The 136,389-nt window shown below is 42.5% G+C and overlaps 7 protein-coding genes, 2 long non-coding RNA genes and 1 pseudogene across 11 annotated transcripts in view; 8 read left to right on the top strand and 2 right to left on the bottom strand.

Annotated features, from left to right (window-relative positions):
- The window catches only part of tm9sf1 (transmembrane 9 superfamily member 1), a 5,375-nt gene extending 3,831 nt beyond the window's left edge, over positions 1 to 1,544 (top strand). The window contains exon 7 of the mRNA XM_041236698.1: positions 1,055 to 1,544. Coding sequence (XP_041092632.1) covers positions 1,055 to 1,448 — 394 coding nt within the window. The 3' untranslated portion in view covers positions 1,449 to 1,544. The remainder of the gene's footprint in view (positions 1 to 1,054) is intronic.
- Positions 1,545 to 9,354: 7,810 nt separating this feature from the next.
- On the top strand, positions 9,355 to 13,764 carry LOC121305164 (CCAAT/enhancer-binding protein epsilon-like). Its single transcript, XM_041236708.1, has 2 exons — positions 9,355 to 9,941; positions 13,149 to 13,764. The coding sequence occupies exons 1-2, from the start codon at positions 9,429 to 9,431 to the stop codon at positions 13,506 to 13,508; spliced, it is 873 nt and encodes a 290-aa protein (XP_041092642.1). The 5' UTR covers positions 9,355 to 9,428; the 3' UTR covers positions 13,509 to 13,764.
- Positions 13,765 to 23,204: 9,440 nt separating this feature from the next.
- slc22a17 (solute carrier family 22 member 17) lies at positions 23,205 to 29,549 on the top strand. Its single transcript, XM_041236716.1, has 9 exons — positions 23,205 to 23,863; positions 24,127 to 24,230; positions 24,628 to 24,779; positions 25,733 to 25,898; positions 26,398 to 26,525; positions 26,681 to 26,798; positions 27,538 to 27,761; positions 28,711 to 28,822; positions 29,177 to 29,549. The coding sequence occupies exons 1-9, from the start codon at positions 23,357 to 23,359 to the stop codon at positions 29,457 to 29,459; spliced, it is 1,794 nt and encodes a 597-aa protein (XP_041092650.1). The 5' UTR covers positions 23,205 to 23,356; the 3' UTR covers positions 29,460 to 29,549.
- Positions 29,550 to 39,396: 9,847 nt separating this feature from the next.
- LOC121305150 (myosin-7) lies at positions 39,397 to 55,410 on the top strand. The gene is made up of 38 exons (XM_041236689.1): positions 39,397 to 39,457; positions 41,695 to 41,903; positions 42,766 to 42,909; positions 42,985 to 43,141; positions 43,235 to 43,262; positions 43,399 to 43,498; positions 43,608 to 43,700; positions 43,879 to 43,942; positions 44,061 to 44,159; positions 44,915 to 45,018; positions 45,510 to 45,648; positions 45,879 to 45,997; positions 46,247 to 46,396; positions 46,578 to 46,748; positions 46,877 to 47,186; positions 47,416 to 47,492; positions 47,576 to 47,781; positions 47,866 to 47,989; positions 48,643 to 48,779; positions 48,870 to 49,125; positions 49,278 to 49,520; positions 49,596 to 49,772; positions 49,949 to 50,094; positions 50,184 to 50,274; positions 50,368 to 50,757; positions 50,868 to 50,994; positions 51,152 to 51,270; positions 51,359 to 51,555; positions 51,857 to 52,040; positions 52,162 to 52,327; positions 52,430 to 52,554; positions 52,699 to 53,007; positions 53,180 to 53,383; positions 53,478 to 53,774; positions 53,859 to 53,963; positions 54,051 to 54,146; positions 54,253 to 54,387; positions 55,275 to 55,410. The coding sequence occupies exons 2-38, from the start codon at positions 41,703 to 41,705 to the stop codon at positions 55,293 to 55,295; spliced, it is 5,811 nt and encodes a 1,936-aa protein (XP_041092623.1). The 5' UTR covers positions 39,397 to 39,457; positions 41,695 to 41,702; the 3' UTR covers positions 55,296 to 55,410.
- On the bottom strand, positions 47,096 to 57,685 carry LOC121305170. Its single transcript, XR_005948052.1, has 4 exons — positions 57,493 to 57,685; positions 57,087 to 57,165; positions 55,248 to 55,371; positions 47,096 to 47,183 (listed from the first exon to the last, which is right to left on the bottom strand). It is a non-coding gene; the product is annotated as an uncharacterized LOC121305170 (long non-coding RNA).
- A 3,132-nt stretch (positions 57,686 to 60,817) lies between these two features.
- LOC121305205 lies at positions 60,818 to 62,348 on the top strand (annotated as a pseudogene).
- A 5,045-nt stretch (positions 62,349 to 67,393) lies between these two features.
- Positions 67,394 to 82,866, top strand: LOC121305152 (myosin-7-like). Its single transcript, XM_041236690.1, has 38 exons — positions 67,394 to 67,445; positions 67,868 to 68,076; positions 69,159 to 69,302; positions 69,378 to 69,534; positions 69,628 to 69,655; positions 69,792 to 69,891; positions 70,685 to 70,777; positions 70,977 to 71,040; positions 71,131 to 71,229; positions 71,322 to 71,425; positions 71,618 to 71,756; positions 71,922 to 72,040; positions 72,225 to 72,374; positions 72,544 to 72,714; positions 72,843 to 73,152; positions 73,382 to 73,458; positions 73,542 to 73,747; positions 73,832 to 73,955; positions 74,060 to 74,196; positions 74,512 to 74,767; positions 74,920 to 75,162; positions 75,242 to 75,418; positions 76,659 to 76,804; positions 76,941 to 77,031; positions 77,125 to 77,514; positions 77,625 to 77,751; positions 77,910 to 78,028; positions 78,121 to 78,317; positions 78,620 to 78,803; positions 78,898 to 79,063; positions 79,166 to 79,290; positions 79,435 to 79,743; positions 79,916 to 80,119; positions 80,212 to 80,508; positions 80,593 to 80,697; positions 80,785 to 80,880; positions 80,987 to 81,121; positions 82,730 to 82,866. The coding sequence occupies exons 2-38, from the start codon at positions 67,876 to 67,878 to the stop codon at positions 82,748 to 82,750; spliced, it is 5,811 nt and encodes a 1,936-aa protein (XP_041092624.1). The 5' UTR covers positions 67,394 to 67,445; positions 67,868 to 67,875; the 3' UTR covers positions 82,751 to 82,866.
- A 564-nt stretch (positions 82,867 to 83,430) lies between these two features.
- LOC121305171 lies at positions 83,431 to 96,620 on the bottom strand. 3 transcript variants are annotated; one of them, XR_005948055.1, is made up of 3 exons: positions 96,533 to 96,620; positions 85,878 to 85,964; positions 83,431 to 84,992 (listed from the first exon to the last, which is right to left on the bottom strand). It is a non-coding gene; the product is annotated as an uncharacterized LOC121305171 (long non-coding RNA). The 3 variants fall into 3 exon arrangements; XR_005948054.1 differs by lacking the exon at positions 96,533 to 96,620 and adding an exon at positions 88,817 to 89,160; XR_005948053.1 differs by lacking the exon at positions 96,533 to 96,620 and adding an exon at positions 87,540 to 88,611.
- On the top strand, positions 91,717 to 106,242 carry LOC121305153 (myosin-7-like). Its single transcript, XM_041236691.1, has 39 exons — positions 91,717 to 91,766; positions 92,178 to 92,226; positions 93,135 to 93,343; positions 93,628 to 93,771; positions 93,847 to 94,003; positions 94,100 to 94,127; positions 94,821 to 94,920; positions 95,028 to 95,120; positions 95,324 to 95,387; positions 95,467 to 95,565; positions 95,658 to 95,761; positions 95,948 to 96,086; positions 96,252 to 96,370; positions 96,555 to 96,704; positions 96,874 to 97,044; positions 97,173 to 97,482; positions 97,779 to 97,849; positions 97,926 to 98,131; positions 98,216 to 98,339; positions 98,444 to 98,580; positions 98,866 to 99,121; positions 99,331 to 99,573; positions 99,653 to 99,829; positions 100,009 to 100,154; positions 100,244 to 100,334; positions 100,428 to 100,817; positions 100,928 to 101,054; positions 101,213 to 101,331; positions 101,424 to 101,620; positions 101,922 to 102,105; positions 102,200 to 102,365; positions 102,468 to 102,592; positions 102,737 to 103,045; positions 103,215 to 103,418; positions 103,513 to 103,809; positions 103,894 to 103,998; positions 104,086 to 104,181; positions 104,288 to 104,422; positions 106,107 to 106,242. The coding sequence occupies exons 3-39, from the start codon at positions 93,143 to 93,145 to the stop codon at positions 106,125 to 106,127; spliced, it is 5,805 nt and encodes a 1,934-aa protein (XP_041092625.1). The 5' UTR covers positions 91,717 to 91,766; positions 92,178 to 92,226; positions 93,135 to 93,142; the 3' UTR covers positions 106,128 to 106,242.
- A 9,320-nt stretch (positions 106,243 to 115,562) lies between these two features.
- LOC121305137 (myosin-7-like) lies at positions 115,563 to 130,851 on the top strand. The gene is made up of 39 exons (XM_041236673.1): positions 115,563 to 115,612; positions 116,024 to 116,072; positions 116,982 to 117,190; positions 117,475 to 117,618; positions 117,694 to 117,850; positions 117,947 to 117,974; positions 118,673 to 118,772; positions 118,880 to 118,972; positions 119,176 to 119,239; positions 119,319 to 119,417; positions 119,510 to 119,613; positions 119,800 to 119,938; positions 120,104 to 120,222; positions 120,407 to 120,556; positions 120,726 to 120,896; positions 121,025 to 121,334; positions 122,414 to 122,484; positions 122,561 to 122,766; positions 122,851 to 122,974; positions 123,079 to 123,215; positions 123,501 to 123,756; positions 123,966 to 124,208; positions 124,288 to 124,464; positions 124,644 to 124,789; positions 124,879 to 124,969; positions 125,063 to 125,452; positions 125,563 to 125,689; positions 125,848 to 125,966; positions 126,059 to 126,255; positions 126,557 to 126,740; positions 126,835 to 127,000; positions 127,103 to 127,227; positions 127,372 to 127,680; positions 127,850 to 128,053; positions 128,148 to 128,444; positions 128,529 to 128,633; positions 128,721 to 128,816; positions 128,923 to 129,057; positions 130,716 to 130,851. The coding sequence occupies exons 3-39, from the start codon at positions 116,990 to 116,992 to the stop codon at positions 130,734 to 130,736; spliced, it is 5,805 nt and encodes a 1,934-aa protein (XP_041092607.1). The 5' UTR covers positions 115,563 to 115,612; positions 116,024 to 116,072; positions 116,982 to 116,989; the 3' UTR covers positions 130,737 to 130,851.
- Positions 130,852 to 136,389: the final 5,538 nt, after the last annotated feature.

The raw sequence follows: 136,389 nt of genomic DNA, 5'->3' as shown, positions 1-136,389 counted from the left end.
TGTGTGGTCCACCCGCACCAGGCCCAACAGTAGCAGTGAATCAAATGCATGCCTCTCAGTGAAGGTGCAGACCCACCTACTGATTCATATTGATAAGCTTTCCTTGTCCATTTTTAACAGCACGTATTTCTAGCAGTGTGAAGAGAGTCGTTTTAGGTTGGTGTGGTTTATGCTGAGAGATTTGTGTGTAGAGAGTTAGCGAGATTCGTATTGCTTTGCAGGTTGCGTGAGTAGTCTCCAGGCTTCATGAACAGGATATGCAGGTTTTTTGGGGGGGGGGGGGGGGGTTTAGACAAAAATTAGATTTTTGCCTCGGGATGGAATCTATTCCTTGCTACGCCCCGGTGTGTGTGTGCGTGTGTGTGTGTCGCTGTGTGCGTGTGTCGCTCTGTGTGCGTCACTGTGTCTGTGTGTTACTGTGTGTGTCGCCAGGGATGTGATCCAGTCCTGCTTTCACTAGGAGTTTAATAATCAGACTCCCGCTGCACAGCGGTGTGATCCAGTCCTGCTTTCACTAGGAGTTTAATAATCAGACTCCCGCTGCACAGCAGTGTGATCCAGTCCTGCTTTCACTAGGAGTTTAATAATCAGACTCCCGCTGCACAGCAGTGTGATCCAGTCCTGCTTTCACTAGGAGTTTAATAATCAGACTCCCGCTGCACAGCAGTGTGATCCAGTCCTGCTTTCACTGGGAGTTTAATAATCAGACTCCCGCTGCACAGCAGTGTGATCCAGTCCTGCTTTCACTAGGAGTTTAATAATCAGACTCCTGCTGCACGGCAGTGTGATCCAGTCCTGCTTTCACTGGGAGTTTAATAATAAGACACACCTGAGCTTGTTAGCTAGACACACTGGGGGCTGATCAAGCTGGTAGTTAAACCTGGACTGGATCACACTGCTGTGCAATAGGAGTCTGATTCCCATCCCTGTGTGTGGTGGTCTCTGTGTTGCTTTGCTGTCTCTCAACATCAGTGATAACAGTAATGTCTCAGCCTTTGCTGTGTCCTGCAGTAACTGTTTACCTCCTTCCCCCTCTCTCTCCTCTCCACCTCAGCGCTATCTCCGTGGAGCTGTACTATATTTTCGCCACGGTGTGGGGCCGGGAGCAGTACACTCTGTACGGGATCCTGCTCGTGGTGTTCGCTATCCTCCTCAGTGTGGGCGCCTGCATCTCTGTGGCGCTCACCTACTTCCAGCTGTCTGGAGAGGACCACAGCTGGTGGTGGCGGTCTGTCCTGACCACGGGATCCACGGGAGGGTTCATCTTCCTCTACTCCGTGTTCTACTACTGCCGGCGCTCCAACATGTCCGGGGCGGTGCAGAGTGTGGAGTTTTTCGGATACTCACTGCTCACTGGCTTCGTATTCGCCCTCATGCTGGGCACGGTGTCCTTCGCAGCTTCGCTGTCCTTCATTCGGTACATCTACAAGAACCTCAAGATGGATTAGAGAGGAGGAGGGAGGGGAGGGGAGGGGAGATACTTCTACAAGAACCTCAAGATGGATTAGAGAGAGGAGGAGAGGGAGAGGGAGGGGGAGTTACATCTACAAGAACCTCAAGATGGATTAGAGAGGGAGGGAGGGAGGGAGGGAGGGGAGGGAGGGGAGGGGACATCTACAAGAACCTCAAGATGGATTAGAGAGAGGAGGGAGGGGAGAGGGAGGGGGGAGATACTTCTACAAGAACCTCAAGATGGATTAGAGAGAGGGAGGAGAGGGAGAGGGAGGGGGAGTTACATCTACAAGAACCTCAAGATGGATTAGAGGAGGAGGGAGGGAGGGAGGGAGGGAGGAGAGGGAGGGGGAGATACTTCTACAAGAACCTCAAGATGGATTAGAGAGAGGAGGGAGGGGAGGGGAGGGGAGATACTTCTACAAGAACCTCAAGATGGATTAGAGAGAGGAGGAGAGGGAGAGGGAGGGGGAGATACATCTACAAGAACCTCAAGATGGATTAGAGAGAGGGAGGGGGAGAGAGGAGAGAGGGAGGAGGAGATACATCTACAAGAACCACAAGATGGATTAGAGAGAGGGAGAGGGGAGAGAGGAGGAGAGGGAGAGGGAGAGGGAGAGGGAGGGGGGAACATTACAAAACACCACTTGCGATTAGGGAGAGGGAGAAAATGAGTTTTACCCAAATCTGAGGAGATACACCCAGCCCTGAATATCCATCTACAAGAACTCAAAATGGGTTAGACAGGGAGAGGAGATACACCCAGCCCTCGTTACATCGCCCCTCGCTATACTGTGGATTCGGAGATATCTCACTCCTGGAGATGGCTCACCATTTTTACTGTAACTGCGTATAGCTGCAGATATACACTGGCACTTAGAATTACTGTTCGTTTTATTTCGTACTGCACATCACAAGCAACGACATACAAAACAACAATTAAAACACAAAAGCGTGATACGGTGCTGTTCTCTTACACACATGCACTGCATAATAACACAGAGCTAATTAAACACCTGCTGCCTGAAGCGGTTTTTATATTAGCCAGTGAGGTGTTCACGCGTGGCGCGGCGATGCTCGGATAAAAGCCGCAGGGAGCGGTGACGTCAGCTCCCTAGCAACAAGCCCCCTGTGCTGGGAATGGATTCTTTAAATGTTCGTGCATTTTGAGAAAGGAGAGGAAGACTCCTGAAATTAATTGGAGACTGAAGTTGACGAGGAGTGATTCCTCTTTTCTGTACGAATTAAAACAGCGTGTTGCTTTTTATAGGGAAAATGAAAAGGCAGGTTGCGTAGAGGAGTTATACTGGACCCGGCTGCCCCCGATAAAACGAGGGAGTGTTTGGACAGTATTTATTTGTTAGCCTGTTTGTTTTTGTATGGGTCTCTCGCTATATCGCAGTGGGTGGTGTACATCTACAAGAACGTCAAGATGGATAAGGGGGAGGAGAGGAGGGGAGAGCGAGATACATCTATGACAACCTCAAGATGGATGAGGGAGGAGAGGGAGGGGAGATTCATCTATAAGAACGTGGAGAGGGAAAGGGCTCTATAAAACCTCAAGATGGATTAGGGCAAGGGGAAGAGAGGGAGATATATCTAGAAGAACCCCAAGATGGATGAGGGCGGAGAAGGAGAGGAGTTGGAAGGAGGGGAGATCAATCTCTAAGAACCTGGAGAGGGATCTATAAATAAAATCTCAAGGTGGATTACAGAGAGGGGAAGAGGGGGGACTGAGGCAGTGGGTTATATCAATGTGATGGGATGGACAGAGAGGGAGGAGGAGAGAGGAATAGAACTGCAGCAAGCCATCAATGGTGTTCTGTTCCATTCCATCGTGTTCCATTCCATTCTACGCCTCTGGCCAAAAGGTTTGCATCACAAACCTAATTTTGCTTCCTGAAGTTGGAGTGAAACCAGCTGAATAGCGTTACCTCGAATTACGCATCAGTGCTAAGGATTCTAGGTGATGCTTATTGTTTGGCCACAGGTGAACTTGCATTTAAAACAATAAGTAAATATTTGGCATTCTGCTGGGTTAAAGAAATGTCTCCGTTTGCACAGGCCGTGGTCTTAGCCGTTCTGTCATTTAATTTCTACATGTTTGTAAACTCAATTCCGCGTGTGGTAGTTATACGTCTCTGTGTAGGCAACGGCAGTTCCATTAAAACTTGAGTCAGCTTCCATCGAAAATAGTGAAGTCATGCTTTTATGAAATTGTTCTGGCGCAGGAGAGCGCGTCAGTCTTACAGACCCCTGGATTCCAAAAATAAAACTCAAACGACCTCATACTATGCTGAATAAATCTAAATCTTTTGTCCTGCAGTTCTCTCTCTCCACACCAGGGGGTGCAGTTTCCCTTTTTTTTTTTTTTTTTTTTTTATGATTTGCTGGTGTTAAAATACTATAACTCTTTGAAACTATAATATGTGTGTGGGTTTTTGCACGTGTGAATTCTGTTTTATGTAAAATCTATTTTCATTTTTTTTTTTCAAGCTATATGCTGTAAAATAAAATTATGATCGGAAAATGTTCTGATAATTATTGATCTAAAGGGAAGGTGAAGGATTCTGTATAATATATATATATTCTAATATATATATATATATATATATATATATATATATATATATATATATATATATATATATATATATGTATAGGTCTGTTGTGTGTGTGTATGAAACAAAAATAATAAAGTTTTAAATAAAACTTTGCTGATTCACCTGCCATAGCACTGTCAATAGCACAGCATGGGACTGATTCACCTGCCATAGCACTGTCAATAGCACAGCATGGGGCTGATTCACCTGCTATAGCACTGTCAATAGCACAGCATGGGGCTGATTCACCTGCTATAGCACTGTCAATAGCACAGCATGGGACTGATTCACCTGCTATAGCACTGTCAATAGCACAGCATGGGACTGATTCACCTGCTATAGCACTGTCAATAGCACAGCATGGGACTGATTCACCTGCTATAGCACTGTCAATAGCACAGCATGGGACTGATTCACCTGCTATAGCACTGTCAATAGCACAGCATGGGGCTGATTCACCTGCTATAGCACTGTCAATAGCACAGCATGGGACTGATTCACCTGCTATAGCACTGTCAATAGCACAGCATGGGACTGATTCACCTGCTATAGCACTGTCAATAGCACAGCATGGGACTGATTCACCTGCTATAGCACTGTCAATAGCACAGCATGGGACTGATTCACCTGCTATAGCACTGTCAATAGCACAGCATGGGACTGATTCACCTGCCATAGCACTGTCAATAGCACAGCATGGGACTGATTCACCTGCCATAGCACTGTCAATAGCACAGCATGGGACTGATTCACCTGCTATAGCACTGTCAATAGCACAGCATGGGACTGATTCACCTGCCATAGCACTGTCAATAGCACAGCATGGGACTGATTCACCTGCCATAGCACTGTCAATAGCACAGCATGGGACTGATTCACCTGCCATAGCACTGTCAATAGCACAGCATGGGACTGATTCACCTGCCATAGCACTGTCAATAGCACAGCATGGGACTGATTCACCTGCCATAGCACTGTCAATAGCACAGCATGGGACTGATTCACCTGCCATAGCACTGTCAATAGCACAGCATGGGACTGATTCACCTGCTATAGCACTGTCAATAGCACAGCATGGGACTGATTCACCTGCTATAGCACTGTCAATAGCACAGCATGGGACTGATTCACCTGCCATAGCACTGTCAATAGCACAGCATGGGACTGATTCACCTGCCATAGCACTGTCAATAGCACAGCATGGGACTGATTCACCTGCCATAGCACTGTCAATAGCACAGCATGGGACTGATTCACCTGCTATAGCACTGTCAATAGCACAGCATGGGACTGATTCACCTGCTATAGCACTGTCAATAGCACAGCATGGGACTGATTCACCTGCCATAGCACTGTCAATAGCACAGCATGGGACTGATTCACCTGCTATAGCACTGTCAATAGCACAGCATGGGGCTGATTCACCTGCTATAGCACTGTCAATAGCACAGCATGGGACTGATTCACCTGCCATAGCACTGTCAATAGCACAGCATGGGACTGATTCACCTGCCATAGCACTGTCAATAGCACAGCATGGGACTGATTCACCTGCTATAGCACTGTCAATAGCACAGCATGGGACTGATTCACCTGCTATAGCACTGTCAATAGCACAGCATGGGACTGATTCACCTGCTATAGCACTGTCAATAGCACAGCATGGGACTGATTCACCTGCCATAGCACTGTCAATAGCACAGCATGGGACTGATTCACCTGCTATAGCACTGTCAATAGCACAGCATGGGACTGATTCACCTGCTATAGCACTGTCAATAGCACAGCATGGGACTGATTCACCTGCTATAGCACTGTCAATAGCACAGCATGGGACTGATTCACCTGCTATAGCACTGTCAATAGCACAGCATGGGACTGATTCACCTGCCATAGCACTGTCAATAGCACAGCATGGGGCTGATTCACCTGCTATAGCACTGTCAATAGCACAGCATGGGACTGATTCACCTGCTATAGCACTGTCAATAGCACAGCATGGGGCTGATTCACCTGCCATAGCACTGTCAATAGCACAGCATGGGACTGATTCACCTGCTATAGCACTGTCAATAGCACAGCATGGGACTGATTCACCTGCCATAGCACTGTCAATAGCACAGCATGGGACTGATTCACCTGCTATAGCACTGTCAATAGCACAGCATGGGACTGATTCACCTGCCATAGCACTGTCAATAGCACAGCATGGGACTGATTCACCTGCCATAGCACTGTCAATAGCACAGCATGGGACTGATTCACCTGCTATAGCACTGTCAATAGCACAGCATGGGACTGATTCACCTGCTATAGCACTGTCAATAGCACAGCATGGGACTGATTCACCTGCTATAGCACTGTCAATAGCACAGCATGGGACTGATTCACCTGCTATAGCACTGTCAATAGCACAGCATGGGACTGATTCACCTGCTATAGCACTGTCAATAGCACAGCATGGGACTGATTCACCTGCCATAGCACTGTCAATAGCACAGCATGGGGCTGATTCACCTGCTATAGCACTGTCAATAGCACAGCATGGGACTGATTCACCTGCTATAGCACTGTCAATAGCACAGCATGGGACTGATTCACCTGCTATAGCACTGTCAATAGCACAGCATGGGACTGATTCACCTGCTATAGCACTGTCAATAGCACAGCATGGGACTGATTCACCTGCTATAGCACTGTCAATAGCACAGCATGGGACTGATTCACCTGCTATAGCACTGTCAATAGCACAGCATGGGACTGATTCACCTGCTATAGCACTGTCAATAGCACAGCATGGGACTGATTCACCTGCCATAGCACTGTCAATAGCACAGCATGGGACTGATTCACCTGCTATAGCACTGTCAATAGCACAGCATGGGACTGATTCACCTGCTATAGCACTGTCAATAGCACAGCATGGGACTGATTCACCTGCTATAGCACTGTCAATAGCACAGCATGGGACTGATTCACCTGCTATAGCACTGTCAATAGCACAGCATGGGACTGATTCACCTGCTATAGCACTGTCAATAGCACAGCATGGGGCTGATTCACCTGCTATAGCACTGTCAATAGCACAGCATGGGACTGATTCACCTGCTATAGCACTGTCAATAGCACAGCATGGGACTGATTCACCTGCTATAGCACTGTCAATAGCACAGCATGGGACTGATTCACCTGCCATAGCACTGTCAATAGCACAGCATGGGACTGATTCACCTGCTATAGCACTGTCAATAGCACAGCATGGGACTGATTCACCTGCCATAGCACTGTCAATAGCACAGCATGGGACTGATTCACCTGCCATAGCACTGTCAATAGCACAGCATGGGACTGATTCACCTGCCATAGCACTGTCAATAGGAATATTAGACACAGTCATGAGAGGAGAGTAGATCCACAGAGATTCACCTGCCAGAGAGAGAGAAAGATGAGCGGAGAGAGAGAGAGAGAGAGAGGAGAGAGAGAGAGAGAGAGAGAGAGAGAGAGAGAGAGAGAGAGAGAGAGAGAGAGTGAGAGAGGCGGTTTGTAAAGAAATTATATAAAGCACGTCTTGAGTAATCGGGAATAGTTGATCAATCGAGCCAGCTCTGTTGCGACAACTTCACGGGACCTCAAGATTAGAATTCTACAAGAGCGAAGAGCAACGGGCCCTAGCAACGAGCAGAGAAGCATTCTCACTGCCGTGGAAAAAACTTTTGGGTAACTTTCTTCTGAAAGCGTGTCTCTGAAGCAAGTCGCATCTAATTCAATTTCACGCCGCACTGTCTGCATAGCAAGGAGATAATGTGGGCTGTGACAAAAAGGATTTGAAACAGCGCTAGACTTTCATATAGTATCATCATCATCATAATAATAATAATAATAATAATAATAAATAATAATAATAATGTGATTGTGGTCCACTATAGCGTCCGTTATATAAAGGCGCTATATAATAAAATACAGATTATTATTATTATTAATAATAATAATAATAATAATAATAATAATAATAAAATAATAATAAATACAAAAAAATAATCATGTTTTTTTTTATTATTTTTTTTATCTCTTGCAGAATTTAAGCTACTTCGAGTTTCAGATCAAAAGAAGATTATTTCCTTTAATTATCTATCTGTCGATATCTATATATATAGACTCTATATATTCGCGATATATATAATATATATCTATATATATATATAGAATATTATATATATCATATTTTTTTCGTATTATCGTTTGAATCATTCAGAGGGAAACGCAACAGCAGATTTACAAGCTGCTGAATCTGGGCGAACTAACTATGATTAAAGTTCTTGTTTTCATGCATATGTATTATTCTGCCAGCAGATAAAGTCATCTAATAGTTTCGGTTTTAATTGCCGTTTGCATATTCGGATAGTTATTTTCATTTCTTTATTTCAGAAGATATCATACAAATGTAAACGGATTTGAAGAAAAAAATATATTGTTGCATGTGTTAAAATGTCGTTAAAAAAATTTTTTAAAAATATAATAAATAAAAAAATAATTTGGTGACATTTTATACTTTTTTTTAAATAATATATATTTTTATAATTATTATTATTATTTTTTAACATTGAAACCACGGTCAAAATATACATGTTTATAATTTTTTAATATTTGTAATTTTATTTGCACTGAAGCTCAACCACGCGCGCGTACCGTTTTGTTTGTAAAAATTGTTTGTAAAACAACACAGATACAAAAACACACACAAACATTGGTACACACACACACATAACACACATTGAGAGTCACAGAGACACAAACACAGTTACACAAACACACACAAACATTGAGAGACACACACACAGTTACACAAACACACACAAACATTGAGAGACACACACACAGATACACAAACACACACAAACATTGAGAGACACACACACAGATACACAAACACACACAAACATTGAGAGACACAAACACAGTTACACAAACACACACAAACATTGAGAGACACAAACACAGTTACACAAACACACACAAACATTGAGAGACACAAACACAGTTACACAAACACACACAAACATTGAGAGACACAAACACAGTTACACAAACACACACAAACATTGAGAGACACACACACAGATACACAAACACACACAAACATTGAGAGACACAAACACAGTTACACAAACACACACAAACATTGAGAGACACAAACACAGTTACACAAACACACACAAACATTGAGAGACACAAACACAGTTACACAAACACACACAAACATTGAGAGACACAAACACAGTTACACAAACACACACAAACATTGAGAGACACACACACAGATACACAAACACACACTGAACCACACACACACAGATACACACAAACGCGTTAAAAATGTCACACTTTGACGGGTGCGGCGGATCGTACTTCGACCGCCGTGGCTCAAACAGCGGTGCCGGAGGAGAGGGCTCTTACCCCGCCGCAATGAGGGGCTCGCCGGACCAAACCGAGTTCTCTGCCGACCTGAGCGCTTACATGGACCCGACACACCCCCCGCTACACGGCCACCCGCCCACCCGTATCACCGACGAGCTCCTCGACTACCCTGCAAAGCACACCTTTCACTACCGACCGGTCCCGCAAACTCACACCCAGCAGCAGCTGCTCGGGCACGGCTACCCGGGGGGGGGTCTGCAGGGTCTGCTGCCCCGGGTGGGGGTGATAGTGAAGGAAGAGGGGAGAGGCGGGGGCTCTCTTGTTGCCCCCCACCGCGGGCAGCCCGGAGGGTACGAGCTTCAACACAGCCTGCCCTACCAGCTCTCCCACTCCCACAGCACGCAGGAGGCGGCGGGTCTCAGCATCACCACGGCGCCCCCCAGTGTCGACTCGCAGCTCCGACCGGTCAGGGTGAGTCCAAGCATAGGGAAGCATTGTATAGCACAGAGAGGTCTGGTAAAGCATAGGGAAGCATTGTAAAGCACAGAGAGGTCTGGTAAAGCATAGGGAAGCATTGTAAAGCACAGAGAGGTCTGGTAAAGCATAGGGAAGCATTGTAAAGCACAGAGAGGTCTGGTAAAGCACAGGGAAGCATTGTAAAGCACAGAGAGGTCTGGTAAAGTATAGGGAAGCATTGTAAAGCACAGAGAGGTCTGGTAAAGCATAGGGAAGCATTGTAAAGCACAGAGAGGTCTGGTAAAGCATAGGGAAGCATTGTAAAGCACAGAGAGGTCTGGTAAAGCATAGGGAAGCATTGTAAAGCACAGAGAGGTCTGGTAAAGCATAGGGAAGCATTGTAAAGCACAGAGAGGTCTGGTAAAGGGAAGCAGAAAGCACAGAGAGGTCTGGTAAAGCATAGGGAAGCATTGTAAAGCACAGAGAGGTCTGGTAAAGCATAGGGAAGCATTGTAAAGCACAGAGAGGTCTGGTAAAGCATAGGGAAGCATTGTAAAGCACAGAGAGGTCTGGTAAAGCACAGGGAAGCATTGTAAAGCACAGAGAGGTCTGGTAAAGCATAGGGAAGCATTGTAAAGCACAGAGAGGTCTGGTAAAGCACAGAGAGGTCTAGTAAAGGGGAAGCATTGTAAAGCACAGAGAGGTCTGGTAAAGCATAGGGAAGCATTGGTAAAGCACAGAGAGGTCTGGTAAAGCATAGGGAAGCATTGTAAAGCACAGAGAGGTCTGGTAAAGCATAAAGGAAGCATTGTAAAGCACAGAGAGGTCTGGTAAAGCATAGGGAAGCATTGTAAAGCACAGAGAGGTCTGGTAAAGCATAGGGAAGCATTGTAAAGCACAGAGAGGTCTGGTAAAGCATAGGGAAGCATTGTAAAGCACAGAGAGGTCTGGTAAAGCATAGGGAAGCATTGTAAAGCACAGAGAGGTCTGGTAAAGCATAGGGAAGCATTGTAAAGCACAGAGAGGTCTGGTAAAGCATAGGGAAGCATTGTAAAGCACAGAGAGGTCTGGTAAAGCATAGGGAAGCATTGTAAAGCACAGAGAGGTCTGGTAAAGCATAGGGAAGCATTGTAAAGCACAGAGAGGTCTGGTAAAGCATAGGGAAGCATTGTAAAGCACAGAGAGGTCTGGTAAAGCATAGGGAAGCATTGTAAAGCACAGAGAGGTCTGGTAAAGCATAGGGAAGCATTGTAAAGCACAGAGAGGTCTGGTAAAGCACAGAGAGGTCTGGTAAAGCATAGGGAAGCATTGTAAAGCACAGAGAGGTCTGGTAAAGCATAGGGAAGCATTGTAAAGCACAGAGAGGTCTGGTAAAGCATAGGGAAGCATTGTAAAGCACAGAGAGGTCTGGGAAAGCACATAGGGTCTGGTAAGCATAGGGAAGCATTGTAAAGCACAGAGAGGTCTGGTAAAGCATAGGGAAGCATTGTAAAGCACAGAGAGGTCTGGTAAAGCATAGGGAAGCATTGTAAAGCACAGAGAGGTCTGGTAAAGCATAGGGAAGCATTGTAAAGCACAGAGAGGTCTGGTAAAGCATAGGGAAGCATTGTAAAGCACAGAGAGGTCTGGTAAAGCATAGGGAAGCATTGTAAAGCACAGAGAGGTCTGGTAAAGCATAGGGAAGCATTGTAAAGCACAGAGAGGTCTGGTAAAGCATAGGGAAGCATTGTAAAGCACAGAGAGGTAAAGGTAAAGCAGAGGTATGGTAAAGCATTGTAAGCATTGTAAAGCACAGAGAGGTCTGGTAAAGCACAGGGAAGCATTGTAAAGCACAGAGAGGTCTGGTAAAGCATAGGGAAGCATTGTAAAGCACAGAGAGGTCTGGTAAAGCATAGGGAAGCATTGTAAAGCACAGAGAGGTCTGGTAAAGCATAGGGAAGTTTTGTAAAGCACAGAGAGGTCTGGTAAAGCATAGGGAAGCATTGTAAAGCACAGAGAGGTCTGGTAAAGCATAGGGAAGCATTGTAAAGCACAGAGAGGTCTGGTAAAGCATAGGGAAGCATTGTAAAGCACAGAGAGGTCTGGTAAAGCATAGGGAAGCATTGTAAAGCACAGAGAGGTCTGGTAAAGCATAGGGAAGCATTGTAAAGCACAGAGAGGTCTGGTAAAGCATAGGGAAGCATTGTAAAGCACAGAGAGGTCTGGTAAAGCATAGGGAAGCATTGTAAAGCACAGAGAGGTCTGGTAAAGCATAGGGAAGCATTGTAAAGCACAGAGAGGTCTGGTAAAGCATAGGGAAGCATTGTAAAGCACAGAGAGGTCTGGTAAAGCACAGGGAAGCATTGTAAAGCACAGAGAGGTCTGGTAAAGCACAGGGAAGCATTGTAAAGCACAGAGAGGTCTGGTAAAGCACAGGGAAGCATTGTAAAGCACAGAGAGGTCTGGTAAAGCACAGGGAAGCATTGTAAAGCACAGAGAGGTCTGGTAAAGCACAGGGAAGCATTGTAAAGCACAGAGAGGTCTGGTAAAGCATAGGGAAGCATTGTAAAGCACAGAGAGGTCTGGTAAAGCATAGGGAAGCATTGTAAAGCACAGAGAGGTCTGGTAAAGCATAGGGAAGCATTGTAAAGCACAGAGAGGTCTGGTAAAGCATAGGGAAGCATTGTAAAGCACAGAGAGGTCTGGTAAAGCATAGGGAAGCATTGTAAAGCACAGAGAGGTCTGGTAAAGCACAGGGAAGCATTGTAAAGCACAGAGAGGTCTGGTAAAGCACAGGGAAGCATTGTAAAGCACAGAGAGGTCTGGTAAAGCACAGGGAAGCATTGTAAAGCACAGAGAGGTCTGGTAAAGCACAGGGAAGCATTGTAAAGCACAGAGAGGTCTGGTAAAGCATAGGGAAGCATTGTAAAGCACAGAGAGGTCTGGTAAAGCATAGGGAAGCATTGTAAAGCACAGAGAGGTCTGGTAAAGCATAGGGAAGCATTGTAAAGCACAGAGAGGTCTGGTAAAGCACAGGGAAGCATTGTAAAGCACAGAGAGGTCTGGTAAAGCATAGGGAAGCATTGTAAAGCACAGAGAGGTCTGGTAAAGCATAGGGAAGCATTGTAAAGCACAGAGAGGTCTGGTAAAGCACAGGGAAACTCTTCTAAGGGGAGAATCACTGGGGAGGTACTTTTTTTTTTTCATTTTCCCCAACCTCACCCCCTCCTAATCCCTTCCCAGGCTTCCTCGATGAAAGACGGAGCCGTCAGCCCCCTTTACCCCTTCCCACATCCTTCCCTCCCCGGCCCCTCCTCCCTGAAGCTCAAGAAGGCCATGAAGAAGGATTCTCTGGAGTACCGCCTGAGACGCGAGCGGAACAATATTGCTGTGCGCAAGAGCCGAGACAAAGCCAAACGCAGGAACCTGGAGACCCACAAGAGGGCGCTAGACTTCATGGCAGAGAACCAGCAACTACGGGAGAGGGTGAGCAGGCTGAGCCAGGAACTGGACACGCTGCGCAACATCTTCCGAGAGCTCCCCCCGGAGGCCAGGCAAGGCACTGCGACTGCCACGGTGTCAGGGGATTTATTGAGGAGTTGAAGGGAGAGCGGACCGGAGGGGAGTTTCTAGCTGAGGGAACTGTGCTTCTATGTGCTGGCCGAGCGCGGTACTGCAACTGTGGAATGGAGATTGACTGAGGACACCTGGTGTTGAAACTGCGCTACTGCAATTTTGGAAGGGAGATTGACTGACACCTGGTGGTGAAACTGCGCTACTGCTACCTACCCTGGGGGGCAGGTATTACTATCAATGTTGGGACAAAATTTGAGAAAATGTCCCCACAAAGACAGTAACTCCTGAAAAACAACGACTTTGTTGGGACGTCCCCACTTTGTAAAACACCTAATTCACCCCACCCCCCCCCCCCCCCCCCAGTCTCTGTAAGTCGCTTTGGATAAAAGCGTCTGCTGATTGACTAATATGACAACTCCCAATTCTCTGAAAGCGTCACCTGCAGGTCAGACTGGGTTACTACAAACAATGAAAAGACTCACACTCACACACACACTCACCACACACACACACACACACATTCCTGGAGTTTAAACAGGGTTACTGCAACTGTCACTGCTATTTAGAACATCATTGATGAAGCTCTTTCCACGCTGCAATGATAAACTGCGCTTTGATTCTGTTCTTAATTAAAAAAAAAAGCTTCTGAAAGAAACAGTCTGTTTTTTTTATTTCCTGTACATGCCTGTCTGTCTGTCTGTGTGTCTGATTGCCTGTCTGTCTGTCTGTCTGTCTGTCCGGTTGCAGAGGGACAGACTGGACAGGCAGGAAGAGACAGTCAGAGTCTGTCTGTCCTCTCTGTCCCTCTGTCTAAGGGGAACTGTTACATGTCATAATATATTATTATTATTATTTATTATTATTATTATTATTATTATTAATTTCTTTATTAGCAGTCACCCTTACCCAGGGCGATTTAAGGTTGTATATAAAATAAATATTACAGTACAATTAAGAGCAAGATACCAAATACAATGCAATTATAATACAGTCTAGTCTGATGATCTCAAACTGCAGTTCCAATGTAATTATAATACAGTCTAGTCCCTATGCTTTACCAGACCTCTCTGTGCTTTACAATGCTTCCCTGTGCTTTACCAGACCTCTCTGTGCTTTACAATGCTTCCCTGTGCTTTACCAGACCTCCCTGTGCTTTACAATGCTTCCCTGTGCTTTACCATACCTCTCTGTTTTTTACAATGCTTCCCTGTGCTTTACCAGACCTCTCTGTGCTTTACAATGCTTCCCTGTGCTTTACCAGACCTCTCTGTGCTTTACAATGCTTCCCTATGCTTTACCAGACCTCTCTGTGCTTTACAATGCTTCCCTGTGCTTTACCAGACCTCTCTGTGCTTTACAATGCTTCCCTATGCTTTACCAGACCTCTCTGTGCTTTACAATGCTTCCCTGTGCTTTACCAGACCTCTCTGTGCTTTACAATGCTTCCCTATGCTTTACCAGACCTCTCTGTGCTTTACAATGCTTCCCTATGCTTTACCATACCTCTCTGTGCTTTACAATGCTTCCCTATGCTTTACCAGACCTCTCTGTGCTTTACAATGCTTCCCTGTGCTTTACCAGACCTCTCTGTGCTTTACAATGCTTCCCTGTGCTTTACCAGACCTCTCTGTGCTTTACAATGCTTCCCTGTGCTTTACCAGACCTCTCTGTGCTTTACAATGCTTCCCTATGCTTTAGCAGACCTCTCTGTGCTTTACAATGCTTCCCTATGCTTTAGCAGTGTAATAAGGGCAGTGTGTGTGAGCCTGTCTGGCAGTGTGAGGTACAGACTGTGTTATTGCACTGAGAGGCTGTGCTGTGTAATACTGTTCTATGGGGATGCAGGACTCTAATCATTTTAGGAACCTGGCATCGTTGTGAACTGGGATTGAGCTGAACTGGGACTGAGCTGAACTTGGACTGCCTTCCGAGACAAGGGATTGCTGGGATATTATGGAATTAGCTCCTAGTGGAATTCCCAAAGAGGGTTAAACTCACTGACTACAAAACACACACTGACATACACACACACACACACTGAGACACACACACACACACACACACACACTGACACACACACACAAAAACACACACACACAACACACACACAAAAACACACACACGAGTGTTTTGGTTGTGACTACTGATGTGTGGTGTGGTGGTGTGACTTGTGTTGTGTTGGGGGTGACCACCTGTACCACATAACACACACACACAGCAATGTGTCATGAGTACACAAACGCACACACAAGACAATACAAGCAATGTTGTTATCACCTAGAGTATCGTTATACACCGAGTGTCAGGGGCATCTATCGTAGCTGAAAAAGAGTTCTGGGGCGTAAAAAAATAAAAAAAATAAAAATGAATTCTGTTAACAATTTCGTTACAACAATAGTGAGAAGCAAGAAGTGGCTCACTTCCCCCGAGATAGCATCGGCTTTCTCAAGAACCCAGCAGCTTCTCCTTTACGAAGAAAAGAGAAGACAGAATCCACGTGGGACAGGGGCACAATGCTATGTCTAAAGCATCAAATTAAAATGAAGTTTAGTTCAATTTACTCATTAGAACCCCCTCTCTCACCCCCCCCACCCCCCCACCCCTTTCATTGCGTGTCAACTGCCTGGGATTGTTAATCTAATGTCCAGTTCCCACCCACAGAAAGGGGAAACTTGAAATACAGTTAAAAAAATATAATGTCCCACTTAGGTCAAAAGCACAGAGAGGTCTGGTAAAGCATAGGGAAGCATTGTAAAGCACAGAGAGGTCTGGTAAAGCACATAGAAGCATTGTAAAGCACAGAGAGGTCTGGTAAAGCATAGGGAAGCATTGTAAAGCACAGAGAGGTCTGGTAAAGCATAGGGAAGCATTGTAAAGCACAGGGAGGTCTGGTAAAGCACAGGGAAGCATTGTAAAGCACAGAGAGGTCTGGTAAAGCACAGGGAAGCATTGTAAAGCACAGAGAGGTCTGGTAAAGCATAGGGAAGCATTGTAAAGCACAGAGAGGTCTGGTAAAGCATAGGGAAGCATTGTAAAGCACAGAGAGGTCTGGTAAAGCACGCAGGGAAGCATTGTAAAGCACAGAGAGGTCTGGTAAAGCATAGGGAAGCATTGTAAAGCACAGAGAGGTCTGGTAAAGCATAGGGAAGCATTGTAAAGCACAGAGAGGTCTGGTAAAGCACAGGGAAGCATTGTAAAGCACAGAGAGGTCTGGTAAAGCACAGGGAAGCATTGTAAAGCACAGAGAGGTCTGGTAAAGAATAGGGAAGCATTGTAAAGCACAGAGAGGTCTGGTAAAGCACAGGGAAGCATTGTAAAGCACAGAGAGGTCTGGTAAAGCATAGGGAAGCATTGTAAAGCACAGAGAGGTCTGGTAAAGCATAGAGAAGCATTGTAAAGCACAGAGAGGTCTGGTAAAGCATAGGGAATCATTGTAAAGCACAGAGAGGTCTGGTAAAGCATAGGGAAGCATTGTAAAGCACAGAGAGGTCTGGTAAAGCATAGGGAAGCATTGTAAAGCACAGGGAAGGTCTGGTAAAGCACAGGGAAGCATTGTAAAGCACAGAGAGGTCTGGTAAAGCATAGGGAAGCATTGTAAAGCACAGAGAGGTCTGGTAAAGCATAGGGAAGCATTGTAAAGCACAGAGAGGTCTGGTAAAGCACAGGGAAGCATTGTAAAGCACAGAGAGGTCTGGTAAAGCATAGGGAAGCATTGTAAAGCACAGGGAGGTCTGGTAAAGCACAGGGAAGCATTGTAAAGCACAGAGAGGTCTGGTAAAGCATAGGGAATCATTGTAAAGCACAGAGAGGTCTGGTAAAGCATAGGGAAGCATTGTAAAGCACAGAGAGGTCTGGTAAAGCATAGGGAAGCATTGTAAAGCACAGAGAGGTCTGGTAAAGCACAGGGAAGCATTGTAAAGCACAGAGAGGTCTGGTAAAGCATAGGGAGGCATTGTAAAGCACAGAGAGGTCTGGTAAAGCATAGGGAAGCATTGTAAAGCACAGAGAGGTCTGGTAAAGCACAGGGAAGCATTGTAAAGCACAGATAGGTCTGGTAAAGCATAGGGAAGCATTGTACAGCACAAGGAGGTCTGGTAAAGCAAGGGGAGCATTGTAAAGCACAGAGAGGTCTGGGAAAGCATATTAAAAAGCAGACCATGGTAAACTAACCCTTATAAAAGTTCCCTACAGTAAAGGGATGATAAGGAATGCAGAAATGCCTGTGGTAAGCTACTGTAAGGGCCGGTGCGTGTGTTTTATCAGTCATGCAATGCAACTCAGTGGTGAAGGAAGTGCAGTGCAATGAAGATCCAAAATTGAGAAACAATATATTTCACAAACCACTTCTCTGTGATCTCCATTACCCAAGACAGAGGGACGAGAGAGAGAGAGAGAGATAGAGAGGAGAGGAGAGAGAGAGAGAGTGAGAGAGAGAGAGAGAGAGAGAGAGAGAAGAGAGAGACCCTCAGAGCAAACAACGATCTAGAGGGGCATTGCAACGTATTACGAGAGGGGCAATGTATGACACTACCAGGGTGTTGCATGGTCGAGGAGTAAGGGGAATGGGACCAGGGGTGCTGGAGGGTGAGGCTGGTAGAATGGGACCACAGTGTGCTCACTATACCCTCAATGATCTTCAGTGGCAATGCAGGCAGACAGTGGCACTGCAATGGCTCTGTATTACACTACAATGGTAGCACAAGTATAGGGCAGCTGCAATGGGGTGAGGCTGGTAGAATGGGACCACAGTGTGCTCACTACACCCTCCAGTCTAGCTGCTATAGACAGCAATCAAACACTGTGCTCCAGTCTAGCTGCTATAGACAATCAAACACTGTGCTCCAGTCTAGCTGCTATAGTCAATCAAACACTGTGCTCCAGTCTAGCTGCTATAGTCAATCAAACACTGTGCTCCAGTCTAGCTGCTATAGTCAATCAAACACTGTGCTCCAGTCTAGCTGCTATAGTCAATCAAACACTGTGCTCCAGTCTAGCTGCTATAGTCAAATCAAACACTGTGCTCCAGTCTAGCTGCTATAGTCAATCAAACACTGTGCTCCAGTCTAGCTGCTATAGTCAATCAAACACTGTGCTCCAGTCTAGCTGCTATAGTCAAACAATCAAACACTGTGCTCCAGTCTAGCTGCTATAGTCAATCAAACACTGTGCTCCAGTCTAGCTGCTATAGTCAATCAAACACTGTGCTCCAGTCTAGCTGCTATAGTCAGCAATCAAACACTGTGCTCCAGTCTAGCTGCTATAGTCAATCAAACACTGTGCTCCAGTCTAGCTGCTATAGTCAATCAAACACTGTGCTCCAGTCTAGCTGCTATAGTCAATCAAACACTGTGCTCCAGTCTAGCTGCTATAGTCAAATCAAACACTGTGCTCCAGTCTAGCTGCTATAGTCAATCAAACACTGTGCTCCAGTCTAGCTGCTATAGTCAATCAAACACTGTGCTCCAGTCTAGCTGCTATAGTCAGCAATCAAACACTGTGCTCCAGTCTAGCTGCTATAGTCAATCAAACACTGTGCTCCAGTCTAGCTGCTATAGTCAATCAAACACTGTGCTCCAGTCTAGCTGCTATAGTCAATCAAACACTGTGCTCCAGTCTAGCTGCTATAGTCAATCAAACACTGTGCTCCAGTCTAGCTGCTATAGTCAATCAAACACTGTGCTCCAGTCTAGCTGCTATAGTCAATCAAACACTGTGCTCCAGTCTAGCTGCTATAGTCAATCAAACACTGTGCTCCAGTCTAGCTGCTATAGTCAATCAAACACTGTGCTCCAGTCTAGCTGCTATAGTCAGCAATCAAACACTGTGCTCCAGTCTAGCTGCTATAGTCAAATCAAACACTGTGCTCCAGTCTAGCTGCTATAGTCAATCAAACACTGTGCTCCAGTCTAGCTGCTATAGTCAATCAAACACTGTGCTCCAGTCTAGCTGCTATAGTCAATCAAACACTGTGCTCCAGTCTAGCTGCTATAGTCAATCAAACACTGTGCTCCAGTCTAGCTGCTATAGACAATCAAACACTGTGCTCCAGTCTAGCTGCTATAGTCAATCAAACACTGTGCTCCAGTCTAGCTGCTATAGTCAATCAAACACTGTGCTCCAGTCTAGCTGCTATAGTCAATCAAACACTGTGCTCCAGTCTAGCTGCTATAGTCAATCAAACACTGTGCTCCAGTCTAGCTGCTATAGTCAATCAAACACTGTGCTCCAGTCTAGCTGCTATAGTCAATCAAACACTGTGCTCCAGTCTAGCTGCTATAGTCAATCAAACACTGTGCTCCAGTCTAGCTGCTATAGTCAATCAAACACTGTGCTCCAGTCTAGCTGCTATAGTCAATCAAACACTGTGCTCCAGTCTAGCTGCTATAGTCAATCAAACACTGTGCTCCAGTCTAGCTGCTATAGTCAATCAAACACTGTGCTCCAGTCTAGCTGCTATAGTCAATCAAACACTGTGCTCCAGTCTAGCTGCTATAGTCAATCAAACACTGTGCTCCAGTCTAGCTGCTATAGTCAATCAAACACTGTGCTCCAGTCTAGCTGCTATAGTCAATCAAACACTGTGCTCCAGTCTAGCTGCTATAGTCAATCAAACACTGTGCTCCAGTCTAGCTGCTATAGTCAATCAAACACTGTGCTCCAGTCTAGCTGCTATAGTCAATCAAACACTGTGCTCCAGTCTAGCTGCTATAGTCAAATCAAACACTGTGCTCCAGTCTAGCTGCTATAGTCAATCAAACACTGTGCTCCAGTCTAGCTGCTATAGTCAGCAATCAAACACTGTGCTCCAGTCTAGCTGCTATAGTCAATCAAACACTGTGCTCCAGTCTAGCTGCTATAGTCAATCAAACACTGTGCTCCAGTCTAGCTGCTATAGTCAATCAAACACTGTGCTCCAGTCTAGCTGCTATAGTCAATCAAACACTGTGCTCCAGTCTAGCTGCTATAGTCAAATCAAACACTGTGCTCCAGTCTAGCTGCTATAGTCAATCAAACACTGTGCTCCAGTCTAGCTGCTATAGTCAATCAAACACTGTGCTCCAGTCTAGCTGCTATAGTCAGCAATCAAACACTGTGCTCCAGTCTAGCTGCTATAGTCAATCAAACACTGTGCTCCAGTCTAGCTGCTATAGTCAATCAAACACTGTGCTCCAGTCTAGCTGCTATAGTCAATCAAACACTGTGCTCCAGTCTAGCTGCTATAGTCAATCAAACACTGTGCTCCAGTCTAGCTGCTATAGTCAGCAATCAAACACTGTGCTCCAGTCTAGCTGCTATAGTCAATCAAACACTGTGCTCCAGTCTAGCTGCTATAGACAATCAAACACTGTGCTCCAGTCTAGCTGCTATAGACAATCAAACACTGTGCTCCAGTCTAGCTGCTATAGTCAATCAAACACTGTGCTCCAGTCTAGCTGCTATAGTCAATCAAACACTGTGCTCCAGTCTAGCTGCTATAGTCAATCAAACACTGTGCTCCAGTCTAGCTGCTATAGTCAATCAAACACTGTGCTCCAGTCTAGCTGCTATAGTCAGTCAAACACTGTGCTCCAGTCTAGCTGCTATAGTCAGCGATCAAACACTGTGCTCCAGTCTAGCTGCTATAGTCAGCAATCCCAAACGCTCACTAGCTTTACCAGTCAATTTATTTTGTCCTTGCACTCAATGTTGTAGAGACTCTGCAACCTTGGCGATCTACTGCCATCTGGCGGTAAGAAAGGGGAACTGCATCCTCTCAGGTACAACAGAGCCTTGGGTCAATAAAAAAATAATCTAGAAATTTAACAGTTCAATGTTCACTTAAATTATTATTTTTTTTTAATTTATCTCTGCCACGCCTCAAAAATATGATCAATTCTAGGTTGCCCCTCTCAAATAAACAGTTTTTTTTTTTTTTTTTTTTTGCTGTGAATTTGACCTCCTCACATGGCACCACTGTCACGGATAATGTCCGGGACTCCAGGACTCTCTGCGGTTGGCTTGGGAACAAGACAGAAAGCAGCAACGCCACTGCCTTCCCCTTTAAGAGGCTTGGGTGACGGTCAGCCGTTAATACTGTTTGCTTTTTTTTTTTAATTTCAAACGCAGGTGACGTTAGCACATAATCTTGTCCTAAAATGTTTGCCTAAACTGTGTATTAATCCGTTCCGTTCCACCGCCTTGCGAGCGCTCAGCTTGTGGGTGTCCGCGTCCTGCAGCGATACCCCGGGAGAGCCTGCGCCCTGCAGCGATACCCTTTCCTCAGCGGCTCCGCTGTGTTTTCTTTTCTGTCGGCGACAAAAACGCTGTCCTTTATCGAAAGGCTTTTTTCTACGGAGGCCGAGTTATTGCGGGGAAGGAACCGAACAGAAAGAAGAGAGAAAAACAATAACTAAATATATACATACGAGTTAACTATTTCTCTGCTTAAATATTATATAGTTAAATTAAATTAAAAAAAAAAAAAAAAAAAAAAACGAATTCGGTCTGCGTTTTTTTATTTTTATTTTTTTTTTTTTTTTTATTTTATTTTATTTTTAAGTTTAAATATTGACGTATTGTTGTTTTTTTTTTTTTTTTGTTTGTCTAACAATTCAAATTTATAACTGCATACAAACAACCCCTGTCGGTTACTCTTTCAAAAAACAGGGGGGGGGGAAACCAACTGTCGCGTGACAGCACAATGAACATTTATTAAGCATGTTGACCAACCGCAAACGTAAAAAGTGCCATTCATTTATTATTATTATTATTATTCTTCTTCTTCTTCTTCTTCTCTTCTTTTTTTGTTTTACATACGTTACACAAAATAAAATTAATAAGTAAATAACAATCATAATAATATAATATATATATATATCTATATATATATATATATATATATATATATAGATATAATATATATATATACATATAGGAGAAACACATAAAAACATTCCGATATAAACGATTTTGTGCCAAGCATAAGGGGACAGCATCACAGGCAACGATCCACAACGATTCGCAACACGCTTTACAGGTTGTTTGGAAGGTGCGTTGGTCTAGTGAGCAAACTCTATTGATATTATCTAGTATTATGTATTATTTATTTGATAGCTATTATTTTACATACAGCACACTACTTGCATTCAATAGAGCAAATATAAATACACAATTCTGTTTGAATTCAGTTGCTCTAGTTACAAATCCCCTCACTGTTCTCTGGTCTAGCTGCTGCTTTTACTCTAGAAATGAGACTTACAAAAATGAATGCAATTAAATATCTGAATTATTTTTACAGCAGCACACCTGGAATTTCGCAGAGGAAACCGAGAGAGAGAGAGAGAGAGAGACGAGAGAAAGAGAGAATTTCTATGTGTTTCCTTCCTTTCTCACTACGCTTTCACTCTCTTCTCCCCTACTTTCTTCCTTTCGTCTCCGGACCCACAGACGACTAACTGTGGTGGATTGACCTCTTTCTCCGGAAGAGACAGACAGACAGACAGACAGACAGACAGCCGTGCGTGTGATGGAGAGAGGGGACACACACAAACACACACACACACACACGCACAGACACACAGAGACAGACGCAGAATAGACAGTCAGTCAGTCAGGCAGACAGGCAGAGAGAGAGAATCACATAGACACACGGACAGACAGATAGACACACACACACACACATCAGACAGACACACAGACAGAGAGAGACAGACAGGCACAGAGTCGACAGTCAGACAGACAGACAGAGAATCTCACAGACACACACACACACACACACACAGAATCTCACACACACACACACACAGACAGACAGATGAACAAAGACATTCAAATCTAGAGAGACCCACCAGACAGACCCCTTGTCCCCTTGTCCCCCTGTCCCCCTGCGCCCTAACATGGACGTGCTGACAGACCCAGACTCGTCTTCTCCTCCTCAGTCTGCCTCTGGAGCCGATTCCTCCCCTCCTCCCCGGGCAGACCCATCCTTGCCGCTGCCCCACGCGGGGCCTCCCCTCTCCCTGGGGGGTCCCGAGAGCTTCGGGGCGCGCCACCGGCTCCTGGTGGCGCTGTCCTGCGTGCCCAATATCTTCGTGGCGTTCCTGTGCTACTCCGACAGCCTGATGACGGCCTTGCCCGACCATCGCTGCTCCATCGATCGGGCGTCCCTCCCCCCGGCCCTGCGCAATGCCAGTCTAGCCCAGGTGCTCAACGCCTCCCTCCCGCTGGAGCACGACCCCCGCCCGGCTCCCGGGGGCAAGGAGGGGGAGGAGGGTGGCAGCTGGAGGCCGTCCCAGTGCCAGCAGTTTGTGTTTGAGAATGGAACCCGGACCGGCCCTCTGCCGTGTCAGACAGGCTGGGTGTATAGCAACACTGAGGGGCTGAACGAAAACATGGTGACACAGGTGAGGGACCTGCACATTATTATTATTATTATTATTATTATTACTACTAGTATTACTTTGAATCAACGCCGCCCTCCCTCTCTCTCTCCTCTCTCTCCTCTCTCTCCATTTCTCTCTCTCTCTCTCTCCTCCCCTCTCCCTCCCCTCCTCTCTCCCCTCTCTCCCCTCTCCCTCCTCTCCTCTCCCTCCTCTCCTCTCTCTCCCCTCCTCTCCCCTCGTCTCCTCCTCCCTCCTCTCTCTCCCCTCGTCTCCCCTCTCTGCAGTGGGATCTGGTGTGTGATAGTTACTGGAAGGTTCCTGTGGAGGAGGTGTGCTTCATCGTGGGGATTCTCACAGGGTACCTGCTGCTGGGGTTCACTGCGGACCGGTAAATAAACACGTTCAGTTAGCTTTTATATAGTCTCTTACAGTAATGAATGCATTGAATTTGCTTGATATAATTATTACCTCTCTTCCTCCCCCTCTCTCTTTCTCTCTCTCCCCTTCTCTCTCTCCCTCCTCCTCCTCTCCCCTCCCTCTCCCTCTCCTCTCTCCTCCTCCCTCTCTCTCTCTCTCTCCCTCTCTCTCCCTCTCTCTCTCTCTCTCTCTCTCCCTCTCTCTCTCTCCCTCTCTCTCTCTCTCTCTCTCTCTCCCCTCTCTCTCTCTCTCCCCCTCTCTCTCTCTCTTCTCTCTCTCTCCCTCTCTCCCCTCCTCCTCTCTCCCCTCTCTCTCTCTCTCTCTCCTCTCTCTCTCTCTTATTCTAGAAAGGAAAAAAGGAGACTCAGGCCAGGGCTGCAGTCTTTCCTCTGCTCCCTGGTTCTCACTGTGTTTTTTGGGGTGCTGGTGTGCGTCTCCCCCTCCCCGTCTCTCTTCATCCTCACACGCTTCTTCCTGGGGTCCTCTGTAGCCGGAGTCTACCTCTCCCTCTACGTCATGCGTGAGTGTGGGTTCAACCCCAACCCTAAACACAGCCCTGAACCCCAACCCTAAACACAGCCCTGAACCCCAACCCTAAACACAGCCCTGAACCCCAACCCTAAACACAGCCCTGAACCCCAACCCTAAACACAGCCCTGAACCCCAACCCTAAACACAGCCCTGAACCCCCAACCCTAAACACAGCCCTGAACCCCCAACCCTAAACACAGCCCTGAACCCCCAACCCTAAACACAGCCCTGAACCCCAACCCTAAACACAGCCCTGAACCCCAACCCTAAACACAGCCCTGAACCCCAACCCTAAACACAGCCCTGAACCCCTAACCCCTATAGTGTTTGCTGTGTGTTTGTGTATCAGTTTGTGTTTTAGTTTGTATCGTGTGTTTGTGTCTGTGTTGTGCGTGTTTGATTGTGTAGTTTGTGACTGGGTTTGTGTAGTGTATGTGTGTCACCCAGTCCAGGTTTTGCTACCAGCTTGATCAGCCCCCAGTGTGTCTAGGTAACAAGCTCAGGTGTGTCTTATCACAGGGCTGGGAATCAGACTCCCGCTGCACAGCAGTGTGATCCAGTCCTGCTTTCACTAGGAGTTTAATAATCAGACTCCCGCTGCACAGCAGTGTGATCCAGGCCTGCTTTCACTAGGAGTTTAATAATCAGACTCCCGCTGCACAGCAGTGTGATCCAGTCCTGCTTTCACTAGGAGTTTAATAATCAGACTCCCGCTGCACAGCAGTGTGATCCAGTCCTGCTTTCACTAGGAGTTTAATAATCAGACTCCCGCTGCACAGCAGTGTGATCCAGTCCTGGTTTCGCTGGGAGTCTAATAATCAGACACACCTGAGCTTGTTAGCTAGACACACTGGGGGCTGATCAAGCTGCTAGTGAAACCTGGACTGGATCACACTGCTGTGCAATAGGAGTCTGATTCTCGTCCTTTGTTTATGTCTGCAGGTCTCGAGCTGTGTGACCCACCGCGGAGGCTCATGGGAGCGATGGCGGCCGGAATGTTCACGGTTGCGGGGCAGTTCCTGTTGTTAGGCGTGGCTCTGGGCTGTCAGTCTTGGAGGAGCCTGCAGGGGGCGATCACTGCACCACTGGCCCTGTTCCTGAGCTATGGGTGAGACAGGGAGAGAGGAAGGACACGGGTTTGAAACAAAGGGGGAGACGGCATTATTTTATATGCATTTAGAAATACTGGAAGATATTTAATATTAACAAACGTTTCCACTAGAAGTCTCTCTCAGTGTCTTCAGTGTAAATTCAATGGCAAACGTTTCCACTAGAAGTCTCTCTCTCCACTAGAAGTCTCGCTCACACGCAAGTCGAAAAAAATAAGTACTATTGTTAATAGGGGAGGGAGAAGCAAGGGTTCTCCCCCTTCTGTCCCCTCCCCCTCCTCTCTCCCTCTCTCTCCCCCTTCTCTCCCTCTCTCCCTCCTTCTCCCCTATCCCTCCTATGCCTCTCTTTCTTCCCTCACTCTATCCTCCCCTCTCTATCTCTTTCTCTCTCTCCTCTCTCCCTCTCTCTCTCTGTCTCTCTCTGTCTCTCCCTCTCCTCTCTCTCTCCTCTCTCTCTGTCTCTCTCTGTCTCTCTCTCTGTCTCTCTCTCTCTCTCAGTCTCCCAGGTGTTTTCCCCGATTCTCCTCGCATGTTCATCTCGTCAGGCGGAGCGCAGCGAGCGAAGGATGTACTGCGATCGTTCACCGAGAGGAGGGAGAGAGAGGGGGATGAGGAGGTGTTCACAGGTGAGAGAGAAAGAGAAAGAAAGAGAGGAAGGTGGAAGAATAGCCAAAAGTGTAGAGCACAAATCAAAGGTGATTTCAGAGAAGCTTGCTAGAGTAAATGAGTCACAGTTCTTTCTTTCTGTCTCTCTTTCTGTCTCTCTCCCCCTCCCTCTCAGAGCTGGACTCGGTGACTCTGTATGAAACCTCTCCCGCTGCATCCTGGGACGTGTCGTTCCTCCAGCTGCTGCGCTGCCGAAACATCTGGAAGAACATCTGCATCCTGGGCTTCACCTCGTAAGAGAGAGCGCTCCTCCGTTATCAATAGCATTATCAATATCACTGGCATTATCAATATCACTGGCATTATCAATATCACTGGCATTATCACTATCACCGGCATTATCAATATCACTGGCATTATCAATATCACAGCATTATCAATATCACTGGCATTATCACTATCACTGGCATTATCACTATGACCGGCATTATCACTATGACCGGCCTTATCACTATCACTGCATTATCACTATCACTGCATTATCACTATCACTGCATTATCACTATCACTGCATTATCACTATCACTGCATTATCACTATCACTGCATTATCAATATCACTGCATTATCAATATCAATATTATTATTATTATTATTATTATTATTATTATTATTATTATGATGCTACCTATAAAAAGTCAAGGGGGCGACGTTTGCCGGGCGACACGGGAACAGTCCCCCAGGGGCGTGACAAAGAGAGTGACGTATTTGAAGAATGGGTGTGATATCGTTTGTCATAAAAATGGACAAATCTCATAACCCACCAGTGAGGGTATTTTTAGGGGGGGAGAGATTGATGGAGGGGGGAGGGTCCCTTAGGGGGGCCTCCCCCCCCTCAGGGAGGGAGCTGTCCCCGATCCTGGGGAGGCTCGAGGGGGGGAGGGGTCCCCCCCGACCCATACTCCTCTCACTCCCTCCTCCTCCCTCCCCCCATCACCCCTCCCCTCTCCCCCCTCCCTCCTCCCCCTCTCAGCTTCATCTCTCACGGGATCCATCACTGCTACGGGACATTCGGACGAGACGTCCGTGGCGACGACACGGGGCTGTACCCCTCCGCTCTGCTCTCAGCCGGGACTGGGGCCGCCGCGTGCCTCTTCCTGTGCCTCACGGGGGACAGATTCGGGAGGAGGGGTATTCTACTCCTCAGCATGACCCTGACTGGCATCGCCTCGCTGGTGCTGCTGGGCTTAACAGAGTGTGAGTGACACGGCTTCATCAGGAACGAGCCGCAGAGACCAGGGGGGTGAACGAGCCGCAGAGACCAGGGGGGTGAACGAGCCGCAGAGACCAGGGGGGTGAACGAGCCGCATAGACCAGGGGGGTGAACGAGCCGCATAGACCAGGGGGGTGAACGAGCCGCATAGACCAGGGGGGTGAACGAGCCGCATAGACCAGGGGGGTGAACGAGCCGCAGAGACCAGGGGGGTGAACGAGTCCCAGAGACCAGGGGGGTGAACGAGCTGCAGAGACCAGGGGGGTGAACGAGGGAACATTATTCAGCAGCTTTCACTGGACTCTATGAAGCTGAGGGAGTTCATTCTATATAGAGGGGGTGCAATTCAATATGTTAACAAGGGAACATTATTCAGCAGCTTTCACTGGACTCTATGAAGCTGAGGGAGTTCATTCTATATAGAGGGGGTGCAATTCAATATGTTAGACAAGGGAACATCATTCAGCAGCTTTCACTGGACTCTATGAAGCTGAGGGAGTTCATTCTATATAGAGGGGGTGTAATTCAATATGTTAACAAGGGAACATTATTCAGCAGCTTTCACTGGACTCTATGAAGCTGAGGGAGTTCATTCTATATAGAGGGGGTGCAATTCAATATGTTAACAAGGGAACATTATTCAGCAGCTTTCACTGGACTCTATGAAGCTGAGGGAGTTCATTCTATATAGAGGGGGTGCAATTCAATATGTTAACAAGGGAACATTATTCAGCAGCTTTCACTGGACTCTATGAAGCTGAGGGAGTTCATTCTATATAGAGGGGGTGCAATTCAATATGTTAACAAGGGAACATTATTCAGCAGCTTTCACTGGACTCTATGAAGCTGAGGGAGTTCATTCTATATAGAGGGGGTGCAATTCAATATGTTAACAAGGGAACATTATTCAGCAGCTTGATTTTCCTGTTTCAGATCTCAATGAAGCCGCTGTCCGCACGTTCTCAGTTCTGGGTTTGTTCTCCTCTCACGCCGCTGCCTCACTCTGCGTTTTCTTCGCTGCTGAAATCATCCCAACTGTCGTCAGGTGAGGAGAGAGGAGGAGAGAGGAGAGGAGAGAGAGGAGAGAGGAGAGGAGAGAGAGGAGAGAGAGGAGAGAATCAGGGAGGGAGCGAGAAAATCCCTGAATTCAGGGAGCAGGGGGAATCTGTGCAATCAGTAACATCAGAGAGATGGTGAAATCAGTGAATAATCACAGAAAATAACTGAAAATGTTTGGGTATGTAAGTAATCTCTCTCTCTCTCTCTCCTCTCCCCCCCCCCCCCCCCCCTCCCCCTCCCCTCCCCCCTAGCTAGGGAAGAGGGGGGGGTAAGCCCGAGGGACAGGGGCCCTCCCCCTCCCCCCTCCCCTCTCCCCCTCCTCCTCCTCTCTCTCTCTCAGGGGGCTGGGGGTGGGTGTGATCCTGTCTCTGGGAGCAGTGGGGCGGCTCAGCGCTCCCATCATGGACCTCCCCCAGCGCAGTGGGTACTTCCTGCACCACGTGCTCTACTCCTCCCTGGCTCTGCTCTGCGTTCTCTCCATCATGCTGCTGCCCGAGACCAAGAGGAAGCCGCTGCCCCAGAGCCTGCGGGACGGGGAGCTGTACAGGAGACCCCCCCTGCTGAGAGGGAGGGGCAGGAGGGACCACGTGCCCCTGCTGTGCACCCCCAATCCCGCCATCTGAAAGGAGAACCCTGCTCCCTCTACCTCTCCTCTTTTTCCTTCCCTCTTTCTCCCTCTCCCTCTCTCCCCTCTTCTCCTCTCTCCTCTCCCTTCTCTCTCCCCTCACTTTCTCTCTCTCCCTCTCCCCTCACTCTCTCCTCTCCCTCTCTCCCCTCCCTTTCTCTCCTTCTCCCTCCTCTCTGTCCTTTCTCTCTCCCTCTTTCTCCTCTCCCTCTCCTCTCTCCCGCATCCTCTCCCCATCTCTCCCCTCTCCCTTCTCTCCCTTCTCCTCTCTCCCCTCACTCTCTCCCCTCTCCCTTCTCTCCTTGTCCTCTCTCTCCTCTCCCCCCTCACTCTCTCTCCTCTCCCTCTCTCCCCTCTCCCCCTCTCCCCTCCTCTCATTACCAAAAGAGACGCTTCTCAACAAAAGAAAAATATATATATATACATAGATTTATTTTTCGGACTGGAAGAAGAAGAAGAGAGACTTAGGAACAACACTTTTTTTTTTGTTGTTTGTTTTAAATGTATTTTTAATTGAATTTTCACGAGCTCTTCTCCTCTCCCTCTCTCCTGACCCTCGAGTCAGCGCAGTCAGAGAGTCTCTCGGAAGAGGTTGAGACTTGAAATGTGGGAGTTCCTAACCTTGCCCCCCCCCCTCTGACTGGCCCCACCCTCTAATTGGACCCCCCCCCCCCCCCCCCCCCCCCCCCCCCCCCCCGAATGCGTGCCGCACCAGTCACTTGACCAGCACTTGACCAGTGAGACTGGTCGGTCCCGCCTCCTCTGCCACCACGCCCTCCCCCCCCCGGGGCAGCCTCCTGAGGACTCGGGGACCGGGACCCCCCTGGTCCTGGCTCTTTCTCTATAAATAAAATCGATTTTACTGAAAATGAAAGACATTTAATGCATGCAAAGCAAACTTTTGCATGTATTAAAATGAGGGATGTGACTTTCTGTAGATCTTCAAAGCCTGGGCAGAACTGAGAGAGGTACTGGTTTCTAAATGGGTTTTTACTGGGAAACAGATGCCCTTTACTGGGAGGGGTCAAACTAAAGAGTCCTGGGGGTCCCCTCGTTTTCGTTGCACCCCGCGCTCTCGATCACTTCATGGGTTTCATTCTTTGCTTTAGTTAATCGGACACGTTGAATCGCGTCTCTCTCCGGGCTTCAAGGTCAGATCTTTTTGTCTTTAACTGCTCTCTCGAGTGCTGGGTCTGGATCTGAGGGGCATTCAGTGCTCGGCTGGACTGGAAACAGAAGACATCCCACTGTCTGGAGTCTGGATTATTGCATAGCTCAAAAAAATCTCCGGATTTGAAGACCCAGGATGCAAGGACCCCTGGAAAAGACAAACTACCTTTAAAAATATAACGCTGTGTGGTTTTACTGCTAATAACTGCAAGGATGGGAATCAGACTCCTGTTGCACAGCAGTGTGATCCAGTCCAGGTTTTACTACCAGCTTGATCAGCCCCCAGTGTGTCTAGCTAACAAGTGTGTGTCTTATTATTAACAGTGAAACCAGGACTCAGGTGTGTCTTATTATTAAACTCCTAGTGAAACCAGGACTGGATCACACCTAAGAGTTTAATAATAAGACTCCCGCTGCACAGCAGTGTGATCCAGTCCTGCTTTCACTAGGAGTTTAATAATCAGACTCCCGCTGCACAGCAGTGTGATCCAGTCCTGCTTTCACTAGGAGTTTAATAATCAGACTCCCGCTGCATCAGCAGTGTGGTCCTGCTTTCACTAGGAGTCAGACTCCCGCTGCACAGCAGTGTGATCCAGTCCTGCTTTCACTAGGAGTTTAATAATCAGACTCCCGCTGCACAGCAGTGTGATCCAGTCCTGCTTTCACTAGGAGTTTAATAATCAGACTCCCGCTGCACAGCAGTGTGATCCAGTCCTGCTTTCACTAGGAGTTTAATAATCAGACTCCCGCTGCACAGCAGTGTGATCCAGTCCTGCTTTCACTAGGAGTTTAATAATCAGACTCCCGCTGCCAGTCAGCAGTCCCGCTGTGATCCAGTCCTGCTTTCACTAGGAGTTTAATAATCAGACTCCCGCTGCACAGCAGTGTGATCCAGTCCTGCTTTCACTAGGAGTTTAATAATTAGACTCCCGCTGCACAGCAGTGTGATCCAGTCCTGCTTTCACTAGGAGTTTAGCTGATCAAGCTGCTAGTGAAACCTGGACTGGATGTGCAATAGGAGCCTGATTCCCATTCCTATAATAATAATAATAATAATAACAATAATAATAATAATAATTAAGGCTGTAAATCTACATTTAATAAATGTAATTATTTTTGTGCAAATAGACGTTTAAACTGTCACCTACATTTTCCATAGAAATCAGACTTTTATTTTAAAATTTATATACACACAGAGTAGGTGTAAATTCGCCAGTTCCTATTTTCTATATAAATATATATAGAGAGACTTGATTTTTGTATTCATAGGAACATGCTTTGGTGTTTATTTTCAAAGTTGACATAGTTTTTCACATATTAAATTACAGGGTTTGTGAAACATTGAAACTACATCACCTAGACTTTCAGACGTCATTACAAATAATAATTTAAAAAAAAAACTATATGAACATAATTCAAAGCTTTTTTATTTAACATCGTGTCAATCAAAGTGAAAAACTGCAAATTTTTTAAAAAAAAAGTCTACTGGAAGCTCTAATATCAGTCCAGTAGTATTTCATGACAGATTTCAGAAACGTCACATTTTTCCAGTCAGTTTTTTCAATGTTAAGTATCTGGAAAACTACAAAGCGCTGGGTGTGCAATTCAATATGTTAACAAGGGAACATTATTCAGCAGCTTTCACTGGACTCTATGAAGCTGAGGGAGTTCATTCTATATAGAGGGTGTGCAATTCAATATGTTAACAAGGGAACATTATTCAGCAGCTTTCACTGGACTCTATGAAGCTGAGGGAGTTCATTCTATATAGAGGGGGTGCAATTCAATATGTTAACAAGGGAACATTATTCAGCAGCTTTCATCTTTTATGCAGATCTGTAGATATGAATGTAAGGTCTTCATTAACAACAATGAGCGCTTAAAGCTATATCCAGCTAAATGTTTCAAATTTTACAGCCTTAATAATAATAATAATAATAATAATAATAATAATAATAATAATAATAATAATGGCACTTGGAATATTAAATCTTGAAAACTATTTACTTTTGTAGTTGTGTGTGTGTGTATTATTGTCTGCGAATGTTTTTTTTTTTCCAAAGCTCTGAATTTAGAAATACTGAACTAAATTCGCTGACCAACGTTTCCACTAGAAGTCTTTCTCAGTGCCTTCAGTGTCAGTTCTATTGTTAACAAGCTGGATTCATTGGCTGTCAGATGCTGAAAAATGTTTGCTTGCAATTGACGCTGTGACGCATTTTTCGATGAAACCTTTCGAAATTCTTCTTCTTGGGAGCTGGTGAAGCGATTGATCTGACACTCGGCAAATACCTTCAGCATCCAAACCCGCATCAAGTTTGCGAAGCAGAGGTTTCTGCGATAAATTTTAACGTCCAAGTGGCTGCCACAAATCTTATCGAAACGCTCTTAACAACAAGCTGCTGGTATTTGAACACTGTTTGACCAACAAACTCCAAACTTGGTAGTTATCGTCCCAGTAACAATGGGATACCAATATATTAAAATGGTGATGTTTTATAAAACAAGATGGCCGTCACTTGCACGTTTACATTTGAAATTTAAACCTGCGTCAGTTGACAGACGATTTACTTGACTAACTCCAAACTTCACAAGCGTCATCCCTGACACTGTAGCAAAACAACTGACTTTTAAAAAAATTGTTTTGACTGGAAACCAAAATGGATGTTTGATGCATTTCTTTAACTAAACCTGCTTTTTCCAGTAATTGCTGAAGTGTTTTGTACTGGCACTGGGGCTTGGAGGCCGTGAAACTGCCTGGCAGTTCTAGTTATTATTATTATTATTATTATTATTATTATTATTATTATTATTTGGCAGACGCTAGCTTTACCCCAGGGTTACAACACAAGCTTCGTATTGAAACACAGTGTAGTTTACAGCAAGGGCTAAATAACAACACTGCTAGACTACAATATGAACTAGGACGCAGCAAGGTAGGATCACTTGTATCTACAGTGACAAAGGGCAAGTCAGTGTGTGTGTGTGTCTCAGTGTCAGTGTGTGTGTCTCAGTGTGTGTCAGTGTCTGTGTGTGTGTGTGTGTGTGTGTGTGTGTGTGTGTGTGTATTTCTGTCTGTCAACACACAGCGATCTGGGTGATTTGGATTATTTTATCACAAAACAGTGATCATGGGATGTGACTCTTCCAATATCTCACACAGACACACAGACACACACACACATCACACCGATGAAGGCATTCTCAGAATCGCTGGGCTGCTGCTTCACTCTCTCTCTCTGCAGTTGGTTTGATGGCTGGCTTTCAGTTTTGTTCTTAGTTTCTTCTCCAGTTTGACCTGATTGGTGTTATTGTGTGGAGTGTCTGTGGTGCAGGTGCAGCTGTCAGTCAGGCTCAATCTGTCGTCCCGTCCCCCCCTCAGCCAGCTCCCCTTTCTCCTCGCAGTTTGTCACTGAGACACATCGCACCGTTCCTGGAAACCAAACTGACCCCTCAACACTCTGATAAGGGAGCTTAGCACAGTGCTGGCTGTCCTCACTCCCTTGCGTTCCAGCTCCCTCTAATAATTATAAAAATAGTGACAATGAGAGACAGCACCTGTCACAAAACAATTATAAAGCGTTGCCTGTCAGTTTCCTTGCTAACAAACAGCTAATGGAAGTCAATCTGTCCAGCCTACAACCCCTTTCCCTTTCTCTTGTCAATCAATCTTTATTTTATATAGCGCCTTTCATAGTGGACTGCCATGGTACAAGACTGCCTCACTGCCTGCCTGTCTGTCTGTCTGTCTGTCTGTCTGCCTGTCTCTGTCTGTCTGTCTGTCTCTGTCTCTCTGTTTGTCTGCCTGCCTGCCTCTCTGCCTGTCTGTCTGTCTGACCGCCTGTCTGTCTGTCTGTTTGTATGTCTCTCTGTCTGTCTCTCTGTCTTTCTGCCTGTCTGTCTCCTTACCTGCCTGCCTGTCTGTCTGCACCACTCAGCCCACTATAAATTGAAGCCAGCCCTGATGGTATTTTAATTCTCTGCTTGTGTTCTTTTTTTGATTTGTATTTGTTTAAACAGAGATGAGCTATTCTGAGGTTGTGACTCATGAGGGATGGGATGAGGTAAGGACTCTGAGATAAGAGTGTGGAGCGATCCAGACTGCCTCGCGCTCAAACACCGGGAGGAATTCAGGAATGCCGATCCCAAGTGCGGCCGCAGCTCTCGTTCCTGACCAGAAATAAACACGTTGTCGCGGCTAAACGATTGTGACCCCCGGGCAGCTGCCGTTTGGGTTTGTCAGGAACGCAAATTATCACCTGCCATCAGGCATTGTGTGTCTACATATTGAGATATTTGAAAAAAAAAAAAAAAAGGTCTGGTAAAAAGGGAAGCATTGTAAAGCAAGAGGTCTGGTAAAGCATAGGGAAGCATTGTAAAGCACAGAGAGGTCTGGTAAAGCAATGGGAAGCATTGTAAAGCACAGAGAGGTCTGGTAAAGCATAGGGAAGCATTGTAAAGCACAGAGAGGTCTGGTAAAGCACAGGGAAGCATTGTAAAGCACAGAGAGGTCTGGTGAAGCAGAGGGAAGCATTGTAAAGCACAGAGAGGTCTGGTAAAGCACAGGGAAGCATTGTAAAGCACAGAGAGGTCTGGTAAAGCATAGGGAAGCATTGTAAAGCACAGGGAAGCATTGCACAGAGAGAGTCTGAAGCTTTACACAGAGAGGTCTGGTAAAGCAGAGGGAAGCTTGTAGACCTCTCTGTGCTTTACAATGCTTCCCTATGCTTTACCAGACCTCTCTGTGCTTTACAATGCTTCCCTATGCTTTACCAGACCTCTCTGTGCTTTACAATGCTTCACCAGACCTCTCTGTGCTTTACAATGCTTCCCTATGCTTTACCAGACCTCTCTGTGCTTTACAATGCTACTATGATAATATGTCAGCATGGAATTCTATAGACACGGAATAAAGTACTAATCCAGCAGTAGATAAGAACATTATTTTAGTCGCCACCCCCGCTCCCCCCCCCCATCCCCAGTAACACGCTGCTGGTGCTGACAGCACAGCTCAAAGGTCTAGCTATTTGGAATGAGGTGTCGTGTTCTCTCAAGAGTGTGGTAGCGAATGCTTTGGCAAGGGAACACTCAGACAAGGTCAGCCAGGGCTGAATCATTATCTCTATTTGCTGCTCCTTTGAGTCTGGGGATGGGATCAGATCGCGGGGGTGGGAGTCAGGAATTCAGGGTTAAATGCATGCAATTCAGAAATAATCAAAGCATTGTCCCTCAATGATCTTCAGTGGCAATGCAGAGAGACAGCGGCACTGCAATGGGTCTGTATTACACTGAGGGGCAATGGTAGCACAAGTATAGGGCAGCTGCAATGGGGCAAGGCTGGTAGAATGGGACCACAGTGTGCTCACTATACCCTCAATGATCTTCAATGGCAATGCAGACAGACAGTGGCACTGCAGTGGGTCTGTATTTCACTACAATGGTAGCACAAGTATAGGGCAGCTGCAATGGGGCGAGGCTGGTAGAATGGGACCACAGTGTGCTGACTATACCCTCAATGATCTTCAATGGCAGGCAAGTCAGTGGCACTGCAGTGATGGTTTTGTATTACTGTGGCAGAGCAGAGCTCTGCCCTGTATAGATTGGCAGGGATGGGGTTAAATTCCCCAACCTGCCTGGGTTTATTGTGTTCAGGTGGCTGGGGGGTTGATTAGAGTAATTAATGATCAATCAGCACCCAGCCACCTGACATAAAAGGAGGCCTCAACTTCCCATTAGGGAGAGGAGGGAGCTGAGGAAGCAAGCTAATGGGAGCGCTTGCTGGTTTTTGGTTTGCTGTTTTGTGTTTTTTTTTAAATTTCTGGTCCAGTGAAGGCATTGTCCAGCCTGGAAACCTTTTCTTCAGGTTTTGCTTTGTGATTTGGTGGTTCAATACCTTTGTTTTGGCCCTTATGCCCTTTTATTTTGTGCGTATTTATAATAAAAACTTCTTACATCCAGCAGGGGGAAGAGTCTTGCAAAGGGGGGGGTCATTTCTCGAGGGTGTAGTATGTATATGATTGAAATGGCCGGGATCTTTTTGCAATCAGACCCCTTTTAAATCAGCTCTAAATGCACAGTCTCCTCACACCATGCGAAAGTGCCACCTGTGAAGGCTGTAGGCTTGCAAATAGGAGTTTGTTCACGAAGGAGCATTAACATTATTCCAGTGATCTTCATTGAGGGCAATCATGGTTCTGCAGTCTTGTCGGAGCACGGCTCTTTACTGCAGGAGTACACAGTGTTGTTTTCTGTTTCAGGAAAGACAGTGCTACAGTCTTAAAGGTAGTTACTCCAAATTGCCATTAGTGGAAGGAAAATAAATAAATAAATAAATAAAACATCATTCACGATTCTAAAACCGATAACCACTGCTACTCTCGATCCTCTAAATTTAGTGTCTGACGTTATGATTTACTTTTTTACTTCGGTGACCAATTATGTTCTCCCTGTTTTTTTCACCAATTGTGTTCCCTCACAGCTGCTCAGGAGATCCGAAGGTTCTGTGGGGCATCCTCCGATCCCACGAGGCAGCTCCCAAGAACTCCAGAGCGGATGTCAGAGAGCTACCGCCCCCTGGAGGACGATCCCTACAGGTGTCCACTCTGGGTCAGTAGGGGTCGCTGCAGGACGACAAGGATAGACCGTCCCGGCTGGTTTCGCCTCCCTAACCCACGGGAGCAGCCACAGCCAATGCGACGCTCCCCAGCGAAGAATGCCAGAGTTGTTCTGTTTCTGATTCGGTTACTTTGTGAGGTGAATTTTCACGATCTGAAAACGTTGCGCTAATGATGTTCTGGAGTGAAGAGCTTTGAGAATCTATGCCAATGTTTCACAAGACTGCTACAACGAAAAAAGAAAATCTCCAGAATTCTTGAGTGTGTGTAGGAGAGGGTTTGGAACCTCCCTCCAACCCCAACCCCAACCCCAAAACCCTATTGAAAAATAAAGGACTCAGAAGTACAGTTCACTGGTTTATTGTCAACTATAACGACAGAAACAATTTACATTACGAATTACAGTAAAAGTACAATTTATGTTCCAAAGCAGTGCCGAGGCTAGTATTTAAATCTAGCTGAAAGAAAAAAACGGTGTTACAGGTTTTTTATGTTAAAACAATTCTGCAAAGGACTTAATTTTGATTCCTCTCAAACTTCTGCAATCCATTAATTCTTCAAACTACCAGGCATTTTAACAGGCAAAAGCACCACCAATTAAATAGCTGAATGTATCCTGTGCAGACTTGTGGAGGCTGCCTTGTTATCTTGACAGGACACAGCCACAGCTGTCAGCCTTTGACCTTGTCCTCCTTGCAAGGTTTGAGTCACCACTCAGCCATCCTGGATTCCTGGCTCTATTGTGTGCACTGGCCTGGAATCAGAGGCTTGCCAGGAAAATATCTTGGAAACACAAAAGCATTTTTGTTTTTTGTTTTGTTATTTGTTTCGTAGATTTAAAACCCTTCTGCCCTTGAGGCCTGTGCCAAAACAACAATCAGAGAGAGCAGCTGATTGTCTTTGGATGGGCTATTATTCTCGTTCCTGTCGCGCTTATCCTTTTTGGGAGGGTGGGAGGCAAGTATAAAAAAGACCACGTCGCTGAATGTCCATGTTCATTACTTTTGGGTCACTCTGAGGTATGGTATTGCTGCTTGATGCCTGTCACTGTGAGTGTCCAGCATATGTGTCTGTTTCTGGGGCTCTGATCTACTGTCTGACTGTTTCTGTTTCTGTGGGAGGGTCTACTGTTATTATTATTATTATTATTATTATTATTGTTATTGTTATAATTAGTTATTTGTCAGACGCCTTTATCCATCGTCCGTTTGCAAGTCGTAGGTGTGACTAATTTGGTCGAGTCCTGTGCTCTTGTGTGCCAGGGTTTAGCAGGGTAAAGTGCTGTGTCGTTACCTGTGATGAATCTGAGGAGTCTGCAGTGTGACTTTAACATGCTAGAGTGCAGTGTGAGGCTCTGGCACTTTGAAATTCATGTTTACGCTTCATCTGCGGCATGACGCACTGCTGTTGACGCAATTTTTTTGTTTTTTTACAGTATAGATTTGAGACTTAGCGTTGCTCTGCAGTGTGTTGTAACAGTTTGGTTGCTATGTAGTGCAGAGTAATTGGGAGCGTGTGTGACTTTACAGGCACTTTACATCTGCGTTTCCGTTACACTGTTTAAAAGCTGGTTAAACTATTTCAGGTACCTAGGGTAAGGCTAGTCTAATATATGTGGCTTCGTGAAGCAGACAACAGAGTCTCTGAGTGTGTGGATGGTGTTATAACCCTAGAGTGAACACAAATAACTCGGAAGGATGAGTTTTTTCTTGTAAAGCTGATAAATTATGGAATGCTCCATCGCCTTCTCTCTGGGAAGCTGGGGCATTTTCAATCTAATTAGCATTCTTATTTTACAATCAAAACTTTTATTGTCTTTTTTTTTTGTATTCAAACTTTCCAAAATGTTTTGTCTTAACAACTTTTTTTTTTTTAATTGTTTCACTGATACAAACTTTTTTTTTTTTTTTTTTACAATTAAAAACACTTTTTGGATCTTTTTTTTTAAATGGCTGTTTTCAGTCATATTCTTTATCTAGATCAAAAATTAAGTCGCCAGAACTTGTATATATATATATATATATTATATATCTATATATATATTATATCTATTATATATATATATATATATATATTTGTTTGTATGAAAGGTGCTTGCCATATCAATGACATGTGACTTGGCTCGGATTATAATGATCTAAGCCCCAGCCTGTTTTTCTTGCTCTCTAGACTTGTTGATAAGAAGCCACTTGATTCTCTGGAAACTCTTCAGGTAAGGTATCCACTAACAGAGCAGCCTGGTCCAACTTAAAATCAGTCGTGCTTGGTGTAATTCTGCAGAAACAAAAAGGTTATGACAGGCGTATTAAATGGACGCAAGCAGGCTTTATTAATACCTCCTTTTTCATGGGTTTTTTATTGTATTTTTTTGTAAACAGTTTGTTTTAAGTCCAAGGGGTGTGAGTTGTCCTACCAAAACTTTGAAAGAAAAAAAATAACGTACACTACCGACACAACTAAACTAAACTACACCCCTCATTTACTAAACACCCAGGTATATCTGACATGTCCTGCTTATTAAAATATCTTGCATGTTTTTAGAGATGATTATCTTTTCAGGGATTCCAAGTCATTTTACGAGCTAGCAATCCGAGTGAAGACATCTGGCAACAAACTCCCCACCTAGAAAAAGGGGAACATTTCGGGAGACCGTTCTATTTGCAGGATGTCCCACTCGTTAAAATATTTAGCATATTGTTTTTAAAAGAGGAGACGATTATCTATTCAGGGAAATGCATTACAGCTCTGGCAAAAAAAGTTTAGAATCTCAGGTTTGAGCCAGAATAAAAATCCAAATGAACAATATGAACACAGTCTTTTTATTTAATATCATGTCATCAAAGAAACTACAAAATGATATCGCACAAAAAAAAAAGTCTACCGGAAGCCATAATATTATTTCATGTTAGAATTTCATGTTAGATTTTTCCGTTTTTTGTCAGTATGTGGCAAACTACAAAGTGTTGGTGTGGAATTCAGTATGTTAACAAAGGAACATTATTCAGCAGCTTTCACTGGACTCTATGAAGCTGAATCAGTTCATTCTATATAGAGGGGGTGCAATTCAATATGTTAACAAGGGAACATTATTCAGCAGCTTTCACTGGACTCTATGAAGCTGAGGGAGTTCATTCTATATAGAGGGGGTGGAATTCAATATGTTAACAAGGGAACATTATTCAGCAGCTTTCACTGGACTCTATGAAGCTGAGGGAGTTCATTCTATATAGAGGGGGTGCAATTCAATATGTTAACAAGGGAACATTATTCAGCAGCTTTCACTGGACTCTATGAAGCTGAGGGAGTTCATTCTATATAGAGGGGGTGCAATTCAATATGTTAACAAGGGAACATTATTCAGCAGCTTTCACTGGACTCTATGAAGCTGAGGGAGTTCATTCTATATAGAGGGGGTGCAATTCAATATGTTAACAAGGGAACATTATTCAGCAGCTTTCACTGGACTCTATGAAGCTGAGGGAGTTCATTCTATATAGAGGGGGTGCTATTAAATAAGTTAACAAGGAAACATTATTCAGAAGCTTTCATTCCACTTAATGATTTCTGTATAAAATAAAAAATATATACTAACAGGTTATGATTTTATACAAAGCTGCCCAGTGAGCTATCTTTAACTCATTTGAAATCATTTTATATGTGTGTAAGGGCTGACAATTTTGCTTCTCATGCGGTCTTGTTATTTTTAAACACTACAGGTGATCCTCGACTTACTAAGTTTCGACTTACGACGCACGGCACTTATGAATCTTTTGCATTATTACCCTGCTTCAACTTCACGATATAGATACGGCATTTACTACACGGCGAGACCCGAGCCAGGCGTCCTGTGCGCATGCTCGCTGTCTGAACCGCAGTACCTGCCATGGTCGCCCTGACTCTAGTTTTTTGTTTTGGTTTGTTTGATTGTTTTTTTTATGCATGTAACTGTTTTTTTGTTTAATTTATTTACCCTTAACAAAGTCTGATAAGAGCAACTGACTCAAAACGAAACCTAAGCTGTGAACTCTGCTGTTTAACCCCAGGCAATCGTAGTTCTGGCTAGGAGAAGCCACCTTGAGGCAGGGAATGCAATTTAAAAGTTTAATAAAGTGGTCAAAATGTAAAATAAATAAATAAACAAATAAATAAAATCAAAACACACACCTTACGACGTAAGCAGTTGAAGCAACACATGGGGGAACATGTAACACAATCAAATAAAAAGGTCCTTACGTACCCTTTAAATGTACTTAAGCTTCTTTCTGCTAAAACCCGATTTTGGGAAAAACTCAGGAACTATATATATATATATATATATATATATATATATATATATATATATATATATATATATATATATATATATAACAGAAAAGGCACAATAAAGGTTTGGGTTTTATGCAAATGAGCAGATACTGTACTGACTGCGCTGGCCTGACCTTTCTACAGAAGCAGCGATGGGTGATGCTGAGATGGCAGTGTTCGGGCCCGCCGCCCCTTACCTGCGGAAGTCCGATAAGGAGCGTCTGGAGGCGCAGACCAAGCCCTTCGACATGAAGAAGGAGTGCTTCGTCCCTGACCCTGTGGAGGAGTTTGTCAAAGCCACGATCAGCAGCCGCGACGGTGACAAAGTCACCGCCGAGACTTACCATGGCAAGGTAAACACTATGGAGTTTGTCAAGCCCAGGGTGCAAATATCTAGTTGGAGTGGTTATGTCATCTGCAGCTGTGGCCAAAAGTTTAGCATCACCTAGAATTCTAGGAATGAGACAAAAAAAAAAAAAACTATATGAACATTATTTAGATCTTTTATTTAACACTCTGTCATCAAAGGAAATAAAAATGCTTCATTATTTCCTGTTAATTTCAAAATGCCACATTCTTTAAATTTAAGTCAGTTTTTTCGTTCAGTATCTGGAAAACTACAAAGCGCTGGGGGTGCAATTCAATATGTTAACAAGGGAACATTATTCAGCAGCTTTCAGTGGACTCTATGAAGCTGAGGGAGTTCATTCTATATAGAGGGGGTGCAATTCAATATGTTAACAAGGGAACATTATTCAGCAGCTTTCACTGGACTCTATGAAGCTGAGGGAGTTCATTCTATATAGAGGGGGTGCAATTCAATATGTTAACAAGGGAACATTTTTCAGCAGCTTTCACTGGACTCTATGAAGCTGAGGGAGTTCATTCTATATAGAGGGGGTGTAATTCAATATGTTAACAAGGGAACATTATTCAGCAGCTTTCACTGGACTCTATGATGCTGAGGGGGTTCATTCTATATAGAGGGGGTGCAATTCAATATGTTAACAAGGGAACATTATTCAGCAGCTTTCATTCGACTTTATGAAGCAAAAATAATTTATTCTATAAGGTGATGCAAAACTTTTGGCCAGAGCTGTAGTTCACTTTACGTGTTTTAGAATGCTAAGCCCTCACACATAGACAAGACACACAGCACACAGACAAAAGTCTCTTCTATAAAGAAGCCTCCTACCAAACTATTTTATTTTGCAGACTGTGACAGTGAAGGACACTATGGTTCTGCAACAGAACCCGCCCAAGTTTGACAAAATTGAGGACATGGCCATGCTCACCTTCCTGCACGAGCCCGCCGTGCTGTATAACCTCAAAGAGCGTTACGCAGCCTGGATGATCTATGTGAGTGCAGAGTGACCTCAAACCCTAAACCCTCTGATAGACTGGCAGATACTGAGTGTTGCCTCTTCCTTTCAGACCTACTCTGGGCTGTTCTGTGTGACAGTGAACCCCTACAAGTGGCTGCCTGTGTACAACGCAGATGTGGTCAATGCATATCGAGGCAAGAAGAGGTCTGAGGCTCCCCCTCACATCTTCTCCATCTCTGACAATGCATATCAGTACATGCTGACAGGTAAGACACACCAACACACACACAAAATAAATGCTATATCATTCAAAATATTACCTTGTATAATAATATCAATCATTGTTTTGTCTCTTTCAGACAGAGAAAACCAGTCTATCCTGATCACGTAAGTCAATCTGAGATTTATTTTAACGTTCTTATATGTGAAGTATTTGAAGGGAAGAGTTTAAGATCTCATTAAATTGCAAGAGATATGAACTAGGAATGTGAAACACTCACCCTGCTTGTTACTGTACCCACAGCGGAGAATCCGGTGCTGGGAAGACTGTGAACACCAAGAGAGTCATTCAGTATTTTGCCAGCATTGCTGCAGTCAAGAAAGAAACAGTTACTTCTAGCAAGGTGTGTCAGAGTCTGAGTGTGTGTTTGAGGGTATATATATCACAGGAAAATAGATTTATGGGATTGAAGTTTGTGGCCGTTACTGAAGTCTGTTTGTGTTCTATCACAGGGGACCCTGGAGGATCAAATCATCCAGGCCAACCCAGCATTGGAAGCTTTTGGTAACGCCAAGACCGTGAGGAATGACAACTCGTCACGTTTTGTGAGTATTCATTTCTTTACTTCTACCGTCTATGGACTGATTGCAACTAAGGCTGCGGAGTAGGTGAGGTTTTGGGTAAAGTCTCTGTAAATTACATTGACCAGAGGCAATTTATCCCAGCATGAGGTCCTAGTGAGCCAGAGTCTAAATCATTATTTTACTCATTTTCTCTTTTTAGGGTAAATTCATCCGAATCCACTTTGGCACTTCTGGGAAACTGGCTTCAGCAGACATTGAGACCTGTAAGGCATTTAGAATCTGCTGTATCATTTGTATTAGGTTTTTGGTTGTGATTACATATTAAAAACATGACCGTGATGCAGGATATGTCACTCTTTTCTATCCCCGCCTCCACCCCAGACCTCCTGGAGAAGTCTCGTGTGGTCTTTCAGCTCAAGGCTGAGAGAGACTATCACATCTTCTACCAGATCCTGTCCAACAAGAAGCCAGAGCTGCTGGGTAAGTGAAGCCAGCCAACCCTAAATCCAGCGCTGTTGTGCTCATGTTGCGTGCCTGTAGAAATTCTATGACGGCGCCCTGAAATTATGTAACCTAGGTGCCAACCATATCATTCTGTTTCTTACTATTGGATAAATTTCATAGCTCTAAGCTCTCTGTTTTCACTGCTGTTGTATGAGCTGGTCAAATCTTACAACGGGCACGCCTGAATCATGCAATTTAGGTACCAACCATAGCCCTAATCTAAGGGTGCTGCCTGCCAAATATCACAGCTTTACTGTAATATCTGTTGCAATAACTGGGAAAGTCAATTTCATTTTGAAACATCAGGCAGATAACGTGCAACACAACAGACAGATATACGCAACACATCTAGACTTTACATCACAGTGCAAGCAAACACCTGTATACCTCACAGTGCAAGCAAGCACCTGTATACCTCACAGTGCAAGCAAGCACCTGTATACTTCACAGTGCACGCAAACACCTGTCCACGGCTTGTAACCAGAAGATCACCGGTTCAAATCTGTGTCGCTGTGTGTGACCCTGAGCAAGTCGCTTCACCTCCTTGTGCTTCCTACGGATGAGATGTTAAATCAACGTCCTATAAGTGACTCTGCATATAATGCACAGTTCACAGCCTGCCACTGTAAAGTGCTTTGTGATGGTGGTCCACTATGAAAGGCGCTATCTAAAAAAAAACAACATATATTATTATTATTATTATTATTGACTGTGATTCATTCTGCCAACAGAAATGCTGCTGATCACCAACAACCCCTATGACTATGCTTTCATCTCCCAAGGAGAGACTACCGTGCCCTCCATCGACGATGCTGATGAGCTGATGGCCACTGATGTGAGTGGAACCCTCCCTAAATCAGTATACTGCTCTGGCCAAAAGTTTTGGATCACCCTACAGAATTAACTCATTTTGCTTCGTAAAGTCGAACGAAACCTGGTCAATAACGTTACTGTAACATACTGAATTGCACACCGCTTTGTAGTTTTTCCATATACTTCACGACAAAAAACCGACTGGAAAAATGTGAAATCTAGCATTAAATACTACTATTACTGGCTTCTTTGCGATTTCATTTTGTAGTTTTCTTTGATTATACGATGTTACATACAAGGTTTAAATTATAAAATATCTAAATTATGGTCACATATATATATATATATATATATATATATATATATATATATATATATATATATATATATATTTTAAATCATGTCTCAATCCTAAAATTCTAGGGGATGCAAAAAAATTTGGCTGTAAATCGCTGCTGGTTAGGAATAGAGTCTGTTTCTGACCTCTCTTCTCTCTCTCTCTCTCACACACAGAATGCCTTTGATGTGCTTGGCTTCACGCAGGACGAGAAGAACTCTGCGTACAAGCTGACCGGGGCCATCATGCACTTTGGCAACATGAAGTTCAAGATGAAGCAGAGAGAGGAGCAGGCTGAGCAAGATGGCACTGAAGGTGTTTCTCACTCTGCTTGAAAATGTCCCATTGAGCCCCAATCTGCAGCTTGTGCTGCGTGTGGGCAGCCCGCCCCTGTAGCTGGCTCACACTTCAAGTGTTCCAGTGAAGCCGATGGCTGGGAGCACAAGAAAGCACATCTCCTGTCTCCCTGTGCCTTAGGGTTTTTAAACTCTTGGAGGTTTTTCCTAGAGGTTTTCTCATCAGGAAATTTTTCCTCTTTTCGGCAGAGGCTGACAAGGCTGCCTACCTGATGGGGCTGAACTCTGCTGACCTCCTGAAGGCACTGTGTCACCCCAGAGTTAAAGTAGGGAATGAGTGGGTCACCAAGGGGCAGACTGTGCAACAGGTGAGTACCCCTCAGGTCTCACCTATTATTGAATCAAAAGTCGAAAGTGAAACGTTTTGATACATTTTAAAAGGTGGCACCTTGTTACAGTAAACCCCTTTAGTCATCCTACACTTTCTATCAGTCAACATCACCGGACGGCATAACCTCCCGTAACACAGAATTTCGTTACCAGAGTGTTTTGGGGAAAGGGGGGGTGGGGTATGACATGAGACTTATTTGTCATTTGTCATTTTTTTTTCCTCGCAGGTGAACTACTCCATCGGTGCACTGGCCAAGGCAGTGTATGAGAAAATGTTCAACTGGATGGTGGTGAGAATCAACCAGACCTTAGAGACGAGACAGGCCCGCCAGTACTTCATTGGTGTGCTGGACATTGCTGGATTCGAGATCTTTGACGTGAGTTTGCATCTCTTTTCTTTTTTTCATTTCCCTCATTTAGCAAGTGCTGGTAACTTGCATGATGTTCACGTTAATCTAAGTGTCATGAGAAGAGAATGGAAAAAGCTCACCAGTGTGTTCAGAAATACCGTCAAATTATTTGCCTTTGGTCTAACGAAAAGCATTGATCTCTGTGCAGTTCAACAGCTTTGAGCAGCTGTGCATCAACTTCACCAATGAGAAGCTGCAGCAGTTCTTCAACCACCACATGTTTGTGCTGGAGCAGGAGGAATATAAGAAGGAGGGCATCGAGTGGGTGTTCATTGACTTCGGCATGGACCTGCAGGCCTGCATCGACCTCATTGAGAAGGTGGGGAGTGCTTTAGAAAAACTTTCCATTTTATTTTGTGTGCATCAACTATATAATTGTATGTTGGTATTTATGTGTGTATGTATGTGATATTTGCTTACTCACCTGGATGTTTCTTTTGAAATCAGCCCATGGGTATCATGTCCATCCTTGAAGAGGAGTGCATGTTCCCCAAGGCCAGTGACATGACCTTCAAAGCCAAGCTGTACGACAACCATCTGGGCAAATCCGCAAACTTCCAAAAGCCCAGGAACGTCAAAGGAAAGCCAGAGGCCCACTTTGCCCTGGGCCACTATGCTGGCATTGTAGATTATAACATCATAAACTGGCTGATGAAGAACAAGGACCCTCTGAATGAGACTGTGGTCGGGCTCTACCAGAAGTCTTCCCTCAAGCTTCTCGCCTCCCTCTTTGCCAACTATGCTGGAGCTGAGTCTGGTAAGAAAAGACAAAGATTGATAATTACAATAGCACATCTATCACATAAGATGGTTGAAAACACATTTCCTAACAGAGAGGTCACTCTCTTTCACCCCCATTGAGGTTGAAATAGTGTTTAAGCAAGTGGCTTAAAACATCATGGTACAGTTGCTTTTTAATATATGTGTTTATTTAAGACATCCTATTTCATTCAGGGGTTCAACATAACCTTATTTTTTCTGCTTAGCAATGCAAGACGCAGATAAAAAGAAGGGGACAAAGAAGAAGGGATCTTCCTTCCAGACTGTGTCTGCTCTCCACAGGGTGAGTGATTGAAAAGGGGAAAAGATTTTCAGGAAAGATTGTTGATAACGGAAAGCCCTCAATCTTTATCTTTTCATCTGCAGGAAAATCTGAACAAGCTGATGACCAACCTGAGGTCAACACATCCTCACTTTGTGCGCTGCATCATCCCTAATGAGACCAAGACTCCGGGTGCGATGGAAAACCCTCTGGTGATGCACCAGCTCCGCTGTAACGGTGTGCTGGAAGGCATCAGAATCTGCAGGAAGGGCTTCCCCAACAGGATCCTGTACGGAGACTTCAAACAGAGGTACATCTCTCAAGCAGTGCCCTTGTTCAATTTCTCTTGTAGTGCTTTGTAGAAACCCAACTGAGTCCCTGTCTCCCTTCACAGATACCGTATCCTGAACCCTTCTGCCATCCCAGAGGGCCAGTTCATAGACAGCAAGAAGGGATCTGAAAAACTGCTGGGATCCCTGGAAATTGATCACACCCAGTACAGATTTGGACACACAAAGGTAAGGTTGAAACCTTTCCACTGAATGCTTTTGTTTGATTTAAAACTAGCAGTCCTGTGCCGGACCAGGTCCGACATTACAATTTTCCCTTTCCAGTCCGATGTTGGACCCTGACCGACATTAACAAAAGGACGTAAAGCACAGGTCTCTAGTCATTTTTTCTCGTAAAAAGCCGCGAAAAACCATTAAATGGCCAATTAAGACCGATAGGAGCCGATCTCATGGCCCCATGCATTACAGAGATAACATGGACATAACAAAAGAGAGAGCTGCTTCTGCATCTAGCGCTCAAAGAATACCACGGACATTTGCAGAGCTTTTTGAGATGTTATAGTAATAAAATAATGACTTGGATCACATTATTGAGGAGTTTGGTGATAAAACGAATGATCAGGAGAGGATTTATCAGTCTATAAAGAGGTATCTGAAAATTACAGCGAACAAGGGGTGGGGCTTGGCTGTAGATACAGTACTGAGTGTCCTTTTGCGATTCAATGCCTTTTAAACCTGTTTTAATCTGAAAAAAATATATTTTAAACAGCGTGTGTGAAATAAACAGTGCGTGTGAAAATAAACTGGACCCGACGGGTCTGACAAGCGCTGAATAAATGGACTGCAAAGGGTTTAGGAGCTCCCTTTTGTTTTGGTGCCAGGTGTTCTTCAAGGCTGGTCTCCTGGGTCAGCTGGAAGAGATGAGAGATGAGCGCTTGGCTCGCATCATCACCCGGATCCAAGCCCAGTCTCGCGGTCTTCTCTCAAGAATTGAGTACCATAAGATGGTTGAGCGCAGGTAAGGGTGGCTGTCTCTTCAAACCCTATACAAATAATTCCTAAACAATTCTATTTTTTTGCTAATGTTACTGTTACTTTACTTCTGCAGAGATGCCCTGCTGGTAATCCAGTGGAACGTCCGTGCTTTTATGGGTGTGAAGAACTGGCCCTGGATGAAGCTCTTCTTCAAGATCAAGCCTCTGCTGAAGAGCGCAGAGAATGAGAAAGAGATGGCCAACATGAAGGATGAGTTCATGAAACTCAAGGAGGCTTATGCCAAGTCTGAGGCCCGCAGAAAGGAGCTGGAAGAGAAGATGGTCTCTCTTCTCCAAGAGAAGAACGACCTGCAGCTGCAAGTCCAGACCGTGAGTGAAACATTTCTGAGCTCCTTCTGGGTTACAAAATAATCTTGCTTGCCTTGCCTGGACATAAATGCTGTACATAACTAAGGTAGAATTATGGCCAAAAGGTTAAATCCTAGGAGGTAATGATAATTACTCTACTGTTTGCTCTCCAGGAACAAGACAATCTTTGTGATTCAGAGGAGAGGTGTGACCAGCTGATCAAGAACAAGATTCAACTGGAGGCGAAAACCAAAGAGCTGACGGAGAGGCTGGAGGATGAGGAGGAGATGAATGGTGAGCTGACGGCCAAGAAGAGGAAGCTGGAGGACGAGTGCTCTGAGCTGAAGAAGGATATTGATGATCTGGAACTCACTCTAGCCAAAGTGGAAAAGGAGAAGCACGCCACTGAGAACAAGGTTAGTATCTGTCTGTCTGTGAAACTCCTCTTTGTAAGCGCTTTGGGTGCTGAGTCTCTTCTGTCTGATTAATAGGTGAAGAACCTGACTGAGGAAATGGCGGCTCTGGATGATATCATCGCCAGGCTAACCAAGGAGAAGAAGGCTCTGCAGGAGGCTCACCAGCAAACCCTGGATGACCTGCAGAGTGAGGAGGACAAAGTGAACACCCTGACCAAGGCCAAAGCAAAGCTGGAGCAGCAGGTCGACGATGTGAGTCACTCTGGGAGTTATCAGATATGTCCCACACAGCCACTCAAATAACAGGATTTTGCTTTGCAAGGCTAGTGTGTAGATGAATAAAATAGAAAGTTATGGAGCTGTCCAAGTTAGAGACTTGGAAATTGAACAACCCTTTGTTAACAAGCGAAAGTTTTTACCCCTACCAGCTTGAAGGCTCACTGGAGCAAGAAAAGAAGGTGCGGATGGACCTTGAAAGAGCCAAGAGGAAGCTGGAAGGAGACTTGAAGTTGACCCAGGAGAGCATAATGGACCTGGAGAATGATAAGCAGCAACAGGAGGAGCGGCTGAAGAAGTATGTCAAAGATACAGCCATGGTGTGTTCTATACAGATAAAGGATGGCAGGAATGTGATATAACCACACTGTTGACAATTTCTTGCAGGAAAGACTTTGAGATTAGCCAGCTCAACAGTAAAATTGAGGATGAGCAGGCACTGTCAGCCCAGTACCAGAAGAAACTGAAGGAGCTTCAGGTAATTTAAAGCCGACCTTTTGCCTTACCTGCATGCGCTCTGTATTCCTTCCCTACTCATCCCTGTGTCACGGTCTCATTGCCCCTTCCCCAGGCCCGCATTGAGGAGTTAGAGGAGGAGCTGGAGGCAGAGAGAGCTGCCCGTGCCAAGGTGGAGAAGCAGCGGGCAGACTTGTCCCGGGAGCTGGAGGAGCTCAGTGAGAGGCTGGAGGAGGCGGGCGGGGCCACCTCAGCCCAGATCGAGATGAACAAGAAGAGGGAGGCTGAGTTCCTGAAGCTGCGGCGAGACCTTGAAGAGGCCACGCTGCAGCATGAAGCCACGTCCTCCACTCTGCGCAAGAAACATGCTGATAGCACGGCTGAGCTCGGGGAGCAGATTGACAACCTGCAGAGAGTCAAGCAGAAACTAGAGAAGGAAAAGAGCGAGTTCAAACTGGAGCTGGACGACGTGGTCTCCAATATGGAGCATGTTGCTAAAGCCAAGGTAGGAAATACAGTTCTACACAGTGTGCAGGGAGGGTCACCAGGATCCCGTATTGACTGTTCGAGATCCTATCCGTTTCCATTTAATATGTATCTAAACCTCACATGCAGGCTAACTTGGAAAAGATGTGCAGGACTCTGGAAGATCAGATGAATGAATACAGGACCAAGGCTGAAGAAGGTCAACGCACCATCAATGACTTTACAACACAGAAAGCTAAGCTGCAGACTGAGAATGGTAAGAGTTGAATATAACAACATTGCTATTTTGAGGATGTAATATTATGGTCAATCTCCAAGAAGGAGATCTAAAAAATACTTCATTATCAGTGGATCCAGAATGTTTTTGAGGTGGTCAGAGTTCTAAGACACACATCTTCGGTTTTGTCTTTTAGCTGAGCTTGCCAGACGTCTTGAAGAGAAGGAATCTCTTGTCTCTCAGCTGACCAGAGGCAAGCAGTCCTACACTCAGCAGGTTGATGACCTCAAAAGACAACTGGAAGAGGAAGTGAAGGTAAATCAGCATCAAATACTGTCTTCTGATGAAACAGGGTGTCTGAAAGCCAGGTTTCTATATAGTAAGCTGTTTGGTGTCTCCCCAGGCGAAGAACGCACTTGCCCATGCAGTGCAGTCTGCCCGCCACGACTCAGACCTCCTGAGGGAGCAGTATGAGGAGGAGCAGGAGGCCAAGGCTGAGCTCCAGCGCAGTCTCTCCAAGGCTAACTCGGAGGTGGCACAGTGGAGAACCAAATATGAGACTGACGCCATCCAGAGAACTGAGGAGCTTGAGGAGGCCAAGTAAGGGCAACTAAACATATTATCTATAGCTAAGTTAGTTCTAGAATATGACCAAGACTTTGGAAGCGTTATAGACCTCCAGGTGACAGTAAAATAACTTTTCTTCTGACAGATAAGCTTTTTGTTTGCGTTATGTTTTAATTACAATATAAGACGAACAAAAAGTTTGTCTACTTGCAGACTGTGCAGCTCTGAGAACATAGAGTGAAACTGATATATGAAGCTCTCGTGTAAGACTGCTATACAGTTAATTAGCACCTCTGATAGGACTGAAAGCTGTCCCTCCTTCCCCATCTCCCAGGAAGAAGCTGGCTCAGAGGCTGCAGGACGCGGAGGAAGCCGTCGAGGCTGTGAATGCTAAATGCTCCTCCCTGGAGAAGACCAAACACAGGCTGCAGAACGAGATTGAAGATCTCATGGTGGATCTGGAGAGGTCCAACGCAGCAGCCGCTGCTCTGGACAAGAAGCAGAGGAACTTTGACAAGGTGAGATTCGGGGGTTTCGATGAAGAGAATGCATTAGGCTTAGTTATGGGTGGCCGCTGTATTTTGAAACCCTTTTGTACAATGTGACTGTAATGACTTGTTCTCACCGTGCCCATACCAGGTCCTGAACGAGTGGAAGCAGAAGTTTGAAGAGTCGCAGAGTGAGCTGGAGGGCTCCCAGAAGGAGTCCAGGTCCCTGAGCACTGAACTCTTCAAGCTGAAGAACGCTTATGAGGAGTCTCTGGACAATCTGGAGACCCTGAAGAGGGAGAACAAGAACCTGCAAGGTGGGGGATCCAAACTCACACAATTCTTGTGTCAGCTGTGTTTCTAATTCTGAACCCGTTTTGAGAAGCCGTTGTACTGAAGGAATGTTCTTATTTACCCAGAGGAAATCTCTGACCTGACTGAGCAACTCGGTGAGGGAGGCAAGACCATCCATGAGCTGGAAAAGGTTAGGAAGCAGCTGGAGCAGGAGAAGTCTGAAATACAGTCTGCTCTGGAAGAGGCTGAGGTGAGTGAGAGATACAGACACTGGGATTCTAGGAGGAAGAAACACAGGCAAGATGTACCAAAAAAAGGTGCAGATTAATAGATATTAGGATAGGAAGCTTTGTATCAATCAGAGTGTATCCTAAAGAACTTATTGTCCTGACAGGCCTCCCTGGAGCACGAGGAAGGGAAGATCCTGCGAGCTCAGCTGGAGTTTAACCAGGTGAAGGCTGAGATTGAGCGCAAGCTGACTGAGAAGGATGAGGAGATGGATCAGGCCAAGAGGAACTACCAGAGAGTGATTGAATCCCTGCAGACCTCACTGGAGTCAGAGACCCGCAGCAGGAACGAGGCCCTCAGGCTGAAGAAGAAGATGGAGGGAGACCTCAATGAGATGGAGATCCAGCTCAGCCAGGCCAACAGGATTGCTGCAGAGTCACAGAAGCAGCTCAAGAGCGTCCACGCTAACCTGAAGGTAACGCTGCTCTTTTCTTTTGATAAACAATAAGATCCTCTCTGATAGCGTTGGCTTGTTGTTAAGATGAATTCAGTATTCTTCACAAAGATGTCTGGTTTTGGACACCGATTAGCAGTTATCTTCCCCCTTCGTGGAAGCTTAATCTTGTTTTGTCCTCTTTGGCCTCCAGGATGCTCAGCTCCAGCTGGATGACTCCCTTCGTGCCAACGATGACCTGAAGGAGAACATCGCCATAGTGGAGAGACGCAACAATCTCCTGCAGGCTGAGCTGGAGGAGCTTAGGGTGGTGTTGGAGCAGACAGATAGAGGCCGCAAGCTGGCTGAACAGGAGCTGCTGGACATCAGTGAGAGGGTTCAACTCCTGCACTCACAGGTACGACAGCACTGGAGCAGAGATGACTATGGAATACAAGCCTGATTCCCCAGTCAGTCCTCTGTAACCTGGGTCTCTTTCACTCTCTGTGCAGAACACCAGCCTGATTAACCAGAAGAAGAAGCTGGAGGCCGACACATCCCAGCTGCAGACAGAGGTGGAGGAGGCTGTGCAGGAGTGCAGGAACGCTGAGGAGAAAGCCAAGAAGGCCATCACTGATGCTGCCATGATGGCAGAGGAGCTGAAGAAGGAGCAGGACACCAGCGCTCACCTGGAGCGCATGAAGAAGAACATGGAGCAGACCATCAAGGACCTGCAGCACCGCCTGGATGAGGCCGAGCAAATCGCCATGAAGGGCGGCAAAAAGCAGCTGCAAAAGCTTGAGGCCCGCGTAAGTGGCTGACAGTTACAGCTTTCGATTTATTGAATCTGCTAGCCATCAGGACCTGACACCTTTCTGACACTGCGATTTCAGGTGCGGGAGCTGGAGAATGAGCTGGAAGGGGAGCAGAAGAAGAGCAGCGAAGCTGTGAAGGGAGTCAAGAAATATGAGAGACGCATCAAAGAGCTGACCTACCAGGTATCTCCATTCTATTCTTCAATGCAACTGATACAGTGAATGTCCTTGCGAATGACTGAGGTGTGATTAATGAATTGTTTCTTTCAGACTGAGGAGGACCGTAAGAATATGGCCCGCCTGCAGGACCTGGTGGACAAGCTGCAGATGAAGGTGAAGTCGTACAAGAGAACCGCGGAGGAGGCTGTAAGTAACTCTCTGCATTCTCTTCTCATCCCAGCGTTCAAGCAGTTTCCATTGAGCCCAGTGTTACAGATGAACCACTGACTTTGCCCTTGTGTGTCACTGTCAGGAGGAGAATGCCAACACTAACCTGGGCAAGTTCCGGAAGCTGCAGCATGAGCTGGACGAGGCGGAGGAGAGGGCTGATATCGCCGAGTCTCAGGTCAACAAGCTCCGGGCCAAGACCCGTGACATCGGGGGCAAGGTGAGTGCTTTCAGCCTCCCCCTCTCACCTGTCATGTTTGTCATGTCCCTGATAGTACTTGACCTTGCCTGTTATTAAATCTAGACATGAACTGGCATCTTAGACACTTATTGTGATTGCTTCATTACTTTATCAAAAATGTCTAAGTGGTGCTGTTGTATAAGCTTCTTCAAAGGCACCGGTGATTACCAAATCTAGCAGCCCCCATTTCCTCTGTGGTGTCCTGATGCGTGCTGCCATGTGCTTGCGTTGCTTTTGTGTTGCGAACAAACAATAAATACAAACCGGCAACTTGAAATTTTAACTTTAAGAAGCTGTTTTCCTAGAATGCTGTACTTGTAGAGACAGAGCATTGAATACAAGGTATTTTTTAACTGCTACGCTGCGGTCAATATGAATTGTGGTAAAGGAGGGAGACAATGTACACGAGACATCACTGCTGCTGTCGGAAGAAAGCACCTTTTGGTGGCACGCATCAGAACTTCGTATAGGAAATGGAGCAATAGTTTAAAAACAAAGCACAAAATGGTAAGTACATATCACCATAACAACTGAAAGTATAACATGCAGAACTCAGCAGAATTTTACTGCGATAACTTATCAGATTTTAGATAGTGTATTGTGGTTAACAGTGCTTGTCTCTATTTTGCTAAACATTCTCATAAAGCATTGATTCGCAGAGCAAGGGTGGGCATTTTACCAACTCGCTTCCTTCACAAGACAGAAAGAAAGACTATTTTTTAGGGGTTTTGAGTCACTTTTTTAGAAACACTAACTCGCCCCCTTTCCTAGACTGTGGAGCTCCACTAAAATATGTGGAACTGAAATAAACCCATGCTGATCACAGAGCTGCTACTCACCCAGTCTGTCTCTCTTTCCCCTTCCAGAAAGGGCTGGATGAAGAGTAAAGCTCTCAGACGGACCTTTCTGAAAAACTCTTGTCTGCTGTGGTTTAGTGTCCCTTCTGCCATTCTTCTCCCCTTCCTGTACATTCAGTAGAAATAAAATGCATTTGAAAATGAATTATGATGCTCCTGTGGTGTGTGTTTGTGTTGAAAAAAAAAAAAACATGCAGACTCCATGAAGGTCAGTAACTGAAGCTCTGTTCTCATTGTAGTGAGTGTAACTGGTGTATTAGCGGAGCACTCTGCTGCTTCTTCTAATGGTTCCCTCAGCGTGAAACGAAAAGCAAACACAGCCCCTCATTAACCTTGAGTGGCCCTATTCAATGTGCTCATGTCCAGAGGATTAGCAGTCTATTAGGAGGCACAGCAAAACTCGGGACCAGAACTAAGTGTGAACAGGGCAACCAAACACACACAGTGGACCACGAATAAAACGAGTAAATTAAAGAGAATTTCCCAAAAAGACACCGTCAAAGGACAGGGTTGAGGGAACGGCCAGGGGCCGCCTGCAAAAACAATTCAAAAACAATCTCTGAAGACCAGAACTTACGTAATTCACACCCAGCACACAAGGCAACAGTTAATCAACATTTCTTGTTTATTTATTTTTTGTTGTATTTAATTATCAGGGACACATACAATTATAACATAAGTATCACTTGCATGACACCAGTAGGCTAATTTCCATTGATACCAGTAGGCTAATTTCCATTGACAGTCCCAATCAACTGTGTTAGTCACGCTAGTCATACAAAATACAACTGTCTACAGCTTTGGCCGAAAGTTTTGCCTCACCCTCTAGAAGTAATACATTTTGCTTCATAGAATGAACTCCAATAGACTCCAAAAGCTGCTGAATAATGTTCCCTTGTTAACATATTGAATTGCACCCCCTCTATATAGAATGAACTCCCTCAGCTTCATAGAGTCCAGTGAAAGCTGCTGAATAATGTTCCCTTGTTAACATATTGAATTGCACCCCCTCTATATAGAATGAACTCCCTCAGCTTCATAGAGTCCAGTGAAAGCTGCTGAATAATGTTCCCTTGTTAACATATTGAATTGCACCCCCTCTATATAGAATGAACTCACTCAGCTTCATAGAGTCCAATGAAAGCTGCAATAACGGTACATTTAAAAATAATAAAAGACCCCAACTAGAAATGACATACTATAGTACTAAAAGAAACTAAAATAAGCAATATTCTATTACAAACATTTTGATAAGAAGTCTTTCTCAGTGCCTTTAATATAGAAGCTGGGTGAAAACTCTTGTAAACTTGCCTTGCTACTTCTGCGGAATGCGAATATGGCTTTTCAGCCCTAAACGACATGGACAGAAAGTTACGGTAACCGAACTGGGGTACAGAGCCTGGCTTCCCACCTGTTTATGGATGTTACCAAACCCACCCACTGGAGAGATCTGATCCCATTCCCCTTGTGAGTTCGTGGCTGAAGGCAGGCCATCGTCCTCAGTGCAGCAGCAACGGGAGACTGATGTGGTCAATTTTATTTCACCGTAATCATGAAATGTATTATTTCACTTTGATCAATCTCGCTTTCCTACTTTCACCTGAAGAGACCTCTGAGGTCTTGAAAGCTTGTGAATAATTATTATTTAGCTAGTCCAATAAAAGGCGTCACTTCTCCTTCTCTTTGTCTATCATCTCTGGACTAATACGGCTACCATTTCATCTATCAATGCTTTAGCTTGAAACTGTCGTTATGTGTTAAGAGGCACTGGGTGAAGTGGTGGATAGCCCAGATGACTGGCCAGAGAATAATGTATCTTACCTCTCAGTGTCCCTCTCCACTCTGTGGTGCTCTCTTTTAGCAGTGGGGTGTGGCACAAGAATTCTTCATTGTAACATGCCTGCAGAAATGGGGACATGGCTATGTTTCATAATATGTAATTTCGAAAGTTTTTTAATATTTCCTAAACGTACCCAGCGTCATAACCAGAGCTGGCATTCTACCAATCAAACTTAGTTTTCAGGCTATAGCTGGCAGTATTTATATGACTGCTTGGTATTTACTATTCAACCTCCAAATCTATGTTGCACAGCAAAACCAACAGAGAAAATTAGAGTCTTTTGTACTTTACAAGACTTTTTACATGAGCATCTGCATTGATGATGCAAAAAAACAACCGAGGGCTAGACATCTGTGTCCTCTCAGCTAGTTACGGTCATGAACATACCCTTTCCTTGGCTGTGTCCTTGTTAACAGTAGTGAATCCAGGAGCTTAATCCTGAGAACCTACAGAATTAACCTTAAAAACTGTTTGATAACATGAGCATTTTCTAGAATCTAGATAAATCTTGACTAAAAATACAAGTACATCTATATATGTACCAACTACAGGCAGCATTAGAATTCTGGTAAATTATTATTATTATTATTATTATTATTATTATTATAATAATAAATGAATGAAACTTAACAGCTTTTCAAACATTTAAAGTTGCAGGTTGACTGGATCAAATGAAATACCAACTGGAGAATCTTCTTCACTGGCACTGCAAAGGAGAGGCAAGTTAGCAATCCCTCTTTTTTTTCTAAACCTAAGCACTTTTAAATTATAAATATACTGTCGCTTTTTCGGTATGATTTCAAACACTAAAAAAAAAAAACCAAAAAAAAAAACTTGACCATCTTTGGTTCCTCAGCTTTGCAAGGCCCCTTAACCATGATAACAACAAAATGTCCCGGCATTTTTTAAATGTTTTTGTTGTTTTCGTTATTTACGAGAATTACCAGGAACCAATATATATGGTCAATTTATATATTAATATATATATATATAAAAAAATTTTTTACAAAAAAATTTTTTCGTCGCAGTAAAAGTGTTCGGATATAAAAAATACTGCGACATAATATACACACACACACGTGCATATATATATATATATATATATATATATATATATATATATATATATATAATTATTTGTTGTCATGCAGTCAAACACCTATAAATACCTCCAATGTTTTGATTCAAACACATGCTTCCTTGAGAAAGATATGTATAATATATATATATATATATATATATATATATATATATATATATATATATATATATATATATATATATATACAGAAAAATTATACGAGTCAAAATACAAAAATATAGTTTTTTCACATATACGTGGGTAAATTAATATTAATCAATTAAATGAAAAATATTAACAAATGAGATTGTCGACGACGACAAAGGCTTTCTGCTCCAGCACGAGCCGCTTCACTAACGGCTGTTTTTAATTTGAAAAACTAAAAAATCAGCCTCGTGGGGCAAGAAGATTCTGGCGTGAGCACGAGACTGACAGGGGTAACGGTTATTTCTAACCTTTAAAATTGAACAAATAAAATAAAATAAAATATACCTACATATTGTTATTATAATTTTGTTTAAATAATTTAATACAGTTTCCATTCGCAAAACGTAAATGAGAAAGTGTGAAAAAGAAAAAGCTCGTTTTCTTGTACTGCTAAGAAAGCGGTAAGTTTAACATTCACTTGTGTCATTCATTTGAAATTACAATCACAAATGAGCGTATTATTATTATTATTATTATTATTATTATTATTATTATTATTATTATTATTATTATTATTATTATGACAGAGTTCATATTGGTCACAATAATAGAAAGATTTATAATTTTTATTAAAAAAAAAATGTTTTTTTGTCACGGTATATGTCGACTGCCTATCCTGTTATTATTATTATTATTATTATGCAATAGATAACGAACAGTGCCGTGTTTTAATTAAAATTAAAATAATATCCCTTATTAAACAAGTTCTCATTAGGCGAAGTACTTTGAAATTTAAAATCAGTGCCATTGTCATAGCCTGCAATTATTCTGAACGTTTTTTTTTTTTTTTTAAAGTTGCATTCAGCTACATTTCTCCACATATACCAAGATCGCCTTTGAATTATGTGACAACTTGTTCATCAAAACGTCATTGCCCCTTTTTATTGTCAAAATGATATGAAATACACCTGGAAGTACTTATAACTTTTTATTAGAATCTTATTTATTTATTTTCAGGTATGCAAGATATTTTCCAGAAGGATAATAATAAAATATTATACAAAAGTGCTTGTAAAGTAGAGCACTTTTTTTTCTCTTTCTTTTCCTATTTACATCATGCTTTATGATATTTATAAAATACACTGTAGGATTATTAATGGTACTTTCATAATGGGCTTTATTTATTTGTTGTTTTTTTTTTTACAGGGTCTCAAAGAGAACCAAAGGTCACTGAGAGTTGGGGTGGGATTCAACATCATCCCTTGTGAGAATTTAGAGAGGTGTGACTGTAGAAAGGGATGTTTCGTTACACTCTATTGCAATTAAACAGAAATGTAGAATTATAAATATTTACCAATAAAAGGTGCAGAAAAGTGAGGTTCTGCTAAAGTTACAGGAATTTTCTATCCTGCTGAAATGCTAAAAGTGCCCTGCAGGGGTCTACTGTATCTGAAAAAATAATTACCACTATATAATGACATCCAGCAATGCTTTATTTAATGTTATATTTGTATATTACTTTTGCATTTCAGAAGAAAAAAAAAAGGTCTGCATTTGAGACATGAACTTTATTTTAATCTTAATTATCTTAATAGGGTAGTACATCATTAGCCCAGCAATAATTTTTTTGCAATTTTCTGATTTTGTGATCCGTCAACTAAAAAGATTTTTCTATGCAATTTGTTTTTTAACACATCACAAGTCATACACTGACACATTTATATATATATATATATATATATATATATATATATATATATATATATATATATATATATATATATATATAAAAAAACATGAGAAGAATTAAAATATATGAAAAGCAAACAAAACTACCGGTGACTAAGAGGAAGCAGTCAGGACTCAGTACCTGTTTCTGAAGAGCTGTCAGGGAGGCCTGTTCATCTGGAAATGTACTCCTTTCCAGTATTCCTTAAATTATTTGTAGTCGGATAAGTATAACTAACAGGAGCACAGGGAGTCAGCACTGTGTATCAGTGTTTCTGTATTGTTAATATTATTATTAGTTGTAGTAGCAGTATTCTTCCTAGTATCAGTAAGAGCATATAGTCAGTACTTGTTACCTCGCAGACTTCCAGTGGGAATGGTATAGGCTTCAATGCAGAACAGGTCACCTTCAAGTCTCAGACGCTCTTTTTGCGAGGCGGGGGATAGTAAGCTGGTGTGAATATGCAAGCACGAAAGGGTGGGAGGAAGGAGGGGGGTCAAATTAGGTGCCGTTTCACCTTCACCACTGAGAGTTTAACAAATGATACATGTCATCAGGGGCTATGAAGTGACAGCCTGGCACATAGCATAGATATCTATTACCATGGTACTTACAGCTGAGACAGTACAGTCTGTGAAGGAAGTTTATACTGTCGACCAAAAAAAACAAAACAATTCAGAAAGTTCATTTCACCTCTCAGGGAAAAAAAAAAAAAATAGGGCATTAATTAAGAGCTGGAGCATTATTAAACAGCAATGCTGCTGCAAAATGTGAGGTGAGATGACTCATATTTCTTTTCTCTCTTGCATTCTATAAATAGACAAGCAGTAAAATAAACAGGGAGCAGGGTTACGTTACAGCTCCTTAATCAGCGAGTGGTGCGGGGCAGGAATTTCACAGGGTTATCTTTGTAGTGAAAGATAAATGGAAGGAAACAATGCAGTGTCAGTGAGATGCACCCTGGGGGCAATGCTTTCACTAGCTGCACAAGGAAAGCAGGCTGGCACTGACCTTGGTCTCAGATTTCACAATAGGGGACAGCTGCAATGGTGGTGGTGGTGGTGGGGGGGGGGGGGGGGGGGGGGGGTGGGTGTGTGTGATATATTGCCTCAAAGCTCTTTCTTGCAATAGGTCTAAGGTCTGTCAACTGAAAATCCTCAGTTTGAATCCCTTTTGGCAAGTGCTGCTTGATTCTATGCGCTCTAATCCTGTTGTTTGAAAACCCTTTTAATAGACACTGACACAAAAATCTCACTGTTGTTAAGTTTTTCCAAAAGTTTTAGAATAAGACCCAGACTTTTCAAGTGTCTGTTTCCAGGGATCAGTAAAAATAACTTTACTTCTGGCAGATAAGCTTTTTGTTTGCATTATGTTCTGAATCACGATATAAAATGAACAGAACGTTTTGCCTGTTTGCAGTCTGCTAACTCTGAAAATGTGAGTGAAGTTGAGGTTCAGTCACTTTGAAGCTCTGCTGTAAGACTGCTACACAGTTACTTAGTAGTTTTAGTGCTGCTGTCTTCAGTGATCCTGAACGCTGTCCCTCCTTCCCCATCTCCCAGGAAGAAGCTGGCTCAGAGGCTGCAAGATGCGGAGGAAGCCGTCGAGGTGTGAATGCTAAATGCTCCTCCCTGGAGAAGACCAAACACAGGCTACAGAACGAGATTGAAGATCTCGTGGTGGATCCGGAGAGGTGCAACGCAGCAGCCGCTGCTCTGGACAAGAAGCAGAGGAACTTTGACAAGGTGAGATTCAGGGGTTTCGATGAAGAGAATGCATTAGGGTTAGTTATGGGTGGCAGCTGTATTTTGAAACCCTTTTGTACAATGTGACTGTAATGACTTGTTCTCACCGTGCCCATGCCAGGTCCTGAACGAGTGGAAGCAGAAGTTTGAAGAGTCGCAGAGTGAGCTGGAGGGCTCCCAGAAGGAGTCCAGGTCCCTGAGCACTGAACTCTTCAAGCTGAAGAACGCTTATGAGGAGTCTTTGGACAATCTGGAGACCCTGAAGAGGGAGAACAAGAACCTGCAAGGTGGGGGATCCAAACTCACACAATTCTTGTGTCAGCTGTGTTTCTAATTCTGAACCCTTTTTGAGAAGCCATTGTACTGAAGGAATGTTCTTATTTACCCAGAGGAAATCTCTGACCTGACTGAGCAACTCTGTGAGGGGGGCAAGACCATACAGTCTGCTCTGGAGGAGGCCAAGGTGAGTGAGAGACACAGATACCACAGTAACCACAGTATTCGCAGCTCTCCATGGTTACCCTGAACCAACACACTGCCACAGAAATGGGGTCTTACACCTCTCATGTTTCAGTCCATAAAATAAATCAACAAAATAAAAAAAAATAAAAACTCACAATTTTCTCTCTTTCTCCTCTTTTCTGTCTGCCTCTCTCTATGTGTTTGTCTCTCTCTCTTCCCCTTGAAGAGTAAAACTGCTCTGTAGAGGTAAAATGCATTTGAAAATGAATTATGATGCTTCTGTGTTGTGTGTCTGCTTTGATGAATGAATATAATTACAGGCTATAGAGAAAAACTCGTAAACCCATACAGAGAAGACAAAGTAAAAGATCTGATGTGCCTCAAGGCCACATAACAGAAAATGTTCTTATTTTATCATTCAAACATTACAGAAACATTTGTGACTAATATCAATAGTTTTTAATGTGATATTTAAAAAATGATATCCTAAATAATGTTATACTATTGTTTGTCAGGATCTTATGTCTGAAATAAAGCTTAGGGCTATTATTATGCCGTGGCGTTGCCTAAGAAGTTGCTTTCTGTGGCACACTGTAAAGTAAAAGTTTTATGTTTGGTTGCCAAAAGCTAGCATGTCGGTTATAGCCATGGAAGTAACTGACTTCTGGATTAGTTAGGAACTTTTGCAGGGATGGAAAAAAAAAAAAACAGGAATGGGTCTAACTTCTATGCAATGGGAGCCTTGTTTTCATCCCTGTTTTGTAATAGTAGTTTAAGATGATTTGGTCACATGGCCTTTATCTTTTTCTTTTTTTAAACATGTTGATGAAATAATAAAAAGCACCATCTGGACCAGATAATTCAATATACAGTAGACTTGATGTAATGCAAAATATGGTTTATTACTATTATTGTTGTTATTATCATTATTATTATTATTATTATTATTATTATTATTATTATTATTATTATTATTGTCATTAACCCTACTACTACTACTAATAATAATAATATAATTTCTTCTATATTTTTCTTTAGCAGTACGCATCTATACTCTGCAAACTGACTGGTAGAGAACACAAACACTGAAGATACAGTATGTAATGCATGTATGTAAGTACAGTATTATCTATAAACAATTTCAACTGATGATAATACGAGATCTAGTATCATGTTAAGCTCAAAACACCAACAATATTCTTCTTACCTGCAATATTATTAAGATGTTTTTTGTTTGTAGATTGTCCCACACTTTAGCTTGTAAGTTTCCTGCACCAAAGACAAGAATATGACAATACTGCTGTAGTCACATCACATCACATCTCAACACAGTAGATTCAAATAACTTTGTTTACTATCCCCTTCTATGATGTTTGGAATCATTCTGAGTGGTCTTACTCAGATATTTTAGTTTTTTTGCCTCTGTGTCTGTTAAGGTACAGGTTCAGGAGGTGGTCTTCAGTTCTACAGTAGCTACAGGGTTAGCTTGTGTTACATATGTAATAATACAGTAATCACAAGTAAGTGCCACAACCATCTAGTGAACATGTACTGAAGACAGGTTTAACTTTGTACTGAAAACACAGCTGTGCACAGGTTGTAGCTGTGTCTTATTTTTATAAATGCAATTTTCAAAAGCTAGCCTGGGTTATAAAATGCTAATGGCAGGCAACTAGGACAACTAAGACTAAGAACTTGGAGTTCATAGGTTGACAGCGTGACACACAGCAGTGAACTGCATTTGTAGGCAAGCGAGTAGACTAGACAGACAGTTTATTGGCTAATTAAATATATAAGGTCATATCTATTTAAATACATTAAACAAGAATTTAAGATCCAGACCTTGAGTGTGCTTGAAAACTGCATTTAAACAGCAGTGCTTAAAGAGTAAATTAATATCATCAAAAATATAGCATTACACGTCCCCACTTATTGTTACAACTGCATAAATAATGTGCCTGTCACTTTCTTTTCATTAACATCCTGACAACTTTTTACACTTATAACTTTAAAGTCTGTTTCAAAGCTCTTTTTTGTAATGTCTGCTTGACAATGTGAGCAATTATCCTGACACCATCAGTGCACTAGAGCGGACATTTGGGAAAAAAAAAAGTAAGTAAGTGTTGTAAGTTGTTAGGATGGTAACAATGATAAGACAAATTCCAGGTACCTTATTTAAAATGATGAGAAAAATAAAAAATACAGCTGCTGTTACAAATGATAAAACAATTTGAAGGAAAATGTTTGGTTTGCATTCGATTCCACATTTTTTGCCTTTACAGAAAATGAATCCAAAGATAACTACTTGCTGTTGTGTCTTATCGTGCAAAAAAAGTAAAATGAGTTTAGTGGTTTGCTGTTATTTCATATAAATTGACAAAACACTAAACAGTGTGTCAGTTTTATTATTAGTAGTATTAGTATGTATTTATGTTAATGTGTCAATAGTGACTAAGACCACAGACAGCAAGCACTCTTTTCTTTAGCAGAAGTGAAGAATCTTCAGCATGGGTTACACTGTGTATTTTTATTATTATCATTATTGTTGTTAATATTAATTGCAGAACATGGAGTCAGCACTCCTTACCTCCCTGTTTCCAGCAGCAATGAAACAGGCTTCAGTGCTGCCCCTCAGAACAGGTCACCTTCAAGCCTTACAGACCCTTACTGCATTGTGCCATGTGTGTGTGCCGACAGGAGAGTGCAAGGGTGTGGGGCGCTAATTATGGACCTTTATAAGCTTTCACTTTGGAAAATTAACAGATTATACAGGTCAAAAGAGGGTATCTGTTGACAGCATGACACACAGGACAGGCATTTTACATAGCTGCTGCCCCCTGCCTGGACTTGGATGTTCTTTTTTTTTTTAAATCAGAAAAAGTACATTTTTTTTGTATTAAATAAATTTGAATAAATGTAATATTTTCATATTAACAAATTAGAAAATAACTGCTGCATCAATGGCTGGGAAAGCAGGTGTTACTTATTTATTTATTTAGTGTCAGCTGGATAAGTTTGGTTGCTCGAAAGTATGTGCTGTTTTTTGTGGCATGCACATATCTCTGTATGCATTCATTTGGGAGCTGGAGCGTTAATGAACAGAGTTCATCAGAGTGGTGATGCTCATGCTGAAAGATATGAGGCCATGTGACTCTCATGTGTCCTTTCAATCATAAGCAGCACAGAAACACTTTATTAATAGACAAGAGGTAAAAGACAACAGGGAGTAGGGTTACAGCATATGATAAATAAACTGGCTTAAATCCACTCTTCCTTTCAGAGCAAATGTCATAATCCTCCAGGACACAGTGGCACTGTTGACTTTTATTGGTTTGAAATTCTTGGTGAGTCGGTGCTGATTTCAGGAGAGGTCTGGACAGCTGGGAACAGTGTTTTAGCACACAATGGGAAGCTGGGCATCAGTTCAGCACTGCTCGAGCTGTTGCAGATGTACGGTATGCTACAGACTGATCAATTCGTAATACATGTACTAGTATTGCAAAGCTAGAATTGATTATGAAGGAGTTATCATTTTGAACAAAGTCCATTCACATCTTAATTTCAGAATACAAAGATTATTTTAAAAACGGGAATCAGTGGTGTTAAAACTTCCAAACAAATTGCACATCAGGAGAGGTACAGTAGCAGCATAGTTTTAAACTGAATTCAAGTTTCCTTTTAACAGGACATTTATAACTGTTATAGTCAGTCCATAGTAATTTATGAACTTAAATTGACAAGAGGTTCGTTCTTATAGACAGTAAAGTGATAACATCGACAACTGATGTGATATCTGTGTATAACAAAACCTTGTTATGCACAGGTAAACACAGTTGATCCTGTACAAACATGACTGATATCTCGTTCTGACTGTGACGCTCAAGCTGTCCTGCTCAATCAGAGAGTGGCGCGGGGCAGGAATTTCACAAGGTTATCTTTGTACTCAACGATAAAGGGAAGGAAACAATGCAATGTCAGACATGCACCCTGTGGCCCAGGGAGCAATGCTTTCACAGGCTGAAGAAGGAAAGCAGGCTAACATTGACTTTGGTTCACAACAGGAGACAGCTGCAAAGGGGTTTGAAGAGATACATTGCCTTAATGAGGAGGTTAAAGTTCTTCATTGAAATACCTCTGCTCACATCCACGTTCCCTAACAGGGACTGTCTGTGCTCCTGTGCATGTATGACATGGGTGTGACTTTGTGTATTATGTTTCCTTGTTAGTGCAATGGGGTTAGAATGTTTTTATTTTTTATTTTTTTATTTTAACTGGATATGTTTTCTTCCCCTGCCCTTTAAAATACTACTGCAGTAACAAAGCATAACATTTTAAAATGCACTTATCCTTGTTGGGTCTATGCCCTTGTGTGAACATTGTGTATCTGTGTCCCTAAGGTACGCATGTTAGCCCCCTGCATGCGTTTGTAATTGTCTTTATCACTGCGCTTGTGTCTATCTAAAGCCACCTCACGTAGGGAATTCCTATTATGGACGAAAATTAACTTAAGTAGGGATATAAAAAAAAAACACATTACTGATCTCGTTATGAAACGTGTACAGTGACATAAAAGGGCACATCCCCCTTGCCAGACATAGAGACACAATTAGATTCCTGCCTCCTGGGATGTCACCTCCAAATTTGGGAGAGTTGTTCACTTTATAAAGGAGAGCAGCAGGGTCTGGTGTAAACGGAGTAAGCATTTATTTTGGTAAGCATTCATTGTGTCTGAAGGGTAGAGATGTCCTATTGTTATATTATTAGTAGGTAATCACTATTTCTGTATTGTTTTTAGCCACATGAACTGTTATTTTCTTTCATGTTGATCCATAATTAGACTGTTTTAACAGTTTTTTAAGCGTGCTTGCTGCAGACAACAAGATTAATTATTTTCTTACGAACTTTCAGATGGAAAAAAGTGTACAGGGCTTGTTCTTTAAACTTTACCAATAGCTTTTCACACGTAAAGCTGTTAATTTCCAGGTATTCTAGATTGTAACGGGTGGTCAGAGTCCGTCCTTAAATCTCTAGCTTCACTGCCACCTGCTGGTAATAAATCATAAAGGAGTTCCTGAGAAGGAAAGACTCACAGATTTTCTTGTCACACTGTTTTTGTCTGTCTACCTACAGGTTGAGGAGCCTCTGCTTTACTTCTTGCTTGTTTTTCACTGAACCGGTAAGAGTTTTATGTGAACTACTATCTATTTAAATATTAAGTTAGCTGTTAAATATGAACATATGGTTTTATCAGAAGTTAAATGATCGTTTTTTTTTCTTTTAGTTTTTAATACATTTCAGGTTAAGAACATCTTTTGTAATGTAATGTTTAAAAACAACCCTTGAAAAACACTAAGATGAGTTTCTTTGAATCTTTCTGCTTCTAGATATGAGGAAACTATTAAATGGTCTTTTGGTGCTTTCTTGTCAGTGTAATATTAATTGTTTTTGAAAGAGTAACTTGGTGTTGCTCTTGTTGATGCTTTGTAATAGAGAACTCTTGATGAGCTTAACCTGTTAAAGAATAGAAAAGAAAAACTAAACAGACGTAACATAACAATTAATTGTGAATCACTCTTTATCTCCCTAATTGCTATTTAGAGTTTAAAATGAGTGATGCACAGATGGCTGAGTTTGGGCCCGCCGCCCCTTACCTGCGGAAGTCCGATAAGGAGCGTCTGGAGGCGCAGACCAAGCCCTTCGACATGAAGAAGGAGTGCTTCGTCCCTGACCCTGTGGAGGAGTTTGTCAAAGCCAAGATCAGCAGCCGCGACGGTGACAAAGTCACCGCCGAGACTTACCATGGCAAGGTAACAATCACACAGCACAATATTTTTACCTTTCAATGGATCATAATTTTTTGTTTTAGAAAAACGGTTTGTAAACAATTTTATATTCAGTAGTACACTGTCCACACCATCCAGTGTTTGTTTTGTTACATGTAAAACCAAAACCTTGTCACGGGATTCGGATGAGATGTAAAACCGAGGTCCTATTGATAGTGACTCTGCAGCAGCAGTTGTTGAAGTGTTCTTTACCTCCTAGTCTCTAGAAGTCACTTTAGATAAAAGTGTCTGCTGAAAAAGAAAGGGGGAGTTTTACACCCCACTTGAAAATACGAATGTTTTATGTTACATTATATGTTACACTTTTACTGGTGTAACTAGTTTAACAATGTGCACTGTTCCACACTATTCAGGTACGTTCTGTAAGACATGTACAGTAAGTGCTATAATTTCCCAAATGTTTAAATATTGAACTGCAAAGATTTCAAAAACAAGTTAGGAATTACTTAGGAAATGGGAACTTGAGTTTTTAATGGTATCTGAGCCATTAAACACAAAACAACATATATTTTTTTATTTCCAGGATTCATTCGTCTGTGTGCATGATCAGAATTTTTCTCTCTGTGTCTCCTAAACTAAATATTTATAACATATTCCAAATTTTATTTAATGTTTTTCTGCTGAAACAGCTGATATTTTTTAATTGCAATTTATAACTTGTATGAACCGGAAAGCATTTTTTAAACACTGTTTTCTTTTTTATTGTGTAGCCTATATTTTTTAATTTGAAAGGTGACCAAACAAATGTCAATTTGATTGTATTATTTTAGTTTTGTCTTGTAAACAAGTTAGCAATAACAAGAAATGCCGCAAGAAATGTTATATATATATATATTTTTTTTTATTCAACCGATAATCATGATAATCCTGATCATTTACAACTGATAATCGATAATTGAAAATGTAATTATTGTCCAACACTACCTGGCAGTTTTTTTTTTGCACATTCGGTCACCTTCCGGCTGTGCATGGTCATTGTGCTAATATTTGAATGCTATTCTGCAGATGCATTGCTAACCTGAGGGCTTGTCTGTGTTGATTTTCAGACTGTCACAGTAAAGGAGTGCGATGTCCACCCTCAGAACCCGCCCAAGTTCGATAAAATTGAGGACATGGCCATGTTCACCTTCCTGCACGAGCCCGCCGTGCTGTATAACCTCAAAGAGCGTTACGCAGCCTGGATGATCTACGTGAGTGCAGAGTGACCTCAAACCCTAAACCCTCTGATAGACTGACAGATACTGAGTGTTGCCTCTTCCTTTCAGACCTACTCTGGGCTGTTCTGTGTGACAGTGAACCCCTACAAGTGGCTGCCTGTGTACAACGCAGATGTGGTCAATGCATATCGAGGCAAGAAGAGGTCTGAGGCTCCCCCTCACATCTTCTCCATCTCTGACAATGCATATCAGTACATGCTGACAGGTAAGACACACCTACACACACACAAAATAAATGCTATATCATTCAAAATATTACCTTGTATAATAATATCAATCATTGTTTTGTCTCTTTCAGACAGAGAAAACCAGTCTATCCTGATCACGTAAGTCAATCTGAGGTTTATTTTAACGTTCTTATATGTGAAGTATTTGAAGGGAAGAGTTTAAGATCTCATTAAATTGCAAGAGATATGAACTAGGAATGTGAAACACTCACCCTGCTTGTTACTGTACCCACAGCGGAGAATCCGGTGCTGGGAAGACTGTGAACACCAAGAGAGTCATTCAGTATTTTGCCAGCATTGCTGCAGTCAAGAAAGATACAGTTACCTCTAGCAAGGTGTGTCAGAGTCTGAGTGTGTGTTTGGGGAAGTGTGGGTACAGGAAAAGGGGTCTATGGGATCAGACCCTGAGGAAAGCCTACTCAAACTAGGCAGCTGCTTAGGGCGGCAAAAATAAATAAATAAATAAATAAAAGGAAGGAAGGAAGGAATCTGCATTACGTGCGAAGCACTGCTCTGGCGACGTTTAGCTCCACGGTAACTGGCATCACAATGAAGAATCCTATCCATGCACACTCTTTCGTGTTGTTAGCAGTAAATTGATAGTAAATTGTGTTCATTTTATCTATTATGCTGTTCTATAGGGAAAATGGCTTTATGACTGACTTACGTCATCCTTAATGTAGACGCAAAGTTTCAAGAGGCTGTGTGGTCCAGTGGTTAAAGGAAAGGGCTTGTAACCCGTTCAAATCCTGGCTCACTGACTGACTCGCTGTGTGACCCTGAGCAAGTCACAACCTCCTTGTGCTCTGTCTTTCGGGTGAGACGTTGTTGTCAGTGACTCTGCAGCTGATGCATAGTTCACACACCCTAGCCTCTGTAAGTTGCCTTGGATAAAGACGTTTGCTAAACAAACAAATAAAAACAGTAAAATAAGTAAGCCATGAGACAGGCATCAACTCTCAACAAGAATTGTAAGTTAATGATTTAAAGTTATGGGAATTTATGGTATTTTGAAAGTACAGAATCAAGCGATAAAAAAAAGAAAATCGGAATTTTGCCTTTTCATCCTGAAGACACTAGCTAGCGTAACACCGGGACAGGCTGAAGTCTGTTTGTGTTCAATCACAGGGGACCCTGGAGGATCAAATCATCCAGGCCAACCCAGCATTGGAGGCTTTTGGTAACGCCAAGACCTTGAGGAATGACAACTCGTCACGTTTTGTGAGTATACCCATATTTATACAGCACTGGTCTAGTTACGCTATTATTTTCCTCTTTGCTGTAATTGGTCAGTAATATTTAATAAAATTGATATTAAATCAGGGAAAGAGTAGAAGACTGAACATTTCATTAATAAAAAGTAATTTCTTTAATCTGGCACTTTTAATTATTAACTCGTTGTTCTCTTTCTGTTCGTCAGGGTAAATTCATCCGAATTCACTTTGCAGCCAGTGGCAAGCTAGCTTCTGCTGACATTGAGACCTGTAAGTATTTTTTTATATAAGAGTTTTTATTTTTTTTAGCATTCACTTTTATAGTGAAGTTTAATCTGATATCTGTTTGTTCCGTTCCAGATCTCCTGGAGAAGTCTCGTGTGGTCTTTCAGCTCAAGGCTGAGAGAGACTATCACATCTTCTACCAGATCCTGTCCAACAAAAAGCCAGAGTTGCTAGGTCAGTATTTCTGTCCTCACTCAAGTGTGTGAGTGTGGGATTATATAAGCAGACAGGAGAGATGCGATCATTGTATTGTCCCTCTTCCTCAGAAATGCTCCTGGTCACCAACAATCCCTTCGACTACGCCTTCATCTCTCAGGGTGAAGTCACTGTCGCCTCCATCGATGATTCTGATGAGCTGATAGCCACAGATGTGAGTGAGGCTCTCTCTTTACACATCGTCTGATCCAACAGGGTGCAAGGAGTTCCACTCATAGACCCCAAGTGAGAGGCTGGAAGCCTCCATATCGGGAGAACTGTATAGCTCTCAGCATTGTTACTAAATCGAGTAAGCAGACCTCAGGCAGAGAGGCATGTTCTTATTCCCTTTTTCTCTGTCCTGCAGAGTGCCTTTGATGTGCTTGGCTTCACTCAGGAGGAGAAAAATGGAGTGTACAAGCTGACTGGTGCCATCATGCACTATGGCAACATGAAGTTCAAGACGAAGCAGAGAGAGGAGCAGGCAGAGGCTGACGGCACTGAAGGTGGGTCTGATTGTGTGAATGGGAGAAGGGGGAGTGGAAGGGCTGGAGTCATTTTCTTGTTAATGTCAATTACACTCCAGTGGATTAGTATCTGTATCAAGACTATCACATTTACCCACAGCAGCAGCAATGGTTGTGATTGATGGGAATTTCTTTCATTCCTAGATGCTGACAAGGCCGCCTACCTGATGGGACTGAACTCTGCTGATCTCATCAAGGCACTGTGTCACCCCAGAGTCAAAGTAGGGAACGAGTGGGTCACCAAGGGACAGAATGTCCAACAGGTGAGTCTTAGAGAGAGACATGAGAAATGGATGTAGGACTAGGACTGTATACTGAGGGAAAACACTAACCTGATGTAGGTGGAGAGTTAAGTATGATCTAAACCTGTGCGTGCAACTAGTCAAGTATTTCCTCTGCAGTTTCTCAGGCAATTAGTCACTCACCTCCTTGTCTCTTTCCTCCCAGGTGAACTACTCCATCGGTGCACTGGCCAAGTCAGTGTATGAAAAAATGTTCAACTGGATGGTGGTGAGAATCAACCAATCCCTGGACACCAAGCAGGCCCGCCAGTACTTCATTGGTGTGCTGGACATTGCTGGCTTCGAAATCTTTGATGTGAGTGTCTTTGTGTCGTTAAACTGTCTTTACATCCTGAGGGTCATTCTGAAAATAAGAACAAAATGCTAAGGTCAAAAATAAGAAGAGTAAGTAAAGGTTTTTGTTGGTGTCTTAGCACAAGTCTCAGCTATCTAAAAGGATTTGTTTTTCTTGTCTGTTGTTGCAGTTCAACAGCTTTGAGCAGCTGTGCATCAACTTCACCAATGAGAAGCTGCAGCAGTTCTTCAACCACCACATGTTTGTGCTGGAGCAGGAGGAATATAAGAAGGAGGGCATCGAGTGGGAGTTCATTGACTTCGGCATGGACCTGCAGGCCTGCATCGACCTCATTGAGAAGGTGGGGAGTGCTTTAGAAAAACTTTCCATTTTATTTTGTGTGCATCAACTATGTAATTGTATGTTGGTATTTATGTGTGTATGTATGTGATATTTGCTTACTCACCTGGACGTTTCTTTTGAAATCAGCCCATGGGTATCATGTCCATCCTTGAAGAGGAGTGCATGTTCCCCAAGGCCAGTGACATGACCTTCAAAGCCAAGCTGTACGACAACCATCTGGGCAAATCTGCAAACTTCCAAAAGCCCAGGATCGTCAAAGGAAAGCCAGAGGCCCACTTTGCCCTAGGCCACTATGCTGGCATTGTAGATTATAACATCATAAACTGGCTGATGAAGAACAAGGACCCTCTGAATGAGACTGTGGTCGGGCTCTACCAGAAGTCTTCCCTCAAGCTTCTTGCCACCCTCTTTGCCAACTATGCTGGAGCTGAGTCTGGTAAGAAAAGACAAAGATTGATAATTATAATAGCACATCTATCACATAAGATGGTTGAAAACACATTTCCTAACAGAGAGGTCACTCTCTTTCACCCCCATTGAGGTTGAAATAGTGTTTAAGCAAGTGGCTTAAAACATCATGGTACAGTTGCTTTTTAATATATGTGTTTATTTAAGACATCCTATTTCATTCAGGGGTTCAACATAACCTTATTTTTTCTGCTTAGCAATGCAAGACGCAGATAAAAAGAAGGGGACAAAGAAGAAGGGATCTTCCTTCCAGACTGTGTCTGCTCTCCACAGGGTGAGTGATTGAAAAGGGGAAAAGATTTTCAGGAAAGATTGTTGATAACGGAAAGCCCTCAATCTTTATCTTTTCATCTGCAGGAAAATCTGAACAAGCTGATGACCAACCTGAGGTCAACACATCCTCACTTTGTGCGCTGCATCATCCCTAATGAGACCAAGACTCCCGGTGCGATGGAAAACCCTCTGGTGATGCACCAGCTCCGCTGTAACGGTGTGCTGGAAGGCATCAGAATCTGCAGGAAGGGCTTCCCCAACAGGATCCTGTACGGAGACTTCAAACAGAGGTACATCTCTCAAGCAGTGCCCTTGTTCAATTTCTCTTGTAGTGCTTTGTATAAATCCAACTGAGTCCCTGTCTCCCTTCACAGATACCGTATCCTGAACCCTTCTGCCATCCCAGAGGGCCAGTTCATAGACAGCAAGAAGGGATCTGAGAAACTGCTGGGATCCCTGGACATCGATCACACCCAGTACAGATTTGGACACACAAAGGTAGAATTGAGACTACAAAATAACCCCTATACTGAATACTTTGTGTGGATAATACTGGTAAAAAAGAGCCAGAATTTAGGAGCTCCCTTTTGTTTTGGTGCCAGGTGTTCTTCAAGGCTGGTCTCCTGGGTCAGCTGGAAGAGATGAGAGATGATCGCTTATCTCTGATTATCACCCGGATCCAGGCCCAGTCTCGCGGTCTTCTCTCAAGAATTGAGTACAATAAGATTGTTGAGCGCAGGTAAGGATGGCTGTCTTAAAAGTGCTCCCCTCCATGGTCACCTCCCGATATTAGACTGTTCCAATGCTGACTGTGCTGGGTATAGTGTCGCATTTCAGAGGAAATGTTTTATTCCATTAAGTAGTGTTGTATGCTCTCTGTCCAGCAAAAAAGGGATGTGGGGATGTGTAATACTGAGAATGCAATAGTCATTTAAAAAATGTATTGGAAATTCAGTTCCCCTCCACAAGGAGTAATAAGTAATAAGTTATGAATGAAACTAGTATTCAAGCAAAAAAGTATGGGAAATCTTCACACCTGTCATTGCCTCCCCAGAGATGCCCTGCTGGTAATCCAGTGGAACGTCCGTGCCTTTATGAGTGTGAAGAACTGGCCCTGGATGAAGCTGTTCTTCAAGATCAAGCCTCTGCTGAAGAGCGCAGAGAATGAGAAAGAGATGGCCAACATGAAGGATGAGTTCATGAAACTCAAGGAGGCTTATGCCAAGTCTGAGGCCCGCAGAAAGGAGCTGGAAGAGAAGATGGTCTCTCTTCTCCAAGAGAAGAACGACCTGCAGCTGCAAGTCCAGACCGTGAGTGAAACATTTCTGAGCTCCTTCTGGGTTACAAAATAATCTTGCTTGCCTTGCCTGGACATAAATGCTGTACATAACTAAGGTAGAATTATGGCCAAAAGGTTAAATCCTAGGAGGTAATGATAATTACTCTACTGTTTGCTCTCCAGGAACAAGACAATCTTTGTGATTCAGAGGAGAGGTGTGACCAGCTGATCAAAAACAAGATTCAACTGGAGGCGAAAACCAAAGAGCTGACGGAGAGGCTGGAGGATGAGGAGGAGATGAATGGTGAGCTGACGGCCAAGAAGAGGAAGCTGGAGGACGAGTGCTCTGAGCTGAAGAAGGATATTGATGATCTGGAACTCACTCTGGCCAAAGTGGAAAAGGAGAAGCACGCCACTGAGAACAAGGTTAGTATCTGTCTGTCTGTCTGTGAAACTCCTCTTTGTAAGCGCTTTGGGTGCTGAGTCTTTTCTCTCTGATTAACAGGTGAAGAACCTGACTGAGGAAATGGCGGCTCTGGATGATATCATCGCCAGGCTAACCAAGGAGAAGAAGGCTCTGCAGGAGGCTCACCAGCAAACCCTGGATGACCTTCAGAGTGAGGAGGACAAAGTGAACACCCTGACCAAGGCCAAAGCAAAGCTGGAGCAGCAGGTCGACGATGTGAGTCACTCAGTTAGCTTGACAGATCAATACTAATGAAGTCATAAACTGGGGTTCACATAACTTTTAACATTAGGTTCTCTCGTGAGTAACAGCAGAAAATTAAGGGTCTTCATCGAAGTGGCTGCTGATCTCCACCTCCTCCTCTGACATTTCAAACAATTGGGACCACAGCAATAGTTTCTGAATGTTTAAGTAGGAGTCGGGATTGCTGGTTGTTTCAGTTTTTAACAAATCATCTTGCATTCTGTATTTATTTTAATATCCAACCACCATATTGCTGCCCCTGGGGATTCAAAAGCAAAAACCCAAACACTTTGTCAGTTTATTAGTGTTGTTGAACACTTTAGCTTGACGGACCAACGGTATTTATATAAGAATATAACTGAGGCCGAAAAATATATTATTTTAAGTAAAATGGTTAAGTAAATGTATTTTTTAATATTCACATTTAAATGTAACAACTTCCTCCAGTCAGTTTTAATGCCTTAATGCCACTCCCTGTAACTACATCCCTCTTCTCTGAATGGACGGCTTAATAGAGATCTCTGCTATCATTAGTTGTTTAAGTGCTCATTAAAAGAGAATGATTGATCTTATAAACTTGTGTGGTTCCACCTATCACTCAATTTTTTAATAAAAACTTGAAGCAGCCAATAATAGCGCTAGCAGGGAGGAACTGTAGTTAAATTGGAACCCTCCTGCAGATTGCTGACAGAGGAACAATCCAGAGGATAGGCAGGTATGGCTTACCTTGCAAGCGTGAGCACCCTCGCTGCCATTATGAAAAATGCTTTCCTGTTAAAAATGTACTGACGGTAGTCTTTACGTCTTAAAGAACAACATGGAAGTCCGAATTGTTCTTTATTGTGTACCTCTGGTTCAGTTATGTGAACCCCTGGTTGTAAAACTTTGACTTTAAATGATGGCAAATGTAACCCACTGATTCCTAAACTTGGGGGGTCGTGAGATGGTTTCTTGGGGGACGCATCACATGGAGAAATCTTCTCACTCAATTGACTAATATTGATTACAACATTTACTACCCTGACAGCTGTGTATAATCAATAATCTCTTTTTGAAATGCCCATGCTTAAGATGATGATTCTACATAAATCAAAAGTTCTTATTTCTATCGATTTAATTGGATGGATGCCTAATGTGAGCCAATAAAATATTGAAACATCTGATACAACCTACGTAACATATCTATATTTTTTTTTATTTACATTTTTACTAGCTTGAAGGCTCATTGGAGCAAGAAAAGAAGGTGCGGATGGACCTTGAAAGAGCCAAGAGGAAGCTGGAAGGAGATTTGAAGTTGACCCAGGAGAGCCTAATGGACCTGGAGAATGATAAGCAGCAACTGGAGGAGCGGCTGAAGAAGTATGAATTAAGATTAATTATTGGAATGCTGAACAATTTTATAGTGAATGTAACTGTACCTGATTGTCAAACTGTTAATATTATGTTGAAACTATTGCGGAATAGTTATATAACCTATGTTCAAAATTTCGTCCAGGAAAGACTTTGAGATCAGCCAGCTCAACAGTAAAATTGAGGATGAGCAGGCACTGTCAGCCCAGTACCAGAAGAAACTGAAGGAGCTTCAGGTAATTTAAAGCCGACCTTTTGCCTTACCTGCATGCACTCTGTATTCCTTCCCTACTTATCCCTGTGTCACGGTCTCATTGCCCCTTCCCCAGGCCCGCATTGAGGAGTTAGAGGAGGAGCTGGAGGCAGAGAGAGCTGCCCGTGCCAAGGTGGAGAAGCAGCGGGCAGACTTGTCCCGGGAGCTGGAGGAGCTCAGTGAGAGGCTGGAGGAGGCGGGCGGGGCCACCTCAGCCCAGATCGAGATGAACAAGAAGAGGGAGGCTGAGTTCCTGAAGCTGCGGCGAGACCTTGAAGAGGCCACACTGCAGCATGAAGCCACATCCTCCACTCTGCGCAAGAAACATGCTGATAGCACGGCTGAGCTCGGGGAGCAGATTGACAACCTGCAGAGAGTCAAGCAGAAACTAGAGAAGGAAAAGAGCGAGTTCAAACTGGAGCTGGACGACGTGGTCTCCAATATGGAGCATGTCGCTAAAGCCAAGGTAGGAAATACAGTTCTATACAGTGTGCAGGATGGGTCACCAGGATCCCGTATTGACTGTTGGAGATCCTATCCATTTCCATTTAATATGTATCTAAACCTCACATGCAGGCTAACTTGGAAAAGATGTGCAGGACTCTGGAAGATCAGATGAATGAATATAGGACCAAGGCTGAAGAAGGTCAACGCACCATCAATGACTTTACAACACAGAAAGCTAAGCTGCAGACTGAGAATGGTAAGAGTTGCATACAACAACATTGTTATTTTGAAGAAGTAATATTATGGTCAATCTCAAAGAAAGAGATGTAGAAAATACTTCATTATCAGTGGATCCAGAATGTTTTTGAGGTGGTCAGAGTTCTAAGACACACATCTTCGGTTTTGTCTTGTTAGGTGAACTTACCAGACGTCTTGAAGAGAAGGAATCTCTTGTCTCTCAGCTGACCAGAGGCAAGCAGTCCTACACTCAGCAGGTTGATGACCTCAAAAGACAACTGGAAGAGGAAGTGAAGGTAAAGCAGCATCAAATACTGTCTTCTGATGAAACAGGGTGTCTGAAAACCGGGTTTCTATACAGTAAGCTGTTTGTTTGGTTTCTCCCCAGGCGAAGAACGCACTTGCCCATGCAGTGCAGTCTGCCCGCCACGACTCAGACCTCCTGAGGGAGCAGTATGAGGAGGAGCAGGAGGCCAAGGCTGAGCTCCAGCGCAGTCTCTCCAAGGCTAACTCGGAGGTGGCACAGTGGAGAACCAAATATGAGACTGACGCCATCCAGAGAACTGAGGAGCTTGAGGAGGCCAAGTAAGGGCAACTAAACATATTATCTATAGCATAAGTTAGTTCTAGAATATGACCAAGACTTTGGAAGCATTATAGACCTCCAGGTGACAGTAAAATAACTTTTCTTCTGACAGATAAGCTTTTTGTTTGCGTTATGTTTTAATTACAATATAAGACGAACAAAAAGTTTGTCTGCTTGCAGACTGTGCAGCTCTGAGAACATAGAGTGAAACTGATATATGAAGCTCTCGTGTAAGACTGCTATACAGTTAATTAGCACCTCTGATAGGACTGAAAGCTGTCCCTCCTTCCCCATCTCCCAGGAAGAAGCTGGCTCAGAGGCTGCAGGACGCGGAGGAAGCCGTCGAGGCTGTGAATGCTAAATGCTCCTCCCTGGAGAAGACCAAACACAGGCTGCAGAACGAGATTGAAGATCTCATGGTGGATCTGGAGAGGTCCAACGCAGCAGCCGCTGCTCTGGACAAGAAGCAGAGGAACTTTGACAAGGTGAGATGTGGGGGTTTTGATGAAGAGAATGCATTAGGCTTAGTTATGGGTGGCCGCTGTATTTTTCAGCCCTTTTTTACAATGTGATTGCCAGGTCCTGAACGAGTGGAAGCAGAAGTTTGAAGAGTCGCAGAGTGAGCTGGAGGGCTCCCAGAAGGAGTCCAGGTCCCTGAGCACTGAACTCTTCAAGCTGAAGAATGCTTATGAGGAGTCTCTGGACAATCTGGAGACCCTGAAGAGGGAGAACAAGAACCTGCAAGGTGGGGGATCCAAACTCACGCAATTCTTGTGTCAGCTGTGTTTCTAATTCTGAACCCTTTTTGAGAAGCCGTTGTACTGAAGGAATGTTCTTATTTACCCAGAGGAAATCTCTGACCTGACTGAGCAACTCGGTGAGGGAGGCAAGACCATCCATGAGCTGGAGAAGGCTAGGAAGCAGCTGGAGCAGGAGAAGTCTGAAATACAGTCTGCTCTGGAAGAGGCTGAGGTGAGTGAGAGATACAGATACTGGGATTCTAGGAGGAAGAAACACAGGCAAGATGTACCAAAAAAAGGTGCAGATTAATAGATATTAGGATAGGAAGCTTTGTATCAATCAGAGTGTATCCTAAAGAACTTATTGTCCTGACAGGCCTCCCTGGAGCACGAGGAAGGGAAGATCCTGCGAGCTCAGCTGGAGTTTAACCAGGTGAAGGCTGAGATTGAGCGCAAGCTGACTGAGAAGGATGAGGAGATGGATCAGGCCAAGAGGAACTACCAGAGAGTGATTGAATCCCTGCAGACCTCACTGGAGTCAGAGACCCGCAGCAGGAACGAGGCCCTCAGGCTGAAGAAGAAGATGGAGGGAGACCTCAATGAGATGGAGATCCAGCTCAGCCAGGCCAACAGGATTGCTGCAGAGTCACAGAAGCAGCTCAAGAGCGTCCACGCTAACCTGAAGGTAACGCTGCTCTTTTGTTTTGATAAACAATAAGCTCCTCTCTGATAGCCTTGGCTTGTTGTTAAGATGAATTCAGTATTCTTCACAAAGATGTCTGGTTTTGGACACCGATTAGCAGTTATCTTCCCCCTTCGTGAAAGCTTAATCTTGTTTTGTCCTCTTTGGCCTCCAGGATGCTCAGCTCCAGCTGGATGACTCCCTTCGTGCCAACGATGACCTGAAGGAGAACATCGCCATAGTGGAGAGACGCAACAATCTCCTGCAGGCTGAGCTGGAGGAGCTGAGGGCGATGTTGGAGCAGACAGACAGAGGCCGCAAGCTGGCTGAACAGGAGCTGCTGGACATCAGCGAGAGGGTTCAACTCCTGCACTCACAGGTACGACAGCACTGGAGCAAAGATGACTATGGAATACAAGCCTGATTCCCCAGTCAGTCCTCTGTAACCTGGGTCTCTCTCACTCTCTGCAGAACACCAGCCTGATTAACCAGAAGAAGAAGCTGGAGGCCGACACATCCCAGCTGCAGACAGAGGTGGAGGAGGCTGTGCAGGAGTGCAGGAACGCTGAGGAGAAAGCCAAGAAGGCCATCACTGATGCTGCCATGATGGCAGAGGAGCTGAAGAAGGAGCAGGACACCAGCGCTCACCTGGAGCGCATGAAGAAGAACATGGAGCAGACCATCAAGGACCTGCAGCACCGCCTGGACGAGGCCGAGCAAATCGCCATGAAGGGCGGCAAGAAGCAGCTGCAAAAGCTTGAGGCCCGTGTAAGTGTCTGACAGTTACAGGTCTCGATTTATTGAATCTGCTAGCCATCAGGACCTGACACTTTTCTGACACTGCGATTTCAGGTGCGGGAGCTGGAGAATGAGCTGGAAGGGGAGCAGAGGAAGAGCAGCGAAGCTGTGAAGGGAGTCAAGAAATATGAGAGACGCATCAAAGAGCTGACCTACCAGGTATCTCCATTCTATTCTTCAATGCAACTGATACAGTGAATGCCCTGGTGAATTACTGAGTTGTGACTGTTGAATTGTTTCTTTCAGACTGAGGAGGACCGTAAGAATATGGCCCGCCTGCAGGACCTGGTGGACAAGCTGCAGATGAAGGTGAAGTCGTACAAGAGAACCGCCGAGGAGGCTGTAAGTAACTCTCTGCATTCTCTTCTCATCCCAGTGTTCAAGCAGTTTCCATTGAGCCCAGTGTTACAGATGAACCACTGACTTTGCCCTTGTGTGTCACTGTCAGGAGGAGAATGCCAACACTAACCTGGGCAAGTTCCGGAAGCTGCAGCATGAGCTGGACGAGGCGGAGGAGAGGGCTGATATCGCCGAGTCTCAGGTCAACAAGCTCCGGGCCAAGACCCGTGACATCGGGGGCAAGGTGAGTCACCCACACTGAACCATTCTGCATGCTCTCCACAGACTGTCCTGTTTGTGATTGTTTTACACTCTTTCCATTACATCTTGAAACAGAGACTTGCAATGAAGTAAATGAAAGGTAAATGTAAAAAGCTGGAAGTCACCACACAATTGCCTTTGAGCAAGGTTATTTGCACAAGCAGTTGTAGAGCAGTATTGTCCAAAAGAAATCGCTGACTAGCCAGAGGTGTGACTGCGGTCACAGCGTTTTAGCCACGTGCACTAATTTTATAGAATACATACACTTAAACAACACAGGTAAATGTACCTCACACAAACCTGGTGTTCAAACAGGGACAACACAAGTTAGTGGCACAATCAACAATCAACAACACAATAATGTTTTTTTTGACACAAGTTTTGATGTTCATTTACTTAACAAGCATCTACTTAACAAATATCTACCACCATTCAGTGTGGAACTTTGCAGTCTTTCTCTTTCACCAATATTTGGAATTCTAGCATGAATTTATCAGACGTGGCACATCTTAGTGTAGCAGGTTTGTGTCCAGCAGTTGCGAAGCGGTACTTTGACTTCATCAGAGTGATTGCTGAGAATTTTATAGAAAAGGGAGCTGTCAATCGTGGTGATTGACAGAAAAAAAAGTTGCCTTAATGTATTTCAGCGCTATCTCTTCGCAGCAGCGTTGCCACTGGCATTGAAATACATGGTAAAGAATTTTATTTTGGCCTTTCTTGTCGGTCACCTCGCCTCGCTCAAGTCTTGTACGTGTAAATCCACCTTTATATGTCATTTTAGCAGACAACCAATAAGCATTGATCAAGGAAACGTGCTGCTTTTCGTCTTACCATTTTATCAACAAAGTAAACATGCATATGCCGTGCGAATATGCGAGTACTGATGATGAATTTACTTGTCAAAAATGCAATTCGCCACGTCTGGATTCCCAATTCGCCACATGTGGCTAGTGGCCAACGTATTGGACAACACTGTTGAAGAGCATCTACCAGCAGGTGTAGAGTCTGTCACAGCAACGAGTCACCACTCTGTTTCATAAATGTAAAACCAGTGATTCATGTATTTTAGGTGGGAAAGGATTATTCATAGTGATGAATGATTACATTTTATTATAATTTGAAGATTAAATTCAGCATTAAAAAATGTGTATAGATTGACTAGAGTTGAATAATTATACATCTCTAATAAATATGTTTAGAAATAAATGAAATAAATCTAACTGTCGAATGCTATGTATTAATATAACTGACCTCCATGTGAAGCCATTTATAACGACGAAGTCCATGAAGCCTCTTATATTTCCTGTCCGCAAACAGTTTGCAAGCAATAACCTCGTTCTCAGCTCTCCAGCACCGCTTTCCTGCACTTTAATAAGCACTACTGCTCTCCATTATCAGCGGTTACCCTTCACTCTTATAAACCAGCACACTGCAGGTGTAAGCAGCTGAAAGCTGGGATGATACATCAGCTGTTACTTCCCGTGAAAATACGTCAGTAAAGAAAAAAACTCACCAGTTTTCTCTCTTTCTCACTCTCTTTCTCTCTCTCCCTCTCTCTCTCTCTCTCTCCTCTCTTCTCTTCCCCTTCCAGAAAGGGCTGGATGAAGAGTAAAGCTCTCAGACGGACCTTTCTGAAAAACTCTTGTCTGCTGTGGTTTAGTGTCCCTTCTGCCATTCTTCTTCCCTTCCTGTACGTTCAGTAGAAATAAAAATGCATTTGAAAATGAATTATGATGCTCCTGTGTTGTGTGTCTGCTTTGACAAGTGTGATTACTGTCTATGGGGTTCCCTCAGTGGAGAGACTAAGTTGTCCTGGCCCAGATAAGATAAGAAATCTTATAGCCAGATCAAATAAAAGATGCTAGGACCCCATTCACACTTGCGATTTAAGGCAGCCCAGGACCGCCTTTTCTCATATGTGAACGCTCCAAAAAAGAAAAGGCAGCCTAGGGCCGGCCTAGATTTGGGCCACCGTTTTGATGTGGCCCAGGGCCAGCCTTTGCATATAAAAGAACGCAAAGCAGAGTTAGGTCCGCCTTTTCGTATCACATGACCAATTTGGTTACGTCGCTCGGTACTCCCACGTGCACGAAAGGTAAAAAGAAAGGTGAATGCTCTGCTAGCCAAGGTGGCAGTGGATCAGTATTGAATGGTAATTATTTCTAGATCGTACAACTTTAATTAAAAAAATATTAAATTAAAAAAAAAAAAAAAAATCTAATGGGTTAACGTTCAGGTTGTTTCTTTCACAGTGCATTCTTATTTATACTTAATTTGTCACAATTACCTTTTCTTCCTATTATTTAGTAACTAAGCAATCTAAAAAACTGCAGGATTGTGGTTCTCAATAATGATCAATAATGCGGCATATTCAGCCACCACTGTGTATTTTGCACGCAAAGATATACACAGCTACAGAAGTGGGAGCGGGAGCAGGTCTGACACGACCTGTCAGAGACAGGGAGCATTGGACCAATGAGTGAGGAACTGGGAGGGACTTGGGGAGTGTGTATGGAGATGACAGTCTGAAAGAGAGAAGCAGGACCTGACAGTGGGAGAATTGATCACTAAAAGCTAAAAAAAAAAAAAAAAATGCAACGGTTTCCTACTGCTTTGAACCGCAACTGTTGTCTGTCTCATTATATCCTGGAAACCCCGCAGCTCATTGCTGCTATACTTTTAAAGCCGGTACGTATTGTAGCAGTAAAAATTCCCAACAGCAAAATTAAATAAAAATGTTACCCATACACAGAACTGCATAAAACATAAAAGTCAAAACAATTGAGCAAAAGATTAAGAAAACAACAACACCAGTTTCCACAACTAGAACAGTATCCAGAGTCTTCAAAATTGCAGAATATAGAGCTGGATAAGACCCTAATGTCTCAGTTCACTTGCTAATGAAAATGCACAAAAGCAACTAAAGATCACAGATTCAAAAAAAAAATGCATCACTGTATCTGAAACTGTTTAATGATTCACTTTTTTACATTACCGTAGCTTGTGTGGTTCGCTTTGTTTTCGCTTTATTTTCATCATGGGAAATTGGAGGAAGCGCTGTGTAACTGCACAATCAAGGCAGAGATTTAAAACGCGGGCTGTGACGGATGAAGAAGTACATTGTAACGTTGCAGATATACACAGGTGGATCAAAAGAACCTACTGTAAATCTGGGAAAAGAGGGTATGCTTACTGTAGACACAAATTTGAAATATATAAAAGGGGAAGCTTATCAAATCATTTATCAGTATTTACTGTAGAGTTGATTGCAATACTTATGGCCGTAGGCAAAATAGAGCAATAGAAAGAAAAAAATGTCGTGATTTTTACAGATTCTCTAAACTTGATACAGGCATTACAATCGGATGCAGGAGATAGGATAGATATTATATATGAAATTATTCAGAAGTTACATACTAGCTATAAAAATTGTAAAAAATATTCTGATAGCCTGGATTCCTAGTCACTCGGATATCTTTGGAAATTAAATTGTGGATTTTGAAGCAAAAAAAGCAACTCTAAATGAACAAATTGACAAATAATAATACCTTTGGACACTACAGCAGTGAATGCTGTGGCTAAAGAAAACCTTAATGGATGTGCAGTGCATATATTCAGCAAAGAAACACATTCAACAGAAAATTAAGGGAAATAGAAATTGAAGTAACAACAGTGAATGATATTTTGAAAGTTGAAGGGAGAGAAAAACAAATGGAGAAAGAAATGTATAGCGAAAATTATTTAAAAAAAAAAGATAGGGAAATGGGAGAAAATATAAGGGAAGAAATAAATGTACATTTATAAAGGTAGAGGGCGCTGATCATCTCTGTTTAGATAACATGCGCCAACAACCCCTAAAAAGAAGAAGAGGAGGTGCATTGTAACATTGAAGAATGGGCTTTGGATCAGAAAACAGGTGACGGAAATCGCGTGTGACGGGTAAGTGCATTCATTTGTTACATATATATATATATATATATATATATATATATATATATATATATATATATATATATATATATATATATATATATATATATATAATGGAGATTCATTTTATTCTTAATACAAGGTCGGTAAAACAGGACTGACATGTATCTGGGTAACTGATATCAGACTGCTCACTGTGTCCAGGTAGCTCTTGCATTCTGAGTGCAGGCTATTGTTCCATAAAAAAAAACCAAGCAATTTGCCACATTTTAGTCCTGCTTTTCAGTCACATATGTGAACCCGCAAAGGCACCTTAAACTGGACATAGAGCGGGGTTGCAGACCAAAATATGCCCTGGGCTAGCCCATTAGTGTGAACGGGGTCTAGGTGCCCAAAGTTTTCTTCTAATGTGCTGTCTGAAATAAAGCCGAGGGCTATGATGGCATGATGTCATGGCATTAACTAGTAGTTGCTTCCCTCAGCAAACAGTAGAGTAAACCATTCAGTTTAATTGCTAGGCGCTGGAGTCCGATATAACCATGGAAAGGGATACAAAGTTATATCCATGGAAATAACTGTCTTTGGATGCAGGAGCTTTTGTAAAACATCTTTCATTAAAAGTTAGGACAAGTTCTGAGGAAAACACATTCTGCAATAAAACGTATTTTGTAACGTAATAGTTTGTAACTCCAAGCAAAGTCTTACATCTGCTTCAGCTAACGACATAATTATCTATCCTAATTACTGATTCATTGCATTCATATTTCATTGAAAAACCTGTCATGTAGCCTACTGTCAGGTGTCCTTACCTCTCAGATCCACTTGGTGGCGCTCTCAGACTCAAATACAGAGCTTAACCAAAAGAACATCACACATGGTTACCAGAGGCTTCATACCTACATTAAAATAAAAATAATTAAGCAAAATGTTTTTTTAACAAAGGTTACATTAAATAAAATACATTTCAAACCATGAAGCAATATTTTAAATGACACCATAGAATTTTAGACACTGTGCCTTCCACTCTGTAAAGTGTAAGACTGCAGCTTTTGAGATTTATAGTTAATATTGAAAATGTATTAAATCCTTATTTTTAAACTAAGAAGGGGAATAGTGTAAAAGCAGTGGTGTCTGATGAACACATAACAATGATAAATCTCAGTATGGGTATTTTAACATTATGTTAAATTAATACAATAAACTACAGACAGTTCCATTTTTTTCCAACGATTCTTAAGGTGACATTAATAAAAGACTTCAGTCTAAGACAAGCATTTAAATAAACAATAACATTTCAAGTAAATGCAAAGTCATTGAGACTTTGGGAATGCCCAGTACACATGAATTAATGATGCATTGAAACAGAAACATGATGATGATGGAAAGTAAAAATAAATCACCTGGACCGTGTAATTCATTGTACATTAGACTTGATGCAAAGCAACATGGGTTGAGATTTTTTAATAAAACGAATAATTAAAACAATAACAGTAACAATAGCAATTATAATAATACCTTATGTACTTTTATTTTAGCGTTGCACGTCTGTCTGCAAACTGATTGGTACAGAACTCGGACACTGAAGATACTTGGCAGTATGTAAGTACAGTATTAGCTTTAATTCATTTCAACTAATGTTAGCCCCTCTACTCATCAGTCAAGGCTTGGAAGTTAAAATTCAGGTTCTGAGTAAGTGGTCATTATCCTATGGGATATCAAGCCTAAAGCAACCCAGTAGTATATATATATATATATATATATATATATATATATATATATATATATATATATATATATATATATATATATATAAAAATGTATTTTTTAAAAACTTGTTAAAATTATATTACCCTCCACAGCAGCCACTGCAGATACAGGCTGTGAACATTTTCTTAGCAAAAATTTTCTACATTTAAAGAATCATCAAGTGTTTTTTTTTTTTTTTTAATAGTCACTCTGAATGGTTCTTATTTTAAACAGAAAATAGGAAAAAGTAAAATAAAATTTTAAAAAACACAATATTATTTAGTAATTGCAATAAGAGTTTGCAAAATTGTAAAAATCATTAAAAAAAAGATAAAAAGCAACTTTGAAAATACAATGAAGCTTCCTCATTAATGAACACATCTTTTCTCTGCACTTGTAATAAGCAATGAAGTGTAAAATGTGTAAAAGTTCCACTCAAGGCTATACAAATGTTGCTGCCCCTGACACATGAATAGAACAGAACAGGATGTGCTGTGTATGAAGTTATGGCACAGAAATATGCTACTAAACACACATAACATCTAACAGTGGTGTGCAATCAAGTGGGCTATATGTGCAACACAACAACGCCTCTTTAAGAGTACAATAAGACATTTCCCTGCTTACTTGTGTCAGTTAAGAAGAGTGTTCATTTATCAGTTGGGCAATTATGCAACTTCTCTTCATATTATTATTATTATTATTATTATTATTACTGTTATTACCTTCTGAGTGTTCACAAAGTCATAGGCAGTTGGCCCTCTTATCTCCCTGGCTTCAAGCAGTTTCAGTGCAGTGTCTCAGAGTAATGTCAAAGCCTAGTCTTAGTGTACTGCTGTGGGTAGGGCGTGTGGGGTGGGGGGTGGAGTTGAGGGAAGAGTAGGGGAGGGATTTTAATTTGGGACTTCCATAGTTGAGCCTTTTAAAGAGATTACACAACTATATGCTATGATCCTTTTAAGACTTTCATCTAGTTATCCACTGTGGCTAAAGTAACTTAGCATTTTTTAGCCACACTGGAAAAACTTAAGCTGCACCAAAGAGTATTAACGAAAACCTTAAAGCTGTTTTACTGTACACAATACAATAAACATATTGACTAGAAGAACTGTGTCCAACAACCCTCTCCCTTAAACACCACAGGTTTCCCTAAACACAAATAATACACCGGTAGGTGAGCATTTCAGCTTCCAATGCAAGCCTGAATAATATACAAAAGGAAACTGTCACTGGTAGAATTCATAATCTAGGTACTGCCACCTTTTACAACTTCACAAGGCTAAAATAATATAATTTTACTACATTATTTTTTGTGGACATGTGTTTATGTTATTATTAAGTATAAAGTGTAAGTATAAAGCTGTAAGTGTATGTTAGTATAAATGCCTCCCTGACCAGCCGCATCTCTAGTTACACAAGGATGAAATATTAAGTAGGATTATGCAGTCGCGTCTGTGTTTTAAAAAAAAAAAAAAAAAAGTTGGCGTGTTTTTTCACCTGGGACCTCTGACAGTAGTACTAAAACTAATAACAGTAATATTAAAACTCAGTAAATCACAGTGAGCTGAATGGTTCTTTTTAAAATAATAAATGTGTTTATTCTTGTATTAGTTGTTCCTCTTCCTAATCTTCTTGGAACCATCCCTGTTACTATTTCCAAACTATATTTCAGCACATTTTAAAGAGATAGTAGACAGCAACTGTGACTATCACGCTCATATTTTTGTTTTGAATTAAAAACAGTAATTTTCTTCTCTTATAACTGATAAGAAAATGTTTAGTTTCAGTCAGGTCTATTTCAACAAATAACTTTATAAATTACTAATTGAAATATTACTACTTTTTTTTTATATTAAGTTGAAAGTGAATGAGATCACAGGCAAAAAGTACCAGTTTCTCCCTGTTTCTTGAGTATAGATTGCACTGTGAACTATCTTTGTTATTATTGTTATTATTATTATTACTATTAATAATCAGAGCACGTGCAGTCAGCACTCCTTACCTCCCTGTCTTCCAGCAGGAATGGCACAGGTTTGTGCTGTCCCTCAGAACAGGTCACCTTCAAGCCTCACACAATGTATTGAGCCGCGTGTGTGTGTGTGTGTGTGTCAGCAGGAGAGAGTGCAAAGTACAGAGAGGCTAAGTGGTGCTATTTTCTAATTAGGAGCCACTGCATTTGTTTGACTGCGGAGAGTTAAGACATTTTGTACTGAGGCTATATGATGGTGGCATGACACACACGATAGGTATCAATTACCACTTCAAAACAGCACAATTGATAACAAGTCATGGGCTTGTATTCTTAATATTTCTAAAAGTTCAATTCATTATTATACCTATAATATTATTAAGCATGCGTTAATTAAGAGTTTGTTTGGAAATGAAGTTTTAGAAAGTTTTCTTGCTCCAAAATAGGTGGGGTTTTTTTGTTTTGTTTTGCCACCCACATATCTGGAATTCCTCTGCAGGTATCAGATTAATTTGAGAGTTGGGGCATTCCAGAACAGATCACAGTGTTCATGCTTCAAAGTGTGAGGTGAGGCACTTTCAGGCATAAGTGATACTCTATTAATAGGTATGTAGTAAAAGACAACAGGGAGTAAGGTTACAGCATATGATAAACAAACTGACCTAAATCAACCCTTCCTTCCAGAACAAATGTCAGGGTCCTTCTGACCACTGTGGTCATTGGTTTGAAATTGTTAGCGAGTTGCAGGAGATCTCTGAACAGCTGGGAATGGAGTGTATTAGTTTGTATTGAGCTGAGAATAGACTGTTCAAGAGCGTATTGTCAACACACTGATACAGCCAGTGATGTAGGGAACAGAGGAGACAGGGGTGTAGGGGTTGAGTATGGGGTATCATATATTTCTACTGTTTAGTTGATATGGTCTTGTTCAAACTGTGTTTGAGCAGTGGATGCTATAAATCATATAGTAGGCAGTAGACTAAGATTGCATTTTATAAATTAATAAACATAACTTGCCTCATTATTTTGATTTGATTAGCAAATTCATCTGGTGTTGTCGAAATGATTACTGCAGTGCTGACATTGGACATGGACCATTTAAATAACTTCAGTTCATACAAAGATATAATAATAATAATAATAATAATAAAATAATAATAATAATAATAATAATAATACATTTTATTTATATAGCTTTTTCCACAAAGCACTTCACAAAGCAGCATAAAGCAGACGTTTCAATAGGTAAACAGTAAGAACAACAAATCATTTATAGAAAGCCAATTCCAAGAAGTATGTTTTGAAGATTAGATTTAAAAACATCAACTGAGTCACAATTTTTCAAACGGCCCAGCAGGGCGTTCCATAGGCGTGGGGCTAAAGAGCAGAAAGCCTGATCAGCCACAGTGCGCAGACGAGTCCTAGGCACAGACAAAAGAACATTGTTACCAGATCTCAATTTTCATTTAGGTATGTGGTACTGAAGGAGATCCCTAAGATAAACAGGGCCTTGAGAATGTAAGGATTTATAAGTTAGTATCACAGCACACTTCAGTGCATTTGTATAATGTCTTTCTCAGCGACTTTGTCTTTGTTCAGTGCTTCCCCTTTTTTGTGGTGCAATCAGCTGTTTTGATTTTAAATTGTTGGGCCATGTTGACAAATGTTTTTTGCAATTACACTGTGTAATATAATTCAACATATTTCACAATCAGAACATAAAAAAAACACGGTGCATGTATTCCCTATGTACTTAGCAAAAGAATTATAGGATCCCAACTAAAGTTAAAAATGAAATACAATTTTCTAGAAAATGTGCAAAACCTCAAAATAAATATTATGACTCTGCATCCTGCATCTATCTTTGTATCTGTATCTCAATCATTATCTATGAATAACAATACCTTGTCAGGGGAGGTCACCTACTGTAATAGATCCTGTACAAACATTATGATAAAGTCACAAAGTCCACAAAGTGGAATGCAAGCTGTTCTTCTTCAATTAGCGAGTGGCGCGGGGCAGGAATTTCACAGGGTTATCTTTGTAGTGAAGGATAAAGGGAAGGAAACAATGCAATGTCAGAGAGATGTACTCTGGGGGCAATGCTTTCATTAGCTGCACAAGGAAAGCAGATTAATATTGACCTTGGTCTCAGGTTTCACAATAGGGGACAGCTGCACAGGGAGGGGGGTGGTGCAGTGATTAATTGCCTTAAAGCTTTTTCTTGCAATGCGTCTACGGTCTGTCAGCTGCGAAATTCCTCAATATACTTGTTAATCCTAATATCTAAAAGCACTTTTAATAGACTCACCTCCTGACACAATCACAGCCCCTAACAGGGACCTGTCTGCACCTTTCTGTGTGTCTGCACTGTGTAGCCTGTAGTCCTTAAAGTTAGCGTGATGGATTTGGAATGCACTACATTTTTAGAAATTTTCTATTTTTCTATGCCTTAAATACTCCAGATACTACCATTGTGTAAAGTGCTTAGTGATGGTGTTCCACTATGAAAGGCACTATATAAAATAAAGATTGATTGATTGATTGATTGATGAAGAATATACATTTAGCATTCAGATCTATCCAAAGCTTTTGGGAACCTTGGTAGAATGTATTTCTTGCAGAGTATTTTCATATTATCCTACCCCTGTGTGTGTGTATATACTGAGCAGTCCAGTAAGGCTCGTGTGCCTATCTGTGCCCCTAAGTGCCCCTTGTTTGTGTTTATTTGAAGCCACCTCACTGCAGGCAATTCCTAATAAGGACAAACAAATAACTTTAGTGATTTAAAAAAAAATACTGATCTCTCATGCGTACAAATGACATACATAGACATCTTCCACCTCCTACCCACCCTTGCCAAACACAGAGACACAATTAGATTCCTGACTCCTGGGATGCCACCTCCAAATTTGGGAGTGTTGTTCTCTATAAAGGGGAGCATCAGGGTCTGTATAAGGAGAAGTTACCAAACAATCTCAAGGTAAGCACCTATTGTATCTGAGGGGTAGAAGGGAGCTGTTGTTGTATTATTAAGTATGCACTATTTCTGTAGAATTGTTATTTAGTGACGTGAACTGTCTTTTCTTTCCTGTTGATTCATAATTAAACTGTTCAGCATGTTTGATGCAAAGCTCAGACAGAATCATTTTCTTCTAAACTTTCAGTGAAAAAAAAGTATTTAACTTTAAACTTTACCAAGCATCAAGCATCGCTTAGTAATTGGGTGTCAGTGATTGTTGCTGGAGCTCTGGAACCATCGTCAAACCTCTCCCTTCACTGCCACCTGCTGGTGGAAAATCATAAAGGCAAAACTATGTGTGTGTTCCTGAGAGAAAATGACTCTACCAAGTACTTTTTTCTCACTGTATCTCTGTCTGTTGTCTACCTACAGGGTGAAGAGCCTCTCTGCCTTACTTCTTGCTACGTTTGAACTAAACCAGGTAAGAGTTTTATTAGAGCTGTTTAAACACAAACTTTCATAAAAGGGACTATTGTTCTTAACCACTTTTTTTCTAAGCTGTTGGAAATGTGAGAAAATACAGCTTTTAAAACTGCCTTCTACTGACATTATCATGTAGTAACAATGACATGCAATACAGCTGTAGAATGAGTTATGTGTCAGTGCATTTATCAAAATAGCAAAGTTTGTTAATTATAAATATTCTCAAATCATATAATCAGTAGTTAAAATACATTTTTAGTTTTCAGTGTGTGTTGGGATTTTTTCTTATTTAGGGGTATGGCTATATCTTTATCTCGTTTTGCGCTGTAATGTTTAAATATTGCCTTTGTAAAAAAAAAAGGTCTTACTAAGATTAGTGATCTTTCTGCATTGAAGTTTAAGGAAAAAACTAAAATGACTTTTAATAGTTTCTCATCAATGTAATATTAATTAGCGCAGGACTGTCCAGCACATGGCTCTTCAGCCACAATCGGGCTCTTTTGATTTTGAAGTATCCCTATACATGTTGTTTTTTTTTTAAGCTATATACAAAAGGTTTAAGTGATTACAAAATAATTTATTTTGGGACGTTTTGGACAAAAGCCCTTCTTCAGCGGTTCAGAAAGAAAAGCCAACATAGTACAGGAAACTTGTTATTTTTTCAAATATATGCATTTTAGAACTCCCTGGTCATCAGTATGGCTCTGTTAGTCAAATAGGTTGGACAGCTCTGAATTAGCTCTGCACTAGTGCCTCAGGGCTGCTCTTTGTGCTGATGACTTGTAAAAGAGACCTGAGACTCAATGCTTTTCTCTTGGTTAAAAAACTAAAAACTAAACAGAGATGACATCAAAAAAGTCTAAGCTGAGATGTGACTGACTTCTCCAATCACTGTTTATTCTGCAGATTTGAAAATGGGTGATGCACAGATGGCTGAGTTTGGGCTTGCCGCATCCTTCCTGCGGAAGTCCGATAAGGAGCGTCTGGAGGCGCAGACCAGGCCCTTCGACATGAAGAAGGAGTGCTTCGTCCCTGACCCCGTGACGGAGTTCGTGAAGGCACGGATCACCAGCCGCGACGGTGCCAAAGTCACTGCCGACACTTACGATGGCAAGGTAAGAATCCCACTGCACCATCACCATTGTTAAGAAACTCTTCTTGTCTTTGGCTTGTCCTTCACATGTTAAGGTTGGTAGAGAAAAATGTATTTTGAATATCATTTTTCTATCCAGTGTTTATTTAGTTACAATCCCAAAACTGGGAACCCAACTTATAATAGAAGTTTAATTTGCTTGTGGTGCCCCTTAGTGGCTGTGCATTGTCATTGTGCAAAAAATTTGGGAATTTTCAATGTTGTTCTGCAGACCTAACCTGAGGGCTTGTCTATGTTGATTTTCAGACTGTCACAGTAAAGGAGTGCGATATCCACCCTCAGAACCCGCCCAAGTACGATAAAATTGAGGACATGGCCATGTTCACCTTCCTGCACGAGCCCGCCGTGCTGTATAACCTCAAAGAGCGTTACGCAGCCTGGATGATCTACGTGAGTGCAGAGTGACCTCAAACCCTAAACCCTCTGATAGACTGGCAGATACTGAGTGTTGCCTCTTCCTTTCAGACCTACTCTGGGCTGTTCTGTGTGACAGTGAACCCCTACAAGTGGCTGCCTGTGTACAATGCAGAGGTGGTCAATGCATATCGAGGCAAGAAGAGGTCTGAGGCTCCCCCTCACATCTTCTCCATCTCTGACAGTGCCTATCAGAACATGCTGACAGGTAAGACGCGCACACGCACAAGAAATAAATGCTATATAATAAAAAATATTACCTTCTATAATAATTACAATTATTATTAAAATGTCTCTCTTTCAGACAGAGAAAACCAGTCCATCCTGATCACGTAAGTCAGTATTTAAGATTATTTTAAACTTTTATTGTGTGTGTGGATTTGAAATTTCGATATAATAAGTTAGCACTGTAGTGTGCTGAGGGGAGATCAAAGAAAGGGAGTTAAGAGTGGTCCCCGGGTGGCTTATCCAGTTACAGCGTTGCCGCTGGGAGCGCAGGATGAGTCACACAGCTTGGACGGCCGAGTTCGCGTCCCGGTTGTGCAAAGAGGCCGAACTGTGCTGGGGTCTCCGAAGGGGGCGTCACATTGGCTCTGACACTCTGGAGTGAGGGATGGGATACTGGCAGGGACTCCTTCTCCTCATCGCGCAAAAGCAACCCCTACTGGCCAGACACAGAGCACATTCAGAGTGGATAAAAAGCAGGGCTGATCTCTGTTCTCCGGGATCGGTAGCCCCGCCCACCTCTGCTCTGGATTGCTCGGTGTAAAAGCAATTCTGGTTTTAGGCTTGTGAGATCGGAGAACGCTCTCACACCCTCAGAACGTCTGTGCTGTGTGGGAATGCACTGCGTTGAGGAGAAAAAACTGGACATTCCAAATTGGGGGAAAATAAAAATAACAGTTGGTCACTCTAAAATTTTGAAAAAATAAAAAAGGGTGTTATGGAGCTCATGAAGCTGCTGAAGAGATGATAATAGAGCTGGGAATGTGAAACACTCACCCTGCTTGTTACTGTACCCACAGCGGAGAATCCGGTGCTGGGAAGACTGTGAACACCAAGAGAGTCATTCAGTATTTTGCCAGCATTGCTGCAGTCAAGAAAGAAACAGTTACTTCTACCAAGGTGTGTCAGAGTCTGAGTGTGTGTTTGAGGGTATATATCACAGAAAAAGAGATTTATGGGATTGAAGTTTGTGGCCGTTACTGAAGTCTGTTTGTGTTCTATCACAGGGGACCCTGGAGGATCAAATCATCCAGGCCAACCCAGCATTGGAGGCCTTTGGTAACGCCAAGACCTTGAGGAATGACAACTCGTCACGTTTTGTGAGTATACCCATCATTATACAGCACTGGTGTAGTTACACTATTATTTTCCTGTTTGCTGTAATTGGTCAGTAATATTTAATATGAGTGAGATGCCATCTAAATAAATAGAGTGGAAGACTGAAAATTTGAAAGATGTTGTTTTCATTAACAAGAAGTAATTTCTCTCATCTGGCATCTGTTGTTCTCTTTCTGTTCCTCAGGGTAAATTCATCCGAATTCACTTTGCAGCCAGTGGCAAGCTCGCTTCTGCTGACATTGAGACCTGTAAGTATTTTTATATAACCGTGCTTTTCATTCCCTTTGATTATGAAGCTGAATCTGATATCTGTTTGCTCTGTTCCAGACCTCCTAGAGAAGTCTCGTGTGACCTTTCAGCTCAGGGCTGAGAGAGACTATCACATCTTCTACCAGATCCTGTCCAACAAGAAGCCAGAGTTGCTAGGTCAGTGTTCCTGTCCTCACTCAAGAGTCTGACTGTAGGATTACATAAGCAGACAGGAGAGATGCAATCATTGTATTGTCCGTCTTCCTCAGAAATGCTCCTGGTCACCAACAATCCCTTCGACTACGCCTTCATCTCACAGGGTGAAGTCACTGTCGCCTCCATTGATGATTCTGATGAGCTGATAGCCACAGATGTGAGTGAGGCTCTCTCTTTACACACAGTCTGATACAACAGGGTGCAAGGAGTCCTAGACCCCAAGTGAGAGGCTGGAAGCCTCCATATCAGGAGAACTGTATAGCTCTCAGCATTGTTACTAAATCGAGTAAGCAGACCTCAGGCAGAGAGGCATGTTCTTATTCCCTTTTTCTCTGTCCTGCAGAGTGCCTTTGATGTGCTTGGCTTCACTCAGGAGGAGAAAAATTCAATGTACAAGCTGACTGGTGCCATCATGCACAGTGGCAACATGAAATACAAGTTGAAACAGAGAGAGGAGCAGGCAGAGGCTGACGGCACTGAAGGTGGGTCTGATTGTGTGAATGGGAGAAGGGGGAGTGGAAGGGCTGGAGTCATTTTCTTGTTAATGTCAATTACACTCCAGTGGATTAGTATCTGTATCAAGACTATCACATTTACCCACAGCAGCAGCAATGGTTGTGTTTGATGGGAATTTCTTTCATTCCTAGATGCTGACAAGGCCTCCTACCTGATGGGACTGAACTCTGCTGATCTCATCAAGGCACTGTGTCACCCCAGAGTCAAAGTAGGGAACGAGTGGGTCACCAAGGGACAGAATGTCCAACAGGTGAGTCTCAGAGAGAGACATGAGAAATGGATGTAGGACTAGGACTGTATACTGAGGGAAAACACTAACCTGATGTAGGTGGAGAGTTAAGTATGATCTAAACCTGTGCGTGCAACTAGTCAAGTATTTCCTCTGCAGTTTCTCAGGCAATTAGTCACTCACCTCCTTGTCTCTTTCCTCCCAGGTGAACTACTCCATCGGTGCATTGGCCAAGTCAGTGTATGAGAGAATGTTCAACTGGATGGTGGTGAGAATCAACCAATCCCTGGACACCAAGCAGGCCCGCCAGTACTTCATTGGTGTGCTGGACATTGCTGGCTTCGAAATCTTTGATGTGAGTGTCTTTGTGTCGTTAAACTTTCTTTACATCCTGAGGGTCATTCTGAAAATAAGAACAAAATGCTAAGGTCAAAAATAAGAAGAGTAAGTAAAGGTTTTTGTTGGTGTCTTAGCACAAGTCTCAGCTATCTAAAAGGATTTGATTTTCTCGTCTGTTGTTGCAGTTCAACAGCTTTGAGCAGCTGTGCATCAACTTCACCAATGAGAAGCTGCAGCAGTTCTTCAACCACCACATGTTTGTGCTGGAGCAGGAGGAATATAAGAAGGAGGGCATCGAGTGGGTGTTCATTGACTTCGGCATGGACCTGCAGGCCTGCATCGACCTCATTGAGAAGGTGGGGAGTGCTTTAGAAAAACTTTCCATTTTATTTTGTGTGCATCAACTATATAATTGTATGTTGGTATTGATGTGTGTATGTATGTGATATTTGCTTACTCACCTGGATGTTTCTTTTGAAATCAGCCCATGGGTATCATGTCCATCCTTGAAGAGGAGTGCATGTTCCCCAAGGCCAGTGACATGACCTTCAAAGCCAAGCTGTACGACAACCATCTGGGCAAATCCGCAAACTTCCAAAAGCCCAGGATCGTCAAAGGAAGGCCAGAGGCTGACTTTGCCTTGGGCCACTATGCTGGCATTGTAGATTATAACATCAGAAACTGGCTGGTGAAGAACAAGGACCCTCTGAATGAGACTGTGGTCGGGCTCTACCAGAAGTCTTCCCTCAAGGTTCTCGCCACCCTCTTTGCCAACTATGCTGGAGCTGAGTCTGGTAAGAAAATCATACACTATTACAGTGTTGTGAACAGTAAGAAATTTATACTATTGGTAGGGAATTTAATAAATATTTGCTAACAGTTTTATTCATTTAAAGATCAACATAGTATGGATGTGGAATATTCTAGTTATTTTAACTCATGGATACATATTCTTGTTTAGCTTCACTTTGCCCTCAGTGGATGTAAGTAATGCCATATTCATTTTTCATACAGCCTCTGGAGGTGGCACTTTTCTGACATTTGTGACATTTTCACTTCCATTACCTGTTTTTTGTCTTTTCTGTTTTAGTGCAGGACACGAAAGCCAAGGGCACAAAGAAAAAGGGTTCTTCCTTCCAGACTGTATCTGCTCTCCACAGGGTGAGTGTTTGAAAAAGGGAAGTGTCTATGTCACATTGTTTGGTTCTTAAATGACCCGTTCTTTTCCTTTTCACAGGAAAATCTGAACAAGCTGATGACCAACCTGAGGTCAACACATCCTCACTTTGTGCGCTGCATCATCCCTAATGAGACCAAGACTCCCGGTGCGATGGACAACCCTCTGGTGATGCATCAGCTCCGCTGTAACGGTGTTCTGGAAGGCATCAGAATCTGCAGGAAGGGCTTCCCCAACAGGATCCTGTACGGAGACTTCAAACAGAGGTACATCTCTCAAGCAGTGCCCTTGTTCAATTTCTCTTGTAGTGCTTTATAGAAACCCAACTGAGTCCCTGTCTCCCTTCACAGATACCGTATCCTGAACCCTTCTGCCATCCCAGAGGGCCAGTTCATAGACAGCAAGAAGGGATCTGAGAAACTGCTGGGATCCCTGGACATCGATCACACCCAGTACAGATTTGGACACACAAAGGTAGGATTGAAACTACAAAATAACCCTTATACTGAATACTTTGTGTGGATAATACCGGAAAAAAAGAGCCAGAATTTAGGAGCTCCCTTTTGTTTTGGTGCCAGGTGTTCTTCAAGGCTGGTCTCCTGGGTCAGCTGGAAGAGATGAGAGATGATCGCTTATCTCTGATTATCACCCGGATCCAGGCCCAGTCTCGCGGTCTTCTCTCAAGAATTGAGTACAATAAGATTGTTGAGCGCAGGTAAGGATGGCTGTATTTCAAGCTCCCTTCCGTGTTCCAATGGTCTCTGGGCTGGGTAAACGTCCCTCTGGTTAGTATAGTACTTTCTGTGTCCAGAAAAGAAAGCATGGGGGAAAATGGAGAAGAGTTGTGTGCTCTGCCCTGAATAGCCTTACAAAAATGAATAACATGTATTGAAATGTATTGTATTGTTGTCCTGCACAAGAATTCATAAGCAGAGTGATGAAAACTTTGTAAAAACAAAAATAGGGTAGCAAATCTTCAAAACTACTTTTGCCTCCCCAGAGACGCCCTGCTGGTAATCCAGTGGAACGTCCGTGCCTTTATGAGTGTGAAGAACTGGCCCTGGATGAAGCTGTTCTTCAAGATCAAGCCTCTGCTGAAGAGCGCAGAGAATGAGAAAGAGATGGCCAACATGAAGGATGAGTTCATGAAACTCAAGGAGGCTTATGCCAAGTCTGAGGCTCGCAGAAAGGAGCTGGAAGAGAAGATGGTCTCTCTTCTCCAAGAGAAGAACGACCTGCAGCTGCAAGTCCAGACTGTGAGTGAAACATTTCTGAGCTCTTTCTTCACCATTCAACGTCCTCTAGTCAGCTGTCACTTTTGTATTAGCAGAGTTTTTTAGAATGCTTTTGTTTTTAATTTGTTTAGAGTAGAGCAAGTCTCACATTTCTGTCCTCTCTTTTTTTCCAATGAAAATGTTTCTATTTCATGACAGTTAATGAAAATACTTTGCTGTTTGCTCTCCAGGAACAAGACAATCTTTGTGATTCAGAGGAGAGGTGTGACCAGCTGATCAAAAACAAGATTCAACTGGAGGCGAAAACCAAAGAGCTGACGGAGAGGCTGGAGGATGAGGAGGAGATGAATGGTGAGCTGACGGCCAAGAAGAGGAAGCTGGAGGACGAGTGCTCTGAGCTGAAGAAGGATATTGATGATCTGGAACTCACTCTGGCCAAAGTGGAGAAGGAGAAGCACGCCACTGAGAACAAGGTTAGTATCTGTCTGTCTGTCTGTGAAACTCCTCTTTGTAAGCGCTTTGGGTGCTGAGTCTTTTCTCTCTGATTAACAGGTGAAGAACCTGACTGAGGAAATGGCGGCTCTGGATGATATCATCGCCAGGCTAACCAAGGAGAAGAAGGCTCTGCAGGAGGCTCACCAGCAAACCCTGGATGACCTGCAGAGTGAGGAGGACAAAGTGAACACCCTGACCAAGGCCAAAGCAAAGCTGGAGCAGCAGGTCGACGATGTGAGTCACTCTGGGAGTTATCAGATATGTCCCACACAGCCACTCAAATAGCAGGATTTTGCTTTGCAAGGCTAGTGTGTAGATGAATAAAATAGAAAGTTATGGAGCTGTCCAAGTTAAAGAGACTTGGAAATTGAACAGCCCTTTTTTTAACAAGCTAAAGTTTTTACCCCTACCAGCTTGAAGGCTCATTGGAGCAAGAAAAGAAGGTGCGGATGGACCTTGAAAGAGCCAAGAGGAAGCTGGAAGGAGACTTGAAGTTGACCCAGGAGAGCCTAATGGACCTGGAGAATGATAAGCAGCAACTGGAGGAGCGGCTGAAGAAGTATGTCACAGATATAGCCATGGTGTGTTCTATACAGATAAAGGATGGCAGGAATGTGATATAACCACACTGTTGACAATTTCTTGCAGGAAAGACTTTGAGATCAACCAGCTCACCAGTAAAATTGAGGATGAGCAGGCACTGTCAGCCCAGTACCAGAAGAAACTGAAGGAGCTTCAGGTAATTTAAAGCCGACCTTTTGCCTTACCTGCATGCACTCTGTATTCCTTCCCTACTCATCCCTGTGTCACGGTCTCATTGCCCCTTCCCCAGGCCCGCATTGAGGAGTTAGAGGAGGAGCTGGAGGCAGAGAGAGCTGCCCGTGCCAAGGTGGAGAAGCAGCGGGCAGACTTGTCCCGGGAGCTGGAGGAGCTCAGTGAGAGGCTGGAGGAGGCGGGCGGGGCCACCTCAGCCCAGATCGAGATGAACAAGAAGAGGGAGGCTGAGTTCCTGAAGCTGCGGCGAGACCTTGAAGAGGCCACACTGCAGCATGAAGCCACATCCTCCACTCTGCGCAAGAAACATGCTGATAGCACGGCTGAGCTCGGGGAGCAGATTGACAACCTGCAGAGAGTCAAGCAGAAACTAGAGAAGGAAAAGAGCGAGTTCAAACTGGAGCTGGACGACGTGGTCTCCAATATGGAGCATGTCGCTAAAGCCAAGGTAGGAAATACAGTTCTATACAGTGTGCAGGATGGGTCACCAGGATCCCGTATTGACTGTTGGAGATCCTATCCATTTCCATTTAATATGTATCTAAACCTCACATGCAGGCTAACTTGGAAAAGATGTGCAGGACTCTGGAAGATCAGATGAATGAATACAGGACCAAGGCTGAAGAAGGTCAACGCACCATCAATGACTTTACAACACAGAAAGCTAAGCTGCAGACTGAGAATGGTAAGAGTTGCATACAACAACATTGTTATTTTGAAGAAGTAATATTATGGTCAATCTCAAAGAAAGAGATGTAGAAAATACCTCATTATCAGTGGATCCAGAATGTTTTTGAGGTGGTCAGAGTTCTAAGACACACATCTTCGGTTTTGTCTTGTTAGGTGAGCTTACCAGACGTCTTGAAGAGAAGGAATCTCTTGTCTCTCAGCTGACCAGAGGCAAGCAGTCCTACACTCAGCAGGTTGATGACCTCAAAAGACAACTGGAAGAGGAAGTGAAGGTAAAGCAGCATCAAATACTGTCTTCTGATGAAACAGGGTGTCTGAAAGCCAGGTTTCTATACAGTAAGCTGTTTGTTTGGTTTCTCCCCAGGCGAAGAACGCACTTGCCCATGCAGTGCAGTCTGCCCGCCACGACTCAGACCTCCTGAGGGAGCAGTATGAGGAGGAGCAGGAGGCCAAGGCTGAGCTCCAGCGCAGTCTCTCCAAGGCTAACTCGGAGGTGGCACAGTGGAGAACCAAATATGAGACTGACGCCATCCAGAGAACTGAGGAGCTTGAGGAGGCCAAGTAAGGGCAACTAAACATATTATCTATAGCTAAGTTAGTTCTAGAATATGACCAAGACTTTGGAAGCGTTATAGACCTCCAGGTGACAGTAAAATAACTTTTCTTCTGACAGATAAGCTTTTTGTTTGCGTTATGTTTTAATTACAATATAAGACGAACAAAAAGTTTGTCTGCTTGCAGACTGTGCAGCTCTGAGAACATAGAGTGAAACTGATATATGAAGCTCTCGTGTAAGACTGCTATACAGTTAATTAGCACCTCTGATAGGACTGAAAGCTGTCCCTCCTTCCCCATCTCCCAGGAAGAAGCTGGCTCAGAGGCTGCAGGACGCGGAGGAAGCCGTCGAGGCTGTGAATGCTAAATGCTCCTCCCTGGAGAAGACCAAACACAGGCTGCAGAACGAGATTGAAGATCTCATGGTGGATCTGGAGAGGTCCAATGCAGCAGCTGCTGTTCTGGACAAGAAGCAGAGGAACTTTGACAAGGTGAGATGTGGGGGTTTTGATGAAGAGAATGCATTAGGCTTAGTTATGGGTGGCCGCTGTATTTTTCAGCCCTTTTTTACAATGTGATTGCCAGGTCCTGAACGAGTGGAAGCAGAAGTTTGAAGAGTCGCAGAGTGAGCTAGAGGGCTCCCAGAAGGAGTCCAGGTCCCTGAGCACTGAACTCTTCAAGCTGAAGAACGCTTATGAGGAGTCTTTGGACAATCTGGAGACCCTGAAGAGGGAGAACAAGAACCTGCAAGGTGGGGGATCCAAACTCACACAATTCTTGTGTCAGCTGTGTTTCTAATTCTGAACCCTTTTTAAGAAGCCATTGTACTGAAGGAATGTTCTTATTTACCCAGAGGAAATCTCTGACCTGACTGAGCAACTCGGTGAGGGAGGCAAGACCATCCATGAGCTGGAGAAGGCTAGGAAGCAGCTGGAGCAGGAGAAGTCTGAAATACAGTCTGCTCTGGAAGAGGCTGAGGTGAGTGAGAGATACAGATACTGGGATTCTAGGAGGAAGAAACACAGGCAAGATGTACCAAAAAAAGGTGCAGATTAATAGATATTAGGATAGGAAGCTTTGTATCAATCAGAGTGTATCCTAAAGAACTTATTGTCCTGACAGGCCTCCCTGGAGCACGAGGAAGGGAAGATCCTGAGGGCTCAGCTGGAGTTTAACCAAGTGAAGGCTGAGATTGAGCGCAAGCTGGCTGAGAAGGATGAGGAGATGGATCAGGCCAAGAGGAACTACCAGAGAGTGATTGAATCCCTGCAGACCTCACTGGAGTCAGAGACCCGCAGTAGGAACGAGGCCCTCAGGCTGAAGAAGAAGATGGAGGGAGACCTCAATGAGATGGAGATCCAGCTCAGCCAGGCCAACAGGATTGCTGCAGAGTCACAGAAGCAGCTCAAGAGCGTCCACGCTAACCTGAAGGTAATGCTGCTCTTTCGTTTTGATAAACAATAAGCTCCTCTCTGATAGCCTTGGCTTGTGAAGATGAATTCAGTCTTCCTCACAAAGATGTCTGGTTTTGGACACCGATTAGCACTTATCTTTCCTCTTCGTGAAAGCTTGATCTTGTTTTGTCCTCTTTGGCCTCCAGGACGCTCAGCTCCAGCTGGATGACTCCCTTCGTGCCAACGATGACCTGAAGGAGAACATCGCCATAGTGGAGAGACGCAACAATCTCCTGCAGGCTGAGCTGGAGGAGCTGAGGGCGGTGTTGGAGCAGACAGATAGAGGCCGCAAGCTGGCTGAACAGGAGCTGCTGGACATCAGCGAGAGGGTTCAACTCCTGCACTCACAGGTACGACAGCACTGGAGCAAAGATGACTATGAAATACAAGCCTGATTCCCCAGTCAGTCCTCTGTAACCTGGGTCTCTCTCACTCTCTGTGCAGAACACCAGCCTGATTAACCAGAAGAAGAAGCTGGAGGCCGACACGTCCCAGCTGCAGACAGAGGTGGAGGAGGCTGTGCAGGAGTGCAGGAATGCTGAGGAGAAAGCCAAGAAGGCCATCACTGATGCTGCCATGATGGCAGAGGAGCTGAAGAAGGAGCAGGACACCAGCGCTCACCTGGAGCGCATGAAGAAGAACATGGAGCAGACCATCAAGGACCTGCAGCACCGCCTGGACGAGGCCGAGCAAATCGCTTTGAAGGGCGGCAAGAAGCAGCTGCAAAAGCTTGAGGCCCGCGTAAGTGGCTGACAGTTACAGGTTTCGATTTATTGAATCTGCTAGCCATCAGGACCTGACACCTTTCTGACACTGCGATTTCAGGTGCGGGAGCTGGAGAATGAGCTGGAAGGGGAGCAGAGGAAGAGCAGCGATGCTGTGAAGGGAGTCAAGAAATATGAGAGACGCATCAAAGAGCTGATCTACCAGGTATCTCCATTCTATTCTTCAATGCAACTGATACAGTGAATGCCCTGGTGAATTACTGAGTTGTGACTGTTGAATTGTTTCTTTCAGACTGAGGAGGACCGTAAGAATATGGCCCGCCTGCAGGACCTGGTGGACAAGCTGCAGATGAAGGTGAAGTCGTACAAGAGAACCGCGGAGGAGGCTGTAAGTAACTCTCTGCATTCTCTTCTCATCCCAGCGTTCAAGCAGTTTCCATTGAGCCCAGTGTTACAGATGAACCACTGACTTTGCCCTTGTGTGTCACTGTCAGGAGGAGAATGCCAACACTAACCTGGGCAAGTTCCGGAAGCTGCAGCATGAGCTGGACGAGGCGGAGGAGAGGGCTGATATCGCCGAGTCTCAGGTCAACAAGCTCCGCGCCAAGACCCGTGACATCGGGGGCAAGGTGAGTCACCCACACTGAACCATTCTGCATGCTCTCCACAGACTGTCCTGTTTGTGATTGTTTTACACTCTTTCCATTACATCTTGAAACAGACACTTGCAATGAAGTAAATGAAAGGTAAATGTAAAAAGCTGGAAGTCACCACACAATTGCCTTTGAGCAAGGTTATTTGCACAAGCAGTTGTAGAGCAGTATTGTCCAAAAGAAATAGCTGACTAGCCAGAGGTGTGACTGCGGTCACAGCATTTTAGCCACGTGCACTAATTTTATAGAATACATACACTTAAACAACACAGGTAAATGTACCTCACACAAACCTGGTGTTCAAACAGGGACAACACAAGTTAGTGGCACAATCAACAAACCACAACACAATAATGTTTTTCTTTTTTAAGTATATGTTTTCATGTTTATTTACTTAACAAGCATCTACTTAACAAACATCTACCACCATTCAGTGTGAAACTTTTCAGTCTTTCACTTTCTTCACCAATATTTGGAATTCTAGCATGAATTTATCAGACGTGGCACATCTTAGTGTAGCTTCTAGTTTTGTGTCCAGCAGTTGCGAGCGGTATTTTGACTTCATCAGATTGAATGTTGTGAATGTTGACTCGCACACCCAAGTTGAGCCGAACATGGAACACATCAGCAACATTACGGAACGAGGAGTATAGAAAGAGGAGCTGTCAATCTGACGCTTTCCGGTGTGGAAACAGCGAGGTGAGTGACACGAAAAATTGCCTTAATGTATTTCAATGCTGTCTTTTGAAATATATGGTAAGGAACTTTATTTCGGATTTTCGTGTCAGTCGTCTCGCCTCGCTCAAGTCTTGTACGTGTAAATCCACCTTTATACGCCATTTTAGCAGATAACCAATAAGCATTGACCAAGGAAACATGCTGCTTTTCGTCTTACCATTTTATCAACAAAGTAAACGTGCGTATACCATGCGAATATGCGAGTACTGACGATGAATTTACTTATCAAAAATGCAATTCTCCACGTCTGGATTCCAAATTCGCCACATGTGGCTAGTGGCCAACGTATTGGACAACACTGTTGAAGCGCCTCTGCCAGCAGGGGTAGAATCTGTCACAGCAACGAGTCACCACTCTGTTTCATAAATGTAAAACCAGTGATTCATGTATTTTAGGTGGGAAAGGATTATTCATAGTGATGAATGATTACATTTTATTATAATTTGAAGATGTTAAATTCAGCATTAAAAAATGTGTATAGATTGACTAGAGTTGAATAATTATACATCTCTAATAAATATGTTTAGAAATAAATGAAATAAATCTAACTGTCGAATGCTATGTATTAATATAACTGACCTCCATGTGAAGCCATTTATAACAACGAAGTCCATGAAGCCTCTTATGTTTCCTGTCCGCAAACAGTTTGCAAGCAATAACCTCGTTCTCAGCTCTCCAGCACCGCTTTCCTGCACTTTAATAAGCACTACTGCTCTCCATTATCAGCGGTTACCCTTCACTCTTATAAACCAGCACACTGCAGGTGTAAGCAGCTGAAAGCTGGGATGATACATCAGCTGTTACTTCCCGTGAAAATACGTCAGTAAAGAAAAAAAACTCACCAGTTTTCTCTCTTTCTCACTCTCTTTCTCTCTCTCTCCCTCTCTCTCTCTCTCTCTCCTCTCTTCTCTTCCCCTTCCAGAAAGGGCTGGATGAAGAGTAAAGCTCTCAGACGGACCTTTCTGAAAAACTCTTGTCTGCTGTGGTTTAGTGTCCCTTCTGCCATTCTTCTTCCCTTCCTGTACATTCAGAAGAAATAAAATGCATTTGAAAATGAATTATGATGCTCCTGTGTTGTGTGTCTGCTTTGACAAGTGTGATTACTCGCTATGGGGTTCCTTCAGTGGAAAGACTAACTTGTCCTGGCCCAGATAAAGTAAGAAATCTTATAGCCAGATCAAATAAAAAAGATGCTCGGTGCCCAGAGAGGCAGATCGGGATGTCAGTTCTCTTACCTTACTGCATAATTCCTGGCTACAGTTTTCTTCTAATGTGATGTCTAAAGTATTGTGCTGTCTGAAATAAAGCCGAGGGCTATGATGGCATGATGTCATGGCATTAACTAGTAGTTGCTTCCCTCAGCAAACAGTAGAGTAAACCATTCAGTTTAATTGCTAGGCGCTGGAGTCCGATATAACCATGGAAAGGGATACAAAGTTATATCCATGGAAATAACTGTCTTTGGATGCAGGAGCTTTTGTAAAACATCTTTCATTAAAAGTTAGGACAAGTTCTGAGGAAAACACATTCTACAATAAAACGTATTTTGTAACGTAATAGTTTGTAACTCCAAGTAAAGTCTTACATCTGCTTCAGCTAACGACATAATTATCTATCCTAATTACTGATTCATTGCATTCATATTTCATTGAAAAACCTGTCATGTAGCCTACTGTCAGGTGTCCTTACCTCTCAGATCCACTTGGTGGCGCTCTCAGACTCAAATATAGAGCTTTACCAAAAGAACATCACACATGGTTACCAGAGGCTTCATACCTACATTAAAATAAAAATAATTAAGCAAAATGTTTTTTTAACAAAGGTTACATTAAATAAAATACATTTCAAACCATGAAGCAATATTTTAAATGACACCATAGAATTTTAGACACTGTGCCTTCCACTCTGTAAAGTGTAAGACTGCAGCTTTTGAGATTTATAGTTAATATTGAAAATGTATTAAATCCTTATTTTTAAACTAAGAAGGGGAATAGTGTAAAAGCAGTGGTGTCTGATGAACACATAACAATGATAAATCTCAGTATGGGTATTTTAACATTATGTTAAATTAATACAATAAACTACAGACAGTTCCATTTTTTTCCAACGATTCTTAAGGTGACATTAATAAAAGACTTCAGTCTAAGACAAGCATTTAAATAAACAATAACATTTCAAGTAAATGCAAAGTCATTGAGACTTTGGGAATGCCCAGTACACATGAATTAATGATGCATTGAAACAGAAACATGATGATGATGGAAAGTAAAAATAAATCACCTGGACCGTGTAATTCATTGTACATTAGACTTGATGCAAAGCAACATGGGTTGAGATTTTTTAATAAAACGAATAATTAAAACAATAACAGTAACAATAGCAATTATAATAATACCTTATGTACTTTTATTTTAGCGTTGCACGTCTGTCTGCAAACTGATTGGTACAGAACTCGGACACTGAAGATACTTGGCAGTATGTAAGTACAGTATTAGCTTTAATTCATTTCAACTAATGTTAGCCCCTCTACTCATCAGTCAAGGCTTGGAAGTTAAAATTCAGGTTCTGAGTAAGTGGTCATTATCCTATGGGATATCAAGCCTAAAGCAACCCAGTACTATATATATATATATATATATATATATATATATATATATATATATATATATATATATATATATATATATATATATATATTTTTTAAAAATGTATTATTTAAAAACTTGTTAAGATTATAGGAGCATTGATACCCTTGCTTAAAGGCTGTGGACAAAAATTATCTACATTTAAAGAATCATCAAGTGTTTTTTTGTTTTTTTTAATAGTCACTGAATGGTTTTTATTTTAAACAGAAAATAGGAAAAAGTTTGCAAAATTGCAAAAATCATAAAAAAAGGTAAAAAGCAACTTTGAAAATACAATTGAAGCTTCCTCATTAATGAACACATCTTTTCTCTGCACTTGTAATAAGCAATGAAGTGTAAAATGTGTAAAAGTTCCACTCAAGGCTATACAAATGTTGCTGCCCCTGACACATGAATAGAACAGAACAGGATGTGCTGTGTATGAAGTTATGGCACAGAAATATGCTACTAAACACACATAACATCTAACAGTGGTGTGCAATCAAGTGGGCTATATGTGCAACACAACAACGCCTCTTTAAGAGTACAATAAGACATTTCCCTGCTTACTTGTGTCAGTTAAGAAGAGTGTTCATTTATCAGTTATACAGTTATGCATCTTCTACTTCATTATTATTATTATTATTATTATTATTACTGTTATTACCTTCTGAGTGTTCACAAAGTCATAGGCAGTTGGCCCTCTTATCTCCCTGGCTTCAAGCAGTTTCAGTGCAGTGTCTCAGAGTAATGTCAAAGCCTAGTCTTAGTGTACTGCTGTGGGTAGGGCGTGTGGGGTGGGGGGTGGAGTTGAGGGAAGAGTAGGGGAGGGATTTTAATTTGGGACTTCCATAGTTGAGCCTTTTAAAGAGATTACACAACTATATGCTATGATCCTTTTAAGACTTTCATCTAGTTATCCACTGTGGCTAAAGTAACTTAACATTTTTTAGCCACACTGGAAAAACTTAAGCTGCACCAAAGAGTATTAACGAAAACCTTAAAGCTGTTTTACTGTGTCCAACAACCCTCTCCCTTAAACACCACAGGTTTCCCTAAACACAAATAATACACCGGTAGGTGAGCATTTCAGCTTCCAATGCAAGCCTGAATAATATACAAAAGGAAACTGTCACTGGTAGAATTCATAATCTAGGTACTGCCACCTTTTACAACTTCACAAGGCTAAAATAATATAATTTTACTACATTATTTTTTGTGGACATGTGTTTATGTTATTATTAAGTATAAAGTGTAAGTATAAAGCTGTAAGTGTATGTTAGTATAAATGCCTCCCTGACCAGCCGCATCTCTAGTTAGAGATAAATGTTGTTCGACTTGGTATAATTCATCCTAATAACGTCTCGCGTCTGTGTTTTAAAAAAAAAAAAAAAAAAAAGTTGGCGTGTTTTTTCACCTGGGACCTCTGACAGTAGTACTAAAACTAATAACAGTAATATTAAAACTCAGTAAATCACAGTGAGCTGAATGGTTCTTTTTAAAATAATAAATGTGTTTATTCTTGTATTAGTTGTTCCTCTTCCTAATCTTCTTGGAACCATCCCTGTTACTATTTCCAAACTATATTTCAGCACATTTTAAAGAGATAGTAGACAGCAACTGTGACTATCACGCTCATAAATTCATTGCATTCATATTTCATTGAAAAACCTGTCATGTAGCCTACTGTCAGGTGTCCTTACCTCTCAGATCCACTTGGTGGCGCTCTCAGACTCAAATACAGAGCTTTACCAAAAGAACATCACACATGGTTACCAGAGGCTTCATACCTACATTAAAATAAAAATAATTAAGCAAAATGTTTTTTTAACAAAGGTTACATTAAATAAAATACATTTCAAACCATGAAGCAATATTTTAAATGACACCATAGAATTTGTAATCTTAAAAAATCGGTGACACGGAAGGTGAGAACATTTTCACATTCTGTTCCTGAGGCGGTCCGAAAACTCTAATATCAATTATAACTTTTCAATAATAATTTATGTAATAAAAAAAAAAGTGTTTTGACTTCTTATTCTTCCCCTTATCATTCCAATTTATCACATCCCTTATCACATTTTAATTTTAACAATGGGCCTTATTATCATTCCCCTGAACTACCTGTATCCTTTTATCAACAAATAGTGTAAAAGCAGTGGTGTCTGATGAACACATAACAATGATAAATCTCAGTATGGGTATTTTAACATTATGTTAAATTAATACAATAAACTACAGACAGTTCCATTTTTTTCCAACGATTCTTAAGGTGACATTAATAAAAGACTTCAGTCTAAGACAAGCATTTAAATAAACAATAACATTTCAAGTAAATGCAAAGTCATTGAGACTTTGGGAATGCCCAGTACACATGAATTAATGATGCATTGAAACAGAAACATGATGATGATGGAAAGTAAAAATAAATCACCTGGACCGTGTAATTCATTGTACATTAGACTTGATGCAAAGCAACATGGGTTGAGATTTTTTAATAAAACGAATAATTAAAACAATAACAGTAACAATAGCAATTATAATAATACCTTATGTACTTTTATTTTAGCGTTGCACGTCTGTCTGCAAACTGATTGGTACAGAACTCGGACACTGAAGATACTTGGCAGTATGTAAGTACAGTATTAGCTTTAATTCATTTCAACTAATGTTAGCCCCTCTACTCATCAGTCAAGGCTTGGAAGTTAAAATTCAGGTTCTGAGTAAGTGGTCATTATCCTATGGGATATCAAGCCTAAAGCAACCCAGTACTATATATATATATATATAAGATATATTAAGTCTTAGTTATATTATCTTAAGATTATACCTATAAATACTTAAATTTTACCAGTATCGGACTATTTCTTATTAGTTTATATAAACCCTTTGGTTCAATTATATAATATTATAATATTGTATATATTATATATATATATATATATATATATTAATTTAAATATATGATTTACAACAATAAATTTTGAACACTTTAATAAAATATGGGACCGATTTTTTTAACGTGCCTTACACCCACCCCAGTATTTTTTCGGGAGTCGTTGTTTTTTAGTTACATTGATACCCTTGCTTAAAGGCTGTGGACAAAAATTATCTACATTTAAAGAATCATCAAGTGTTTTTTTGTTTTTTTTAATAGTCACTGAATGGTTTTTATTTTAAACAGAAAATAGGAAAAAGTTTGCAAAATTGCAAAAATCATAAAAAAAGGTAAAAAGCAACTTTGAAAATACAATTGAAGCTTCCTCATTAATGAACACATCTTTTCTCTGCACTTGTAATAAGCAATGAAGTGTAAAATGTGTAAAAGTTCCACTCAAGGCTATACAAATGTTGCTGCCCCTGACACATGAATAGAACAGAACAGGATGTGCTGTGTATGAAGTTATGGCACAGAAATATGCTACTAAACACACATAACATCTAACAGTGGTGTGCAATCAAGTGGGCTATATGTGCAACACAACAACGCCTCTTTAAGAGTACAATAAGACATTTCCCTGCTTACTTGTGTCAGTTAAGAAGAGTGTTCATTTATCAGTTATACAGTTATGCATCTTCTACTGTATATTATTATTATTATTATTACTGTTATTACCTTCTGAGTGTTCACAAAGTCATAGGCAGTTGGCCCTCTTATCTCCCTGGCTTCAAGCAGTTTCAGTGCAGTGTCTCAGAGTAATGTCAAAGCCTAGTCTTAGTGTACTGCTGTGGGTAGGGCGTGTGGGGTGGGGGGTGGAGTTGAGGGAAGAGTAGGGGAGGGATTTTAATTTGGGACTTCCATAGTTGAGCCTTTTAAAGAGATTACACAACTATATGCTATGATCCTTTTAAGACTTTCATCTAGTTATCCACTGTGGCTAAAGTAACTTAGCATTTTTTAGCCACACTGGAAAAACTTAAGCTGCACCAAAGAGTATTAACGAAAACCTTAAAGCTGTTTTACTGTGTCCAACAACCCTCTCCCTTAAACACCACAGGTTTCCCTAAACACAAATAATACACCGGTAGGTGAGCATTTCAGCTTCCAATGCAAGCCTGAATAATATACAAAAGGAAACTGTCACTGGTAGAATTCATAATCTAGGTACTGCCACCTTTTACAACTTCACAAGGCTAAAATAATATAATTTTACTACATTATTTTTTGTGGACATGTGTTTATATTATTATTAAGTATAAAGTGTAAGTATAAAGCTGTAAGTGTATGTTAGTATAAATGCCTCCCTGACCAGCCGCATCTCTAGTTACACAAGGATGAAATATTAAGTAGGATTATGCAGTCGCGTCTGTGTTTTAAAAAAAAAAAAAAAAAAAGTTGGCGTGTTTTTTCACCTGGGACCTCTGACAGTAGTACTAAAACTAATAACAGTAATATTAAAACTCAGTAAATCACAGTGAGCTGAATGGTTCTTTTTAAAATAATAAATGTGTTTATTATTTTATTAAATTGTTCCTCTTTCTTCTTGAATCCACTCTGTTACTATTTCCAAAATATATTTCAGCACATTTTAAAGAGATAGTAGACAGCAACTGTGACTATCACGCTCATATTTTTGTTTTGAATTAAAAACAGTAATTTTCTTCTCTTATAACTGATAAGAAAATGTTTAGTTTCAGTCAGGTCTATTTCAACAAATAACTTTATAAATTACTAATTGAAATATTACTACTTTTTTTTTATATTAAGTTGAAAGTGAATGAGATCACAGGCAAAAAGTACCAGTTTCTCCCTGTTTCTTGAGTATAGATTGCACTGTGAACTATCTTTGTTATTATTGTTATTATTATTACTATTAATAATCAGAGCACGTGCAGTCAGCACTCCTTACCTCCCTGTCTTCCAGCAGGAATGGCACAGGTTTGTGCTGTCCCTCAGAACAGGTCACCTTCAAGCCTCACACAATGTATTGAGCCGCGTGTGTGTGTGTGTGTGTGTCAGCAGGAGAGAGTGCAAAGTACAGAGAGGCTAAGTGGTGCTATTTTCTAATTAGGAGCCACTGCATTTGTTTGACTGCGGAGAGTTAAGACATTTTGTACTGAGGCTATATGATGGTGGCATGACACACACGATAGGTATCAATTACCACTTCAAAACAGCACAATTGATAACAAGTCATGGGCTTGTATTCTTAATATTTCTAAAAGTTCAATTCATTATTATACCTATAATATTATTAAGCATGCGTTAATTAAGAGTTTGTTTGGAAATGAAGTTTTAGAAAGTTTTCTTGCTCCAAAATAGGTGGGGTTTTTTTGTTTTGTTTTGCCACCCACATATCTGGAATTCCTCTGCAGGTATCAGATTAATTTGAGAGTTGGGGCATTCCAGAACAGATCACAGTGTTCATGCTTCAAAGTGTGAGGTGAGGCACTTTCAGGCATAAGTGATACTCTATTAATAGGTATGTAGTAAAAGACAACAGGGAGTAAGGTTACAGCATATGATAAACAAACTGACCTAAATCAACCCTTCCTTCCAGAACAAATGTCAGGGTCCTTCTGACCACTGTGGTCATTGGTTTGAAATTGTTAGCGAGTTGCAGGAGATCTCTGAACAGCTGGGAATGGAGTGTATTAGTTTGTATTGAGCTGAGAATAGACTGTTCAAGAGCGTATTGTCAACACACTGATACAGCCAGTGATGTAGGGAACAGAGGAGACAGGGGTGTAGGGGTTGAGTATGGGGTATCATATATTTCTACTGTTTAGTTGATATGGTCTTGTTCAAACTGTGTTTGAGCAGTGGATGCTATAAATCATATAGTAGGCAGTAGACTAAGATTGCATTTTATAAATTAATAAACATAACTTGCCTCATTATTTTGATTTGATTAGCAAATTCATCTGGTGTTGTCGAAATGATTACTGCAGTGTTGACATTGGACATGGACCATTTAAATAACTTCAGTTCATACAAAGATATAATAATAATAATAATAATAATAATAATAATAATAATAATAATAATAATAATACATTTATAATTTTATTTATATAGCTTTTTCCACAAAGCACTTCACAAAGCAGCATAAAGCAGACGTTTCAATAGGTAAACAGTAAGAACAACAAATCATTTATAGAAAGCCAATTCCAAGAAGTATGTTTTGAAGATTAGATTTAAAAACATCAACTGAGTCACAATTTTTCAAACGGCCCAGCAGGGCGTTCCATAGGCGTGGGGCTAAAGAGCAGAAAGCCTGATCAGCTGCAGTGCGCAGGCGAGTCCTAGGCACTAACACAAGAACATTGTTACCAGATCTCCATTTTCATTTAGGGATGTGGTACTGAAGGAGATCCCTAAGATAAACAGGGCCTTGAGAATGTAAGGATTTATAAGTTAGTATCACAGCACACTTCAGTGCATTTGTATAATGTCTTTCTCAGCGACTTTGTCTTTGTTCAGTGCTTCCCCTTTTTTGTGGTGCAATCAGCTGTTTTGATTTTAAATTGTTGGGCCATGTTGACAAATGTTTTTTGCAATTACACTGTGTAATATAATTCAACATATTTCACAATCAGAACATAAAAAAAACACGGTGCATGTATTCCCTATGTACTTAGCAAAAGAATTATAGGATCCCAACTAAAGTTAAAAATGAAATACAATTTTCTAGAAAATGTGCAAAACCTCAAAATAAATATTATGACTCTGCATCCTGCATCTATCTTTGTATCTGTATCTCAATCATTATCTATGAATAACAATACCTTGTCAGGGGAGGTCACCTACTGTAATAGATCCTGTACAAACATTATGATAAAGTCACAAAGTCCACAAAGTGGAATGCAAGCTGTTCTTCTTCAATTAGCGAGTGGCGCGGGGCAGGAATTTCACAGGGTTATCTTTGTAGTGAAGGATAAAGGGAAGGAAACAATGCAATGTCAGAGAGATGTACTCTGGGGGCAATGCTTTCATTAGCTGCACAAGGAAAGCAGATTAATATTGACCTTGGTCTCAGGTTTCACAATAGGGGACAGCTGCACAGGGAGGGGGGTGGTGCAGTGATTAATTGCCTTAAAGCTTTTTCTTGCAATGCGTCTACGGTCTGTCAGCTGCGAAATTCCTCAATATACTTGTTAATCCTAATATCTAAAAGCACTTTTAATAGACTCACCTCCTGACACAATCACAGCCCCTAACAGGGACCTGTCTGCACCTTTCTGTGTGTCTGCACTGTGTAGCCTGTAGTCCTTAAAGTTAGCGTGATGGATTTGGAATGCACTACATTTTTAGAAATTTTCTATTTTTCTATGCCTTAAATACTCCAGATACTACCATTGTGTAAAGTGCTTAGTGATGGTGTTCCACTATGAAAGACACTATATAAAATAAAGATTGATTGATTGATTGATGAAGAATATACATTTAGCATTCAGATCTATCCAAAGCTTTTGGGAACCTTGGTAGAATGTATTTCTTGCAGAGTATTTTCATATTATCCTACCCCTGTGTGTGTGTATATACTGAGCAGTCCAGTGAGGCTCGTGTGCCTATCTGTGCCCCTAAGTGCCCCTTGTTTGTGTTTATTTGAAGCCACCTCACTGCAGGCAATTCCTAATAAGGACAAACAAATAACTTTAGTGATTTAAAAAAAAATACTGATCTCTCATGCGTACAAATGACATACATAGACATCTTCCACCTCCTACCCACCCTTGCCAAACACAGAGACACAATTAGATTCCTGACTCCTGGGATGCCACCTCCAAATTTGGGAGTGTTGTTCTCTATAAAGGGGAGCATCAGGGTCTGTATAAGGAGAAGTTACCAAACAATCTCAAGGTAAGCACCTATTGTATCTGAGGGGTAGAAGGGAGCTGTTGTTGTATTATTAAGTATGCACTATTTCTGTAGAATTGTTATTTAGTGACGTGAACTGTCTTTTCTTTCCTGTTGATTCATAATTAAACTGTTCAGCATGTTTGATGCAAAGCTCAGACAGAATCATTTTCTTCTAAACTTTCAGTGAAAAAAAAGTATTTAACTTTAAACTTTACCAAGCATCAAGCATCGCTTAGTAATTGGGTGTCAGTGATTGTTGCTGGAGCTCTGGAACCATCGTCAAACCTCTCCCTTCACTGCCACCTGCTGGTGGAAAATCATAAAGGCAAAACTATGTGTGTGTTCCTGAGAGAAAATGACTCTACCAAGTACTCTTTTCTCACTGTATCTCTGTCTGTTGTCTACCTACAGGGTGAAGAGCCTCTCTGCCTTACTTCTTGCTACGTTTGAACTAAACCAGGTAAGAGTTTTATTAGAGCTGTTTAAACACAAACTTTCATAAAAGGGACTATTGTTCTTAACCACTTTTTTGCTAAGCTGTTGGAAATGTGAGAAAATACAGCTTTTAAAACTGCCTTCTACTGACATTATCATGTAGTAACAATGACATGCAATACAGCTGTAGAATGAGTTATGTGTCAGTGCATTTATCAAAATAGCAAAGTTTGTTAATTATAAATATTCTCAAATCATATAATCAGTAGTTAAAATACATTTTTAGTTTTCAGTGTGTGTTGGGATTTTTTCTTATTTAGGGGTATGGCTATATCTTTTTATCTCGTTTTGCGCTGTAATGTTTAAATATTGCCTTTGTAAAAAAAAAAGGTCTTACTAAGATTAGTGATCTTTCTGCATTTAAGTTTAAGGAAAAAACAAAAAGGACTTTTAATAGTTTCTCATCAATGTAATATTAATTAGCGCAGGACTGTCCAGCACATGGCTCTTCAGCCACAATCGGGCTCTTTTGATTTTGAAGTATCCCTATACATGTTGTTTTTTTTTAAGCTATATACAAAAGGTTTAAGTGATTACAAAATAATTTATTTCGGGACGTTTTGGACAAAAGCCCTTCTTCAGCGGTTCAGAAAGAAAAGCCAACATAGTACAGGAAACTTGTTATTTTTTCAAATATATGCATTTTAGAACTCCCTGGTCATCAGTATGGCTCTGTTAGTCAAATAGGTTGGACAGCTCTGAATTAGCTCTGCACTAGTGCCTCAGGGCTGCTCTTTGTGCTGATGACTTGTAAAAGAGACCTGAGACTCAATGCTTTTCTCTTGGTTAAAAAACTAAAAACTAAACAGAGATGACATCAAAAAAGTCTAAGCTGAGATGTGACTGACTTCTCCAATCACTGTTTATTCTGCAGATTTGAAAATGGGTGATGCACAGATGGCTGAGTTTGGGCTTGCCGCATCCTTCCTGCGGAAGTCCGATAAGGAGCGTCTGGAGGCGCAGACCAGGCCCTTCGACATGAAGAAGGAGTGCTTCGTCCCTGACCCCGTGACGGAGTTCGTGAAGGCACGGATCACCAGCCGCGACGGTGCCAAAGTCACTGCCGACACTTACGATGGCAAGGTAAGAATCCCACTGCACCATCACCATTGTTAAGAAACTCTTCTTGTCTTTGGCTTGTCCTTCACATGTTAAGGTTGGTAGAGAAAAATGTATTTTGAATATCATTTTTCTATCCAGTGTTTATTTAGTTACAATCCCAAAACTGGGAACCCAACTTATAATAGAAGTTTAATTTGCTTGTGGTGCCCCTTAGTGGCTGTGCATTGTCATTGTGCAAAAAATTTGGGAATTTTCAATGTTGTTCTGCAGACCTAACCTGAGGGCTTGTCTATGTTGATTTTCAGACTGTCACAGTAAAGGAGTGCGATATCCACCCTCAGAACCCGCCCAAGTACGATAAAATTGAGGACATGGCCATGTTCACCTTCCTGCACGAGCCCGCCGTGCTGTATAACCTCAAAGAGCGTTACGCAGCCTGGATGATCTACGTGAGTGCAGAGTGACCTCAAACCCTAAACCCTCTGATAGACTGGCAGATACTGAGTGTTGCCTCTTCCTTTCAGACCTACTCTGGGCTGTTCTGTGTGACAGTGAACCCCTACAAGTGGCTGCCTGTGTACAATGCAGAGGTGGTCAATGCATATCGAGGCAAGAAGAGGTCTGAGGCTCCCCCTCACATCTTCTCCATCTCTGACAGTGCCTATCAGAACATGCTGACAGGTAAGACGCGCACACGCACAAGAAATAAATGCTATATAATAAAAAATATTACCTTCTATAATAATTACAATTATTATTAAAATGTCTCTCTTTCAGACAGAGAAAACCAGTCCATCCTGATCACGTAAGTCAGTTTTTAAGATTATTTTAAACTTTTATTGTGTGTGTGGATTTGAAATTTCGATATAATAAGTTAGCACTGTAGTGTGCTGAGGGGAGATCAAAGAAAGGGAGTTAAGAGTGGTCCCCGGGTGGCTTATCCAGTTACAGCGTTGCCGCTGGGAGCGCAGGATGAGTCACACAGCTTGGACGGTGCCAGTTCGCGTCTGGCCTGTGCAAAGAGGCCGAACTTTGCTGGGGACTCCGAAGGGGGCGTCACATTGGCTCTGACACTCCCTGGAGTGGGGGATGGGAAACTGGCAGGGACTCCTTCTCCTCATCGCGCAACAGCAAACCCTACTGGCCAGACACAGAGCACATTCAGAGTGGATAAAAAGCAGGGCTGATCTCTGTTCTCCGGGATCGGTAGCCCGCCCACCTCTGCTCTGGATTGCTCGGCGTAAAAGCGATTCTGGCTTTAGGCTTGTGAGATCGGAGGACGCTCACACACCCTCAGAACGTCTGTGCTGTGTGGGAATGCACTGCGTTGAGGAGAAAAAACTGGACATTCCAAATTGGGGAAAATAAATAAAAATAATAGTTGGTCACTCTAAAATTTTGAAAAAATAAAAAAGGGTGTTATGGAGCTCATGAAGCTGCTGAAGAGATGATAATAGAGCTGGGAATGTGAAACACTCACCCTGCTTGTTACTGTACCCACAGCGGAGAATCCGGTGCTGGGAAGACTGTGAACACCAAGAGAGTCATTCAGTATTTTGCCAGCATTGCTGCAGTCAAGAAAGAAACAGTTACTTCTACCAAGGTGTGTCAGAGTCTGAGTGTGTGTTTGAGGGTATATATCACAGAAAAAGAGATTTATGGGATTGAAGTTTGTGGCCGTTACTGAAGTCTGTTTGTGTTCTATCACAGGGGACCCTGGAGGATCAAATCATCCAGGCCAACCCAGCATTGGAGGCCTTTGGTAACGCCAAGACCTTGAGGAATGACAACTCGTCACGTTTTGTGAGTATACCCATCATTATACAGCACTGGTGTAGTTACACTATTATTTTCCTGTTTGCTGTAATTGGTCAGTAATATTTAATATGAGTGAGATGCCATCTAAATAAATAGAGTGGAAGACTGAAAATTTGAAAGATGTTGTTTTCATTAACAAGAAGTAATTTCTCTCGTCTGGCATCTGTTGTTCTCTTTCTGTTCCTCAGGGTAAATTCATCCGAATTCACTTTGCAGCCAGTGGCAAGCTCGCTTCTGCTGACATTGAGACCTGTAAGTATTTTTATATAACCGTGCTTTTCATTCCCTTTGATTATGAAGCTGAATCTGATATCTGTTTGCTCTGTTCCAGACCTCCTAGAGAAGTCTCGTGTGACCTTTCAGCTCAGGGCTGAGAGAGACTATCACATCTTCTACCAGATCCTGTCCAACAAGAAGCCAGAGTTGCTAGGTCAGTGTTCCTGTCCTCACTCAAGAGTCTGACTGTAGGATTACATAAGCAGACAGGAGAGATGCAATCATTGTATTGTCCGTCTTCCTCAGAAATGCTCCTGGTCACCAACAATCCCTTCGACTACGCCTTCATCTCACAGGGTGAAGTCACTGTCGCCTCCATCGATGATTCTGATGAGCTGATAGCCACAGATGTGAGTGAGGCTCTCTCTTTACACACAGTCTGATACAACAGGGTGCAAGGAGTCCTAGACCCCAAGTGAGAGGCTGGAAGCCTCCATATCAGGAGAACTGTATAGCTCTCAGCATTGTTACTAAATCGAGTAAGCAGACCTCAGGCAGAGAGGCATGTTCTTATTCCCTTTTTCTCTGTCCTGCAGAGTGCCTTTGATGTGCTTGGCTTCACTCAGGAGGAGAAAAATTCAATGTACAAGCTGACTGGTGCCATCATGCACAGTGGCAACATGAAATACAAGTTGAAACAGAGAGAGGAGCAGGCAGAGGCTGACGGCACTGAAGGTGGGTCTGATTGTGTGAATGGGAGAAGGGGGAGTGGAAGGGCTGGAGTCATTTTCTTGTTAATGTCAATTACACTCCAGTGGATTAGTATCTGTATCAAGACTATCACATTTACCCACAGCAGCAGCAATGGTTGTGATTGATGGGAATTTCTTTCATTCCTAGATGCTGACAAGGCCTCCTACCTGATGGGACTGAACTCTGCTGATCTCATCAAGGCACTGTGTCACCCCAGAGTCAAAGTAGGGAACGAGTGGGTCACCAAGGGACAGAATGTCCAACAGGTGAGTCTCAGAGAGAGACATGAGAAATGGATGTAGGACTAGGACTGTATACTGAGGGAAAACACTAACCTGATGTAGGTGGAGAGTTAAGTATGATCTAAACCTGTGCGTGCAACTAGTCAAGTATTTCCTCTGCAGTTTCTCAGGCAATTAGTCACTCACCTCCTTGTCTCTTTCCTCCCAGGTGAACTACTCCATCGGTGCATTGGCCAAGTCAGTGTATGAGAGAATGTTCAACTGGATGGTGGTGAGAATCAACCAATCCCTGGACACCAAGCAGGCCCGCCAGTACTTCATTGGTGTGCTGGACATTGCTGGCTTCGAAATCTTTGATGTGAGTGTCTTTGTGTCGTTAAACTTTCTTTACATCCTGAGGGTCATTCTGAAAATAAGAACAAAATGCTAAGGTCAAAAATAAGAAGAGTAAGTAAAGGTTTTTGTTGGTGTCTTAGCACAAGTCTCAGCTATCTAAAAGGATTTGATTTTCTCGTCTGTTGTTGCAGTTCAACAGCTTTGAGCAGCTGTGCATCAACTTCACCAATGAGAAGCTGCAGCAGTTCTTCAACCACCACATGTTTGTGCTGGAGCAGGAGGAATATAAGAAGGAGGGCATCGAGTGGGTGTTCATTGACTTCGGCATGGACCTGCAGGCCTGCATCGACCTCATTGAGAAGGTGGGGAGTGCTTTAGAAAAACTTTCCATTTTATTTTGTGTGCATCAACTATATAATTGTATGTTGGTATTTATGTGTGTATGTATATGATATTTGCTTACTCACCTGGATGTTTCTTTTGAAATCAGCCCATGGGTATCATGTCCATCCTTGAAGAGGAGTGCATGTTCCCCAAGGCCAGTGACACAACCTTCAAAGCCAAGCTGTACGACAACCATCTGGGCAAATCCGCAAACTTCCAAAAGCCCAGGATCGTCAAAGGAAAGCCAGAGGCTCACTTTGCCTTGGGCCACTATGCTGGCATTGTAGATTATAACATCAGAAACTGGCTGGTGAAGAACAAGGACCCTCTGAATGAGACTGTGGTCGGGCTCTACCAGAAGTCTTCCCTCAAGGTTCTCGCCACCCTCTTTGCCAACTATGCTGGAGCTGAGTCTGGTAAGAAAATCATACACTATTACAGTGTTGTGAACAGTAAGACATTTATACTATTGGTAGGGAATTTAATAAATATTTGCTAACAGTTTTATTCATTTAAAGATCAACATAGTATGGATGTGGAATATTCTAGTTATTTTAACTCATGGATACATATTCTTGTTTAGCTTCACTTTGCCCTCAGTGGATGTAAGTAATATTTGAGTCCTTGATAAGACTTATATTTTAACCATGGATCTCCTACATTCTTACGGATTAGTCCAACTTCTGGCCCTCCCCCCAGTAAGTAATGCCAGTATCCTTTTCACTTGCTCTGAGTAATAATTCTGACACCTTTGAACATCAATTCACGTCCTTACTGTTTGTTCCGTCTTTTTCTGTTCTACAAGTTAAGGTAGTACGAGAGCCGAGAGGCTTACACAGAAACCTTTTTCCCTTCCACTGTACAGCTGTCCACAACAAAGATTTACTGAAACAAGAAGGAAAGTGTCCTTTGGTCACTTGTTCTCCATTGGTGTACTCCAATTGGTAGTCACAACACGCTTTTTTAGGCATTTACCACATGAAAATCACTGACCTAGGGCCCGCGATCCACCACGCACAACTACCGGTGTCGAGGGCACCATTGCCACACCACCCCCCGTAGGCTTGACGTTCCTGCCCAGTTTGTGTCCTGGACAGCCTCTCTATTGTCTACCTCGGCCACCTTAGGGATTCGGTCACGGAACAGTTAAGAGGCAGCCACACCCCGACCAGTGGGTTGACTCAGGACAACTCCGTGTCATGGGTGTCATAGTATTACGGGCTAGTAACGCACCAGTCTAGTTCATATACTGTCGTTCTCTTAGCACCCACCTCAGCATGCGGACACCTAGGGCGCTGTCCTACGAACAGGCATGTTAACCTGGGTGTTGTTGTCACATCCCAACCTCAAGGAGGGGGGTGGGGCGGGGGGGGGGGGGGTGGTGGGGGTCGGGGAATGCCATATTCATTTTTCATACAGCCTCTGGAGGTGGCACTTTTCTGACATTTGTGACATTTTCACTTCCATTACCTGTTTTTTGTCTTTTCTGTTTTAGTGCAGGACACGAAAGCCAAGGGCACAAAGAAAAAGGGTTCTTCCTTCCAGACTGTATCTGCTCTCCACAGGGTGAGTGTTTGAAAAAGGGAAGTGTCTATGTCACATTGTTTGGTTCTTAAATGACCCGTTCTTTTCCTTTTCACAGGAAAATCTGAACAAGCTGATGACCAACCTGAGGTCAACACATCCTCACTTTGTGCGCTGCATCATCCCTAATGAGACCAAGACTCCCGGTGCGATGGACAACCCTCTGGTGATGCATCAGCTCCGCTGTAACGGTGTTCTGGAAGGCATCAGAATCTGCAGGAAGGGCTTCCCCAACAGGATCCTGTACGGAGACTTCAAACAGAGGTACATCTCTCAAGCAGTGCCCTTGTTCAATTTCTCTTGTAGTGCTTTATAGAAACCCAACTGAGTCCCTGTCTCCCTTCACAGATACCGTATCCTGAACCCTTCTGCCATCCCAGAGGGCCAGTTCATAGACAGCAAGAAGGGATCTGAGAAACTGCTGGGATCCCTGGACATCGATCACACCCAGTACAGATTTGGACACACAAAGGTAGGATTGAAACTACAAAATAACCCTTATACTGAATACTTTGTGTGGATAATACCGGAAAAAAAGAGCCAGAATTTAGGAGCTCCCTTTTGTTTTGGTGCCAGGTGTTCTTCAAGGCTGGTCTCCTGGGTCAGCTGGAAGAGATGAGAGATGATCGCTTATCTCTGATTATCACCCGGATCCAGGCCCAGTCTCGCGGTCTTCTCTCAAGAATTGAGTACAATAAGATTGTTGAGCGCAGGTAAGGATGGCTGTATTTCAAGCTCCCTTCCGTGTTCCAATGGTCTCTGGGCTGGGTAAACGTCCCTCTGGTTAGTATAGTACTTTCTGTGTCCAGAAAAGAAAGCATGGGGGAAAATGGAGAAGAGTTGTGTGCTCTGCCCTGAATAGCCTTACAAAAATGAATAACATGTATTGAAATGTATTGTATTGTTGTCCTGCACAAGAATTCATAAGCAGAGTGATGAAAACTTTGTAAAAACAAAAATAGGGTAGCAAATCTTCAAAACTACTTTTGCCTCCCCAGAGACGCCCTGCTGGTAATCCAGTGGAACGTCCGTGCCTTTATGAGTGTGAAGAACTGGCCCTGGATGAAGCTGTTCTTCAAGATCAAGCCTCTGCTGAAGAGCGCAGAGAATGAGAAAGAGATGGCCAACATGAAGGATGAGTTCATGAAACTCAAGGAGGCTTATGCCAAGTCTGAGGCTCGCAGAAAGGAGCTGGAAGAGAAGATGGTCTCTCTTCTCCAAGAGAAGAACGACCTGCAGCTGCAAGTCCAGACTGTGAGTGAAACATTTCTGAGCTCTTTCTTCACCATTCAACGTCCTCTAGTCAGCTGTCACTTTTGTATTAGCAGAGTTTTTTAGAATGCTTTTGTTTTTAATTTGTTTAGGGTAGAGCAAGTCTCACATTTCTGTCCTCTCTTTTTTTCCAATGAAAATGTTTCTATTTCATGACAGTTAATGAAAATACTTTGCTGTTTGCTCTCCAGGAACAAGACAATCTTTGTGATTCAGAGGAGAGGTGTGACCAGCTGATCAAAAACAAGATTCAACTGGAGGCGAAAACCAAAGAGCTGACGGAGAGGCTGGAGGATGAGGAGGAGATGAATGGTGAGCTGACGGCCAAGAAGAGGAAGCTGGAGGACGAGTGCTCTGAGCTGAAGAAGGATATTGATGATCTGGAACTCACTCTGGCCAAAGTGGAGAAGGAGAAGCACGCCACTGAGAACAAGGTTAGTATCTGTCTGTCTGTCTGTGAAACTCCTCTTTGTAAGCGCTTTGGGTGCTGAGTCTTTTCTCTCTGATTAACAGGTGAAGAACCTGACTGAGGAAATGGCGGCTCTGGATGATATCATCGCCAGGCTAACCAAGGAGAAGAAGGCTCTGCAGGAGGCTCACCAGCAAACCCTGGATGACCTGCAGAGTGAGGAGGACAAAGTGAACACCCTGACCAAGGCCAAAGCAAAGCTGGAGCAGCAGGTCGACGATGTGAGTCACTCTGGGAGTTATCAGATATGTCCCACACAGCCACTCAAATAGCAGGATTTTGCTTTGCAAGGCTAGTGTGTAGATGAATAAAATAGAAAGTTATGGAGCTGTCCAAGTTAAAGAGACTTGGAAATTGAACAGCCCTTTTTTTAACAAGCTAAAGTTTTTACCCCTACCAGCTTGAAGGCTCACTGGAGCAAGAAAAGAAGGTGCGGATGGACCTTGAAAGAGCCAAGAGGAAGCTGGAAGGAGACTTGAAGTTGACCCAGGAGAGCCTAATGGACCTGGAGAATGATAAGCAGCAACTGGAGGAGCGGCTGAAGAAGTATGTCACAGATATAGCCATGGTGTGTTCTATACAGATAAAGGATGGCAGGAATGTGATATAACCACACTGTTGACAATTTCTTGCAGGAAAGACTTTGAGATCAACCAGCTCACCAGTAAAATTGAGGATGAGCAGGCACTGTCAGCCCAGTACCAGAAGAAACTGAAGGAGCTTCAGGTAATTTAAAGCCGACCTTTTGCCTTACCTGCATGCACTCTGTATTCCTTCCCTACTCATCCCTGTGTCACGGTCTCATTGCCCCTTCCCCAGGCCCGCATTGAGGAGTTAGAGGAGGAGCTGGAGGCAGAGAGAGCTGCCCGTGCCAAGGTGGAGAAGCAGCGGGCAGACTTGTCCCGGGAGCTGGAGGAGCTCAGTGAGAGGCTGGAGGAGGCGGGCGGGGCCACCTCAGCCCAGATCGAGATGAACAAGAAGAGGGAGGCTGAGTTCCTGAAGCTGCGGCGAGACCTTGAAGAGGCCACACTGCAGCATGAAGCCACATCCTCCACTCTGCGCAAGAAACATGCTGATAGCACGGCTGAGCTCGGGGAGCAGATTGACAACCTGCAGAGAGTCAAGCAGAAACTAGAGAAGGAAAAGAGCGAGTTCAAACTGGAGCTGGACGACGTGGTCTCCAATATGGAGCATGTCGCTAAAGCCAAGGTAGGAAATACAGTTCTATACAGTGTGCAGGATGGGTCACCAGGATCCCGTATTGACTGTTGGAGATCCTATCCATTTCCATTTAATATGTATCTAAACCTCACATGCAGGCTAACTTGGAAAAGATGTGCAGGACTCTGGAAGATCAGATGAATGAATACAGGACCAAGGCTGAAGAAGGTCAACGCACCATCAATGACTTTACAACACAGAAAGCTAAGCTGCAGACTGAGAATGGTAAGAGTTGCATACAACAACATTGTTATTTTGAAGAAGTAATATTATGGTCAATCTCAAAGAAAGAGATGTAGAAAATACCTCATTATCAGTGGATCCAGAATGTTTTTGAGGTGGTCAGAGTTCTAAGACACACATCTTCGGTTTTGTCTTGTTAGGTGAGCTTACCAGACGTCTTGAAGAGAAGGAATCTCTTGTCTCTCAGCTGACCAGAGGCAAGCAGTCCTACACTCAGCAGGTTGATGACCTCAAAAGACAACTGGAAGAGGAAGTGAAGGTAAAGCAGCATCAAATACTGTCTTCTGATGAAACAGGGTGTCTGAAAGCCAGGTTTCTATACAGTAAGCTGTTTGTTTGGTTTCTCCCCAGGCGAAGAACGCACTTGCCCATGCAGTGCAGTCTGCCCGCCACGACTCAGACCTCCTGAGGGAGCAGTATGAGGAGGAGCAGGAGGCCAAGGCTGAGCTCCAGCGCAGTCTCTCCAAGGCTAACTCGGAGGTGGCACAGTGGAGAACCAAATATGAGACTGACGCCATCCAGAGAACTGAGGAGCTTGAGGAGGCCAAGTAAGGGCAACTAAACATATTATCTATAGCTAAGTTAGTTCTAGAATATGACCAAGACTTTGGAAGCGTTATAGACCTCCAGGTGACAGTAAAATAACTTTTCTTCTGACAGATAAGCTTTTTGTTTGCGTTATGTTTTAATTACAATATAAGACGAACAAAAAGTTTGTCTGCTTGCAGACTGTGCAGCTCTGAGAACATAGAGTGAAACTGATATATGAAGCTCTCGTGTAAGACTGCTATACAGTTAATTAGCACCTCTGATAGGACTGAAAGCTGTCCCTCCTTCCCCATCTCCCAGGAAGAAGCTGGCTCAGAGGCTGCAGGACGCGGAGGAAGCCGTCGAGGCCGTGAATGCTAAATGCTCCTCCCTGGAGAAGACCAAACACAGGCTGCAGAACGAGATTGAAGATCTCATGGTGGATCTGGAGAGGTCCAATGCAGCAGCTGCTGTTCTGGACAAGAAGCAGAGGAACTTTGACAAGGTGAGATGTGGGGGTTTTGATGAAGAGAATGCATTAGGCTTAGTTATGGGTGGCCGCTGTATTTTTCAGCCCTTTTTTACAATGTGATTGCCAGGTCCTGAACGAGTGGAAGCAGAAGTTTGAAGAGTCGCAGAGTGAGCTGGAGGGCTCCCAGAAGGAGTCCAGGTCCCTGAGCACTGAACTCTTCAAGCTGAAGAACGCTTATGAGGAGTCTTTGGACAATCTGGAGACCCTGAAGAGGGAGAACAAGAACCTGCAAGGTGGGGGATCCAAACTCACACAATTCTTGTGTCAGCTGTGTTTCTAATTCTGAACCCTTTTTAAGAAGCCATTGTACTGAAGGAATGTTCTTATTTACCCAGAGGAAATCTCTGACCTGACTGAGCAACTCGGTGAGGGAGGCAAGACCATCCATGAGCTGGAGAAGGCTAGGAAGCAGCTGGAGCAGGAGAAGTCTGAAATACAGTCTGCTCTGGAAGAGGCTGAGGTGAGTGAGAGATACAGATACTGGGATTCTAGGAGGAAGAAACACAGGCAAGATGTACCAAAAAAAGGTGCAGATTAATAGATATTAGGGTAGGAAGCTTTGTATCAATCAGAGTGTATCCTAAAGAACTTATTGTCCTGACAGGCCTCCCTGGAGCACGAGGAAGGGAAGATCCTGAGGGCTCAGCTGGAGTTTAACCAAGTGAAGGCTGAGATTGAGCGCAAGCTGGCTGAGAAGGATGAGGAGATGGATCAGGCCAAGAGGAACTACCAGAGAGTGATTGAATCCCTGCAGACCTCACTGGAGTCAGAGACCCGCAGCAGGAACGAGGCCCTCAGGCTGAAGAAGAAGATGGAGGGAGACCTCAATGAGATGGAGATCCAGCTCAGCCAGGCCAACAGGATTGCTGCAGAGTCACAGAAGCAGCTCAAGAGCGTCCACGCTAACCTGAAGGTAACGCTGCTCTTTTGTTTTGATAAACAATAAGCTCCTCTCTGATAGCCTTGGCTTGTGAAGATGAATTCAGTCTTCCTCACAAAGATGTCTGGTTTTGGACACCGATTAGCACTTATCTTTCCTCTTCGTGAAAGCTTGATCTTGTTTTGTCCTCTTTGGCCTCCAGGACGCTCAGCTCCAGCTGGATGACTCCCTTCGTGCCAACGATGACCTGAAGGAGAACATCGCCATAGTGGAGAGACGCAACAATCTCCTGCAGGCTGAGCTGGAGGAGCTGAGGGCGGTGTTGGAGCAGACAGATAGAGGCCGCAAGCTGGCTGAACAGGAGCTGCTGGACATCAGCGAGAGGGTTCAACTCCTGCACTCACAGGTACGACAGCACTGGAGCAAAGATGACTATGGAATACAAGCCTGATTCCCCAGTCAGTCCTCTGTAACCTGGGTCTCTCTCACTCTCTGTGCAGAACACCAGCCTGATTAACCAGAAGAAGAAGCTGGAGGCCGACACGTCCCAGCTGCAGACAGAGGTGGAGGAGGCTGTGCAGGAGTGCAGGAACGCTGAGGAGAAAGCCAAGAAGGCCATCACTGATGCTGCCATGATGGCAGAGGAGCTGAAGAAGGAGCAGGACACCAGCGCTCACCTGGAGCGCATGAAGAAGAACATGGAGCAGACCATCAAGGACCTGCAGCACCGCCTGGACGAGGCCGAGCAAATCGCTTTGAAGGGCGGCAAGAAGCAGCTGCAAAAGCTTGAGGCCCGCGTAAGTGGCTGACAGTTACAGGTCTCGATTTATTGAATGTGCTAGCCATCAGGACCTGACACCTTTCTGACACTGCGATTTCAGGTGCGGGAGCTGGAGAATGAGCTGGAAGGGGAGCAGAGGAAGAGCAGCGATGCTGTGAAGGGAGTCAAGAAATATGAGAGACGCATCAAAGAGCTGATCTACCAGGTATCTCCATTCTATTCTTCAATGCAACTGATACAGTGAATGCCCTGGTGAATTACTGAGTTGTGACTGTTGAATTGTTTCTTTCAGACTGAGGAGGACCGTAAGAATATGGCCCGCCTGCAGGACCTGGTGGACAAGCTGCAGATGAAGGTGAAGTCGTACAAGAGAACCGCGGAGGAGGCTGTAAGTAACTCTCTGCATTCTCTTCTCATCCCAGCGTTCAAGCAGTTTCCATTGAGCCCAGTGTTACAGATGAACCACTGACTTTGCCCTTGTGTGTCACTGTCAGGAGGAGAATGCCAACACTAACCTGGGCAAGTTCCGGAAGCTGCAGCATGAGCTGGACGAGGCGGAGGAGAGGGCTGATATCGCCGAGTCTCAGGTCAACAAGCTCCGGGCCAAGACCCGTGACATCGGGGGCAAGGTGAGTCACCCACACTGAATCATTCTGCATGCTCTCCACAGACTGTCCTGTTTGTGATTGTTTTACACTCTTTCCATTACATCTTGAAACAGACACTTGCAATGAAGTAAATGAAAGGTAAATGTAAAAAGCTGGAAGTCACCACACAATTGCCTTTGAGCAAGGTTATTTGCACAAGCAGTTGTAGAGCAGTATTGTCCAAAAGAAATAGCTGACTAGCCAGAGGTGTGACTGCGGTCACAGCATTTTAGCCACGTGCACTAATTTTATAGAATACATACACTTAAACAACACAGGTAAATGTACCTCACACAAACCTGGTGTTCAAACAGGGACAACACAAGTTAGTGGCACAATCAACAAACCACAACACAATAATGTTTTTCTTTTTTAAGTATATGTTTTCATGTTTATTTACTTAACAAGCATCTACTTAACAAACATCTACCACCATTCAGTGTGAAACTTTTCAGTCTTTCACTTTCTTCACCAATATTTGGAATTCTAGCATGAATTTATCAGACGTGGCACATCTTAGTGTAGCTTCTAGTTTTGTGTCCAGCAGTTGCGAGCGGTATTTTGACTTCATCAGATTGAATGTTGTGAATGTTGACTCGCACACCCAAGTTGAGCCGAACATGGAACACATCAGCAACATTACGGAACGAGGCGTATAGAAAGAGGAGCTGTCAATCTGACGCTTTCCGGTGTGGAAACAGCGAGGTGAGTGACACGAAAAATTGCCTTAATGTATTTCAATGCTGTCTTTTGAAATATATGGTAAGGAACTTTATTTCGGATTTTCGTGTCAGTCGTCTCGCCTCGCTCAAGTCTTGTACGTGTAAATCCACCTTTATACGCCATTTTAGCAGATAACCAATAAGCATTGACCAAGGAAACATGCTGCTTTTCGTCTTACCATTTTATCAACAAAGTAAACGTGCGTATACCATGCGAATATGCGAGTACTGACGATGAATTTACTTATCAAAAATGCAATTCTCCACGTCTGGATTCCAAATTCGCCACATGTGGCTAGTGGCCAACGTATTGGACAACACTGTTGAAGCGCCTCTGCCAGCAGGGGTAGAATCTGTCACAGCAACGAGTCACCACTCTGTTTCATAAATGTAAAACCAGTGATTCATGTATTTTAGGTGGGAAAGGATTATTCATAGTGATGAATGATTACACTTTATTATAATTTGAAGATGTTAAATTCAGCATTAAAAAATGTGTATAGATTGACTAGAGTTGAATAATTATACATCTCTAATAAATATGTTTAGAAATAAATGAAATAAATCTTAACTGTCGAATGCTATGTATTAATATAACTGACCTCCATGTGAAGCCATTTATAACAACGAAGTCCATGAAGCCTCTTATGTTTCCTGTCCGCAAACAGTTTGCAAGCAATAACCTCGTTCTCAGCTCTCCAGCACCGCTTTCCTGCACTTTAATAAGCACTACTGCTCTCCATTATCAGCGGTTACCCTTCACTCTTATAAACCAGCACACTGCAGGTGTAAGCAGCTGAAAGCTGGGATGATACATCAGCTGTTACTTCCCGTGAAAATACGTCAGCAAAGAAAAAAAACTCACCAGTTTTCTCTCTTTTTCTGTCCCTATCTCTCCTGTCTCTCTTCCTCTTCCAGAAAGGGCTGGATGAAGAGTAAAGCTCTCAGACGGACCTTTCTGAAAAACTCTTGTCTGCTGTGGTTTAGTGTCCCTTCTGCCATTGTTCTTCCCTTCCTGTACATTCAGTAGAAATAAAATGCATTTGAAAATGAATTATGATGCTCCTGTGTTGTGTGTCTGCTTTGACAAGTGTGATTACTCGCTATGGGGTTCCTTCAGTGGAGAGACTAACTTGTCCTGGCCCAGATAAAGTAAGAAATCTTATAGCCAGATCAAATAAAAAAGATGCTCGGTGCCCAGAGAGGCAGATCGGGATGTCAGTTCTCTTACCTTACTGCATAATTCCTGGCTACAGTTTTCTTCTAATGTGATGTCTAAAGTATTGTGCTGTCTGAAATAAAGCCGAGGGCTATGATGGCATGATGTCATGGCATTAACTAGTAGTTGCTTCCCTCAGCAAACAGTAGAGTAAACCATTCAGTTTAATTGCTAGGCGCTGGAGTCCGATATAACCATGGAAAGGGATACAAAGTTATATCCATGGAAATAACTGTCTTTGGATGCAGGAGCTTTTGTAAAACATCTTTCATTAAAAGTTAGGACAAGTTCTGAGGAAAACACATTCTGCAATAAAACGTATTTTGTAACGTAATAGTTTGTAACTCCAAGCAAAGTCTTACATCTGCTTCAGCTAACGACGTAATTATCTATCCTAATTACTGATTCATTGCATTCATATTTCATTGAAAAACCTGTCATGTAGCCTACTGTCAGGTGTCCTTACCTCTCAGATCCACTTGGTGGCGCTCTCAGACTCAAATACAGAGCTTTACCAAAAGAACATCACACATGGTTACCAGAGGCTTCATACCTACATTAAAATAAAAATAATTAAGCAAAATGTTTTTTTAACAAAGGTTACATTAAATAAAATACATTTCAAACCATGAAGCAATATTTTAAATGACACCATAGAATTTTAGACACTGTGCCTTCCACTCTGTAAAGTGTAAGACTGCAGCTTTTGAGATTTATAGTTAATATTGAAAATGTATTAAATCCTTATTTTTAAACTAAGAAGGGGAATAGTGTAAAAGCAGTGGTGTCTGATGAACACATAACAATGATAAATCTCAGTATGGGTATTTTAACATTATGTTAAATTAATACAATAAACTACAGACAGTTCCATTTTTTTCCAACGATTCTTTAGGTGACATTAATAAAAGACTTCAGTCTAAGACAAGCATTTAAATAAACAATAACATTTCAAGTAAATGCAAAGTCATTGAGACTTTGGGAATGCCCAGTACACATGAATTAATGATGCATTGAAACAGAAACATGATGATGATGGAAAGTAAAAATAAATCACCTGGACCGTGTAATTCATTGTACATTAGACTCTATGCAAAGCAACATGGGTTGAGATTTTTTAATAAAACGAATAATTAAAACAATAACAGTAACAATAGCAATTATAATAATACCTTATGTACTTTTATTTTAGCGTTGCACGTCTGTCTGCAAACTGATTGGTACAGAACTCGGACACTGAAGATACTTGGCAGTATGTAAGTACAGTATTAGCTTTAATTCATTTCAACTAATGTTAGCCCCTCTACTCATCAGTCAAGGCTTGGAAGTTAAAATTCAGGTTCTGAGTAAGTGGTCATTATCCTATGGGATATCAAGCCTAAAGCAACCCAGTACTATATATATATATATATATATATATATATATATATATATATATATATATATATATATATATATATATATATATATATATGATGTATAAAGGCATAAAAATGTATTATTTAAAAACTTGTTAAGATTATAGGAGCATTGATACCCTTGCTTAAAGGCTGTGGACAAAAATTATCTACATTTAAAGAATCATCAAGTGTTTTTTTGTTTTTTTTAATAGTCACTGAATGGTTTTTATTTTAAACAGAAAATAGGAAAAAGTTTGCAAAATTGCAAAAATCATAAAAAAAGGTAAAAAGCAACTTTGAAAATACAATTGAAGCTTCCTCATTAATGAACACATCTTTTCTCTGCACTTGTAATAAGCAATGAAGTGTAAAATGTGTAAAAGTTCCACTCAAGGCTATACAAATGTTGCTGCCCCTGACACATGAATAGAACAGAACAGGATGTGCTGTGTATGAAGTTATGGCACAGAAATATGCTACTAAACACACATAACATCTAACAGTGGTGTGCAATCAAGTGGGCTATATGTGCAACACAACAACGCCTCTTTAAGAGTACAATAAGACATTTCCCTGCTTACTTGTGTCAGTTAAGAAGAGTGTTCATTTATCAGTTGGGCAATTATGCAACTTCTCTTCATATTATTATTATTATTATTATTATTACTGTTATTACCTTCTGAGTGTTCACAAAGTCATAGGCAGTTGGCCCTCTTATCTCCCTGGCTTCAAGCAGTTTCAGTGCAGTGTCTCAGAGTAATGTCAAAGCCTAGTCTTAGTGTACTGCTGTGGGTAGGGCGTGTGGGGTGGGGGGTGGAGTTGAGGGAAGAGTAGGGGAGGGATTCTAATTTGGGTCCGCCTCATAAATTTTGAATCCTTCCATAACTGAGCTGTGTTTGGAGCCCAGTGGGTGACTAGACAGGTTAGGTTAATATACATTGGCCTGTCTATTTAAAGAGATTACACAAGTATATGTATAACATAGTCCACATGTTATTCCAGATAAATAGAGGTTTCCCTAAACACAAATAACACACTAGTAGGTAAATTTCAGCTTCCAATGCAAGCCTGAATAATATACAAAAGGAAACTGTCACTGGTAGAATTCATAATCTAGGTACTGCCACCTTTTACAACTTCACAAGGCTAAAATAATATAATTTTACTACATTATTTTTTGTGGACATGTGTTTATGTTATTATTAAGTATACTTTGTAGATTACTAATTAATTGAATATTTTCAGTATCTTACTTTTTAAAATTAATACAATGCAGTAGTCCCTCACTAAACCAGGCACGTCGGTTAGCAGAACTAACGTTTATTTTCATCCTGGCTTTGGTGTCAGTATAGCATCCATTTTTTTTTCAATGTAAAATAATCTTTGTGTTTATGCAATATACAGTTGTTCCTAGCATCACACTTAGGTGGATACCACAGTGTTACTATTTCCAAACTATATTTCAGCACATTTTAAAGAGATAGTAGACAGCAACTGTGACTATCACGCTCATATTTTTGTTTTGAATTAAAAACAGTAATTTTCTTCTCTTATAACTGATAAGAAAATGTTTAGTTTCAGTCAGGTCTATTTCAACAAATAACTTTATAAATTACTAATTGAAATATTACTACTTTTTTTTTATATTAAGTTGAAAGTGAATGAGAGCACAGGCAAAAAGTACCAGTCTTTCCCTGTTTCTTTAGTATAAATTGCACTGTGAACTATCTTTGTATTATTATTATTATTATTATTATTTAATAATAATAATTAGAGCACGTGCAGTCAGCACTCCTTTACCTCCCTGTCTTCCAGCAGGAATGGCACAGGTTTGTGCTGTCCCTCAGAACAGGTCACCTTCAAGCCTCACACAATGTATTGAGCCGCGTGTGTGTGTGTGTGTCAGCAGGAGAGAGTGCAAAGTACAGAGAGGCTAAGTGGTGCTATTTTCTAATTAGGAGCCACTGCATTTGTTTGACTGCGGAGAGTTAAGACATTTTGTACTGAGGCTATATGATGATGGCATGACACACACGATAGGTATCAATTACCACTTCAAAACAGCACAATTGATAACAAGTCATGGGCTTGTATTCTTAATATTTCTAAAAGTTCAATTCATTATTATACCTATAATATTATTAAGCATGCGTTAATTAAGAGTTTGTTTGGAAATGAAGATTGAGAAAGTTTTCTTGCTCTAAAATAGGTGGGGTTTTTTTGTTTTGTTTTGCCACCCACATATCTGGAATTCCTCTGCAGGTATCAGATTAATTTGAGAGTTGGGGCATTCCAGAACAGATCACAGTGTTCATGCTTCAAAGGGTGAGGTGAGGCACTTTCAGTCATAAGTGATACTCTATTAATAGGTATGTAGTAAAAGACAACAGGGAGTAAGGTTACAACAAAATGACCTAAATTAACCCTTCCTTCCAGAACAAATGTCAGGGTCCTTCTGGCCACTGTGGCACTACTGACTTTCATTGGTTTGAAATTGTTAGTGAGCTGCAGGAGATCTCTGAACAGCTGGGAATGGAGTGTATTAGTTTGTATTGAGCTGAGAATAGACTGTTCAAGAGCGTATTGTCAACACACTGATACAGCCAGTGATGTAGGGAACAGAGGAGACAGGGGTGTAGGGGTTGAGTATGGGGTATCATTTATTTCCGCAGTTGATATGGTCTTGTTCAAACTGTGTTTGAGCAGTGGATGCTATAAATCATATAGTAGGTAGTAGACTACGATTGCCATTGACATTGGACATGGACCATTTAAATAACTCCAGTTCATGCAAAGATATTGCAGCACACTTCAGTTCATTTGTATAATATCTTTCTCAGTGACTCTGTCTTTGTTCAGTGCTTCCCCATTTTTGTGGTGCAATCAGCTGTTTTGATTTTAAATTGTTGGGCCATGTTGACAGATGTTTTTTGCAATTACACTATGTAATGTAATTCAACATATTTCATAATCAGAACATAAAAAAACACTATGCATGTATTCCCTATGTACTTAGCAAAAGAATTATAGGATCCTAACTAAAGTTAAAAATGAAATACAATTTTCTAGAAAACGTGTTGAACTTCAAAATAAATACTATGACTGTAATATCTTTGTATCTGTATCTCAGTCATTACCTATGAATTACAATACCTTGTCAACGGAGGTCACCTACTGTAATAGATCCTGTACAAACATTATGATAAAGTCTTGCCCTCAAAGTGGAATACAAGCTGTTCTTCTTCAATTAGCGAGTGGCGCGGGGCAGGAATTTCACAGGGTTATCTTTGTAGTGAAGGATAAAGGGAAGGAAACAATGCAATGTCAGAGAGATGCACCCTGGGGGCAATGCTTTCACTGGCTGCACAAGGAAAGCAGGCTGGCATTGACCTTGGTCTCAGATTTCTCAATATGGGACAGCTGCAGTGGTGGTGGTGGTGGTGATGTTGAGGTTGGGAGGGTGGTGCAGTGATATATTGCCTCAAAGCTTTTTCTTGCAATGCGTCTATAGTTTGTCAACTGTGAAAATCTTTAGTTGAAACCCCTATATGGTACTTGCTAATCCTAATATCTAAAAGCACTTTTAATAGACCCACCTCCTGACACAATCACAGCCCCTAACAGGGACCTGTCTGCACCTTTCTGTGTGTCTGCACTGTGTGTGTTTGTGTGTGTGTGTGTGTGGCATGCAGAGATGAGAATATGTTTTCAAACATCAAATTTGGTGTGTTGTTTAAAAAAAAGCCTGTAGTCCTTAAAGTTAGCGTGATGGATTTGGAATGCGCTACATTTTTAGAAATTTGCTATTTTTTTATGCCTTAAATACTCCAGATACTACCATCGTGTAAAGTGCTTAGTGATGGTGTTCCACTATGAAAGGCGCTATATAAAATAAAGATTGATTGATTGATTGATTGATGAAGAATATACATTTAGCATTCAGATCTATCCAAAGCTTTTGGGAACCTTGGTA

The sequence above is a fragment of the Polyodon spathula genome, chromosome 42, assembly GCF_017654505.1.
Source record: "Polyodon spathula isolate WHYD16114869_AA chromosome 42, ASM1765450v1, whole genome shotgun sequence".
NCBI classification, from domain to species: domain Eukaryota; kingdom Metazoa; phylum Chordata; class Actinopteri; order Acipenseriformes; family Polyodontidae; genus Polyodon; species Polyodon spathula.
Note: the sequence above shows the minus strand (reverse complement) of the source record. Positions and strands in the feature narration are given on the sequence as shown.

Excerpts from the sequence above, each read along its gene's own strand:
- LOC121305153 (XM_041236691.1), top strand. The coding sequence starts at position 93,143 with ATGGGTGATGCACAGATGGCTGAGTTTGGGCTTGCCGCATCCTTCCTG. Across the intron at positions 96,087-96,251 it reads AGAGGCTGACGGCACTGAAG|ATGCTGACAAGGCCTCCTAC; the intron begins GTGGGTCTGATT and ends TTTCATTCCTAG. Across the intron at positions 98,132-98,215 it reads TACGGAGACTTCAAACAGAG|ATACCGTATCCTGAACCCTT; the intron begins GTACATCTCTCA and ends CTCCCTTCACAG.
- LOC121305137 (XM_041236673.1), top strand. The coding sequence starts at position 116,990 with ATGGGTGATGCACAGATGGCTGAGTTTGGGCTTGCCGCATCCTTCCTG. Across the intron at positions 119,418-119,509 it reads CAAGAAGCCAGAGTTGCTAG|AAATGCTCCTGGTCACCAAC; the intron begins GTCAGTGTTCCT and ends CGTCTTCCTCAG. Across the intron at positions 125,690-125,847 it reads TAAGCTGCAGACTGAGAATG|GTGAGCTTACCAGACGTCTT; the intron begins GTAAGAGTTGCA and ends TTGTCTTGTTAG.
- slc22a17 (XM_041236716.1), top strand. The coding sequence starts at position 23,357 with ATGGACGTGCTGACAGACCCAGACTCGTCTTCTCCTCCTCAGTCTGCC. Across the intron at positions 23,864-24,126 it reads ACGAAAACATGGTGACACAG|TGGGATCTGGTGTGTGATAG; the intron begins GTGAGGGACCTG and ends CCCTCTCTGCAG. Across the intron at positions 27,762-28,710 it reads GCTGCTGGGCTTAACAGAGT|ATCTCAATGAAGCCGCTGTC; the intron begins GTGAGTGACACG and ends TTCCTGTTTCAG.
- LOC121305150 (XM_041236689.1), top strand. The coding sequence starts at position 41,703 with ATGGGTGATGCTGAGATGGCAGTGTTCGGGCCCGCCGCCCCTTACCTG. Across the intron at positions 47,782-47,865 it reads TACGGAGACTTCAAACAGAG|ATACCGTATCCTGAACCCTT; the intron begins GTACATCTCTCA and ends CTCCCTTCACAG. Across the intron at positions 51,271-51,358 it reads AACTGGAAGAGGAAGTGAAG|GCGAAGAACGCACTTGCCCA; the intron begins GTAAATCAGCAT and ends GTGTCTCCCCAG.
- LOC121305152 (XM_041236690.1), top strand. The coding sequence starts at position 67,876 with ATGAGTGATGCACAGATGGCTGAGTTTGGGCCCGCCGCCCCTTACCTG. Across the intron at positions 79,291-79,434 it reads CTGCTCTGGAAGAGGCTGAG|GCCTCCCTGGAGCACGAGGA; the intron begins GTGAGTGAGAGA and ends TTGTCCTGACAG. Across the intron at positions 80,509-80,592 it reads TGCAAAAGCTTGAGGCCCGT|GTGCGGGAGCTGGAGAATGA; the intron begins GTAAGTGTCTGA and ends CTGCGATTTCAG.
- LOC121305164 (XM_041236708.1), top strand. The coding sequence starts at position 9,429 with ATGTCACACTTTGACGGGTGCGGCGGATCGTACTTCGACCGCCGTGGC. Across the intron at positions 9,942-13,148 it reads CGCAGCTCCGACCGGTCAGG|GCTTCCTCGATGAAAGACGG; the intron begins GTGAGTCCAAGC and ends ATCCCTTCCCAG.